This window comes from Schistocerca americana, chromosome 3 (genome assembly GCF_021461395.2).
Source record: "Schistocerca americana isolate TAMUIC-IGC-003095 chromosome 3, iqSchAmer2.1, whole genome shotgun sequence".
NCBI classification, from domain to species: domain Eukaryota; kingdom Metazoa; phylum Arthropoda; class Insecta; order Orthoptera; family Acrididae; genus Schistocerca; species Schistocerca americana.
Genome location: NC_060121.1, coordinates 202,205,222 through 202,349,400, shown reverse-complemented (window position 1 = coordinate 202,349,400; position 144,179 = coordinate 202,205,222). Strand labels below are relative to the sequence as shown.

Sequence of the window (144,179 nt, the reverse complement as noted above, 5' to 3'; positions counted from 1 at the left end):
GGTACGATATATGTTTTAGTTATAATAAATATTTTTTCTGGGAATACTGAATCATTCAGCAGTGCTCATTCCTATCATCTCCTCAGTATTATTTTCATTTTAATTACGCATTTTGCTAAGATTACAGACACCAAGATCAGCAGTCCAATGTGCGTGTTACATTGATAAAAAGAAAACTGTTTTATCGTCTTCTTGCATCAGCTCTAATACTGAATTTCCCTTTTGTGTGATGTTACAGTTGTTTTTGCGCCCTTAAGAACTTTCTGGTCCCTTAGGAAATTGTTTACTCATAACAATAACGTCACGACGCGGTATGATCGTATCTACGATCATGAAATAATTAGAAAGACGATAATGCAATTTCTTAATCAATAGCACGCTAGCTGTGACTGCTTCCAGCCACGCGAAACTGCAAGTGAAAACTATTCACATTTAATAATGCAATATTCTATGACAATGGTAAATCCATGATTCTTACGACAATTGTGATTGATAAAACAGTAAGCGAAATCTCAAATTCCAAATTTTCCATTGAATAACAACATCATTTTTATTCTGTAACATCACACTTGGCGCCCGAACAAGGACTTGACCAAAAATTAGTTCAAATTCTTGGAAAAGTTCCTATGTACTTTTGTTAATAAATGTTCTGTCGTTTCATGTACACATCATCTCTCTGTGAGAATGACGAAAAATATGCTGGTCAGTAACGCAGTTTAGTTACCGAGAGGAAGGAAAAGAAAAGAGACGTGAATTTGCTGAGACAACATAGCGGTAACCAAGCCATGAAAAAGTAAGTCAGAAATTTCCATACGCACTGTAGTACTTCAGTAGCAACGTTGCTTTTCCAAGTGGATCCATATCCTTTCTATCTCCCTCCCGCTATAGAAAATCTGCTTTATTTTATCTTTCAAAGTAAAATTCTTCGTAGTATGGTAATAGAATTTTTTTTCCATCGTTAGAATAGCTGTATTACATTTTCAACATGGTGGATATTTTGTGCAATTTGCAGTGAAAAGCATCTTCATTCATTTGTCTGGATCGTTTAGGTTCCATCTTGTCTTCTCTCCAGATAGAATTTCATTAGTTGCAACGCGAGACCGGTGCTCTTTAGCGGACTCACCACGTCACTGACAAACGACGAAAGCCTTGCGTAGCACGTGGTTTACTGTCGAAAATGGCAGAAAGTAAACAGAGACAGGTGACAACAGAAGACGGGAGTGAAGACGTTAACAGTATTCCATACCCTTTACGATCGCGAACGGTAGGTTCCCGTGTGGAAAATGAACTATCCATGTCTGTAACAGGGCAAAGTGACCCTAAAGTCCAAACTCTTCCCGCTGCAGCTACAAATGACCTCGGTGGATTAATGGAAATGCTGAAACAACGGTTTCAAGCAGTAAATGGGACTATAAAAACACAGAATGAGACTGTTAACGCCCGATTAGATTCTGTAAGCGGATCAGTAAAAACACAAAATGAGACTGTTAACGCCCGATTAGATTCTGTAAGCGAATCAGTAAAAACACAAAATGAGACTGTTAACGCCAGATTAGATGCTGTAAGCGAATCAGTGAAAACACAAAATGAGGCTGTTAACGCCCGATTAGACGCGTTAAGCGAATCAGTAAAAACACAAATTGAGGCTGTTAACGCCCGAATAGATGCTGTAAGCAATTCAGTAAAAACACAGTTAGGCACAATCAAAACAGATCTGCATAAAGAAATTATGGCTGAATTAAATACCCATTTGGGTGAAGTGCAAACTAAGATCAGTGACCAAATGCAGAAAATGCAGAAACAGGTGAAAAGTGAAATAGCTGAAGTATCTGGGACATTAAACACAAAAATTCAGGCAGCTACCAAAGAAATAAACTCAGTTAGAAATACGGTATCTGACATTGAAGGTGTAGTAGAGGATCTGTCGAGACAGATAAATCAATATCGAAGAACAGGTTAAGAGCACCGTGAGAGCACACGCGGAGGCATTGTCGGAACACTACGGTGAATGGATAAAGGGTAAAGATATTTTTATCGAAAAGAAGGTCAGGGAGGAGCTTAGAGAGACTGTCAAGGATGTAACATATGAAGTCTTAGCTGCTCCTGGTAAGTCGGGAGACACAGTGGTTTCAGAATTGGGACAGATTCGGAGGACACTTACACGGGATCTTCCTGAGTGGAAGCAGCAAGTAGTGGACGAGGTCAGAATGCTGAGAAACTGGGTAGAAAATCCGCACACGCATACGCAAACTATAGGGAACAACTCTACAGACGGTGACGAATGTCAGTCAACTCCTTATGGTTCACCGCCTGATTACGTGCAAAACAACGGTTCTGTTGAGCCTCGAGTGGGGAAAATATATGATCCGCCCACAATTGTGAGTTTAATGCAAGAGGAAAGTGTGATTAAGCATCGCACTTTCCTGTTTTTCATCCGCAGAAGCGAGAAATACATTCGACCGTGTTCCTAAAGAATTTTTCCGGCATATTTCCCAGGAGCTGGACAGACAAACAGCGTATTCAGTTCGTCACTGGCTTTATTTCCGGATATGCAGCATTATGGGGAACGGAAATGGTAGACACGTGTAGGAATTATGAAGAGTTTGAGAAAATGTTCTTGGCAAAATTTTGGAGTAATGGGGTACAGCAGAGATTAAGGAAGGAGGTGTATGGTGTGGAAATTTTCAATGAGAAGCATGGAAGTCTCCGGCGATACTTTGAGAAGTGTCTAGCAAAAATTAAATTCTGGGATTCTCCGATTTCTTCCAAGGACGTAATTATGATCCTCAAAAGCAAACTCCCTGTGTGTATTAGAGAGAAACTAGTAAATGCGTCCGAAGAAGACACGGATGTATTCCTTTCTGTGCTGGATTCCTTAGATTTAATTAGCGAGGATGTGCGCTCCAAGGTTGGCAGCGGCAAATTCTTCCCTGGCAGCCAGCAGAATGCATCGCACGCGGACAACAATGCGCCGAAGGAGAGAGCGAGCTACTGCGTCCTCTGTTGCCAACCTGCCAGCCGTTATGAAAACGCAAACGGCAATAACTTTAAACGGAAGCAGAAAACCAATTACAGTAATCAGCAGAGATACCACCCAATTTACATCCACCAGGTACAACATCAGTACGGAAACCCACCATTTAATTCTGCGCCTGAGCAGTATGGAAATTCTCCACAAACGAGTGGTCATTTTTCAAATGGGCCAGTGTACAATCAAAGATGTAGGTGGAAAAATAGCAAGTGGCATGGGCAAGGCGGAGGCCACCCAGCACAACATCAGAACAACCTTTCACACGATAGAGGACCGCGGAACAATTTTCAAACGGCACCAAATGCGAACTTTCCTTCGCAAGGAAATGGTACTGTCGCCAACCAAACGATCGGGCGACAGCAGCCGTCTCAAGTATTCTATTCAGTGAATGCACCCAGTGGATTTTACCCCTTTACACCGGCATTTGTACCACATAACCAGCACCAATATGAAACGGAACAAACTCTTAAGGCCATGAATGACAGACTAAACATCCTGCGGAAAATTAGAAGCAGCGCCTTTCAGCCTCCTAGAGGTCGCTGCCGGTTCCAGTGGGGGTACTAACGAATACTCTGATTCTGAGTATGTTAATGCGATTCGGTACGACCATGAGACCGACTTACGAGATGACCTTGCACCTGAAAGAGAAGCTCAAGACATTAATGACATTTGTGATGAACAGGTCCAGGTTTCGATTAAGATTTCTATTGCCAACATTCTTGTCACAGCTGTTGTTGATACAGGAGCAAACATCAATGTCATGTCATCATGTCTCTTCAGACAGGTGTCTTCTGTTTCAAAAGTTTTATCACTGCCGATTCAGGGTTGCTCCACATCGGAAGCGATTGGTCCATTGAAACAGAGAGTTAATTTACAGAGACAGCCTCAACTGCAGATATAATCTGTTTTGGTTTCTTGGCTCTTGCGTACTGATATTTCCTTGTGTGAACTGTTAATGGTAGGTATTGTGTTGAACAGCGCCCGGACTACATGGTAACGGTTGCTACATGGAAACTTTAATTATTAAATGCTAAGTGTGGAAAAATTGTTTATAGTAATGGACATGAACCGATATTTCTTCAAAAAGCTGAAGCAGGAAAGTAAGGTTGCAGAAATAATTTCAATTTAAGTTAGTACAAAACAAAAAAAAATGCTTGCGAGGTGATTGACCGGAGCTATATAAATAAAATATGTAATGGTGAGAAATGGAGGAGGATGCGTAAATAAGCAATTCTCTCAAGGTACAAGAAGATTTGTAGATTTATATTTATTAATGTTAGTATTTGAAGTTCTCTTGTAAACGCCCAAATTACCTGCTTAAAAAAATACATGTTCAAAACATCCAGCAGTAAACAGGAGTGGAGAAAATATCTTAGCTTGAAGTTCAGTTAAAGCGTGCTGTTAAATGAGAAAACACGTGGTAAACCACATGTGTTCACGCAAGGAGACAATAAGCTGTAGTAAACGAAGTGAGTTGAAGTACAGTACAAAAAAAGAGGCAAACCATGAAATTTGAATAATGTAGCGTAAGTACTCCACGAGGCCATTAATTGCTATGAAAGTAAACTGTTTCCCTGTGATCTGAGCCCAATCCAAAGAGTATATGAGGAATGTTAGCTCACGAATTGATTTGAGTAGAATCAAGGTACTAAAAAAAAACCACACAGCAATCCCCCTGTATCATAAATAAGTCCAAGTAAAGATCTTCAGAGGTTCTGTAGTGTAATCTAGCGACCATTCAATACCCTAATTTATGGCTAATCTAATGAACAAGCAATGCAGTGTTATTTAAACTTAATACTGACTATAACCAGAGTAAGATGTAGAAGTAGCAAAGCGTACTGTAATGAAACAGGGTAAAAATTTATATATGTGTCTATGTTTATAGTGATAATTTTATTTACATGCTGATTTTATTGCAAAAATGTCTCCCAAGACACTCCTCTTATGATATCCATTTTCCTTGTGCCCGTTCCTTTTGAACCTGGTTCATTAACCCAGACCAAGGGTCGACTTGTAAAAGGCACGTGTGCTTGGAGGCAAAGCAGTGCTTATTGAAAATGAAACGAGTAGCGTGATGAACTTCGCCAGCTTTGGTAATGTTTTTTATGGACAGGTTGCGTAAACCCAGTGAAATGTGGGTAATTCCATTCATGCGAAAAATAGTAGACACGCGTTACCCTATTTTTTTATTTTTTTTTTACAGAGAACGATTTCTGAGTACCTGAAGCGAAGAGGGAGACCTATTGTTACCCAGTCTGCCCTCAAATATAAAAAAAAAAATTGGCAAGCACAAAGTAAAGCACAAAAGAAATGATTCAGAGTTAAATGCGTACTCATTAAGTAGTCGATACGCTACGTGGCAGTAGAAAATGATCTTGGGTGTACTAAAGAATAAATGCAACGAGTGTTGCGAAATCTGTAGTTTTCATAATGAGGAGATGAGCCCTTAAAAGAAAGTTAGAAGAATATTTCTAGGTTCACAAGTAAACCTTTAGATACAATAGGTCCATTCATAAAGCAGTTGTTCACTGGACTTAACGAAAGGAGTGACCATTAATTGTAAATATCAGCTCGTAAGTGATCTTTTGTAAATAGTAGAATGTAAGTCTTTCTGTACCAATGGAGGAAACCTGCAAAATTTGATTGTTTTGTAAATGAACGCTATCGACGAAGGAACGGAGCACGAATGCTGTGTGAAGATGCGCACTAATCTGCGACGTGCATAATAAAAATAACTGTTCAGTGTGTATTAGTGGTAGTGTTTCACTGCAAGTGTAAAAAGAAGTCAAGGCTACGACAACAGGTGCAACGCAAAGTTCCGTGTTGTTATAAGTGCAGCGACACCTAAAATATTCGTCGTCACTTACCTGTGAGCCTCATGGGACGCAGTTGACAGGGGAGTATGGAGGCAGCTTGTGTCCGGGTGTGGGCGAGGTGTGTCTATGGATGCACTGGCGTGATAACGAAGCGCACAAAAAAAAAAAAAAAAAAAAAAAAAGGAGAGCGATCGACGAGCGGCAGCCCTGTTACAGCCTGAGCGCGAACGGCTGTGAGTGGCTGACATGTGGGTGACGAAACAATCCAAACTTTAAACCGCCATGACCTCAATCGTACATACTGGCGGAAAGACATTTGCACACTTGTGTGACTACATTTTCATACGTAAATTAAGCAATTTTCTTGAAGTTAAGACGAGTGAGAAGTAGATTGTTAGATTACTCAGACCTTAAAGCCATTAATACCGACACTCCCGAACACTGCTAAAATGAATTATAATCCTGTCTCTTGATGGACAAAGAAAATGAATGTGCACTATAGAAGACCCTGAACTCCAGACCAGTCCCGATCCTTAACCAATGTGTCCAATAGATTGTAAGTTATACTAATAATTTTCCACTTCTTCTGTTTCATATTGTAAATAAAAATCCGGGAAGCCACTTGAATTCCTGGCAGCACTGTGGAAAGGACAGATGTACTGCATGATGAACGCCGTAGACAGGTAACACCGAAAGTGAAAGCATCACGAAGTGTAGTGCTACGTTATTAAACTGTAATTGAACCACAATTAGTCCACAGATGCTCGAACATTGTCCACTCTAGTTTAGTGAAAATAAGCACTCACTGTACTCATGTATTACTTGTTAAGCTCAAGAGAATGTAATTTCCGAATTCTATCCCCTGAAGTGTGAAATGAACGTTCACTTATTGTTATAAGCAAACATGGACCAGACTTAAATATGCACATAAATGGTAATCTTGGTATTATGGAATGAAGTGACTGATGATCAAAGAGCGAAAAAATTTATTTTGAAAAATGATAAATATCTGATATATTTTTTATAAACGTAATTTCAATTTATGTACTTAGTACGCCAGTAACATTATGTAAATGTCACACCAAAAATCACGAATATCACATGAGGACATGAGGATCGAGGTAATCCTTCGGCATTCCCTCTCTCCTCATGGGAGGCAATGTGATATTCGCTATTTTTGAATTCATTAAAACAGCAAATAGTTAAGACTTGCAGCCAGAAGGCAAATACTTGTTTATAAGGAATGATTAATGTACAATAAGGCGTCGCATAGCGACGGTGGAATTTTCTAAATAATGTAATTCGTCGTCTTTGGGCGACAATATAAACAGATAAATACGGATAGATATGCGATCCTTCACTATTTTGTTCGCTGGAGAACAAATGAAACCTTGGGCGCTTAAGATTTGTACTGTTTTTTTTTAGTAAGACGGACGCAGATTTGTGGCAGTCTGATCTAATTTTTTACTAAATGTATAAAAACGTGTTATGTCTAAGTTTGAGTGAAGTGTAAAAAGAAGAACTGTCATACATTATCGTGACGACGCACGAGCGACTCAAAGAGTACAATGGCTATATAAAAAAGCGCTCAATGGACATGACACGCACATAAAAATCTACCGTCATTGTAGTCCTAAGCTTAAGGTACGATATATGTTTTACTTATAATAAATATTTGTTCTGGGAATACTGAATCATTTAGCAGTGCTCATTCCTATCATCTCCTTAATATTATTTTCATTTTAATTATGCATTTTTCTAAGATTACAGACACCAAGCTCAGCAGTCCAATGTGCGTGTTACATTGATAAAAAGAAAACTGTTTTATCGTTTTCTTGCATCAGCTCTGATATTGAATTTCCCTTTTGTGTGATATTACAGTTGTATTTGCGCCCTTAAGAACTTTCTGGTCCCTTAGGAAATTGTTTTCTCGTAACAATAACTTCACGACCGGGTATGATCGTATCTACGATCATGAAGTAATTAGAAAGACGATAATGCAATTTCTTAATCAATAGCAAGCTAGCTGTGACTGCTTCCAGCCACGCGAAACTGCAAATAAAAACTATTCACATTTCATAATGCAATATTCTATGACAATGGTCAATCCATGATTCTTACGCCAATTATGATTGATAAAACAGTAAGCGAAATCTCAAATTCCAAATTTTCCATTGAATAACAACATCACTTTTATTCTGTAACATCACAACGTACAGACATGCTTCGTTCTGCTGTGAAGAATGCAATCCTGAACTTTCCGACTCTTCTGGACACTGATGCGCTCCATATTGAGCCCGTTTCGCTGCAGTTATGGCAGGGGTATGTAATGGTATGATATAACGTAGCAGCGCAATTAAAGTGTTTCAGTTGAATTGATTCTGCTTTAATTTTCTTCCTTCGCATTAATGCTACCAAGTTAGGCACTCGTACTGTAATTAGTTTCCACTAGTTTCCGTGTCGTAACATGTTGAACAGGGAAAGTTTAATTATAACCACCCGGAATATTCAATTGTTGTGGAGGGGAAGAGAGGTTGCCTACATTGCCATTCCAAAGGAGTAAGGCTGAGGGAGCTGTGCCGGGGAAAATTCTAGAAGTCCATCACCAAAGCCAAATAGATTTTAAATGTCAGAATCGTATGTTATGTATGGCACTTTTAATAGTGAACAGGCTTACGATCGATGCAACATTGGGGTTAGATTTTTCGACAAATTACCAGGCCATCCTGAATTTGTGAAATGGGTTTCACTGCAGTAGTGGCTCCGGAGAAATTTTATCTGAATTTTGATGATTTGCTCAAAGGAAATGGGCAAACTGTGGGTTCATTTAGTTTGACAGTGGATTCCGGAATTCCCCATCACTCCTACTACAGGTGGCAGGTTGATTCCAGGAACGAAATGGAAAAATACTTACGATTTCTGTTGAGGTCATTAGACAAAAGAATGACCACATTGATGAGAACGATCCTCCAAAAAATCTTTGAGGAATTTTACATCAGAACAAACGAGTGTTTTCAGATTGTACTAGCACAACCCGTAACATCAGTTAGAAATTTCAAATTAAAGTACATAGTCCATTTTTTAACAGTCTTCAGTTGCTTGAGTTGTATCCCTTGCGAACAGGGGAAAAGTATCTCGCGGAACTGAATCAATGTTAGGGCAAGGCGTAACTGAACGAGGAGTAAGTTCATAAAATAATCTCATCCATTGTGCTCCTAAGAAAGACAGAACCGTCAGACTTGCGCTTGATTCGAGGCAACTTAATACAATGGCAGATAAGGAAAGTGATAGGCCTGAAACGTAAAAAGAACTGTTGCAGGAGTTCCCTGCACGTTAGTTCCGTCGATATGCGTGCCAGTTATTGGTTGGAAGTACACGGCATTCCTTTGAAAGGGTCAATGTTACGTATCTCGAAAATTGCCATTCGTATCTCGGATTCTATGTGACTTTTGTGTTAACAGAGTCTTATCATCAGTATAGTAGAAGTTTGATAAGAGCCAAATACGGAGGTGATGTAATTGATACCGTTATCTGATGTGCTAGTGAGAGATCGTAGAATGGAGGATGTTCTATCAAATTTATCAGCAATAGATAAGGGATAGAAGAATGTTCGACGAGTTCTAATGGTTTTTTTCACATATATTGTGAAGAAGCGGAGATGGAGTAGTAGTCTCAGTAGTAAGCACAGAGATTAAGATTAAAGGTGAAGTACCGTTGTAAATATCTGTTTAGTCTGTGTTAAAATAGGTAACGTATTATAGTTCTTTGCTATGTAAACTGACTAAATTGTTACATGGAATGCGGTGTGGATGTTACCATGTGAGTGGCCGCGGTTAAGATAGTACTTAGAGATGTTTGAGTACGGTGAGGAATTGCTTAACACGTCAGGAAAGCCAAGTGTTTTTGGCACAAGTGAAATCAGTATTGCCCGATGAATTTAGATTCATGACAGAGTCTGGTAGAGGTCAAAAGACAAGTTTGAGGATGAGAGAGGATTGAATGGCTTATAAATTGACTAGAGCTCACTTAAGGAGTTGTGTGTGAGATACTAACCTGCATTACCTCACCCACTGGCATTGTAAACAGACAAGCCTGAGATGATGATAACAGTACGCATCCTTCTGTTTCTTAACGTACTGTGATTCATTTCTCGGCGTATATAGAATGTTGAGCCAAAACATTATAGTCACTGCCCACCGCAACATTGGGTGCCTCCTGGTGGCGTTGTGAACACTTGGCGCGGTAGCAAAAATATGTAAGCAGAGCAGACACGAACGGGGAAACACCCTAGCGACGATATGGGCTGCAAATGGGAAATCCATTGCGATAAGCGACTTTCATAAAGCGAAGACTATTATTACGCATAGCGTTTGAAGGTGTATCTCGAAGCCGGCGAACATGGTGGAATCTTCACTTCCTACGGATAGAGTTATAAGGACACTGAATTAAAAGGACAGTCAAACCACTAGTAGATGCTTAATAGTTGGACGTCCACGGCTCCTTACGCAAATCATGGTTCGGAGGATTGTCTGCCCTGTAAACCAGAATAGATGGTGATGCGCGACATCTCCACCGAAAGAGCATAATGCTGTTGTACGCTTGTAGCACACCGTTCGTCGAACATTGCTAGACATGGAGCTTCGCAGCAGACCAACGAAGTTCACATTTTGACCCAACCGTATAGTCAGTTCTAGGGAACAGGACTGAGCCGTGTATTGACTCGTACTACACCTTGTGTTTAGATTGCATGGGTTTTCCTTTCTTCCCCTGACATGTTTGTTTGATATGTTGTCTGTCATTAAGAGGCTGCTTGGTTGTCTTTTCCGTCTGCTGTTGATATCTGAGTTTTGCTTCCGGGAAACTGCTATGTAGGAAGTGAGATCTTTGACCGGTTGCAACCTCGTGTGGTGGTGCGGAAGTAGGGGCGTTACGGGCAGAGAGTGTGGTGGACGTGGGAGGGAGTGTGGCTCTCCAGCGCGAAGCTGGCGTGGTCACCTGTACCGAGTCACCAAGTGATGTATGTCGGTTGTGTGTAACGAGCGGGTCGAGTTGACGGAAGAGCTTCCCGCATTTTGGTTGTATACAGAATCGCCCCACGAGGAGTTGCTGTTCATTTCGCCTTGGTCGGACGTTAACAAGCTTCTTTAATCCTCCGTTTCAACACTGGAATTTAAAAAGAGGCACCTAACATGAAGGAGCGGTCACTACCCGTCAACGTTGCAGAGAAGACGTGAACTCCGGTGACAGAGCGTTTTGTCGCGTGACCGTGGCGTGTTGGGTACGCTGGCGACGCGAGCGCGGTCGGATGTGTGGATCCTTGCCATCGGAGGTCGTGTACTGCCTGTTCGAGCATAATTGCCAGTCAAGTTTGTGGAAAGTTTAATCATTAAGTAATAATTTTGTGTAACGGTAACCACTGTGTGTGTCAAGGACCATTGGGATTCGACCGTCGATCAGTGAACGTATCGGCTCTTCGGGTGAATGACACTTTTGCTACACTAGGTCGCTGGTCTTCTCCACAAACGCCGTCATCGAAATGGGCGGCGGCTCTAAATGTGCTGTGAGTAGTGGATGCAGGCTGGTGGGAGCAGTATAGTGTAAATGGTTCACTGCTGTCGGTGTGTCTTTGATTATTTCCAGAAGTCAAATGAAAGTGCAGAAGATTGCCTCCATAGCGCAATACTGCTCCCATTAGTCTACGTCCGTAGCGCGCTGTGAAACGAGTCCGACGGTCGCCGTCCCTTCCCACTCTCCCATGCAACATACAATGGAGGAGCAAAGGAGATAAAGCGGCGCGCTGGCCTTCAGGGCGCGGCGCTGTGTCTGACGTAGTACACAGCTGATCACTGAACGGAGTCTCCCAGTGTCACTGACCCGACCTACACGCGGGCCGCATACGGCAGCACGCCTGCAGCGCTACGACGGCGAATGCGGCTACTGACAAAACACCAGCGATACGCTTAGGTCGTGTGCTTTTATGTTCTTCTCAGGTGTTGTGTAGAATTCGGTTAATGTACTTCACAGATGTCTACCGGCACGTAGACTTCATAATGGGATTAGTATAGGATTAGTAAGTTTAAACTGGATACTAAAATGTAGTCTTTCGCGGCCGGAAATGTCATGTCCATTATAATTACCCCAGCTGTTATGCCGTGGTCGGTTGATGAATTTTGTATCAGTTCCCAACGTTTCGTCCCCGTCTGCGGGATACATCTTCAAGGGGGGTCTGTAGCTCGATGGAAGATCCAACACACCCACTGGCTCGCTACTGACCGCGCTGAATTCCGTGTCCGTCACGTGTGACGTCACGTGTTTTGAAAACGTCAGTGCTGTCCGTTGCCGTCGATCGCCGTTGCCATCACCCAGTAGTGGACGGGTGGTACACATCTTCTTTAACACCGGCATCCATATACCCGTTAATTTAACGCCCTCCTCCTTTAGATTGAAATTATTAGGGTGTTTAGCGATTTCGATTGCCTCCCTGTAGAGCCTTTCGTAATACCCCCTTGTGGCCGCTAGTACTTGCGTCTCCTCGAAACAAATATGGTGGTTCCCCTGCTGGAAAGCATGCTCCGCAACAGCTGATCGTTCCGTTTCTCCTCTTCTACAATTGCCCTTGTGCTCTTCCAAACGTTTTGAAACAGTTCTTTTAGCGGTACCCACATAAACATCTCCACAGCTGCATGGGATCCTATACACTCCAGCTTTTTCCAGTGGTTTCCGAGCGTCCTAGGCAGTCTTAAGGTATTCCTGTATCTTCCTAGTGGGCTTGTAAATTACGGTAATATTCCGCTTCGTCAAGATCCTCCCTATTCTTTCCGTTACATTTTTAACAAACGGCAGGTAAACCTTAGATTTTGCAGTAGCCTGTACGTCCGTATGATTTCTGCGTGGCTGTCTCAACGCACGTTTTATTTCAGCGGACGAATATCCGTTCTTCATTAGTGCATCGTGGAGGTGTTCCATCTCAGCGTCGAGCAACTCAGGTTCACAAACATTTCCAGCTCTGTCCGCTAACGCCTTGATAACACCCCGCTTCTGTTGTGGGTTGTGGTTCGAATCCCGGTGCTAATAACGGTCCGTGTGCGTGGGTTTGCGGTATACTGAGTAGCTCAAACTACCATTTTCGTTTCTAAAAACAAGCACATCGAGGAAATGTAATTTGCCGTCAACATCCTCCTCCATTGTAAACTGAATTCTCGAGTTTATACTATTCAGATGTTTGTGGAACCGGCTTAGTTCTTCCCTGCCATGTCTCCACAGCACACACGTGTCATCCACGTATCGGAACCATACATCTGGTTTTTTGCTGGCAGTACCTATGGCCTGCTCTTCGAATTCCTCCATAAAGAAGTTTGCAATTACGGGACTTAGGGGGCTTCCCATAGCCACGCCATCCGTTTCCTCAAAAAACTGTTCATTCCACTTGAAGTATGTGGTCGTCAAAGGACACTTAAACTGGATATGCAGAATGAACTATGCCTGGACGTCAATGTGGCAAGATTATATGAGCGCACCATACGTGGGCTGTGTGTATGACTCCTGGCAGATATAATAATACATACATGATGGCTGAGACTCATGGGTAATTCTAGCGTGCAGGTACATTGGGTATGTTTCCTGGAACGATTAGCTGCCATCAGCAAAGAAGATGAGACCGGACAGTCACAGGGCACAGAAAGAATGATTCCTTTGTTTCTCGTATTGTGCTACACATGAATCGCGTGGTACTAAGTAGACATATTTCCTAGTGCCCTTGGAAGAAAGTCCTCCAGTAGCATATCTCTCCCTGTGTATTGGTGCAAACACCGGAAAAAAAAGAAAGATAAGAATAATAGTGAATGTAGTTTTTTTGCTGATGAAGTGATACAGAGCCAAAATTCACGAGTGTATGGAATTATGATTTACGTTGCTTGTGTGTTTTAACATAAACAAATGATCGGAAGATATAGTTGCTGAACAGTTCAAAGAAAACTTGAATATCATCTCGAATAGGTAGCCCACTCATACAATTATAGTTGGTGGTGACTTCAATCTACCCTCGATATGCTGTAAAAGTTATTCGTTCAGAGCCAGCGACAGGTAAAACGTCGTCCGAAATTGTACTGAATGCTTTCTCAGAAAATTATTTGGAACAATTAGTTCATGTGCCCACTCGAAGTGTAAATGGTTGCGAAAGCATAGTTGACCTCATAACAACAAATAATCCTGGACAAATAGAGAGTATCGTGACGAATACAAGCATTAGCGACCACAAGGTAGTTGCTACTAGGCTGAATACCGTAATACCTACAACCATCAAAACGAAACGCAAATTATATCTATTTAAAAAAGCTGATAAAAATTCTCTCAACAACTTTTTAAGAGATAGTCTTCACTCCTTCCTATCTGATCATGTAAGCGTAGAAAAGATGTGGAATGATTTTGGAGAGGTAGTATCGATGGACAGTTAGAGATATACACCACATAAATTAATAAGTGATGGTGCTGTTCCCTCATAGTACACAAAACGGGTCAGATCGCTGTTGCAGAAGCAACGAAGAAAGTACGCTAAATTTAAAAGGAAGCAAAAGCCTCAAGATTGACAAAGCTTTGCAGAATTTCGAAATACATGGCGTACTTCAAAGCGGGGTGCTTTTAATAATTTCCACAACGAAACTCTGTCTCGGAATCTGGCAGAAAACCCAAAGAGATTCTGGTCATACATAAAGCACACCAATGACGAGACGCAATCAACACTTTCACTCCGTGATAACTAAGATGAAGTCATTCATGCCAGTGCCACTAATGCAGAGTTATTAAACACGGTTTCCCGAAACTCCTTCACTAAACACGACGAAGTAAATGTTCCTAAATTCCCGTCAAGAACAACTGCCAAGATGAGAAACATAGAAGTATGTATCCTCGTTGTAGGTAAGAAGCGTAAATCTCTTAAAAGCGGCTAGACCTCTGGTCCAGATTGTATACCAGTCAGGTTCCTTTCAGAGTATGCTGATACAATAGCTCCATATTTAGCAAATATATAGAACGCTCGCTCACAGAAAGATCCATACCTAAAGATTGATGAATTGCTCAAGTCACACCAAAACCGACAACGGAAGTAGGATTAATCCATTGAATTACAGCCCCATATCACTAACGTCGATTTGCAGTAGGGTTTTGGAACATATACTGTATTCGAACATTATGAAGTACCTCGAAGAAAACGACTTGTTGACACATAGTCAGCACGGAGTCAGAAAATATCGTTCTTATGAAACACACCTAGCTCTTTATGCTCATGAAGTAATGATTGCTATCGCCAGGATATGTCTAATTGATTCCATATTTTTAGATTTCCAGAAGGCTCTCGACACCGTGTCCTCACAAGCGTCTTCTAACCAAACTGCGTGTCTACAGAATATCGCCTCAGTTGTGCGACTGGATTCGTAATTTCCTCTCGGAAAAGTCACAGTTCGTTGTAATAGACGGAAAGTCATGGAGTAAAACACAAGTAATATCCCGACGTTGCCCATGAAGTGTTATAGGATCTCTATTGTTCATGAATTATATTAACGACATAGGAGACAATCCGAGTATCCCTCTTAGATTGTCTGCACATGATGCGTCTTGTAAAGTCATCAGATAACCAAATCAAATTGAAAAATGATTTAGTCAAGATACCTGTATGGCTGAAACTAAGTCTTTAATTATTTTTATCATTTAAACATTGACCTACAGAATTTTCCCTGAAAAAGACCACTCAGACTTAACCTATTCATTCATTACCCACAATATACAAATCTAACGCAATCTGACTTCTATACAGTGACAACGTGACTTCTAATAATTAACACAAAAGATTGGTCCTGAATTGCGAGAAATTTTGACAATAATAAAAGTCCAAAAAATATGAAATTAAAGGAAAATCATATTACCTCCAATTCTGTTAATAGCCTAAACTCATTTCAGTCACGAACCCCATTTTCATTTGTAGTTCACCTACCACAGAGAAAATCTTCATAACACGAATTACATAATTACAGCAAGCAGCAAATATAGCCAGCTAAATAAAAAGATTCTAGTCACCTTAGACTCTAACTACTAGGAGGCATACGGTTCGAAAAAGAAAGACTTTGTTAAAGAGCAAACAACCTATTTAGAAAATTTTACCTTATTCATGTGACAACCAGTTCTAAAAGTTGTATGCTTGTCAATAATTCCACAACCCAATTGTCACCAGCAACGTCCATCCTCATTTTACATTTTCTTGCGTCTTACTTTAAAATAAGTGTCCTACCAACACAGAGTCTCCACTAAGAAAAACATGTCCATACACTTCTCTATTCGCTCGCTAACTGCTAGTCTGTCCAGAATCACATGCCAAAGCGCAGTGCTCTGTCAGCGATATTAACACAGTCTACAGCGCTGCCAACATACAAACAGGTTACTTACATGGTGCGAACAGTGTCAGTTGACCATGAATAAAGAGAAGTGCGAAGTTATTCGCGTGAGTTCTAAGAGAAATCCGGTTCATTGCGATTACGTGATAAGTCACACAAATCTGAAGGCTGTAAATTCAACTAAATACTTAGGGATTACGAGTACAAATAACCTAAATTTGAACGATCACATAGATAATGTTGTGGGTAGGGCAAACCAAAGACGGCGATTAAATGGCAGAATACTCAGAAGGTGCAAAAGGTCTAGTGAAGAGACTGCTCACACAAGCTTGTCCGCACTGCGCAATTTTTCAGTCTGTAGGTACAGATCTATCGGTGAGCGAGCGGTTGTATATGATAGCTAAGTAGGGAGCTATTGTATCAGCGTAATCTTTAAGGAACCTAATCGGTATACAGTCTGGACCTGAAGACTTGCCCGTATCAAGCGATTTGAGTTGCTTCGCAACCTCTAAGGTATCTACTTATAAGAAACTCATGCTAGCAGCTGTTCGTGTTTCAAATTCTGGAATATTCCATTCGTCTTCCCCGGTGAAGGAATTTCGGAAAACAAGGTTTCAATAACTCCGCTTTAGCGGCACAGTCGTCGGTAACAGTACCATCTGCACTGCGCAGCGAAGGTATTGACTGCGTCTTGCCGCTTGTGTACTTTACATACGACCAGAATTTCTTCGGATTTTCTACCTAATTTCGAGACAATGTTTTGTTGTGGAACCTATTAAAGGCAACTCGCATTGAGTTCCGTGCCAAATTTCGCGCGTCTGTAAATTTTAGCCAATCTTCGGGATTTCGCGTTCTTCTGAACTTCGCATGCTTATTCCGTTGCCTCTGCAACAGCATTCGGACCTGTTTTGTGTACCATGGGGAATCAGTTCCATCTCTTACCAATTTATGAGATATGAATCTCTCAATTGCTGTTGCTACTATATCTTTGAATTTGAGCCACATCTCGTCTACATTTGCATAGTCATTTCGGAAGGCATGGAGATTGTCTCTTAGGAAGGCTTCTAGTGACACATTACCCGCTTTTTTAAATTAAATTATTTTGCGTTTGTTTCTGGTGGATTTGGAAGAAGCTTTGTGTGTGTGTATGTGTGTGTGTGTATGTTTGTGTGTGTGTGTGTGTGTGTGTGTGTGTTCGTTTGACTCTGTCCTTCCACTGACAGGACATAGTCAATTTTTTCATAATGAGGAAACGGTGATGAGACAGAATCACATATTCAGATTTATAGCCTTGCTGTCTCAGTTACGTAATTAGAGATTATAATCAATTTCTCTTTTATGTCATATTATTCTATGAACCTCTGGTGAAGGAAGGAACATCAGGAAGGAACATAACTGTGTGTTATGCATTGACCTTGAGTATAATAGTTTTAGTAAACATTGGTATATCGTGTGATATTTTGCACTTAATTTAACGTAAGAATGGTCACTGAGGGTGAGTAAACCACAGAACGTGTTGATCGTTCATTTGGAATTTCAGTTGAGGAACGTGAGAGTGTTAACTTTTAATAGCCCAAGACAATGTCATTAAAACGGCGACTAACGTTGATTAAAATGACTGCAGTCTACCAGACTAGCGATGGCCTTACAAATCTGCAAGACGTTACACATCTCGTTCAAATTCACAATAGGAATTAACGTGTGCGCGCGTATAATACTGTTTAGTGTGTCTACGTTACTTTTAATGTTCATGTCTGCTTGCTCTTTTTGCCTTGCAATATACTTTGTGCTTACGCGAAAGGAATTTTGATTCCTCGCCACAACAAATTTCATTCAACGTGACTTGCGCATTCTCAAGGGGTTTCACACCGGAATCCAGTTTCCATAGAGATTTGCTGCTCTTCCAGTAAAGCAACATTCCACCAATAACCAAGTTCATCTCGTATCTAGGAGGTCAGTAAGTTACTAGGTACACGCCATTAGCGCAACGGATTTAGTTGATGTTCACATTTTCTAAGTTTCATGTGTACAATCAATAATTTTGTCGTAAGAGAAAAACCTCCTGCATTACGTGAAATGCTTTACACCAGAATCCCCTTCATTTTTGTTATTGATATGTAAAACGAATTTTTACATCGTGTTAGAATATGTTGTACAAAAGGGTAGCTTTGTCGATTACCGGATACATCCCTCACCCTTTTCCGTTGGGCTTATATGAATCTTATTTGTTAATTAATTCTTTCGCGCTGCTCCCTTATTATATTTCTTAACCGAGGAAGGCAGCGAGAGAAGAGAATTGATCATACCACAGTCCGGAAATTATCTGCAAGAAAGGTAACTTCTGCAGTACAGTCGAGTCTGAATTAACAGAAAGGCAAATCAGATATTTAGTAGGACGCTTTTTGAAAATCCACGAGAGTTTACTAAATGTTCACGAGTCGTGTAACTTCGGTCAAGCCAGTTATTCTACAAGTCGAATGTGAGAAACCGCCTAAAAATCACATCCAGGCTGGCCAGCACACCTAGCACCGCCGTCAACCCGCCGTGTTCTATTCGGTGCCGGTGTCCTTTCCCGTCAACGCACGCGGCGCTTTAACGTGCCCAGCCGTCGTGGTAGTTCGATCCAATGAATACAAACAATACTTTAATGCAAAGGTGTTATAAGCTCTTTATTTTTATATTACTCTGCAGTTGGTTGTAGCGTTAGAGCTATTGACTGACAGACTTAAAGATTTTGTATGGTGTATGTTACATGTCACCTTACTTATATAAAGTGACTGTTTAGCACCTTAAACGTATTCTAAAACTGTAGATATATGGTAGACACAATCAAAATATTTGAACATTGACAGAAAATGATTTTAGTCTTGAATGTACGCCCGGGTTCGATTCCTGGCGGTGTCAGGGATTTTTTCTGCTCGTGATGACTGAGTGTTGTGTGATGTCCTTAGGTTAGTAAGGTTTAAGTATTTCTAAGTTCTAGGGGAATGATGACCATAGACGTTAAGTCCCATAGTGCTCGGAGCCATTTGAACCATTTTTTTTTCTTGAATGTAGCCGGAAGAAAGGTTGTAGTCGTTGAAACTCTCTTTTTATAAGGGCTGTGCAGTGCTACTTAAGGGGGGTAGGAAGTCAAACGGGCCGACTTGGAGCAGGAGAGGCATCGCAGGACATTTTAATTTCCACTGTCTATACTTTTACAAATAAATTCATAAAACTTTGTCAGCATCACCAGGAAGGATTCAGGATTCACACTCATTCCAGTGGAAGTTCGGAAATATAAGAAAGTGATTTTTTTCACGTGCGAAATTTCATCATTTTTTCACTTACTAATGGCTGCATTTGTTGATACAGACACACTTTTCTTCAGAGGTTAGAGAGATTCTTCGATGAATTTTGCACAGCATACATACCATACTTACAGGTGTATGAAACTCTAGAATTTATTTAATTTATGAAAAAACGAATGTGCTGTTATATTTTAAACTTCATGTTCAGAAAAAGCACAAATTTTATAGTTAGTTACCTCAATTTTTACCACAGTTTTTAATAGATTTGGAAAATTCTAGAGTTTCATACACCTTTAAGTATGGTCTGTATGCTGTGCAAAATTAATCGAAGAATCTCTCCTACTTATGAAGAAAAGTGTACCTATAGCAACAAATGCTGCCATTAGTAAGAGAAAAAAATGATGAAATTTCACATGTAAAAAAAATTATTTCGTTATGTTTTCCAACTTCCACTGCTATGAGTGGGAATTCTGAATCCTTCCTGGTCATGCTGAGAAAGTTTTATGAATTTACTTGTAAAAGTATAGACAGTGGAAATTAAAATGTCCTGTGGTGCCTCTCCTGCTCCAAGTCGGCCCGTTTGACGTCCTACCCTCCTTAAAGAAGAGTGTTCAACCACAACTGTGATGAACATGTACCGACAGTACTGTGGACATCTGGACAGTAAAAGTAGCTTCAGAGTGGGTTTAACATCCAGAGGTACGGTAGCGCTCCTCTACAACTCTACTGGTGATGTTGCAAGAGTTAAAACCTGGTCCGCACGTGATAAGAAAAGTGATACTTATTTTCGAAGATCGATGTGCGTCACTTAATCTCTGAAATCCCAGTTCTCCTGTAATCTTTGAGCAACGGTCATGCTGAGTCACGGTTCGTTGGCAAGTTGTCCGTCAAAGTATTCCAGCAAACACTAGCAATACTTTTTGCACTTCCACAGAGACAGTGCGGAGAAATAGTTCCTAAAAACTCATTCAAGGGCGATTAGATTTTATTCCACCGTTTTCAGAGGCTCTGTTTCCATCACGTGTGCTTGCCATACAGTGCAGCAGTATGTCAGACATCAAGCATAAGTCAGTTATTTCAGTCATTTCTGTAATGCATACAAAAGGAAGAATATATTCATACGCATTGCATTTACAATATACACTCATGAATTTGAAATCATTTTGCATTTAATAAATAACAAACCCAACACCAAACCCTCTGTCACTCATTCTATCGATGCCTTCACTCAAATGAACTTGCGTATATTCCAGGGGCTGAACTTCTCCTAGCATACGCGAGTAACAGAGAAGGGTGGGGAAGCTACAGAAGTCAATTACAAGACGAACTATACTTTATACTGCCTAAGTTTTCATCACAATTTGCTTTTGGCCCTAGACATACCACCATCCGCAAAGAGTTTACATAGTTTCGGTCTTAAAACCTTGGTTTTGCGCAACTAACTTCCGTGAGATTCATCTGATGTACTTAACTAATGACAGTGTTGACCTTTTGGTCAGACACCTTACATAAAAATGTGGCTAATGGTAAATAAATCCTTTCAAAGAGTTCATATCATTATTCTACTTTGGCAGATCACCACGCATGTAAAAGATATAAAATGTATAATTATGAAAATTTTTAAACCTTTCTATAAAATATTTTAAAAATTTCACAATTTTCTGCATATTGTCTCAATGGCATATAACATTAATTTACTTTTGTACAAGGTCATGAGCAGTTTCGGTAGCTGAACTACCATCTTTAGGCGACATATGGCACTACAAATGCACTCGCAGTGTGCGAAACGGTTGCATCGTCCATAAAATTAATGTTTTGCATATTCAGATAAAATGAGCTACGTATAGCTACGCTATCTACGACTACAACTGAAACAAGAAGGTAGTACAGCTTCGTTATTTCTTCTTATTCATTGAAGTAATCATGTAATTATTTCCATTACAGACAGGAACTACAAGCAGAGATTTGCCAGGTAAGCTGTACTTAAAGTCAATAGTAAAACATAAAATATATATGCAACATCGTCACACTGGGTAACTTGTCCAACCAGTAAGCGGTGAGCAAGCTACCCTTGTCACTATATCGTATGTACAGTTTATATTTTACTATCGACGTCATGTACAGAGAACCTCTGTTTGCAGTTACTGAATGTAAAGAAAATAATTTCATGGACCCATCAACGCAAGAAAAAGAATGCGACTCTCTACAGATATTTTGTTTCAGTTGTTGTCAAGATAGCGTGACTGTATATAGTACATTTTACTTCGAGATTTAATGTTAAATGCGACTGAGATTATAAAAAATTTGGAGAGTTTTAAAAAGTTTTAGAGACAGTTTTAAAATATTTATAATTGTTCATTTGATTACCATCGCTTTCCCCTATCCTGACAGTGTCAGATGAATTTACCTGTCAAATATCCTTCACTGATTCTAACACCGGCCGCAAAAAATCAAGGAGGTTCTTGTTCGCCTCCACTCCGATATAAAGGTTAAGTGGGAGAAACACAACTGAACTAAATTGTCGTTAACTGCCTGATTGCTCCACACAGACCATATCAACTCCATACTGGTAACTTGGAGCGGTGCCAGGACAGGAAAAACAATTGCAGTTCACGATGACCATGTTTAATTTTGTAAGAAAAGAACATTGATCACAGTACCAGAAAGGCAAAGTGGACTACGCTAGATAATATCCATTACAGAACAATCTGTGGTACTGGCAAACACCACGAAATGTGATAATGGTACACGCGTCCGAATAAACAACAGCCATCACTACTATCTCCCAAACAGTTAAATCTTCCAGATGCTAATGCATCATGACAAGAAATTCACAAATTTTGCTTCACGCTGAACTACGACGAGGACTGCACGAAATGTTGTTATCCAGTACAATCGCAACCAAGTGTGACGACAAAATCAACCGAGAACGGGGTAAGAACATGGTCGACTATGCATAGACCCGTTGTTCAAATACGCTGTCCGTTTGATATTGAGGTACTCCCATGGCCAGAAAGACACTCAGATCTGTCTCCGATAGAAGACGTGTGGCACAAGCTCGTACGTGAACTGTGTGTCGGTGTGACGGTCCAGGGTATCAAGGAGCAGGTTTACTTAAGTAACGGCTTCGTGATACCCTCCCCCCCCCCCCCCCCCGCCACTACCGCCAACAGAATCAGTGAATGTGTGAAGACCAGAGGGGATGCACATCATAATAATCAGTGGGCTCATTCTGCCAAGTTATTTGTAAATTTGACTAGATTTTTGTAATCAGTGAAATAATAACACATTCCCTCTCAGGCCGTCATGTTACATTTCGTTTCCTGCACCCTTCTTGGTGCTTCATTTTGTGTGTCTCAGGGAATGAGCACGGGATGAATTCCAATCTACCTGCAGATCTCTTGCTCAACTGTGTCTCTTTCGTATGAGGGCCTTACGTAAAACAATGTATGAGACGACAAAGGCTGATCGCCTGGGGTCATTAAGTAGTGTAATTAGTCTTCTGAAGTGCGAGGTAGCTTACATGCTCCTTACATTTTCTGAATGATTCGTAACTATGTTTATGGCACACATCGGTACATCAACCACTAACAAAAACAAGTCCTGTCCATCTGCCTTGTTCTTCCAGGCTTGATTGAGGCGAGGGAGGGGGGAAGAGAAGAGGACGGGGGGTATTTAGCTGGATTAAGAATAGTTTTCCTGGAATCGAAGGTTTCGGTTCGTGACTCACTGTGCATAAAGTGCTTGTGTCGCGGAAAGTACGCACCAATTTTATAGCTTTGAAACTAAGTGGATACATGTAGGAATGTATCGTTTGAGACGCCAGTTGAAAATCCTATAGTTAGCTGTAAGTTCCTCAAACTGGATTAGCTGCTTGAGTTTAAAGCAATTTTGAATTACAGAAGTTTAACAGCCGTAGCCACTCCTCATCACTTTATAGACCACGATTTGTTGTAATAACCCCTTCAACTAATGTCTGAGAGAGCAAATATTTCATGCAATCAACCTAAATTTGAAAGATTGTTCAGTTAGCCATCCGGTCGTCTGTTAAACTGAAGCACAATATCATTTTCTGTATCTGGGTACTGATTTCCTGGTGAGAATTGTTCTAGATGGTAGTGGAACTGTGAACTGGGAAATAAATTCGTTGTTCTTTGATGAGGTACTAGGAAATAGGACAGACAAGATAGGCTTAAAATATCTGATCCCTCTGCCACGAGGGAGTGCTTTCTATTAATACGTCATAACTATTCACGGCTGCTCCGATCGCATATTCGAATCCTGCCTCGGGCATGGATGTGTGTGATATTCGTAGGTTAGTTAGGTTTAAGTAGCTGTAAGTCTACGGGACTGATGACTTCAGTTGTTAAGTCCCATAGTGCTTCGAGCTATATGAATCATCATAACTATTCAAAACACGAATAGTATTTCTGTGAAATGTATCATAGCAGCTTTTGTCACTACCAGAGAGAAAATTTGGAAGACTACAATCGAAATGAAAAACCTGCTTTTATTTTCAGAAGGCGCTAAGGAGTCAGCACATCGTAGCTGACGTGTTTTTCAGAACATTTCTACTGGTATTCTTACCAGGTAGCTACGTTGCTACTGAGATATACGTAACAGACCTACACATCTGTAGATATACTTTCCAAATAAAACTAAGTTTTTTTGGGGTGATAAAGCCCTCTTTCATAATTAAAGCTGTTTTCTAACGAAGGATGAGTCTGGAGGAATGGTGCAAGCATTGAGGGGTGTTAGTATTAATGATTCTGAACACAAAATTTCATTTGGACTTATGCCCTATTCCGAAACACAGCTCATTTAACATCACTTTTGTTAGTTTTTCTCGAGATACTGAAGAACGTCACCCTCCAGCGAAACCGTGTCGCAAAACCTGTTCAAACTACATTAAATTTCCTACAACTAGGGCGCTATGTACATATTTTCTTACCTAGGACTATCAGTTTACAAGAGAGCGCGAGAATATTGAAAATCTCGTGCGATGCGCGTTCGTTGTGGCTTAGGTAGCTTTCGTAGACCAATTTAAGGTAGTTTCCCTACTTGGTGGACCACAAGAGCCCTTTATGAAATTGTTCGCCTCAACGTCCTCTAAACTACTGTGGTAAGTTGTAAACAATGGCAGCATTTGAATAAATAGGTAACGAAGTACGTAAATGTGCCATATCTAAGAAAACATTTGGAATAGGATTTATGTCCATATGAAGGTTTTTGTTCAGAATCACTAATACTGTAGCCCCTTAAAGCATGTACCTTTCTTCCTAACTCACTCTCTGTTTATAAATATGCGAAACGACACCAGCAGCAATTTCTCCACCAGGTCGGATATGATTTCCAGCCAAAGCCAGATCTTACATGTTTTCTGACGGTAGATAAAGGCGGCCGAAATATGTCTGCGAAGGCCGGCCGAAGTGGCCGTGCGGTTAAAGGCGCTGCAGTCTGGAACCGCAAGACCGCTACGGTCGCAGGTTCGAATCCTGCCTCGGGCATGGATGTTTGTGATGTCCTTAGGTTAGTTAGGTTTAACTAGTTGTAAGTTCTAGGGGACTAATGACCTCGGCAGTTGAGTCCCATAGTGCTCAGAGCCATTTGAACCATTTATGTCTGCGAAGATAAAGAGAACCCAATGACACGAGTTTCCACCGTGACTGCGTGACGAAGCGAAGTGAGCCAAGGGTATCTCCATTAGCAAGAGCCGATAACAGACTGACTTAGCACTTTATAACGTGCTGCTTCGAGTCGAGATGAGATAGTCCCACCACTACAGAAACCACCAGCGATAACGTTCTTTATGTTGAAGCAGAGATAGTGAAAGGAAATAAAATACAAAGTAGCAGGGCGATGTATCTCAGACGTGGTATTACAAGGGAATATAACAAATGTTATTACGATGTCATACAAAAATGCTAGTCAGACGTAAGGTGTTTCGTATGCAAATTTAGTCGTATTTCGGTACATGATGAAGGACGCTTCTTTCTTACTGATGAGTAGTATATTTTACTTTCTCTTGGTCTTCGAATCACTATCGTTAACATCATCCTGTTGGTTAGAAGAGTGGATGAAGTGGTAGTGGCCAGCCGTGTGGAATATCATACTGGGTTACGAACAGATGTAGGAAGACGAGAGCCAACATTGATCGTACGACTTATCTTAGAAGGTAGGTTAAAGAAAGACAGATCTACGTTTACAGCATTTGTACCTTTACGGAAAGCTCTCGGCAATGTGAACTGGACAACACTTCTCGATATTCTGAAGGGAACAATGATAAAATACACGAAGTGAAGGATTATTACGAGTGTTAAAGAATACACACTGCTATTATAATAATCGAAGGACATGAAACGGAACCTGTGGTTGATAAGAGAGTGAGACAGGATTGCAGCCTGTCGCTGATGTTATTCAATCCGTAAATTGAGAAAGTTGTAAAGGTAACTGAGGTCTAAACAGAAGAAAGAAATAGTCCGCAGTTAGCCGATGGCACTCTAATTTTGTCAGAGATGGCTAAGGACTTGGAAGAGCAGTTGAACGGAATGGATAATGCCTTGAAAAGAGTTTATAAGAACAACGACAATAAAAGTAAAAGTGTCAATGGAATATAGTCTAATTCAGTCAGGTAATTATGAGGTTGTTAGAATAAGAATTCTGACATGGTGGCTGAAGTATGCAAGATTTAAAATAATTCCGGCAATGACAAAGAAAGCATTCCTGAGTAAGAAGAATGTGTTTATATAAATTTAGGTGTCAGGGTATCTTTTCTGAAGATATTTCTCTGGAGTTTAGCCTTGTGTGGAAGTAAAGGTGGACTATAGGCAATTGTGACAAGAACAGAGCACAAGGTTTTTAAAAGTGGTGCTGTAAAAGAATGTTGAAGATTAGATATGTAGATTAACTAGTGATAGGGTATTGAATCGAACTGGGGAAAAATTTATGGCACAAAATAACTAAACGAAATCATGTGTTGATAGTACAAACCTGAGGCAGCGGGGAATTGTGAGTTTGGCAATGGAAATAATTGTGGGAGACAAAATTTATAGAGGGAAACCTAGGCTTCAGTACAGTATGGATGTTCAGACGTATGTAGGTTGCGATACATGTCCATAGATGAAGAGACTTGCTCTAGATAAAATACTATAGAGAGCTTCACAAAACCATTCTTCGGGCTTAGCTCACATCAGCGGAGGACTGGATATTGCTTTGAAGGAAATGTTTTTCTTTCATTTTCAGAGAAACTATTTCATTATTTACCAATTAGCTAATATCGCATCCTTGAGTACTAACATCACAATAACTCCTATGCTTACTGCAGGTTACATGCCACACGGAAGAAACAACCTGTGTTGGAGTCTGTAATAAGCGTTTCGTTTAACAAATTTTTAGCAGCTAAGAAGTGAGGACCCACATATAAAATTAAGAAAAAAAAGAAAATAATCTGTTGCCACAAAAAGCGGTCTGTGATCAGGCCGAACAACTGCCACATCCGCACACGTCGTCGGAACGAATCCCACCACTGTCAGAAAAGAACACAATCGAATCACACCACAGTCAGAGCTGTAATGTGTGGTCTTCAGAAGTTAATCCTACTTTCGTCAAAGTTGACATAACCAATGTGCGAAGATATGATGTTTAACACAAAAAATTAGGTTTAATTTAGACTGTCTATCCTCTCATGGAGACTGAGTCCCGATGTGTTATGCAGTCGCCATAGCAGTTGTCGTGTAGATTCAAGGCAGTAGAGATCGTAATCAGTTTCCCTCCCTAGTACACATGTAGTAATATCTTTCACGGCTGGTGCTTATATCTGTCGAAACTGCCGGGTGACTGCTTGTGGTGGATCAGGGCCCACAAAACGGTTCATCAACATTTCTTCTCCAACGCGGGAAAGATATTCACTGGTGAAACGTTGACGCTTCGCATCTTTAAGTGTTAAGTCTCTGGAGTGGTGTTCCATACACCACGAAAATAATTAATTCAGTAGTTAAATTTTATATAATTAACCAGTCTAATTACTGGCTCATTTACAGTGTCAACACCTATGAATGAAACACCTACAAATGAACAATTTGAAACAAATCATGTCCTACATAAGTTCTTTCAGTCTAGAGTCTTCGTATATTCAATAAACATGTTGTGGTATCGTCCATAGATCTCGACGCCACACCAAAGTCGCCAACGTGAAGCGATACTACAGACATTAGCAAGGGCTCGCTGCAGTCTAGATCAGCCAATGGGAGGCTCTCCAGAAGACAGTACCTCCCTCTCATCAGCCCCACGGTGAGGTCAATATAGTGTCGAGCACACAAGATCTCAGCCCAGGTTGCGACCCAGGAGAAGGTGAGGAGCAAGAACCGAATGGTGGTGGTTTGAGTGGAAGAGTGGGAGTTTCATCAGTTATTTTACATAGATTCTGTTTTCCAATATTTATTTGGTCACTGAGCAACTATTTATTTTGCTTGGGTATGCGGAAATTTTCTTGGAAACGGAGGAGGTGTCCGTCTTTACTGATTTTAACGGTGTTCAAATTTTCTTCAGAATTGCTTGGTCTACGGTGTTCTTGTTTTAGATGATCTGCAAATATTGTATCGCTTGTACCATATCTAAATGCTCTGACGTGTTCTTCATATCTTGTGTCGAATATCCTGCTAGTCATTCCATTGTATATCTTTTCACAATCTCGGCACCTGAGCTGATAGATGCCAGGCTGTTGGTATCTGTCTGGTTTCGATTTCAGTTTTGGGATGTGCTTTTTGATACACCTAGATTTGGGATAACTTTAAGGGAAACACATGGAAGGTGGACCCACAAACTTTCTCATTTGTTGTTTCATATAAAAGACTTTATTAGATACTAACAACATTAACATTACAACTTAAAACGTATTAAAAATCAGGATTCTCACCGAAACTTGAACAGGCTCAAATCATTAAAAAAAAAAAAGAACTTTAACAACTATACCATTAAGAGCAGAACATGAAAATTGTAAGTGCTGAGTTCCCAAAAACAAGAAAAGTCACATTAACTGGGTGTGGCTGCTAGCAGATTCAACAAACTATTTTATAAACCAAATAAATTACTGTAACAACTGTTAAATGTAGTAACAGTTGCAAGCTTATGCAACCGTAACACAACTGGGGGATACTCATCCAAATATGAGAATGATAGCAAATCACGAAAGTGCTCGTCACTTTTGGAAAGCCGTTTAGCAATGCATAACTTATAATGAGAAAATGCCTTAAGCACAGAATGCACAGTCCCTTGAACAGACCAACTGCGCATGCATAAAATTTGAACATAAATACCCATGCATACATCCACCAAACGTTAACAGCAACCCTAAATAAACATACAGTTGCCAAAAATTCACGATTGGTTGGAAGTTGATGCAACTGAAGTGTACTTCCAGCAGGTACACACCACCAGAAACGTTGACACAACCTTTAATAAACATACAGTGTCCCGAAATTCAAGATAACTGGGATTTACACGCAATTTAAGTGTACTTCCAACTAGTATACACCTCAGAAACTTTGGCACAACCATCAGTAGCTATACAATCGCACAAAATTCAAAGTAAACTGAGAGCTACATCAGACGGCTGTCACAGCCAACAACGAACGAGCAGCCAAATTTCACAGCAGGTGTAGTAGCTAATGACCGTGGATCAAGGAAAGGTTCAGCAGTTCATATTGATAAGTAACAGGTCTTAAGCCTAAGGCAATGAGAAGTAGTAAAAAGAATGCCGACTTTAAACGAATAGCTACCGAGGTATAATGGGGAAGAACCTGAGGCTTGGTAAACCCGCCTTAACCTCCTCAGCTCTTTAACCTCACCACGTAGATTCAGCTACTGTTTCCCGCTTAAACGGCGACACCCACTTGTGTCACCACGACATGATTGCCGCAGCGCCAACCAACACGCATTTCCTGTGGGCCCAGGCAATAGGAAAGCTTCTTCTGCAGGGAAAGCTACCCTGCCAACACACATGAAAAGGGAACAATAATAATCTTCGCGAATAATGCTTCACACAAGAATGGACAGGGAGTAAAATGTATAAAGGAATGGCAAACGGGATACTAACACAGCTTAAATTTGACACCCTATAAAGTTACCAGTATTTACAAGTGATCACATCAGAGACTGTTGTTACAAAAAAAAAAAAAAAAAAAAAAACAACAACATACACCTGTACCATCATGCCTCGCATGCAGATCATGTTACTATTTATTCCTTTCACAGAACCTATTACACGGAGCGCTCTTACACTTGCACGACATGTAGCCTAGAACACAAAATGCAATTACTTTAAATGTTCAAATGTGTGTGAATTCCTAAGTAAGCAATCTGCTGAGGTCATCAGTCCATAGACTTACACATTGCGTAAACTATCATAAACTAACTTACGCTAAGAACAACACACACACACATGCGCGATGGAGGTCTCGAACCTCGGGCGGCAGGGGCCGCGCAATCCGTGACATGGCGCCTAAAAACCGCTCGACCACTCCGCACGGATTGCGATTCGTAGCACTGACCGATGGTCACGCGCTCAAAACATTCGTAGGAGAGCTAATACGAGAGCAGTTCAATAAGTAATGCAACACATTTTTTCTCCCGTCCAATTTTGGTTGAAAAAACCGGAAATTTCTTGTGGAATATTTTCAAACATTCCCGCTTCGTCTCGTATAGTTTCATTGACTTCCGACAGGTGGCAGCGCTATACGGAGCTGTTAAAATGGCGTCTGTAACGGATGTGCGTTGCAAACAACGGGCAGTGATCGAGTTTCTTTTGGCGGAAAACCAGGGCATCTCAGATATTCATAGGCGCTTGCAGAATGTCTACGGTGATCTGGCAGTGGACAAAAGCACGGTGAGTCGTTGGGCAAAGCGTGTGTCATCATCGCCACAAGGTCAAGCAAGACTGTCTGATCTCCCGCGTGCGGGCCGGCCGTGCACAGCTGTGACTCCTGCAATGGCGGAGCGTGCGAACACACTCGTTCGAGATGATCGACGGATCACCATCAAACAGCTCAGTGCTCAACTTGACATCTCTGTTGGTAGTGCTGTCACAATTGTTCACCAGTTGGGATATTCAAAGGTTTGTTCCCGCTGGGTCCCCCGTTGTCTAACCAAACACCATAAAGAGCAATGGAGAACCATCTGTGCGGAATTGCTTGCTCGTCATGTGGCTGAGGGTGACAACTTCTTGTCAAAGATTGTTACTGGCGATGAAACATGGGTTCATTAATTCGAACCTGAAACAAAACGGCAATCAATGGAGTGGCGCCATACCCACTCCTTCCCCTACCAAGAAAAAGTTTAAAGCCATACCCTCAGCCGGTAAAGTCATGGTTACAGTCTACTGGGACGCTGAAGGGGTCATTCAGTTCGATGTCCTTCCCCATGGTCAAACGATCAACTCTGAAGTGTATTGTGCTACTCTTCAGATATTGAAGAAACGACTTCAGCGTGTTCGTAGTCACAAAAATCTGAACGAACTTCTCCTTCTTCATGACAACGCAAGACCTCACACAAGTCTTCGCACCCGAGAGGAGCTCACAAAACTTCAGTGGACTGTTCTTCCTCATGCACCCTACAGCCCCGATCTCGCACCGTCGGATTTCCATATGTTTGGCCCAATGAAGGACGCAATCCGTGGAAGGCACTATGCGGATGATGAAGAAGTTATTGATGCAGTACGACGTTGGCTCCAACATCGACCAGTGGAATGGTACCGCGCAGGCATACAGGCCCTCATTTCAAGGTGGCGTAAGGCCGTAGCATTGAATGGAGATTACGTTGAAAAATAGTGTTGTGTAGCTAAAAGATTGGGGAATAACCTGGTGTATTTCAATGCTGAATAGAACAACCCCTGTTTCAGAAAAAAAATGTATTGCATTACTTATTGAACTGCCCTCGTGTAACAGGTCCAACAGCTTATACACAGACATTTCCTTACAATATCAACTACTCAGAATAAGAAAACAACACCTAACTATACTCAGGTGTGAAGGAGCCGTGGCTTGCAGGATTCGAGCCCGGACGTTATTGCCTCTAACCGATATGAGCAATCGTCGAGGAGTCGTAAAGCTTAAATTTGCCGATCAAGTTTCACGCGACGTCTCTCTTGTCTTCGCGCCGTCCGTCGCTACCAATCCTTAAGCGTACCGGGCAGGTTTGCCTCCGACCGATTTAACCTTACGCTGTTTCGCGAGACCCGCGCCAGACAGTCGGAGTCCACCAAAAGCCACAACTTGTCAGCCACGTGCTCCTCAGCCAACTCACTCTCAAGGCTCCGTCAAACTAAACGCACACACACACCTCGATCAAAGACCTTAGCTTGCGACACACGATCGACTTGAAATTGGCACCTAAGTAGTTGGTGTGGCCAGCGGAATACCATACTGACAATATCTCATTTTTGGAAACTGGAAATTTATAGTAAGACCTTATTTGACCAAACTGCTGAGGTCAAAGTCCCTATGCTTACACACCACATAATCTAACTTACACTAAGCACAACACACACACCCATGCACGAGGGAGGACTCGAACCTCCTACGGGCAGCCATACCAACCGTGACAAAGCGCCTCAGATCGCACGGCTACCCCGCGCGGCTCACTTTTGGATTGAGTTGTTTGTTTTGTAAACAATGTTTATGCCTCGGCACCTATTTCTGTGAGAATTTGTTGTGGTAGATCATTGTATGTCCTTGTATGTAGTAGAATGTAATCAGAAGTGTTTACAGGGATCCTGTTCAGTCTGTTTAACATGTATCTGATTGCAGCCTGTTTGTGATTCTGTGCGTGGTTTGAGGCTACATTTAAGTTAGTGTCACTTGTTGTGGGTTTTCTGCATACGTCATTGTGTGTTTGTTTTCGTGTTTTATTATGGTCATGTCTAGAAAACTGAATGAGTTTTCTTTTTCTTCTTCTATTGTGAACTTTATGTTTTTGTGTACAGTATTCATGTCTTTGCGTAGTTGCTGTATTCTGTATTTATGTTCATCCACCACGCATAATGTGTCATCTATGTATCAGTATCAGCAGATGATGTTCTAGTTTTTCTTTGTTATTATGTCTTTAAATATTATTTTTTTGTATTATTTATATTTATGCTATCGGTCCTGAGATAGGTGAACCCATGGTTAAACTTTTTTCTTGTATGTAGTACTTTTGATTGAATTCAAAATAATTTTGTCATGTTAGCCAACATTTTCATGAATCATATAGAAACATTACCAACAAACAGAAAACAGTGGTGTGCGGAAAAGTGCGCTGTGTAAAGCGCATAAAATGTACAATGTTGCAGAACAGCTAAACATTAGACTACAACTATCAGTGTCTAAAGAGGAAAAACATTAATGATATTCCAGCAGACGGCATTTCACGATGAGGCGGGACATGAAGTGGAAATCACCGTAAGTAAAAACGAACATATTGTTCACAAAGTGTTTTTCTATCTTAAAGCAAATCTAAATCTAAATAACTTTATTACAGACCACTGGCGATGCTTTATCTCAATAAAGCAAACCACTGGTTGTACATCACGCGTTTTTTGTGGATGCAACGACAGAACAACAATCCCGTCAAGGATTGTAAAAGGAACTACGGACGATATGGCCACACTAATAAGAACTAACATCATCCACTAATGTTAAAGTCGCTGCTTCGTCTTTTGAAAAGCTAATAAACTATCGCTCGCAGCCTGTTTCTCATCAGTTTATATCTGTCGCAATCAACGACGTACACTGAACTTGAAGCACTGCAGTGGTTATTTTCTAATGATGCTAAACACGGTACGCGATAGACAAGACGAGACGTGAATAGCCCACAACCAGACTTGTCTCGATATTGGTGGGTCTCAATTACTTACATTTTGTTTCTCAACAGCCAGTTACAGTACAATGAAGGTCAAGCCTCGCAAGGAACTACGGACGATATGGCCACACTAATAAGAACTAACATCATCCACTAATGTTAAAGTCGCTGCTTCGTCTTTTGAAAAGCTAATAAACTATCGCTCGCAGCCTGTTTCTCATCAGTTTATATCTGTCGCAATCAACGACGTACACTGAACTTGAAGCACTGCAGTGGTTATTTTCTAATGATGCTAAACACGGTACGCGATAGACAAGACGAGACGTGAATAGCCCACAACCAGACTTGTCTCGATATTGGTGGGTCTCAATTACTTACATTTTGTTTCTCAACAGCCAGTTACAGTACAATGAAGGTCAAGCCTCGCAAGTCTTGATCTTAACTGTACAGAAACTGGTTGTTAAAAACTTAATTTATGTTCCTGAATTGGACATTTTGAACTATGGGAGACATATGTTTGCACTTCAGTTTTGAGCATTATCCCAGTAGTTTACATTAGTGATGTTGCCATACACAGTCATCCCTACACGTTGTTACAATAAGTTATAGGTTGTCATGATGAAGGTTCCGTTTCTTCCATTACTAAAACTGCTGTACTTGAAAACTTTGATGTATCGACAAAATTTTGTACTTCTAAACTTTGTGTCAAAGTTATCTTTAAAAGTTCAGTATTATTTACATAATTTAGAATACACAATGAAGTTTTACAAATTATTTATGATTAAGAATTTATACGTCACAGAGATTTGTAATACGGTATATGGCGTTGCCTCTGATGCCCCCAAGTAGCCCCATGTTTAAATATTCGACTTTCCTAGGACAGGAACATGAGCAACCTCCTGCTAATGATGTTAGGAGGCTATAATTAAAGTGTAGCTACTCACAGAGCTCCATTGTGGGCTGCAGTTCTCGTGTAGCGAAACTTGTTAGACATTCGATTGTGTTAATGCAGAATCGATTTACTCCGCAAAAAAATTAGTTACAATTTTGGTCACTATACGCCGATCTGGCGCTGTGAATACAAGAAACACGTATGGAAATCAATGAAACGATCATATGGCATTGTTTGCTGGGAGGCCCCTTCGCGGGAGTTCGACCGCCGTATTGGAAGTTCTTTTTAGTTAACGTCACTTCGCGACTTGCGAGTCAATAATGATGAAGGCCACACATCACCCAGACATTTGGAGGCAGAGAAAATCCCTGACGCCGCCGGGACTCGAACCCGGGACCCCATGCAAGGGAAGCGAGAATGTTACAGCAAGACCACGAGCTGCGGACGACTTATAGAAATGTATCCAAATATAATTTATTAGGAACGAGGCGTGAGTAGGAAAGGTCAGACAAGTGAGAAATGAATAATGTCGATGTTATTAATTGCCGCTTACACAATTGGTTCAATATGAACACTGGAGTATCTGACGATATGCGGCCAAAATAGAAACTAACTTCTTTCCAGCATGAATCGGTTTCCCATTATTCCCTGTTGTGAAATTCGAAGTTTGTATTAGTTGGCCATAGCTTCTGTTTGAAAATGTATTAAACCTGTTAATGAAAATGCTTCAACTTAATTTGATTTCGCTTACTGATTGCAGGTGAGTAGTATAGTAATAATGTGAAACATACAAGATTACATAAATCACTGACAAGAATTTTGTACAATACAACCCTGTTACATTAGCACCTAGGTTCACGACCATGTTGTATATTGCAATAATTTTTAAGTTTGGAAAAACATTATCCTTCCATAATAATTTTTGTAGCGTTGGGAAAAGACTGTGGCACACGTAAAGTGAACGCTATCAATTCGAAATGGTATATTAAAATATATTTAACTTCTGATAAAGGGTTGTCTAGTGGTTAAGGTACGAAAAGGTAGAACACACTCTTCTAGTAATATAACTAAACGTTTGTTAAAGTTAATTGCATCTTCAAGCTGTAATTCCTCCCCTAATTTACGTGAGCATTATACCTATCTCAGTTGAACAAGATAAGCTTAGTCATGCAAGAACACTTACGCTGTACAATATTTTAAAAAATAAGCATGATTTTTCTCTTAGTTTCCTAAGTAGTCCAATAGATAACTCTATGCCAAATATATTTGCGATTTCGTCTATCTTAGCAAAGGTGAACTGCAAAGTTTGGGAATCTTTTCTTATGTTTCACCATTTATTCATGTATAATCAGATTTTGTGTTAAATGTTAGTGGCTTTTGTTGTGATGTTGCGGTGAAAATGATATCCATTATAGCATAACGCTTTCGTACAATAATGTTTCCTATTTGAATAACACTGCAGCCTAATTATTTCGTACAATAACGTTTTATGATTTATAATAAAATCAGACAATCATGATATTTGTATCATTGTCTGGCAAAACTGTATCTGGAAAAACGAGCTTTGCCTGAAACAAATAAAAAAGTCTTCAGCATTGTTCTGCATCACAACATTTGAGAAGTTTTATTCTCTTCAGATCTGAGCTCTTTATCATCTACAGTCAACATCCGTACAAGGTTACACTCAAGACAAATACGATCCGAAAGACTCCATAATACTCATTTATAATCGAGGTTAACATATATGTCGTTTCCTGAGTTTTTTCCGTTACTTCTTGCATCTTATATCCTTCCCACTTCGGTCATTGTCAGTTATTTGGTTGTCCAGTCAACAAATCTCATCAGTTACCCGTAGCACTCCATTTAGTAGTTACTTCCTTATCACGTAATTTCATTCGACTATATTTTGTTACTCTTGTTTTACTGTTCTGGATATCTATCTTATAACCTCATTTCAATAGACTATGCATACCATTTAATTGACGTCCCGGTTCGATACTGTCTCTGACAGAGTTGCAACGATATCAGCCAATTGCCAAATTTCAATATCTTCTCCCTGAACTTTTTCAAATTTCTCTTTGGTTCTGATTATTCCTAACGTAGTGGACAGATTGAATAACATTGGTCGTATGCTGCAATTCTCAACTGCTGTTTCCCATTTCGAGTCTTCCACCTAACTCCGGTCTCTTTAAAACTACATCACGTTTCCACTTTATTTACCGAATTTATATTTCTGCGGATTTCTATTAGAATGAATTTTTCACTCTGCAGCGGAGTGTCAGTTGATATGAAACAACCTGACGATTAAAACTACGGTGCCAGACCGAGATTCGAAATAGGGACCTTTGCCTTTCACGGGAAAGTACTATACCGAGTGCACTACCCAACCACGACTCACGATGTTTGCTCACAGCTTTACTTTCGTCAGTACCTCGTCTCCTACTTTACAGACTTCACAGAAGTTCTTCTGCAAAACTTGCAAAACTAACACTTCTGGAAGAAGGGATATTGCGGAAACTTGGATTAGCCACGGGTCCCGACTTTGACTCTAGTTCCAACACACAGTTTTTAAGTACCATAAAGTTTCAGATTTCTGCTGGTTGCATACTTTTGGAGTTGCCCCTGTACAAGCTGTAGATAATATTCTGAACATTTCATCAACGTACCTATTAAATCTATGTATTATACTTTTCCACCGCGTCTACACTTTTGAGTTTCCAGTGTACAAAAATACTGTTATAGCAGTGAGTACTACATCTCACGATTTCCGAGCAATCTAAACAATTTTATTTTGACTTTGAAGTTATCAATGAGCTGTCATAGTCGTTGTACTATTGATTTGTTGTCCACAGCAACACGGTTAAGATTTCCGTCCAGCGCTCTTGTATTATGCCTAACTTTCTTGTGATATGCCTAAATCACATCACTTGTGTGCTGAATTAGGTCCCTCTAGCAAGAAGGAAGTCTTCCATCTTCGTCGCCTGTCGGACCAAATACTCCTCAGACTCACATGTCCCTGATTTTGTCGAGTTACTTACGTTTATCTTCCTCCAATCCTCCCTCGCCATAGAGTGAGGCGGTGTCAGTACACTGGAATATCAGCTTCCAGCTGCGACCGTGGTGCGCTACAGAGCTGCTGAGTCAGCGCTGTGGTCGGGCTAATGACGTCGCCCTTGAATCACTCGTTGCGTCACAAGCAGCGGCGCAGACGCGCGTACTGCGAGCGAGCCATTCGTTTGGCAGCCAAAGGCCAGCAGTATTCTGGGACTCGTCCGCTTGCGGCGCCGGCTTACTGGTAAGTCACGCAAACTTTCCCTTTGCGATGTTGCTGCCGCCTTTATTATCTCTTACATTTTGTGACCGTGCAATTTACGACGTTACTCATACCAATCATTAAGACGCAGTAAATCACTGAGTACGCATTCTGAAATACAATACAGGCAGATCCCGCTACTCGCGATTTTGTTATCCACGTTTTCGCTTATGTGTGAATTTAGTTTGCGGTCCAGTGCTGCCATCTGTTAACAGTACAAGGAAGTAATAATACAGTAGCGCATCTCAATGTACATCTTCTATCGTCTTTGTCGATTCGTGAATAGTCAGTTCAGGATAGTAGGGCTGTGTATTTGCACATGACAAGTTCTATTTTTAAAAAGTCGTTTAGGAAGAAATAAAATTGGGCCTGTCGACGAAACGAAGCATTTTAGAAGGTCGTATCCACTATAAACAAAGAGAACAGTTCGCATCGGTATTAGGAACGTGAGAGCTGTGGGACTTAGTGAATGCACTGTGAGAACAGTGCATGAAAATGCGAAATAATTTCAAAAACAGCTCACTGTTCAACTGGTTTAAGAGTGACTAGGGTGACAAAGTATCACTGGGAGGCGATGGAAAGAATGGACAAAAATGCAAAGCCACTGGACTGAGCACCACAGCCAACAGTACATGCTTCTCTCTGGAGCTGCTATTCAAGATTAAGCCAAGAGCTAGCATGCAGATTTAACGAACGAAGAGGACGATGAAGCTCATTTCTCGACCTATTCATAGTAGTTTGATAGCTTCAAGCATCATCTTGGGTTTCAAAATATAAAAATGGCATAAGAAGCAGCTATGAGACACGATATTGGAGTCGAGATATTTAAAGAGAGTATTCAAAAATTTGGATAGAAAAAGGCTGTACCGCAAAGAAGGTTTCCACTTTGTTGAGATCGGCTTGTTTTCGAAATGAATGCCTAGACACACATTCATTTCTGTTGAAGGAAAAACAGTTCTGAATTTAAGGCTCCTAAGGACCCATGCACCCTTCTTCTCGCAGGAAATTATGCAGCAGATTGCAGAATGCAATGCGGTTGCATTGTTCGCGAAATCCTGGGGGCACTAAAGCGTTGTGACAAAAGCAGGCCGGGAGTTCATTGGATATGGAATAATGACTATACTAATTATTTCGTTTCAGTGTTTAATTTTTAAGTGCATAAATTTTGCATTAAAATATATTTCATCAAAATTGTAATACTTATTTTTAGTAAAAATACTAAGAAACACTGCTCGTTTGAACTTCAAAAGTGAGTAAACGACAACTTAACCACCATTTTATATATAAAACGACTCTAGATTCACGCGAATTCGGTATGCGAGGTGATTTCGCGGAACGTAACTATTGGATATAACGATTCTTACCTGTGCAAGTGATCAGCTCCAGCCGACACACACCAGAGGATTTCGATAAATGATAGACCGCAGTGGGACGTATTTTTCTTTTGGATGATAATTTCATTTGCCCATTATTTTATTAGACAATTTATTTTGAACACAAAATCGTTCATGTTGTCTAACAGGTGTTTTGTATCCCTCCTGGAAGGCCGCGCGTGGGTCTGCTCCTGTAAACTGAAGGGTAGGCCGAATGTAGGAAGTGAGTAGAAGCGGGAAAAGTGAAATGCTTCGGTACTGCGTTTAGATCTAAATCACATTTACTATAGGAAGAATTAGGATTACATTAGGCTTTCGTAACTTTGGTCGAGATGAGCACGTAGGTGCGAAGCTGTACATCAGGTTACAAAGGCAAAATCTGTAGTGGCTCGCCCACTATGAAATAGAAACTATGTTGCTTAATCGTCTACTCGGGATCAAATGGGCAGAATCTGGAGCGGCGCTCGTAGAGCTGCGCAGCGGCAGCTAGATGGCGCTGTCGACGGTGTCGGTGTCGTAGTGCCAACCTATGAACTTTAACGTACGACGTGGTATCGTAGCTATCGATACCACAAGGTGTACAGTAAATCGAGTGCAGAGTTGGTCAGTGGAATACCTTCACAAATATTGTATGCTATACCTGTTAGGTGTGCTCCCTCAAATACGTTAACGAGTAATTCTGTACCGTGGCGGATTCATTGATGTGACGATTTTTTATGCTGTATTTACTCTACACATGGGAGAGCCAGCTATGTATTACATCAGTGGCACATCTGATAACCTTTCAAGTGACAATAAATTACTTATCAGTATGTACTCTTTGCCAGTAGTAATCAGAGAAATTACTCAGTTAGTTATGACATAGCACCGCTTGGGTATTTATTTTATCAATTTATTTCAGAAACGGAAACAAGAAATCAACTGTGTTTGTGGGAAACTATCGAAAGAAATCCCTTTGCATGTATCTGTGAAAATACAATGAAAAGGCAACCCTTAGCTGCTGACAGGCGTTGACATACGTCAACGGGGACAGATGAAAATATGTGCCCCGACCGTGACTCGAACCCGGGATCTCCTGCTTACATGGCAGACGCTCTATTTTTTTTTTAAATCTCATTTTGTTCGTTTTAGTTCGTTGTATCTGCTCTGGGTGGACGTCGAAAGACATCCGTTTCAGTTCGTTGTTGATCCATTAACTCAGTTTTTTTTTTTATTACAGAGGATACGTAACCCTCTGACTGGGCACGGTGGGCTACCGTGCCGGCAATTCATCTGAGCCACCGAGGACACAGAGGATAGTGCGACTGCAGGGAATTATCTCTGGCACGCCTCCCGCGACACCCACATGCTCAACGTATTGTCCCGCATTACATTCTTAGTGCCCCCGCCCATTATACTCATTTCTCGCGGCGCGTTGCCGATTCCCGTAAGAATTCGGGCAATTTTTTTGCATCCGCACTGAAGAAGAAGATGATCAAGTGACCGGTGAGCCTTAACTATATATATATATATATATATATATATATATATATATATATATATATATATATATATATATGTGTGTGTGTGTGTGTGTGTGTGTGTGTGTGTGAAAACACATTTTAAATTATGTCATGCAAATAAATTTGCGTAATGTACAAACACATAGGTGCAGTAACTAAATTAAGAAACAAAATTGATCTCAGAATGTTTCTTTACACTGGGTGCAGCTACTTCGCATGTCTACGACGCGATTTTGTAAACGCCTCTTCATAGCGCTATGCTACCCGACCACGATAATACTGCACTCAGCAACCACATGCGGTGACGTTATAGTAAACATTAATAGAGGCCATTGAGGAAAACTCATCGCACTGTAAACGATTTACAGATGTATGAAGTCCTTCAGCGTGTCCTTGTGAACCATCTCGTTAAAAACTCAAGATAAACCGACCGAAGCGCCCTTGAGCCCAGCTGCAGTATTATTGTGGTCGATTAATAGATAGCTGTAGTTTTCGTCTAGAGCCGTTTGTGTTCAGCAGTTGAAGGATGTCAAAAGCGCTGCCAGCTGTCAGGGTTTCCCTTAGTTGCATAGATCCTGAGAAATCAGTACCCAGAACAACCACCTCAGCCCATAATAACGTCGTCGATATGCCTGGGCATTGAGTCAAACAGAGCTTGGATCGCGTGTACAGGTAAAGCTGCCCTTGCAGCTTCAACACGATACCACAGTTCGTCAACAGTAATGACTGGCGTATTGTGACGAGCCAGTTGCTCGGCCACCATTGACCAGACGTTTTTAATTGGGAGAGATCTGGAGAATGTGCTGGCCAGGGCAGCAGTCTAACATTTTCTGTATCCAGAAAGGCCCGTACAGGACCTGCAACACGCGGTCGTGCATTATCCTGCTGAAATGTAGCGTTTCGCTGGGATCGAATGAAGGGTAGAGCCACGGGTCGTAACCCGTCTGAAATTTAACGTCCACTGTTCAAAGTGCCGTCAATGCGAACAAGATGTGACTGAGACGTGTAACCAATGGCACCCCATACCATCACGCTGGGTGATATGCTAGTATGGTTATGACGAATACACGCTTGCAATGTGCGTTCACCGCGACGTCGCCAAACACGGATGCGACCATCGTCATATTCTAAACAGAACCTGGATTCATCCGAAAAAATTACGTTTTGGCATTCGTGCACCCAGGTTCGTCCTCGAGTACACCACCGCAGGCGCTCCTCTTTGTGATACAGCGTCAAGGGTAACCACAGCTATGGTCTCCGAGCTGATAGTCCATGCTGCTGCAGACGTCGTCGAACTGTTCGTGCAGATGGTTGTTGTCTTGCAAACGTCCCCATCCGTTGACTCAGGGACCGAGACGTGGCTGCACGATCCGTTACAGCCATGCAGATAAGATGCCTGTCATCACGACTGCTAGTGATACGAGTCTGTTGGCATCCAACACGGCGTTCCGTATTACCCTCCTGAGCCCACCGATTCCATGTTCTGCTAACAGTCGTTGGATCTCGGCCAACGCGAGCAGCAGTGTCACGATACGATAAACCGCAGTCGCGATAGGCTACAATCCGACCTTTATCAAAGCCGGAAACGTGATGGTACGCATTTCTCCTCCTTACGTGAAGCATCACAACAACGTTTCACCAGGCAACGCCAGTCAACTGCTGGTTGTGTATGAGAAATCGGTTGGAAACTTTCCTCATGTCAGCATGTTGTAGGTGTCGCTCTCGGCGCCAAACTTTTGTGAATGCTCTGAAAAGCTAATCATTTGCATATCACAGCATCTTCCTCCTGTCAGTTAAATTTCGCGTCTGTAGCACGTCATCTTCGTGATGTATCAATTTTAATGGCCAGTAGTGTAGAATGGTGCGATTTTCTAGTTACATTCAGCTGCATATGTGGATACTGTCAGCGTAATATGTTTTTAATAGAGATAGAAGATAGGAAGTAATAAATTTCAATGTCATTCACAATCTGCCAGTTTTCCTCATACCTCAGAGTTTATTAAGTCCTATCCCCAAAAACTGCTATAGGTGCATGGTTCCTACAGCGATTGTTCATTAACAGTGACGGATATGTGTAGTAAGCTTAGCTGAAATCGTTCCATTGTTTTAGGAGGTGCTGTGGAACATACGTACACACACACACACACACACACACACACACACATATATATATATATATATATATATATATATATATATATATATATATATATATATATATGGATTTTGATAATATGTATGAATTTGTGAGCCACAATGAGTTATGGGGTGGTTAACATTCATACCAGTGAATGAAGAACAGAAAATCTGTGCTTAAATCTTTTGAAAAAATCTCCACGACATTAGTAATGTCAACTTTACCTAGCATACACATGCCCTCAGGAGACCGATATTTTCCAACGACCTGGGTCCACAACAAACTTTAGACCATTCATGGAAATCAAAAGTATAAGCCACTTTAGTGCCATAGTCAATTTCACAACTTTCTTGATATGCTCCTTCCGACGCAGGCATACAGCCTACCCTACCTATCTCCTGCAGCAGTATTAGACGACTGGTACACTTGACACCATTACCCAGACTACTATCAGTTATCTGAATGGCCAGCCGGAGTGGCCGTGCGGTTCTAGGCGTTACAGTCTGGAGCCGAGCGACTGCTACGGTCGCAGGTTCGAATCCTGCCTCGGACATGGATGTGTGTGATGTCCTTAGGTTAGTTAGGTTTAATTAGTTCTAAGTTCTAGGCGACTGATGACCTCAGAAGTTAAGTCGCATAGTGCTCAGAGCCATTTGAACCATTTATCTCAATGTTGTGTATGCGCTTCTGCAACCTCTTCCCAGAAGTTTATCAGTCGGCCAACTGGAACTTCATTTGCCACGAATTATGTCACTTCCATCAACCTATTGTTATACAGCCAAAATAAATATTCAAGTACGTTAGTATAATCCCTCTAAAGCCGGCCGCGGTGGTCTCGCGGTTCTAGGCGCGCAGTTCGGAACCGTGCGACTGCTACGGTCGCAGGTTCGAATCCTGCCTCGGGCATGGATGTGTGTGATGTCCTTAGGTTAGTTACGTTTAAGTAGTTCTAAGTTCTAGGGGACTGATAACCACAGCAGTTGAGTCCCATAGTGCTCAGAGCCATTTGAATCCCTCTAAGTATAACGATCAACCAACGATAAGTAAATTAAAAAAAAGCCTATTAAAAGTGTTTGCTAAAATACTGCGTCATGTGACATGTTTTTAGTAATCATTCCACAAGTGCACTGTCAGCGAAAATAGTTTGTACTGCCTCAGCGGCAAATATTTACAAGATAAAGTGTGGAACAATATTATCTGCAATGTCTATTCTTCATTAGAAGAAGCCTTTAGCACTACATTGTCGGTGAAATTCTATGTAACTAAGAACTGAATCCACTTTAAACTGCTTGCTTACCTACATTCCTACAAACGACTCCCGTATTAATTTTATATTTTTATAATGTAGTAAATATTACTGTGAAATAAACTTATCCCCTCCTGTATCAAATGATATCAGAAGATAAATCCACAGGTTACAAATGCTAGAACAGAAAACCAGCAATAAATACCAGTAACTCAAAGAACATCGTTAAATATGCATGTCATTAAAAACGTGATCGCTGATGTTACAAGACAGGCATTGTGCATCATGGAGAGGTTTACTCTTGAAATTTCTAGCCAGGACATCCCCGGGGAGGGCCGGAAAAGATAACACTCCTTCCCAAGTACATCTCCGGCAATAAACACGACGAAACAATTTCGGAAATTAAAGCTTTGCGAAGGTCATTCTTCTCATTTGCCATTTGCTAGTGCTAAAGTGTAGGGTGGATCTGTAAGTGGTATCAGGAGTACCCTAAGTGATGCACCATTAGGTGGCTTGCGGAGCATGATATAGATGCAGAAGTATCGCAAGCTTCCCGACTTAGGAACATAAAAATGGTATTGTAAATTATTAGAGAAACTATTGTGAATGTATGAATACCAACACAATGGATTCAGAATGAGATTTTCACTCTGCAGCGGAGTGTGCGCTGATATGAAACTTCCTGGCAGATTAAAACTGTGTGCCCGACCGAGACTCGAACTCGGGACCTTTGCCTTTCGCGGGCAAGTACTCTACCAACTGAGCTACCGAAGCACGACTCACGTCCGGTACTCACAGCTTTACTTCTGCCAGTACCTCGTCTCCTACCTTCCAAACTTTACAGAAGCTCTCCTGCGAAACATGCAGAACTAGCACTCCTGAAAGAAAGGATATTGCGGAGACATGGCTTAGCCACAGCCTGGGGGATGTTTCCAGAATGAGATTTTCACTCTGCAGCGGAGTGTGCGCTGATATGAAACTTCCTGGCAGATTAAAACTGTGTGCCCGACCGAGACTCGAACTCGGGACCTTTGCCTTTCGCGGGCAAGTACTCTACCAACTGAGCTACCGAAGCACGACTCACGTCCGGTACTCACAGCTTTACTTCTGCCAGTACCTCGTCTCCTACCTTCCAAACTTTACAGAAGCTCTCCTGCGAAACATGCAGAACTAGCACTCCTGAAAGAAAGGATATTGCGGAGACATGGCTTAGCCACAGCCTGGGGGATGTTTCCAGAATGAGATTTTCACTCTGCAGCGGAGTGTGCGCTGATATGAAACTTCCTGGCAGATTAAAACTGTGTGCCCGACCGAGACTCGAACTCGGGACCTTTGCCTTTCGCGGGCAAGTACTCTACCAACTGAGCTACCGAAGCACGACTCACGTCCGGTACTCACAGCTTTACTTCTGCCAGTACCTCGTCTCCTACCTTCCAAACTTTACAGAAGCTCTCCTGCGAAACATGCAGAACTAGCACTCCTGAAAGAAAGGATATTGCGGAGACATGGCTTAGCCACAGCCTGGGGGATGTTTCCAGAATGAGATTTTCACTCTGCAGCGGAGTGTGCGCTGATATGAAACTTCCTGGCAGATTAAAACTGTGTGCCCGACCGAGACTCGAACTCGGGACCTTTGCCTTTCGCGGGCAAGTACTCTACCAACTGAGCTACCGAAGCACGACTCACGTCCGGTACTCACAGCTTTACTTCTGCCAGTACCTCGTCTCCTACCTTCCAAACTTTACAGAAGCTCTCCTGCGAAACATGCAGAACTAGCACTCCTGAAAGAAAGGATATTGCGGAGACATGGCTTAGCCACAGCCTGGGGGATGTTTCCAGAATGAGATTTTCACTCTGCAGCGGAGTGTGCGCTGATATGAAACTTCCTGGCAGATTAAAACTGTGTGCCCGACCGAGACTCGAACTCGGGACCTTTGCCTTTCGCGGGCAAGTACTCTACCAACTGAGCTACCGAAGCACGACTCACGTCCGGTACTCACAGCTTTACTTCTGCCAGTACCTCGTCTCCTACCTTCCAAACTTTACAGAAGCTCTCCTGCGAAACATGCAGAACTAGCACTCCTGAAAGAAAGGATATTGCGGAGACATGGCTTAGCCACAGCCTGGGGGATGTTTCCAGAATGAGATTTTCACTCTGCAGCGGAGTGTGCGCTGATATGAAACTTCCTGGCAGATTAAAACTGTGTGCCCGACCGAGACTCGAACTCGGGACCTTTGCCTTTCGCGGGCAAGTACTCTACCAACTGAGCTACCGAAGCACGACTCACGTCCGGTACTCACAGCTTTACTTCTGCCAGTACCTCGTCTCCTACCTTCCAAACTTTACAGAAGCTCTCCTGCGAAACATGCAGAACTAGCACTCCTGAAAGAAAGGATATTGCGGAGACATGGCTTAGCCACAGCCTGGGGGATGTTTCCAGAATGAGATTTTCACTCTGCAGCGGTGTGTGCGCTGATATGAAACTTCCTGGCAGATTAAAACTGTGTGCCCGACCGAGACTCGAACTCGGGACCTTTGCCTTTCGCGGGCAAGTACTCTACCAACTGAGCTACCGAAGCACGACTCACGTCCGGTACTCACAGCTTTACTTCTGCCAGTACCTCGTCTCCTACCTTCCAAACTTTACAGAAGCTCTCCTGCGAAACATGCAGAACTAGCACTCCTGAAAGAAAGGATATTGCGGAGACATGGCTTAGCCACAGCCTGGGGGATGTTTCCAGAATGAGATTTTCACTCTGCAGCGGAGTGTGCGCTGATATGAAACTTCCTGGCAGATTAAAACTGTGTGCCCGACCGAGACTCGAACTCGGGACCTTTGCCTTTCGCGGGCAAGTACTCTACCAACTGAGCTGCCGAAGCACGACTCACGTCCGGTACTCACAGCTTTACTTCTGCCAGTACCTCGTCTCCTACCTTCCAAACTTTACAGAAGCTCTCCTGCGAAACATGCAGAACTAGCACTCCTGAAAGAAAGGATATTGCGGAGACATGGCTTAGCCACAGCCTGGGGGATGTTTCCAGAATGAGATTTTCACTCTGCAGCAGAGTGTGCGCTGATATGAAACTTCCTGGCAGATTAAAACTGTGTGCCCGACCGAGACTCGAACTCGGGACCATTGCCTTTCGCGGGCAAGTACTCTACCAACTGAGCTACCGAAGCACGACCCAGGTCCGGTACTCACAGCTTTACTTCTGCCAGTACCTCGTCTCCTACCTTCCAAACTACCTTGGAAGGTAGGAGACGAGGTACTGGCAGAAGTAAAGCTGTGAGTACCGGACGTGAGTCGTGCTTCGGTAGCTCAGTTGGTAGAGTACTTGCCCGCGAAAGGCAAAGGTCCCGAGTTCGAGTTTCGGTCGGGCACACAGTTTTAATCTGCCAGGAAGTTTCAACACAATGGATTGTTTGTAGCAAGTAAATTAATAAACAGCATGTAAGACCAGTTTGATATAAACTTACCAGTGTAAATTAAAGGGTTAACTACATGGAGAGAATATTGTAGGTAATAGCAGATTTTACTACCAAACCACAATGACAGCCTACGAGAACATCTCTATTTTTGAGAAAAACGGGTTGAGACCAACACAAATAGCTGAAACTGTTTTGAAATGATAGTACGATAGTAACTTCTGTTCATGCTGTAATGTAATTCTGTTGAGTTCGCCATACCTTTCACCAATTCAAGATCATTTGCGATCACTAGATGTACTCGTATTTCGAAACTGAATGCTTCAAATGAAAACTACTTTGTAAACTATAACTTAATATTCTACGCAATAATGTTGGTTCTGATGTAACTTATCAGACACCTTCGGCCCCTATATAAAATGTCTTTAAATCATCGGTCTGTTTCCATATAGATCTGTTTTCTTGTATTTACCTTATCAGTTATCTTCGAATTGTTCCAATTTCCGTTATATTGGAAGTCAGAACATCGATGAACTAACCCTGTAAGTACGTTATGAGAGCACACTCCAACTTGGTTTCGAGACTTTTTTTAGGAAAGCCTTTTGAGGCGATAGAGCTGTAGTAATCAAAGTATGCCACAATAACTCGGTTGCGATAATTAGTTTTGCCTAGAAGGCGGTTCTTTGATTACTGTTAATTAATTGATAGATCGATAAAGACACTTCGATAGCTCTCATAATGCTTAGCCCAGACTAATCCCATCTACAGTTTAGCAATCCTCAGATCGAGCGTACTAGTTTGAAACACATCACAAATACATTCCATTTGATTTTCATTTTGTTATTTTTCTATAAATTTTTTGTACACTCTAAGGCTTTCCATCCCTTTGCAACCTTGTTTATATTAAAATTATGATTTGCATGAAACAGAACCGGCAGTTTGCGAGGAACATAAAATATTTTCATTCACTAAATCATGTAAAAAATTGGTCTTAGCCGCAATTGGAAAGTGTAGATATGAATTTGACTGATGAAACACTAAGATGGGGCTTGCTTGACGCCATGAGAATGACGTCACAGCTTACCATTATAAAAGATACAGCCTCATTTGTAGGCAGCAGTTGTGTGGACGGTTTTGGAGCGTCTCGAGTTCAAATGGTTCAAATGGCTCTGAGCACTATGGGAATTAACATCTGAGGTCATCAGTCTGCTAGAACTTAGAACTACGTAAGCCTAACTAACTTAAGGACATCACACACATCCATGCTCGAGGCAGGATACTAACCTGCGACTGTAGCAGTCGCGCGGTTCCGGACTGAAGCGCCTAGAACCGCTCGACAACCCGGGCCGGCGCGTGTCGAGTAATATGGGCTAGATTCTTCTACTGTAAGGAATAATGTATGGGTAACTGTGACTATCAGGGAAACATCAACAACCTTACCTCGTATATGCAGCAGAAAAAAGCACATGTGCAAGACTCAGCCTCGGCAATTGATCACGCTTGAAGATATTCTGTTTGCGCGTAGTTATGTTCTTCTGATTCTACAGCTTCAGAACGTTCTCTCGCACCGATTGTCCCAATCCCCCCTCCCAGTGGAGCCGCGTAATGCCCGTACACGAAGTATCATGCACTGGAATGTCTAAGAGGTTCGTGTTCATTGCCTCAACGGAACAATAAGCGATAATGCTCTGCTCATTGCATCGAAGTGTGCGTTTCCATCCTGGATTTTGAACAGTTTTATGCAGGATTTACTCTTGTTGAGCGTTATTTTCTTTGCTTTAAAAATCTGTCACTGTTGAATCACACCTGCTGGCCAGAACGATATGACCATCTACCTATCAGATGGTACGTCCACTTTTGGCACGGATGACAGCGGCGACGCGTCGTGGCATGGAAGCGGTGATGCCTTGATAGGTCGCTGGAGGGAACTGACAAATCTGTACACACAACTCAGCTAATTACCGTAAATTCCGGGTAGGGGAGCGATGAACTCTGACGCCACGCTCAATCGCATCCTAGACGTGTTCGATCGAGTTCAGATTTGGCGAGTTGGGGCTTGTTATCTCGTTGAAAAATCCCATTGCCTGCGGGAAACATGATCGTCATGATCTGAAACCACTGTACGATACTCCTTGGTCGTCATGGAATGTCGAACCAGTTCCATTGGACCCGTGGTCGCCCACGTGAATGTTTCCAAGAGCATAATGTAGCCGTCGACAGCCTGTCTCCGACTCGTAGTGCGGGTGTCTAGGAGCTGTTCCCCTGGAAGGTGAAGACGGATTCCCGCCCTTCCATCAGTATCATGAAGCAGGTATCGGGAGTCATCAGACGGTGCAGCGCTCTGCCACTGCGCCAACGTCAGACGCGATGGTCACATGTCCATTTCAATCGCAGTTACCAAAACTTCAAATGTGTGTGAAATCTTATGGGATTTAACTGCTAAGGTCATCAGTCCCTAAGCTTACACACTACTTAACCTAAATTAACCTAAGGACAAACACACACACCCATGCCAACGGGAGGACTCGAACCTCCGCCGGGACCAGCCGCAAAGTCCATGACTGAAGCGCATGAGACCGCTCGGCTAATCCCGCGAGGCAATCGTAGTTACCGATGTCATGGTGTTAACATTGGCACATGCGTCGGTCTGCGGCTGTGGAGGCCTCGTTAGGAATTCAGATACACCTGTACTCTGGCCATCATTAAAGTGTAATGTTACTTCTGCCACAGTTGGCCGCCTGTCCTGCTTTACCAGTCTGCACAGCCTAACACGTCCGACAATTACAATGAGGGGTAGCCGCCTAACCCCATGACGTCTGGACGTGGTTTCGCCTTGATTGTGTTGAAGACACTACTACAGCACTCCTCGACAACCCGAAAAGTCGAACATTTTCCGAAATAATCGTCCCGAGTCTCCGGGCCGTCACCATCTGCCCTCGTTCAAACTTAGAATTCAACACAAGGACAACACGCTCACTGATACTCAATGCACCGTGCGAGTGTATGAATAGCAGTCGTTCTTCGCACTCGTCCCTACTATCGCCTGGACCGGTTTATATAGATAGCGGATCGGTGGTCGTAATGTCTTGGTTGATAAACGTATAATATTCCACCCGAACAGTGCATGTACGCTGACAGAATTACGGAAGATCTAACGCAGTCTGGAAACACACAGGACAGAATATTCGACAGGACCACATACAGAGGCTATATTGAGAAATGGGTGGTATAGAAAGGGAACACGCGAAAGAAGAAAGTCTCCGAAAAACATAGACATCAGAAAAGCCAGTGCATGAAAATTTTGTTTTATATGTTCTTGACATGGTCAGTCTGCCGGCGATCTGCAGCGTATGGTAACAGAAGAAAACTGCAGATGAAGAGTTTGCTTATAATAATTGTATTGAAAGATAGAGCTGTGCTGTCATCATCGGATCTTATCTTAGCATAAGATTAGGGTTATGGCACAAACATTCTCCTGGGATTTCTGAAGCTGATATCTTTCTAGTGGCATACTTCGTCATTAAAATATGAGGCCATGTTGGTCATGTATCATTGTAAAGATAGCGCAAGTTCACTTTGTTGTTGCACTATACCATAAAAAACAAGATGCACTCAGTGATTATGTACGTTATTTATGAAGTAAAAAACAGATTCAATCAAAAACTGAAACCGTGGATCTGAAACCCTGGATATTCAACAACCAAAAGGTAAGTGCATCTGTAGAAACTGTTGTTGTGAAAATATGCTGGTAGGAGCTTGCTTTTCGTGAACAATGGAACATACTTACAACTCAATATGTTTTACTCAATTTCTTCATTCCATGCATTACACAGGGTGTCCGAGGAGGAACGGTCAATATTCAGGGATGTGACCGAAACGATCATTGGAAGCAACATGTCAAGTAAACAGGGACTCTAAGATTAATTAAGAGTCATGAGCACTCCTTCATCTTCGATACTCTGAAACAAACCTCTTCTAGTGCAGCTCTTTGTTTCCATACTTTGAGAGATAGTGATATACAAAACAAGAAGAAAATGTGTGGACTTGTTCATCGCTGCTACAGTGAAACACATCTATTTTATTAAACAATTATTCATAGTTCTTAAGGTATTCGTGTTAGATTCCATGCTTTCAAGACTTTTTTTTCTTTTTTTGGTTCATACTTCCTCCTCCCAAAATATGGAAATCAATGATCTTGCAGTAGAAGAGATTTACTGCATAGTATCAAGGCTGAAGAAATGCTCATAGCTCTTGATATATGCACATTTGAGCCCATGGTTACAAGACTTCTAATGATCTGCCTCGTCACATACCTGAATACTGAACATTCGTCCTAGGACACCCCGTGTGTGGTCGGCTATATAACACGATAAGTATGTGGTTACCTTCCATCGCTTCCCACTGGCAGGAAGAACAAATTCATCATGATTTCTGTGTAGAGTAAATTTCGCAAATTTCCACGTTCTAGTCGCCCGGGCACCTTCTGTTTTATTTCATAAGAAGTACGTCGCTGTCAGTTGTAATGGGAGGATGCTGAGGGACTATAGTGTAATTAATCAGCCAGGTATTACAATGATCCTGTTCAGTCCTAGCTGCTTGTCGTACTGGTGATCTCATATGGGGGCACTACTTTTGTGTAACTACAGACATGTTATGAGAGTATGGCCGTTCTTCTAGGATCGTATGGCTAAAGGAGGTGCATCGTTGATCAGTACCTGACAGTTTTTAAGGATTGAGATATATTACTTTCAAAGGTTAGGGAATGGGTACCGAGCTTAAAATGCTTCTGTAATGATGATCATTGACGCGAAAGGTGTCGCAATACTAAGACTGAGAGGAGTGTGATACTTACACACGTTTATGTAAGGTATTTCAAGAAGTAAAATTAAAGCAATAACAACCCTCGGTCTCAAAAACGAAGTCTTTTGACGTAGGTTTCGGCAACTACTAAGAGTGCCTCCATCAGAAGTAAAACACTCCAAGCCACGCGGGGTAGCCCCTAGCCTAAGTTAGTTTAAGTTAGATTAAGTAGTGTGTAAGCCTATGGACCGATGACTTCAAGAGTTTGGTCCCATAGGAACGTACCACAAATTTCCAAATTTTCTAAAACATTCAAACTGACATGTCACGTGTAAAACAAATATGAAGCGATAAAGCTTTAGTCACAAAATTTTAAAATAGAAGGCAAGCCACTATGGGTTGCTTAACATGTCGAGCTGGAGTAGCAACAGACTGAGACGTCCGCGTTAGCAGTTGCGGAGAGGTGAGCATTACACCAAAAGTGCCATCCAGTAGCCGCAAATACAAACAGGCACTAAAAAGAAAATTATAATCTGACCTAACGTGTCGTGAGACACTTACATTAGTACAATATTAAAATCAGACTATAGTAATCCTTAGATCAACGACCAGCCGATGTAGAAGGACTTGCCCCATATAACAAAGTGTGGCTGTGAACATTTCACATATAACGCCTGTTTGATCTGACTCCTTTCCTGGAAAAGTATGCTGATTCGGAATTATATTCCAGTGACAGCGGTTGGAAGCAAAAAAACTGTACTGAACCAGTTTTATCTGACAAAATCAGGAGGTTCTTCGCAGAATCGGCGAAGATACGAAATACGGAAAACATTGACAAGAAGAGGAGAAGGGTCGATATAACACTTGTTAAGACGTCAGGAAATTACTCGCACACTATTAGAGGGAGTTTTAGATGATGTAAACTGCATAGGAAGACAGATCGGTATACGTCCAACAAATAATTGAGGACTTAGGTTGCAAGTACTACTCCCCTGTGGGGTAATTCGAAGAGGACGCAATATGTCATATATCTGATAACTAAAAAAGGGGTGATAAGAACTCTGTGGCTCTGCATGCTGCTGCTGCCTGCCCCACAGAAGTCCATAAATTAAGTAGTACACCATGCTATCTAAATAGCTAACAGCCCGAAGCTCAACCGTAGTCACTTATCTATGAATATATTGCGCCAGTACAGCAGTGCCTCCGTGGTATCTCTCTTCCCACGCCCGGGTTCCCGGGTTCGATTCCCGGCGGGGTCAGGGATTTTCTCTGCCTCGTGATGACTGGGTGTTGTGTGATGTCCTTAGGTTAGTTAGGTTTAAGTAGTTCTAAGTTCTAGGGGACTGATCACCATAGATGTTAAGTCCCATAGTGCTCGGAGCCATTTGAACCATTTGAACCTTCGTGGTAGAAATTAACCGAGCATTAATTCGTTCAAGATGACAGAATGTGAAACATGATATTTCTTCTTGTTGTCACTATTTTCGTTATGTTCGTGAAGAACCTCCTTATTCCTTATTTTGTCAATAAATCTAATTTTCATCATCCTTTTCTTGCACCACATCTCAAATTCTTAGAATTTCTTCTTTTCTGGTTTTCCCACAGTCCATGAATCACTGCAACACACCAGCAACAATCTTAAAGATAATGGAATTCACTGAGCCTCAATTCGTTCAAGATGTAAGGAGGTGAGAGATGATAGAAGAAGAGATACAAGAAACTATTTTTAAAGCCAGTAATTAAAATTTCAACAAAACGCAGATTTCTATGTTCCTCGGTGATCGATTGAAGCCGTATGCAATAACTCATGCTCTATGCCTATTTGAAAAAAGAGTATGGTAAATTTTCACGAGCAAACAATATGAGGAACTTGAAATGTTCTTCGTAAACTTGCCGCGTCAAATTCGAATATAATACCAAGCTATTGTTGCATCAATGACAGCTAAAGATTTTATCCGAATCTGATGTGGTAAATTAAGGGAGAACTTTGTATCCAAAGACTGCGTCGTAAAAGACTTCGTAGCTATATGAGAAAGAATGGGTGTCTTATCTGTTCGAATATTCAGACACATTTCGATCATATCATGAATAACCGATTTTTGAGGGACATCATATTCGCTGTTGACTATACGGATTATTTACTTCACAACTGCCATTTCGGCCTCTTGGGAATTTTCATGCGGTGCTGCAAATGGTTTTGCTTCAGCAGATTTTTCAGTACCACATGAAAATGCCACAAAGATCGAAACTGCAGTCGTGAAATAAATAATTTATTCACTCATCCCTAATAGCCTAAAAAAAGTTCTATATGACTGAGATACCCGACCATAAGATGTTAACCACTTTCTTTTGCATTACTTGCAACGTGACGGATGTGAAGTCCCTCACTTCTTCACATCAGAAATGAGTTCAAATGACAGTAGTTGCTGGCAGGTAGTGACATAGCACAAAACTGTGCAGACGTAAGTCTGTCTCATCTGCCAGACCTGTTCTCGACACAATATTATGGATTACGTAAGGAATTCCGTTCTGTAGCAGAGCTTATAAAATACAAGAACCTAAATTGAGCAATTATTATGGATGAAACGGAACAGTGTAACAGATGAACGCTGACATGAGGGAAATGGAATGGTCGATCCTGATCTGTTACGTATCGGACATTGACTATCACTGAAGGAAACACTGCCTAGTGCATCGAAAACATCTCATAATGTTGTTTGATTCCTTAGCGTCATGTGTTCATTCACGCGATATTGAGGCCTTGCCTTCCTAGGCTTCAATCTGTCTTTCATCTGTTTCGTGGCCTTTATTCTGTACTTTCATGAAGTCGACATGATAGTTTCCGGTTTTGGCTACGTAAAAGAGGCAGGACGTGGGTTCCACCCCTGCATTCACCAAGTCGGACGTGGAAATTCGCCTTAAATCCACATTCATGCTGACCGACGCACCGGGTTCGGTTCTTAATCATCCAAGCAGATTCGATTCGGGGCGGGCGTACCACCCCGAATCCCGGAAACGACGTGCTTGGGACGTTCCTTACCCCTCTCCTCTTGATTAGATTTGGCGAGATGTGGTGGGAAACTCCTCCCTCCCCCTCAAGTGAGGTTTACCCTTCATTTTTCACATAAACATTCTCATCTTATACATTCATGATTTTATTTCATACCACTAAAAATAGCTAAAACATATCTTCCAAGTACTACATTGCTTTTCTGTGACAATAATAACTACGTCTAAGGTGCTCTGTGGCGAGTGTAATGAAATTAAATACCTTGTTCACTGACAAATTGTTCTCCATATATCGCGGTTTTTGCAAATAACATTCGCAAGTAAACAAATGCAAAAATTAGACAGAGACAGTATCTTCCCCAATTTTTCACTGACCTCACGCAAATTTATGTACTTCCTCTATTGTAATGACTGAACACATGGCATAAATTTATCATGGTGGTAGGCAAGAAAGTCATTAGACGTATCCACTGTACATCCACCTCGTGCAGCCACTCCAGTCTATTGCCCACGGCGCAAAGCAGCCCCTCAGCCCGACCGGTGAGCACACGCGCTGGGCAAACCCTGACCACAAGTGCTCGCGGGGTTGCCTAAAGCGCCGATGTATGTTTCTGCAGTTTCACGCATGAAACAAAGTATACGCCTCTATTCTACATGCTTCAAATCTTGCAGCGTATGTTATGGATAGTTCGATCTTTCGTCAAAAGTGATGGGTATAATAATTGTACGGCACTTCGTAATAAAAAGAATGGTTCAAATGGCTCTGAGCACTATGGGACTTAACTTCTGAGGTCATTAGTCCCCTAGAACTTAGAACCACTTAAACCTAACTAACCTAAGGACATCACACACATCCATGCCCGAGGCAGGATTCGAACCTGCGACCGTAGCGATCGCGCGGATCCACACTGTAGCGCCTAGAACCGCTCGGCCACTCCGGCCGGCACTTGGTCGTAGCCCATACGTTTGGGATATACCGTAAGTAATTGTAGCAACAGTACGAATGTCTTCCAATTCTGTTTTCCAGCCTCCGGCACAGTCACTTGGAAGTTCTGATAAGACGGGGCATGACACGCTCGCACTTCTCAATGGCCTGCAGCAGTCGTGATTTTCACACTTGATCACCTACACCTACAAATTTAAATATGACTAAGAATTCGAAATTTGCAGATGCGAAATTGATAGTCATTTTAGATGTGGCCGAGCGCTTCTAGGCCCTTTAGTCTCGAACCGCGTGACCGCTGCGGTCGCAGGTTCGAATCCTGCCTCTGGCATGGATGTGTGATGTCCTTAGCTTAGTTAGGTTTAAGTAGTTTTAAGTTCTAGGGGACGCATGAGGTTCGATGTTAAGTCCCATAGTGCTCAGAGCCATCTGAACCATTTTCAACATGTATAACACCTTCAGCAGATACTGGCTCTCTATGACATGATTTGCATAACAGTGTTATGAACCGGGAACAATGGACGTGCTCTCCTCCGGCCTTGTGTATACGGCAGCGACTCCGTCCCAGTCCGTTAATACCGAGCCCCATATTTCGCCCAGAATCTCGCCAGCTTTCTGAAAGTTCTCCAAGTTTAAGGTGGGATTCGCTGGTCTGCCGTTCTTATTTACATGTGATTCTTATGGCTCGTGAGGAAGAATGATGCTTGGCAATTACCGGCTCACAGACGGCACTCGACTTCTTACTTTGTTAAACGAGCTTCCAGGGGCACCGTTCATCAAGAGTTTGGAGTCTAAGTCGTTCTCTTTGAAGCGATTTACAGCATGTGCTATTACATTAGGGAACCCCGTATTTTCGTTAAATAATAAGAATAGGTTTTACTTTGCCTCATTGTCCATCATAGATGCTGTAAAAGCCGCACAAGACACAACCCAATTAAGTTTTAAGTGTGAGATGTCGCCGGAGACGAAGAGTCCTTGGCAATGCGCATAGAGACACACGTATGCCGACTGTAACTAACAGCCCGCCGTTGTGACCGAGAGGTTCTAGGCGCTTCAGTCCGGAACCGCACTGCTGCTACGCTCGCAGGTTCGAATCCTCGCTCGCAGGTTCGAATCCTGCCTCGGGCATGGATGTGTGTCATGCCCTTAGTTTAGTTAGGTTTAAGTAGTTGTAAGCTCTAGGGGACTCATGACCTCAGATGTTAAGTCCCATAATGCTCAGAGCCATTTGAACCATTTCTAACTAACAGCTTCAGGGCGCCTCATTCCATTAGATTTATTTTCACACATAGCATACACACTTTGAAATAATTTATTTTAAGAAGCAATCACAAAATCTTGTTACGGTCGAAGAACTTGGTATTCTACGTGCATGAACAATGGTGCCAATTTGTTTTCTGCTTTTAGTCCCACCGAAACACTCGCTTTATCACCCTGCGATAAATAAATAACTCTATCAGGACCGTGACTGAAGCCACCGTCTCCAGACTGAAGAGAGACAAAAATGCAGGTCTGGTTGTGAAAGATAATGTTGGGCTTCGGGAAGCCTGACCTTTACGGTGACGGTCAGGTGATTCTCCGCCTCGGAATCTTAAGTTTTCTGATGAACAATCGTATGTATGTGCGATTTCTTGATATTTTTAATCCGAGTTCTAGGAGCTTCGTGTGTATACCTGATAAGATGATGCAGGTACGAGCAACATTACGAACATCTCCGTTTTTTGACAGAAGCACCGATCATAGCTATATCTACGATGGTGTTAACAGGATCTGAATTTGGCCCCTCCAAGCACTGACGTCCAAGGGAAGATCATAGTGTCAGTGCTTTAGCTGCTTCCGGATTCTGAGAACAAAATACCTGCAGTTTAATTCCACGAGATTCCCTCTTCTTTACTGAATAAATGGATTTGTTTCTTTTTAACCATTTTTCACACTAATCAATTTTCTGTCGTTGCTCTACAGTATTTTATGTTCGGTACTGTCAGCAGTTAAAGGTATTTTGCGACGCTCTGTACTATCAAGTTCAGGGCGATCCTGAGAATTTTTCTCCTTCAGCACGCCATCCATGAGAGTACGACGTTCGAGAGCTATGGCAGAGATGCTGATTGCATTTTCGCCATCGCTAATTTGAATAAGTCGCATTTTGGGTTTGTAGAAACTTAAAATTTAAAATTTTGTTTAAATATGGAATATTGGGACACTGACTTATTTGTAATGACGGAATGATAAGAGTACGTAGGTACCCCAACCAGCCTCCGGGTATTAAACGCTACCGTAGACATGTATAAAGAGACAATGGAGGAGCATCTTCACTATCATTATCTAGTTACATAATATCAACTGGCGCAGATGTTAAGGGATTTTCTTTAGCAGAACATGACGTAGAGATCCTAGCCTGATCTCAATGTTCGTGACAAGTATTTTTCCTCTAATCGAAAATCGTAAAACGACAGTGACAAAAATTGTTAATTTTATAGTTACTTCTTTAGTACGTTTTAAATGCAAATGTATATACGAGAGCAGTACAGTAGGAATGTTTCTCTGAAGTAATTTTATTTTATTGACGTTGTACAACGCATGTTCGGGTTATTTTCATTTGATGGTGGCTCGCAGATTCCTCGCGACACTACAGTACCTGTCTGCATTGACTGGGATGCTGTGAGACAAGTTGTGAACGGGAAAAACTGCCTCACCGTCCTAAAAGCTTGTTGCCATAAACTTCCCCGCACCATTGCCATTTTTGGGGCACTTTCGCCAGGTTTGTTCTACACATAAAACGTTGCTGTATATTTTAATCTTTGTTTAAACTATTTATTTAAAGCACTCTACTAACTAATATAGTTCATTTAGAAATAATTGTTACACAAAAATTAGAGATTAAAAACTAAAACCACGATATACGTATTTCTGGTGAAGTATTTTCCGTGATACGTGGTGCGGCAGAAAACTGGGCCGACGTGGATATAGGGAAACAGTCCGAGGATCGTACTGTAAAACATTTTCAAACACAACAATGAAACTCGTGCGTATTGCCATTCAGTGCAGTGCTTAACTGTTGAAAATGATCTCTTGTAGGTAGCTACCAATGGTATGTTGACTCAAACAAATGTAAATCGCTCGCGACACGTTCAAGCATCAGTATAGGAATGTTCCTGATTTCTGCACTAATGCCCTCTTTCAGTCCTGCAGTGGTGTATAGATTTCAGGCACACACCCTGTGATTAACGAACAGCCAAATGAAGTAATCACAGACCGATAAGAGGAAGATCTGGTTGCCAGACGCTCTTGGCACTGCGGCCATTAAAATCTGAGCTCAATGGGATGTAGCACCATCAAACTGAAACCAGTATTCATTTGCAGCTGTTGAAGGTCAGGTGCGAGAATATTTAAGCCATTGCAGCGTATGACTGAGATATGACTGTGGATGCTCGCCCATTCTCATCTTAAAAAAGTATAGGGTTGATTGTGCATTACGCTCACTGAGGAAACAGGGCACCGAAATGCGACATTATGACTGTTTAATAAATGAAGACTGAGTTCATGAGGATTTAGTGACGTAACCACTGAGACGAAAATGTGCCTCGTCATTCATTCATGGCATTTTCTTTTTCTGAGGCGTCATCACTGTCAAAAATTTTTGTCAACTGCTCAACAGACATACTCATTCTGTTTTCATAATTGCTCTCAGTTAATTGTTGCGTAGCCTGCATTTTGTACGATTGCTACTTTAAACCATCCCTTAAAATTCTGTGCACAATACGACTGGACATTCGGACGACTGCCGCAATTTCCCTCACAGAACGCTTTCGACTGTTGGTCACAACGTTTTGCACCTTCTTTTTTCATTCCTGTGAGCGACAATTTCCGTGGCATCCTGGCAATTTCAGCTTAAGTGCATCAACTTTTGCTTCAAAATGTTTCACCTGGTTGCAAGTGTCGATGGTACGGGATCATTCCGTCGGAAGTGACTGGCTTCAGGAGAAGGCTTGAGATGGGAAAGGGGTGGTGGAAGGTCGTTCGGGCTGGTCAAGTGATGATGTTATAGATATAAGGGATATGACTTCGCCACAGAATGTGAATAAACTGCGCCAGAACAAAGTATACAAAATGTGTTAGAGTATCCACAATCAGTATTACTAACTACGTTGCTCGTTACAACTGTTTACTTTATACCTCGGAAACAATATATTATGTTAACGTGACACACAGATTATACACCACGGCAGTTATGTTCATTTCCTGAGATACATTAAGGCTCGTCCCAGGTGGCCCAATAGGGATCTGGAGGGCTGTGCAACATATTAGTGCACTGGAACGTGTCATGGCCATAATTTGAATAATACGTAAAGATTACTATTAACACGCCAGAAGTTAAAAATGCAGTGTGTATGTTAAGATAAAAACCAAATAAAAAATAGATGTTTGGCATACAAGGAACATGGATAGTGTACTCAAAATGAAACCCGAAGAAGGGCTGATCCAGTAAGTTTTGGACAGGATTCCAACTGAAGTTGCATTTTTTTTTAAAGCGAAGATGGTTTTCGGCCCCGATGGCCATTATCTAGTATATCTCAGTCATGGCGGGAGAACACATAACTTCTCAATTAATACCCACCCATCACAAAAAGTTACAAAACCTCGTTCATTTCGAAATTTCTGCTAAAGGTTAAAGCAATTTGGCCCGGAGGGAAGTAGGAAAGACGCCATTTGAAATTTAAAAATGACATGAAATTATACTTAATCACAGTGAAGATCCTAGATTTTAAATCTGTAGAACTTAAAAGTGGTTTTGATGGCACCACCTTTTGTAACATTTCTTTTTACTTTAAGAGGAAAGAATAATTTTTACAATCAAAGACTCGTTTGTACCCTACACATCAAAACAATTTCTATTCATATTTCAGCACTAATTCGTATTTCAGACAATGATTCCTGCATTACGCCAGTTTTGTTAATGTTACATGAGTTGCCGGTCTACATCTGCGCCCTTCCAGAACCAATACTGCACGCTTCGACTTGTGTAAAATTTAGTTCCTTATTTTCTTTGAGCGTAATGATTTTATAATAACCCGGTAAAATACTGCTTTTCTGAGCAAATGCAAAGTACTAAGTTCAATGTTGTGAACCATAGCTGTACTGGAATGGGTTGTTGTCCTATCTTTCACTTCGTGGGCGTCTGTATTGTGATCTCCAGTAATCAGTTTGAGTAATTACATAATTGCCGCCTCCATAATAAATGTCGCCAATAAAATGTGAATTGCATCTGAGTAAACCCCTTACCAATTTAACCATAAAACCCTAAACGTTATGCTAAAGAAAGTGTCCTGTGAGTTCTGTGTTGTGCAGTGGAGTGAGCAGTATTGCAATGCGTGACGTCAGAGTTCGTGACTTGTAATTTCAACAAACAAATGCATTCGTGAAGATGATAATGCGGCAGTTTCTTAGAGTCCAGCTGTGTCTTCTGCAGACGACGAAGGGCAATGTTTTATACAAGTTTCTAATGAGACTCTTATATTGTAGTATATCCTTATTATGCCTTGGTTGGGAATTACTATACTTTCCACAGTATCTGCATCAAAATTAACAGCGAGCGAGGTGGCGCACAGATGAAGCACATGTGTGAAGGCGACAGGTCAGATCCTCATCCGGCCGTTAACGGTTTAGGTGTTCCACGGGAACCTCCAGAGAAATGCCGTGAGGGTTACTGTGAAAGGGCATTGTCGAATTATTTCTCCATATTGGAAAGATTTCGAGTTTGCACTCCAGTGACCTCAATGTCTACAGGACTTTAAACCCGAATATTCCTTCCTTTAGAAACTTCGGAAGAAATTTGTGTCCGATGGAAAATACGAACACGTGAAAGCATAAGTACTTAAAGAGTTGGATGGTAGAGTTAATAAGATGGATGAAGCATGACACGAAGTAATAGTATACATAAATGATGGGGAAGAAATTTCAGTGAAAATTGCTAATAGGACGTGCAGCGTGGTGTAGTGTTAAAAGCAAAAACAGTAGACAGGAAAACCGTACAATACGACAAACAAAGAGACAATCGACACAGATTATTGACGAATTTGAGAAATTCAGAACTTATTATTGTAGTTTAAGAGCAAATTAGTTTCCTTACAGATTTAGTTCAAATGGTTCAAATGGCTCTGAGCACTATGGGACTTAACATCGGAAGTCATCAGTCCCCTAGACACACAGATTTAGTTTCCTGACAAAACCGATAAAAAATTCACGGTTTATAATGATGTGGTAGTTACATTAACATTTATCATGAACTCAATTCTCGATTTAGCATCTGCTTACAGGAATATCTCCATCCTGAAGTCTCCATTCAATTAGAGACTGACAATTGCGTTGGAATTTGGTTAGAAGTGAACGCTGAGTAATTTCAAAGTATTACGCTTCGATGCGTCAGAGAAAGAGAACATCTGTAAGTTGCCCTTTTGATAAGAGATGGACGTTAAGATTGTAGTGTCACACATGATAAATCACATTGTGAGCTCTACATATTGCATCATATCCTTTGATAAGAGACGCAGATTAAGATTAGAGTGCTACAAAAGATAGTGGTCTTTCGACAGTACTACATACTGTATCATCAGCCTTGAGCCCAAGGCTGACGGTACAATGTGAAATATTCAGTTCCATATCGATGCGTGTCCACAGTTTGTGGAGAGTGAGTGAGTGTAACTTAAGCTAACGTGTACTAATACAATTGTATTTATTGTTTTAAGTAATTATCGTGATCGTGTACAATGAGATACAAAGGCGTTTATTCAGGTGGTTTCGAATGTTTTCATTCTGTAGGTACACGATGTGAGGCCGAGTTGTTCTAGGCGCTTCAATCTGGAACCGCGCGACCACTACGGTCGCAGGTTCGAATCCTGCCTCGGCCATGGATGTGTGTGATGTCGTTAGGTTAGTTAGGTTTAAGTAGTTCTAAGTTGTTGGGGACTGATGACCACAGATGTTAAGTCCCGTAGTGCTCAGAGCCATTTGAACCATTTTGAACTATTTCATAATTTCAAAAGTTTTTCATATGGCGCAACAAATGAAGTTCATTTTTTGCTTTCGTTTCTAGCAGAAAATTGGCAAAATAAGTACCAGGGCAATGCCGGTTTTTTCAGCGTATTAACATCATCTTTTTCTAATATATATGAATTTTAACTCTTATGATATAAGGGATTTGAAGCTACAGCCATTCCAAATTTGAAAGTATTGTAAAATGTACAACAATTTATTTCTTTAATATGTTCTACGGTTTTGTGCAATTCCAAGCAGACCTGCTAAATTTTAATAGTAGTATTCCCCCTGTGATGTAAGTGGTCGGAAAGGGGCGAGGGGAAGTGCTACCGTTACTGCAGATAATGTACAAGGACATTCCATTTCTTCTAAACGGTCATATGGATTGAAATTCCGATCTGTTCCATTTTTAAAACAGCCTATATGAAAGAAATTCCGACCAATCCTATTTTTTTATCGTTTTTGCGGGAAAGTAACTGATTCGTTCCGTATTTATAAACTGTCGGAGTGAACGAAGTTGTAAGGTGTTTTGAAGCAGTATATGTGAATGAGAGTTCCAACCGCATCAATTTAAACAGTGTGGATGAAGTCCTCAATTTTTTTAAATAGTCTGTGTTAATGGAATTACCAGCTGCTCCACTTTTCCAAATATTCTTTGTAAATGAAATTCAAACGTCGACAAGTTCTGTTTCTTCATATGGTCTGTGTGGTAGAAATTTAGATCCTTTCCGTTTCTTAAATTGTGTGTGAGAGTGTAATTCTAAACCACTTAGTTTTTTAAACTGTGTGAAAGGAATTCCGATCCATTCTGTATTTTCTTTTAAATGGTCTGTCTGAATGAAATTCCGAGCTCTACCGACATTTAGGTGGGCTGTGGGATTGAAACTCCCACCTATTCTATTTGTCTGAACAAGTTGTGTGATTGAAATTCCAGTCCACTTCATTTCTCTTAAACGGTCTGTCTGATTGAAATTTCCACTCGTTTATTTATTTATTTATTTTTTTAATCGGTCTGTGTGAATGATGACCCGATAATTTCCAATTTTTTAAACAGTGTGAATGAAACTCTGACCTTTATCGTTTTTAGGCTTCCGTACCTCTGTCGGTAAAAACAGTTGCTGCGTAAGATCACTTTTTGTCTGTCTCTTTCTCCGACTCAAGTAGTGTGTAGTATCAGTTTGAAATTTATGTCACATACTAAAACCTGCAGCTTCTTTACAGTGCAAAAATTACGTTATCTAAGTGCATGGGGGCTTAATTATTATGCAATAATTTTAGCAGCTGAATACCTGGTTGCGAAGTCTAGTAACCGGTTGGCCCTGAGTAGTATTAGTACGCAATCTGACTGCATAAAATAACAATAAAGAATGAAAGGAAATTTCCGTTAGCACAATTGATTAATTAAGTCCCCTGCAACTATAAAAGCTACAAAACAAAGAAGCACAAGTGTAACTGTTCTGTCTGTTGTAGTGTGATTCAACGTACATGTATCTGGCACGGTTCTTCCTCAATACGACAAGATATTTTAAACACCATTTACAATGAACTAATTGAAAAACCAGAAATACTATAACTGCACATGGAAACCAGAATTACAAGTCTAATACATGAACGTGAGCCAGATGCTTTGTTGACTGAAGCTGTGACCTAGAGGCATTGTCATTAAGGAAATGTGACATAATTTTTTTTTTACCTGCATATATATTGACGAAAAATACACTGTGATAATTGCAACATCTTCCATCTATACATTACACCAATCGAACAGCATCTACTGTCTCACCCAACAGAACAACAACTGCACGTGACGTCCTCTGAACTAGTACTGCTCTCGACATCCTCTGAAGAAGCACTGCCCACGGCAACCTCTGAACTACTACTGCTCCAGTGGAGGCGGCGGAATGATAATATTTGGCTCATTCTCTGGCGCTGTGACTCAGTGTAGCCACCTTTCATTATCTAAGGCAATTCAATAAAGAGATACGGCTATTTAATGACATTTTTCGATAATCAGAAATTCACTCTGCATGGCTTATAGTGTACGTAGGTTGTTTAGGTTTTCTTATTGGTAACGCCATGTAGCGCTCTGTATGAAAATCACTGGCTGTGCTGTGTGCAGTCTGTGGCTAGTTTGCATTGTTGTCTGACTTTTGAAGATTTTTTTCCATTGTGTCTAACTTTAGAAGATTCTGTTCCATTGTGTCTAACATTTGAAGATTTCGTTCCATTGTGTCTAACTTTTGTAGCCTTTGTCTCATTTGTTGCATTAACTGTAATAACAATGCAGTGGTGTCTGAAACATGTTCCTCAGTGCTGTTCGGCAGTGCATTTGAACCGGCAATGTTCGCATTGTGAAAAGCAGAAAATGTGTCTTGACTTATTTGAGAAAACGGTGAGGACGCAAAACCTGAATCTACAGTATTTGGAAGATTGTGCCCTGTCATTTCGGATTCTTGAGGTGAGCTGTTGCCGACCGATCGATCGATAATGCTTCCCTGTTCACTATTTGTTTCACTGTCTACGCCATTATTTGCCGCCCGCTCCATTTCCCTATACACAATTACCAAATTACTACTTTGAATGTCTGTTAACTCATTACACAGTGGTGCTTATAAGCTACGCTCGTCGTCACTATTATTTCTCAGTTTACTTTGGAGCCTAGTGTTACGTTTCTCACACGCCATAATTATCACGTATTTCACACGTTAACACACAAAAGCACAATTTGAAGAGCAAAATAAGAAAACACATTAACATATCACTGAAAATAATATCTACTTAATTGCAAGCGCAGCTGCGAAATACTTGGTGCAAATCTACATGCATGTCACAACTGTTTTACTGTACAACAATGAAAAACTACAACTACAAAGGAAATTCTCTATGATTACGCGCTAGCAATAAACAATAGCTACACTAATTACACAAACTACAAGAAAAAATCAGAAGATTCCAGTGAGATATCCTCGGCTAAGGGTCGACATATGAAACGTCCCCTTAGAACAATTATACATGATTGTGTTTAAACTGACACACAATATTTTTTGGCGCAACGCAATCTGACTTTCAAAAATCCCTACAAAAGAATGGCCTTGACTAATATTAACCTATACCTTTCACAAATCACTTACCTCACAAAAATCTTCGTTACTCGAACTACTGCAATACAGCTAGAGCCACTACTGCCAGCTAAATAAATGATTCAAACCACTGAAGGCACTAAGTACTGATAAGCATAGTTAGCAAATGAAAGATTTTAATAGAGAACAAACAATGTATTTACCTTAATAGTCATAATATATATATATATAGCAGTTCATGACATCCGTTCTTACAAATGTACTGTTTCTGATGCTGCCAAAAATCCGCCATCTCACTTCCCCACATCCACCACTGCTGGAGGCTCACCTCCAACTGCGCAACGCTACGCGCTGTTAACATCCAGCTGTCCAACACTACAATTGCAGACAACAATGCAAACTAGCCACAGACTGCACACAGCACAGCCAGTGATTTTCGTACAGAGCGCTACGTGGCGTTACCAATAAGAAAACCTAAACAACCTACTTTCAATAGGGCATATGCCGTTGAACTTGAATCATGTGATTTGACAAGTATAGGAAAAAAATCTGCAAACTGGTAATTTGTAATCATATAACACAAAATAGAATTTTTTTGCCATTTGTTGTCCATCTGTCTCTACGTTTGTCTGTTAAGACCCATTTCCTTGGGAATGAGTAAATGCATGAAGTTGAAATATATAAATAGTAAGGTATGCGGTGCCTTGACTGTGTAAAAATGTTAACATTCTACGTCAATGCAGTCAAAAGTACGGCGATGTACGTCACGTATTTTGACATTTACAAACTCACTCAGTAAAACCTATAGGTGAACTAATCACATACATGTTAGACCTGGCGATCTACCCGTGAAGTGTGCGCCCGGAAACCGAGAGGGTAAGGATCGTATCTCAGTTGGACCTCGTACCACCGATGTGAAGAATTGCTAGAAATAAGAAAAAAAAAAATGGTTCAAATGGTTCTGAGCACTATGGGAGTCAACTGCTGAGGTCAGTAGTCCCCTAGAACTTAGAACCAGTTAAACCTAACTAACCTAAGGACATCACAAACATCCATGCCCGAGACAGGATTCGAACCTGCGACCGTAGCGGTCTTGCGGTTCCAGACTGCAGCGCCTTTAACCGCACGGCCACTTCGGCCGGCGCTAGAAATAAGATTTTGTTCAGATTCCTCGTTAAACTGTAGGTCTCCTTTCACCGTTATGAAAACTGGATTAGATTAGGGACATGCAGGTAACCGATGTGGAGCACCAGCTCATCCAACCGCAGGTAATTATTACTGTCTATATATCTACATAGTTAAGTTTGTACGTAACCGTAGTTGCGAGAGCTATACTCAGCCGTTAAGCCTTTTAAACAGCGTGTGTGAATGAAATTTGAGATGTTACGTCTCTTAAACGTTCTGTGTGAGTGAAATTCTGAAGCGTTCCGTTTTTTTCTATATACACTCCTCGAAATGGAAAAAAGAACACATTGACACCGGTGTGTCAGACCCACCATACTTGCTCCGGACACTGCGAGAGGGCTGTACAAGCAATGATCACACGCACGGCACAGCGGACACACCAGGAACCGCGGTGTTGGCCGTCGAATGGCGCTAGCTGCGCAGCATTTGTGCACCACCGCCGTCAGTGTCAGCCAGTTTGCCGTGGCATACGGAGCTCCATCGCAGTCTTTAACACTGGTTGCATGCCGCGACGGCGTGGACGTGAACCGTATGTGCAGTTGACGGACTTTGAGCGACGGCGTATAGTGGGCATGCGGGAGGCCGGGTGGACGTACCGCCGAATTGCTCAACACGTGGGGCTTGAGGTCTCCACAGTACATCGATGTTGTCGCCAGTGGTCGGCGGAAGGTGCACGTGCCCGTCGACCTGGGACCGGACCGCAGCGACGCACGGATGCACGCCAAGACCGTAGGATCCTACGCAGTGCCGTAGGGGACCCCACCGCCACTTCCCAGCAAATTAGGGACACTGTTGCTCCTGGGGTATCGGCGAGGACCATTCGCAACCGTCTCCATGAAGCTGGGCTACGGTCCCGCACACCGTTAGGCCGTCTTCCGCTCACGCCCCAACATCGTGCAGCCCGCCTCCAGTGGTGTCGCGACAGGCGTGAATGGAGGGACGAATGGAGACGTGTCGTCTTCAGCGATGAGAGTCGCTTCTGCCTTGGTGCCAATGATGGTCGTATGCGTGTTTGGCGCCGTGCAGGTGAGCGCCACAATCAGGACTGCATACGACCGAGGCACACAGGGCCAACACCCGGCATCATGGTGTGGGGAGCGATCTCCTACACTGGCCGCACACCACTGGTGATCGTCGAGGGGACACTGAATAGTGCACGGTACATCCAAACCGTCATCGAACCCATCGTTCTACCATTCCTAGACCGGCAAGGGAACTTGCTGTTCCAACAGGACAATGCACGTCCGCATGTATCCCGTGCCACCCAACGTGCTCTAGAAGGTGTAAGTTAACTACCCTGGCCAGCAAGATCTCCGGATCTGTCCCCCATTGAGCATGTTTGGGACTGGATGAAGCGTCGTCTCACGCGGTCTGCACGTCCAGCACGAACGCTGGTCCAACTGAGGCGCCAGGTGGAAATGGCATGGCAAGCCGTTCCACAGCACTACATCCAGCATCTCTACGATCGTCTCCATGGGAGAATAGCAGCCTGCATTGCTGCGAAAGGTGGATATACACTGTACTAGTGCCGACATTGTGCATGCTCTGTTGCCTGTGTCTACGTGCCCGTGGTTCTGTCAGTGTGATAATGTGATGTATCTGACCCCAGGAATGTGTCAATAAAGTTTCCCCTTCCTGGGACAATGAATTCACGGTGTTCTTATTTCAATTTCCAGGAGTGTATATCATAAAGTGTGGAAGACCTGTATTGTTATCTCTGTTTGTACAACAAGTTTTGTGTGATGTTTAGTGTATAAGGAGACTCTGCACAAATGGACCATTAGAAAACTGTAAATACAAATTCGTCTAAATTTCGCCACCAACTTCACCAAAAGGATCGATATCCAACTAAAAAATCACGTGTTTCTTATATACAGCAGTAAAAGTCAACGAAATGAAGTAGACTCTCACACATTGAGAACATCAATATAAATGGCATAATACACACAAGAAACGCGCTTGAAAATGGGAATCATTTCCCGAAACGCGTTCTTGCGAAAAGTAAATGAAGAAAATCGTGACCGGTAGCAGGAGATTTATTTATAAACAAACTTACTATTTTCACAGTCGCAGGCTTTCAAAAACCATTTATAATGGATCAAATCAGAGCTCTGTGAATGAATTTCGGGTTGTTCCTTTTTCCTGTAAAAGGAATGAAATTCTGAGCGTTTCAGTTTTTTTTAAATAATCTGTATGGTTAAAATTTCGACTGAAACGATATTCTGACCTGTCCAATATATTCTGACCTGTCCAATATATTCTGACCTGTCCAATTTCTTAAATATGTGCACATGAAATAGTTATTTGTACCTTTCTTTAACGGTCTGTGTGAATGACGACGTTATAACATCGAGAGCTGTGTATGTACCAGGTGCCTGTAATTAAACTGGCAGTGTTCCATGTGCTGCAGTATTGGTTATATACATCTGGCGACGCTGAAAAATCACAGTACGTTCATTAATCGATACGTTCGCGGATTATGCTGAAAAAGTTAACAGTTCCACTCTCTGCCACTAGTTAAAAATATGGCACTATAAGCAGTCTGAATATGTTTTTGGTTAAGGAGATGGCGAGGAACGTGCAAACGCATAATAAAGGTGGTTGGTTCTGGCTCTTTTATCAGGACATGGTCACAAGTTGCAACATCAGGAGCGTCTCCCAACTCAGCAACACATGCCGCCGTGTGCTGTATTTCAGATTAGGAAGAATCCGGATGCATCCCTGATGGACATGCTCTTTCAGATTTTCACTCAACCATTTTTTTAAGGTGCAACCCCTCCACTCCCACACCGGCATGATGGCCAACACAAAAGGTCTTCTGCCATATCCGCATAAGGGTTAATTTTCTCTAAAGTGAGGTCTCGCAGAATATGGGTACTGCGATGTCTGCGTGCGTCTGGTTAAGCGAAACCATTAATACGCGCTGATCCGGAGATAGATAGGGTCGACAATAGATTGGGTCTCTTCCCAAAACCAGAAGTCACATGGGTTTATGTCCAGGGATCTGGAAGTCCAAACATCTTGAAACTGCCTACATATAATGCGGTCGTTACCGAAGGTTTCTCGAAACAAATCTTTTATCTCGTTAGCGACGTGAGGTGTCGTCCAATCTTGCATGAAAATAGTGGTGTGAACACAGTTGAGTTCGTCCAAAGATGGAATCACGTGTTGTACTAGGAGGTCCACTTAAAGCGGAGATGTCTGTATATCTGACAGGCCCGTGAGGTGTCACATACTCCAGCAAAATTGACCGAGATTGGAGGAACTTACGAAATTTCATCATTCAGTCGCATAAACAGCGTGCACTGGATGTTTCTGCACAAGACGTGGCGGAGTAGGAGCACATACGCGACAGTTCTGTGCATTCCGGGCACCAAGTAGAGTAAACTGTGCCTTATCCGTTCAAAGAATATACCCCGACCACATTTCATCCATTACCACGTGTGCCAAACAACGAAGCGTAAAATCACGGCTTTGTAATCTATCTTATGGCTTCATTTGGTGCACATTCTGGAACTTGTAGGTAAAACTACAAAATACTCCACAAAGTCTTTTGAAACGTTGACCAGGCGAGAGATAATTCCTGTGGACAGTTCGAGCACTGGCTGCAGAATTTGATGCGTTTGCTGCACGGTCGGCTGTAGCTATAACAACTTATCCTCTACTGCGGTGGGAATGGGCCGCCTCACTCCCCCTCCTTCACCTGCTATTTCTCCCGCTCCCTGTAATTTAGATTATTTATTACCATTGGGCTTCTTCGCAGCTCTTTATGTCAGCCACATTCCTGCAATTCAGCTGTGTATTGCTAAAAAAACAACTTAACCAGCACCGGAGTTTCTTTCTTCTAAGTAACCTTCACGTTACGTACTTAAAATCTCAAACTTCTTAATCCTTAAAACAGGACTCCGACGTCAAAACAGGAAACATTTCACATCCTGTGCACCTCAGTTCCATTGGACGAATGAATTGTCTATAATGTCATGCGTTGAAATCTCATTGAATTACAGGAAAAAAAAGGCACGCTAAACTTGACTCTGTGTTAGAAAATTTATTGAAACCCTTTTCTCAAAAGCTACAGATATTCATTCAAGAAAGACAGCTCTTCAAAAATAAGATATACCCAGACAAAGAAGTTGTTGAAAGGAACGAATATATGTTTACGAAAGTTGACTGTGTAGAACAAGAAGAAAAATAGAAGAAAATGAGGAGGAAAAAATATTGGAGCAGAGATGGTTGGGGCTACACTGTCAGCATTACTTTTTAGTAAACCAAGGTACTTATTGCGTTATACCTTATGAGGTTTTAACCGTCAGCAAGAGTGTAGATGATCTTTATTCTTTGGATACGACGTTTATAATTCACAATGTAACATAGCGGGAAACAAGAGGATTATATATTGCTTACAATTAAATCTCATAGAAAGAGTTACACAACACAATATATTCAAAATATTCATATTTTACATTATATTCATATAATAATATTCAAAATATTCTCAGGGCTATTAACGCTCATCAGAAAATATACCTCTGCTACAGACGAATGAATTCCAGCCCATGGATCCTTACGCCTGATGTAGATAAAATAGGCAGGTCAACATTGAGAGGTTGTAAAGGACTTCTTATGGGGTAGTAGACGATATTAAACTTGAATAAGATATCTTAATGTGACGGTGACGGCTAACTACCACCTACTACTGAATCAAAAGCGATATTGTAAATAACTTGTATTTGTTGTAAATTATCTCACGATAAAAATTAGATCATACTGAACAAATCTTGAAAAAAAAAAATTAAACAAATTGTACACTGTTCTTAGATATACTACACTGGTAAGATTGTCTCTCAACTCTTAATCTTAAGTTGATGCAAAGTTAGATTTAATTATGCCCCTGGATAAGCAAATGGTAAATGCGATCTGACTGCGTTTCTATAATCTCTTTTGTGTCTGAAATAATACGCACTTCGGACGCCACCACCACGAAACAAACCAAACAACATGCAAAAAGACAAATAACCAATAACGAATCGTAAGCAAAACTGCACGGATGCTCCGTGGATGGCAAGAACACGATCCAACAATTATTTCTGAACTTTCTGCCGCTGCTGCAAGTCTTACAGTACCGTCTACCAGCGTGCGTCTCCCTCGATATTGCTGGGGCTACGACTGAAGCTGCGAAGTCGCTGAATTAGGATAGGTCTCTCAAATATCTTGAGCAGAATGAACTACTCTGCTAATACCACAAGCCCTATATTTCCTCTAAATGGTATACAACGCTTTCAAGACTGGCTCAACAACCTTTAAGGTGCTGCCCAGTGTGACTGGTACTAACGTGCAAGACCGGTATGATAGCTCTGTGCACTGGTTGACTACGTTCAATGGTGACTGCCAGCCTATAAGGCGGAATCAACTGCAATTATACTAGTAGTCAATGCAATACCTATTGTGGACGCTGATGTCCTACTGTAGCTGCAGACTCTAGATCATACACAGCACACTATTCAGAATCTTCGTCCCTATCTCAGAGCTACCGAATTTTGCGACAGTCCGCTTTCACGGCACCAGACACTCTCTAATAGTGTTGGGCAGGATATCGCGTATCTGTTAGAAATCACAGTGATTGAGAAGTCACAGATATCACAATAACAACTTTACAAAATCTAACTGCAATTTCAGTCACAGTTAGCAGTCACAAGTGGCATTTCACATTCAACGCCGTGAGCTATCTGTTGGCCGAATTCCGTACTGCTTTCTGCGATTTCAGTGACAAGTCGCGGCTAGAAGTCGCAAGTAGCAACTAAAAAGCGCAGTTAGCAGTGCCATCTGTCGAGCAAAGTTCATACTACGCTATTCGCTACCTATCTAACTGCGATTTCTGTGACAAATCGCAACTAAGAGTCGCAAGTAGCAACTAAAAAGCGCAGTTAGCAGTGCCATCTGTCGAGCAAAATTCATACTACGCTATTCGCTACCGAGTCAAACTGCGATTTCTGTGACAAATCGCAACTAAGAGTCGCAAGTAGCAACTAAAAAGCGCAGTTAACATTCTTTTCCTAGTGCCATCTGTCGACCGACGTACATACTTCGTTATGAGAGCCTTGTACCTCACGAGATAGACGTGGTGTGTGTGCATAATGCATATGAAGGGCTTATTTCAATAGTGGTACAAGTCCATTTTTGTTCATTTTGAGATACAGAGTCGTAAAGTTAAATAAGCGCTATAAAATCTGCAGTTGAGATACCAGAAATATTCAAGCATATGGCTCCTTGCTAGAGATGAACCTTTATTTATGTTTGTTTGGATCATTAATTTGAGAAGCATTATAGACAGAAAAGTGGAGGTAATGGACTTGTACCACTATTGAAATAAGCCCTTCATATTATATGACGACATGCACATTCAAAATCAGTTATGGTTGGTTAAACACAGCTGTGACTCAGAATATATTATATTAATAAGAAGCCACATTGCCTTTTTCTCCTGAAAGTATCAAGTAACGTAACAAATGTGTTTGATTCTGCTTCCAATATGGCAGTTGTGGTTAATACTCCACATGCCTACAGGACTTTGCAATGTTAACACAGCAGAAATCAGATATCTGTATAAGAGTAGTGAAATGAAAATAGTATTATTGAATCATATGAATGCCTCACTTTTGTTCCAACACAGTTCCAGACTCGGGAGAAAAGTTTTACATCTGGTGCTCCACATGGCAACTTCACACACAAGAACTTTTTGCCAACACTACTACCACCTACATAAGTAAGCTTTTACTGTTACTTTCAAGTAATGCACTTAAGCTATTCCTGATTTAACTGGAAGATCTGTACTTTCATATCAACAGCCTGAAAATGCATATTGTAGACTTCGGTATATGTTACAGGTCAGTGTCACACCAAGATTGTGGAGAAAGGGGGGGGGGGGCGGCATGGTCACTCTCCAACAAGTGTTTACCAATAAATAAGTGACGGAAAATTACGGGTATAGGGCGGCTTAACATGTGGAAAATGAGATTTTCATTATTCACTCACTGTATTTAACATTTATTATTTCTTTAAAATCGCGCAACAACTTCAATAAATCACAGGTTAATCACTCATCTGCACACTTATTTCACAATTGTGTCACTTTTAAACTGCAAATCCTCTAAGAGCTGTCTTGAATCTTCACGAGTCTCCTTCAACAGCCTTGATGTGGATAGATACGTAGAGCAACCAATAATCAGAGTCAGAACTGTGTCTGCAAAATCACAAGGATTGTTAAACAATTTTTGCTGTCACTAATTACAAGAAATATAATTGACAGAGTAGATTGCTAATATTTGCTGTGATGAAAGCCACTCAATGGGGTATATTTCACATTTCCAAGAACGATCACACTGAAGTAATTATGTTCATCAAAACACTTAGAAACTAACCTCTCATCTGACGAAAACGGTCTAAAGACGCAGTGGCAATTTCTCTAGATCTGTTGACAATGATATTTTGAGTTATCACTTTACTGAGTGACTGAAATGTAGTTCGGGTACCTGTGAACATCACAATATGTTAGAATTCATTTTCTAAGCACGAACTATTACGGTACTGTGTGGCTACTTACATATTAATTACACTATTAATATTTTCACAGTTGTTTCTTTAATACAATATTAAAGCCAACGGAACTACAAACGTAAAACATACTTACCAATGACAGGTTTGTTGAGATGAAATTTTCTGTGTGGACAGATGTAACTTTTTCATACGATGGTAAGTCGCAGAAATCGCAGGAGTCACAGAAGTAGCAGAAGTCACAGAAATCGCAGAAGTAGCAGATGTCACGGAAATCGCAGAAGTCGCAGAAATAGCAGAAGTCACAGAAGTAGCAGAAGTCGCAGAAAGAGCAGTGGCGGAGGGATTCACGACCTAGGTTCCTTAACTGGGACTCTTAACTGCGACAAATCACAGTTAAGAATAACAGATACTGAAAAGTAGCATTTACAGAAATCACTGATATCGGAAAATCGCAGTTTAGCCCATCACTACTCTCTAACCTGTCGCTCTCTGCACGATGCTCTTTCGACCGTCTTGCCGCCAAACTCTAATCAGCCAATCCCGACGCTGCAAAGGCCTCCCACATCTCCTTCGCGGAGTGATACAATTTCTCCACCTATCCAAAAATATCTCTGTCCCAAACAGCGGGCGTTGACCCTCAGCGTTTCCCGCATCTTCTTATGAACTGCCCAACCAGAGCTCAGCCCATTTGCCGCTAAAACAGCGCGCGACCGGGCAGCGCCAGCGCGTACGTTGGACGCTCTCTATCTGCTCGACATTTCCCCTCTCTCTCTCACCTGGCACCCGGCGGCGTTCCTTTTGATGCTTGCAGGTGAGCGGCCGCATCCCCTGGGACCCCCGGCCCCTGCACAATGCTCTTCCGGCGCTGACCGGCCTTCGCCTCCCCGCCTCCACAGGCAAATCCACTTTGCTTACACCTACAGCATGCAACTAAATGTTATCATTACCAAAGCCCGTATTATTTCAGACATGTGTCTAATCATCACATATCTCTCTTTCTAATCCACCTAATAAGACTAATTAACCTTTATATGGGTTTATTTACTCCAAATACGCAGAATAATCTGCGAAATGAATGTCACAAATGAAAGCCACCTTTCAAGGTGATGACATACATATTGTCATGGGAGAGAACGCGATTTCATGCCTTAATCTTGTTGTGCCTAAGATTGGATACAATAAATATGCCCAGGTTTTATCAGAGGACAAGATACAATTCAAGGAATATCCATTTCGACATTCCATCAGACCCGTGTTTGCTCAGGTTGATACAAAAAACGGCTATTCTAAAAGGAAAATAAGAAGGACAAGAAGTAAAGAAAAAGAAGACAGGAATAAGAGGAAGATGAAGATGAAGAAGGAAAAGACAGTAAATCAGAAGGAAACAGCATATTTACTAAAGCAGATGGTGGAGGTATTGGGGAAGAAGAAGAGTACACGTAGGCTAATAATGATGAAGTAGAAGAGGAGTAAACATTATTACGCTAAAGAAACTGATGTTCACAACTGGAAGACAGTATCCAACGACTCAAAACATATACTGACTATTTTCAAACAACTTACGGGAACTCTGAAAGATTATATTTACAGCGAACGCCGATGTTGCGGGGGGAGTACACCCCTCCAGTTTCAAACAATTTACGGGAACGCTGCCAGATTATATTTACAGTGAACGCCGATGTTTCGGCGGGAGTACACCCCTCCTGTTTCACGGTACAAACTGCAAAATTGGAGTGCTTTTGGGTTCTGCTCTGCATGAGTTTGATTTGTGTAAGGCGGGTGTATATCGCATTCTTTTAGCTGTGGCATGTCATACATTGGTCTCACTATCAGGACCGTGGAGGACCGATGTACTGAGCATAAACGACACACACGATTACAGCAGCCAAGTAGATCTGCCATTGCCGAACATTGTTTAGACACTGGTCATCCTGTGTTATTGAACAATACCGAGATGTTGGCATGCACGTCCAGCTATCGGGACAACGTTATTAAAGAAGCTGTTGAGATTAAATTAGCGAGCAACCTTGTAAATAGGGATGTAGGTCTTAAATTTGCTTGTAGATCACCTGTACGTTACAGTTTGTGCTTTGACAACGGCGGAGTGTACTCCAGCCGAAATATAGGCGGTCGCTGTAAATACTGGCAGAATTCCTGTAAGTTGTTTGAAAACTGTATAAGCCAGGAGAAACTCTGGTCTCACTATATTGACTATTCCAACTGGTATAAGCCGGATGAATTGGTAGAGCAGGTTAATCGCTACGGTAGGGCATAATTCACGAGACCATTACATATCTTCTGAAAATGAATTTGCCGGCCGAAGTGGCCGTGCGGTTAAAGGCGCTGCAGTCTGGAACCGCAAGACCGCTACGGTCGCAGGTTCGAACCCTGCCTCGGGCATGGCTGTTTGTGCTGTCCTTAGTTAGGTTTAACTAGTTCTAAGATCTAGGGGACTAATGACCTCAGCAGTTGAGTCCCATAGTGCTCAGAGCCATTTGAACCATTTGAAAATGAATTTCGATAAGCAGTGATTGTTGCTTGACGATTATAGTACCACTCTGAAATAATAAACTGAAACAGTTTGTTGCAAAATGGGAAACTGCATATAACAACGTTCGGTCAGTTGAAAGGCATTCACAAAAGGTGCATTCCTCAGACTCAAAAATTCGGAAACAGAACTTGTAATTATTAGGTATGATTTTGTTTAGCAAACAGCACACTTTGGAAACAGACAGTCAGAGATTGCATTCCATTTGAAAGAAGAGTTGAATGTAGAAGCAGAATTATATTGCCAATATTTCAGACTGGTCATCACAGAAGGTGAGAGCTTAGCAGATGCACATGTGTTAATGTAACGATCTGTATCTGCCATAGACGGCATTCTAACATGTGTTGAAGATGAATAACTGTGTATATTAAATTTTTTTTATTCAACTGTCTTACAACATAAGGTATGAAATGATTTGTGCTACAATACAAAGATTACTAATTTTAGTGTATGTATGGAAAGTAAATAGAAAAACTTTAAATTTATTTTATTATGTGAATAAAAATTTTATAACAACATTTGCATGTGGAGTATTTTTTTCCCTTCATTCCCTGTGTGATGTATTATAAAGTTAATGCCTCACTCAAGCAAGCATTGAAGTCTATGACACATAAACATTTTTAATAGAGTATAAAAGAGAAATTTTTGCGCGAAGCAGGATCATAGCTAGTTACACATGTTTGGTAAATAATTCAGATATGCGTGAGAGCAGGTATAGTATTTGACATAAACATTTCTCTTGATGTATAAAACACAGAGAGAGAGAGAGAGAGAGAGATGTATAAAATATAGTGATGAGGCGGAATTTTTGATGCTTACGTATTTTTGACATTAGAAATACTGCTAGAGTGAACACTATGAACACAATTCAAAAGGCGAGAGAGCGTATGTGAGCCCCCTCCCCCCTTTCCCTCTCGGTCTTTCTCTCTCTCTCTCTCTCTCTCTCTCTCTCTCTCTCTGTGTGTGTGTGTGTGTGTGTGTGTGTGAGCTTAAGTGACGTGATTGTCTGTTTCATTTTGAATAGTGGCCAAAAAACTTTAAAAAGTATACCAATAGTGCCAATTTTAAAAAAGTATCCCAGTAGTGCCATTTTGCAGTTTTTAAGTTTTCCACAAATGCCATCATACAGTTGTTATAAATTGTCTCGACAACACCTTCTAGCGGTTTTAAATGTCCCTTACACCATCAATTAGCATTTTATAAAGTTCTCACCCTCCACCTTCTTGATGACATCATTTGTTTAAGGTAAATGGTTACATCAAGCGTGTGCCTGATAAACACCTGATTATATTTTTTCTAAAACTGACTTAGTGAGACTGTGGCTGTGTACGATTAATGTAGGTTGATTCTTACAGAGAAGATAATAGCAACCAGCAACTATAAATACTGCTATTTATTTAAGTATTTAATTAAGTAAATAATTAATACTGCAATTTATTTAAGTAAATAGCAGTATTAATAGTGGCTGGTTGCTGTTATCTTCTTTGTAAGAATCAACCTACTTTAACACCTGGTGATCTTCAGCAGTCGCTTGAACATCAGAGTGGGTCAAAGGCGCTATAGATGCATTACTTACTGTCGCTGTGGTATCAGTGTTATCACCTCAGGAATAGGCCTAGTGTCTTGCCATGTTCTCTGTGTTTTACATTAAATGTATTCAGCACTGTAGAAGTTTCTCGCAACTGACGCTGTGCTATTTGTGTCATCTGCAGTGCTCCACCATGAAGCTCAGGCTATTGCTGCTACCACTGCTGGTCCACGTGTGCTCATGTGCGAGAATCCTGGGCATCAACCCGACGCCCTCTATCAGTCACCAGCTGTCCTTCCTCATCATCATGCGAGCTCTTGCTGAAAAGGGACATCAGGTCACCATCATCACCGCTAATCCTATGAAGGTAACTAAATCTTCCTTCCACTGAACAGTAGTCGAAAAACACAGCCTGCCAGAGATTTAAGACAGCCTACCCAATCTAGCAGATAATTCGTCAGTCTTTAGCATTTATTTATTTTATTTCTGTTAGAGACTGAAAATTTATGCCGTCATGCGAGGATTGCTCAGAAAGTAAAGCACCGCAATTTTTTCTCAGCCGAAAAGAATACCACGAATGCGAAACGTTACGTTTGCTTTATTTGAAGTCTCCTGAGTGAGCGCGCCAAGTTTCCACCACTTCCGACAGATAGCGTAACTGCAGGACAGTTTCAAAATGACGCCTGTTGGTGCTGTACGTTACAAGCAACGTTCCGTCATATAATTTCACACTGCAGTGGAAGAAACTGTGGGGAATATTCACAAACGCCTGTGTAGAGCCTATGAAGCATCTGCTGTCGACAGAAGTACAGTTAGTCGCTGGGAACGGCGGGTAAGGTCATCAGAATGCGGTTAGGCGGAGCTCCACGATTTGCAACGGTCGGGGAGACCATTAACGGCTGTCACACCTGATATGTTGGAGCGAGCTGATTTTGTCATTCGCGAGGACAGACACATTCGTGGAACACATTTTAAGGATGACGAGGAAGCGATTTACACAGTGAAGCACAAGACAAGGACTGGTACCGACAGGGAATACAAGCGAATGTTCCGCCCTTGGAGGAATACCATAGAACGGGATGGAGAGTACGTGCAAAAATAGTGTGCGTAATAAAACACCATTCTTTCGTATGTGTAATTCTCGTTATGTTCGATAAAGAATTCTTGAAGAAAAAAACTGAGGTGGATTACTTTCTGGACAACTCTCGTAATTAAAATTTACAGCAGATTGCATATCTCCTGGTTCAGAATGTCAACAAACTTGTTTACATGCATGTCATATGAAGACTTTCCTGATATGATTTTTCATGCCGACAGTCCGGAAGTTTTGGGTGATATTCACTGGTTTCTGCTAGTTTCATCGAAGTAATCTTTAAGAAAAAATATCCATCTTCAATCCCAGAAGACATTGGAAGTTTACTCTGTGAAACTGAGCCCCCCCGTCCCTCCTATACATTGTAGAATAAGAAAGATGACTCAGGTGTGTGGCCAAAGAATGAGCGAAAGTGGCTTGTTTCATTACATACGCAGCTGGCTACTGAAATAAAACACATGCCTGAATCAAATTATCCATTGTATCCTACATATATCGGTGACGATATTTAACGATAGTTATGGAGCCTTAAGTCACTCAGTCTAAATACAATTTTATTTCATATACAGCAAATTTATGGGCCCCGATCAGTCTCTCTCTCACTCCAATACCCCTGCCCCTGCCTAGGCATTTGTCTGTTTCTTTCATCTTGATCATTTTAAGAATATTGTAGTTATTTAGTTACATGACACTCAAATGTTTGAGACTACTTCGGACATCCATCTTTTGTACTCGACCGCCTATAACGGAGTTAGTTTGCCATGTACTGCTAAACGTATCACTCCACAATTATCCAAATGTTCACAGCTGACGAATGTTCACAGTTAACTACACAAAACTGTTTCCCATGAATATTCAGTTACTGTCATGACTCCTAAACATCTTCTTCTATCAGTTTGTATTAAATAATCAAAGTTAATCTTTTGTATGCACTTTCAGGCAGCAGTCCGAGTGTCATTCTTGGCCGTTTGCCACTGACTGACTCACTCCAACGAGAAACTGTAGCGGCAAGGATCTTTCAGCTTTTCAGCGATACAGTAGACAACGGCACTGAGCCTCTACACTTCATCTTCAGTAAGGGTATCGATAATGATAGATATATCTGACTTCCTTAAAACTGAAGTAAAAACAGTCTTGGCCATAGTAAAATAATTCTTTGCAATGGTAACATTTCGGTGAGAATGTGACGATCTTGAAACCGTTTATATTGAAATATACACACCAAATGGCTGTAGAGGGAAGTCAGTTAATAGTATCAACGTGTAAAATGTATAACATATGAACACACCCGCCTCGTTAGCCGAGAGCGCTAATGTGCTCCTTCCTGGACTCGGGTAGGCACGCTGGTTCCAGATCAAATGCGCCCGGTGGATTAACGACATAGGCAGGTGTGCAGGCCATCCTCGATGTGGTTTTTGGGAGGTTTTCCACAACCCACTAGGTGAATGCCGCGCTGGTCTCCTCTTTCCGCCTCGGTTAAGCGATTCACAGGCATATGAAACACGTTCGCACCCTTTCATGGTTTACCCTAGACGCAGACACCTGAGGTACATTGATTCCATCCTGGAGGATATGGGATGGTGGCAGGAAGGGCATCCGGCCACCCCTTTAAATTAACCAAGCGAACTGCGATTGTAACAATGCCGACCCTTCGAAAACTGTGGGACAAGGCACAAGCAAAACAAACAATGTATATATATAAAGGGTGAGTCAGGGGGAAAGGTACATACTTTGAGACGCGGTAGTAATAGTGATTCTGAATTTTAAGGACATATGCCCTGTTGCGAATGGTTTCCGAGGTAGAACACGTTTAATATCACTTTTTCTTTAATAACTAGAAAAACGCACACTCCAACAAAAACGTGTCCCATTTCACAATTGAACTAAATTAAATTTGCTAGAAAAAAGGTCCTGTTTATTTATTGTCTAGGGCTAACAGTTAGCCCCGAGGGATCGTGGGAATATTGAAAATCATCTCGCTCGACGCGCGTGATCTGTAGCTTAGGTACTTTTTGCAGGCCAATCTTGGCTAGTTTTTCCACTTGAAAGACCACAAGTGTCCTGTATCAAAATGTTCGTCTCAACCTCCTCTATATTACTGTGGTACGTTGTAAATAATGACAATGAATAATACAGAAAATAAATAGAAATGTACATTAAAAATGTTCTATCTTGGAAACCATTTGGAAAAGAGCATATGTCCACATCAAGTTTATTGTTCAGAATCAGTAATGCTATCACCCGTCAAAACACGTACCATTCGTCCTGATTCACCCCAAATATCCGCGGTGGTGAACGGTGACGGTGGAAGGAGCATGCTTTGTGGCTCCATGAACGTCACTTGCTGTGGAGAACAACGGAGTTTCTGCTTAAGTGCACGACAGTCCACCCACCGAATACAGCATTACCTTAGCAATAGCCAATCAGGCATAGAGAACGTGAAACTGTTATTACGATAAGGCACATATAGAATAGTTGCACAAAGATAATAACAAACTAAGAAATAGGTACACTTCATGTAATAACTACTATAGAGAGAATTTCATCAAAACTTGATAAAAATATATATACAGAGGAGATAAACAATAGTAATCGGCTGTAGTGATACTGATAGCGGTCTGTGGGGATTTACCGGAAACTCGTAGATTGTGTGCCAGTAAAGATAGAGTTTATCCCTTTTATCCCTTTCTGTGACCATGATGGATATTATCGCTCATAGCCAGCTCAGTATCACTGGTTTCGTCGGATGTATCCGCCTGCTGTCCTCTGTGGCTTGTGTCTTACGAGAATTATAAGTCTGTGGCCAGCAAGTGTTATGATCCCGTTAGATAATGCTTCATCCGCTAAAGGGTATCTCTCATCAGCAAATATCATGTAATTTATTAATTGTATGAAAGCTGTTGTGGATATAATATATGGAACCTTATCGTTAATACTGATATGGACACGTACTATGGCTGTATGTCCTGAAAAGACAGTGAGTCTTGAATAATTTTCGAGTTTTCTCGTGAACTTGACGGAAACGGATGCTGTGTTTAGCTCGACAGATTGTAGCAACACCGACTTTCCTGGCACAACGCGGTAAACCACAAAGGACTTCCGTGACTTTACGAAAAATAAGAAATTGGGGAACTAGCACTACCTAAAGGCGTACAGAAAGAACCAGATCGAGTTGAAATGGAAGGAAAAGAGTATAAAGGCACATTTGCATGCCGTGCGTGAATTTCCTCGGAAACGCGAAATCTTAATTAAACATTTAATCTCTGACAAATAAATAAAGCCAATGGCTCAGAACTGCAGCGCTATGCCGCTGATAAAACAAAATACAATTACGACACTCTTATGTTTCATTAAGAAGAAGTAGGTCTTGTAGAATAGCTGAGGCGGGAAGCACGTATATTTTATTAAATGGTACATCGCTATATTTGATGTTATATAAGAACACTGTGAGTTGCAATCTCACTAGGCACTCGACCCTGTACAGATTCTATATGTATGAAAGTAAGTTGAATTATTTAACTGTAGGCTTATTCGTTGGATATTTCTGATTTAACTGTGTAAACTTTTTTATGTTTAGTAGACAGTCACCTCTGTACGACGTATTGACATGGCTGGCAAATTATTCTACTATTGAGATTTTGAGTCTGCACCTACCGCAGCAGTCTTTGGAAACGATTTAAATACGAAGTCCGAGTATTTGAGCCTTATTTCACGGTCAACTACGAATAGCATTGCATTTACGAAAAAGCCATTGTCAAGCGTCTGATACCAAATAATTAAACGTCCACGTTCCAGATAAGCAAATATTAATTACAACCAATCACTATCATACATATACAATAACTAATATTATATTTTATTTATTTATTTATTTATTTATTTTATAAGAGTGATGTCATGATGGACAATACCATCAGTGACGATACGTTTCAAGAAGTAAATCCAAAGAATGGTATCGTGAGAAAGCAAGTGTAGTCACGGATTACAACAAGAACATGAGAGGTGTAGACGAGAGCGATTCCTAGTTGCAAAGCTGTCAGATAACCAGTACCATACTGGCAAAATATTATCGGATGGTTTTTTGACATTTACTCCACGGTTCACGTCGGAATACAGACGTCCTGTACAAAAACATGGTGGCGAATAAGAGAGACTGACATTCATAATTAGTCGTCTCGGAGAACAGTTGATCACATCGTCTCCATCACAGGGATATTAGTTCGAAGAGCAGCTACTACATCAAACGCGACTTGCCTTATACCAAGGCATTTTCCAAAACTTTTTCCAATAACAACGGAAAAAGTTCCCACAACTGGCAGTAGAGTATGCACGAGAAGGCGTGAATTTGTCCTGTGGAGCAACATGTTTAAAGCATTTTATCATAGAAAACGACCAGGATTTATGTGAATGTAAAATTTCATTCTCTCCTTTAATAGATCCTATTCCTTCTAAATTCAGTTCACAGAAAGAAATGCTTAAATCAAAAGGCAACGCACGTGACGCGTCTGCGCCAGCCCTAAGGGGTTAAACGACATAAATGATCCCTAAGCATACGGCGTGGACGTAACGATATGCGCCATCCAGCGGAAGAGAATTTCAGAGCTGTTACGGCGACTGGATTTAAAAAAAAAAAGTACTGGCATGAGGGCAGGCATGTAGAAATGCATGTCAAATATTTTAGACTGCTTCTAGAACTCAGTGCAAGTGAAAATACTGCCAAAGACAACTGTAGCAATGTATATCACGTCCCACAGATAAATGTGACTAATTTATCAACAAGATAATAAGTAAAATAGGCGTAGGAAAATAATAGGTTACATCATTGTAACACTGCCATACAAAACATCAAGGACCCATCATGGTACTCTCTAATATGAAATAAAAGGGATAAGCATTCCAAATTTAATAGATGGTATGAACATAGTTCTCTGCAGTCATTAGTATTCCTTTTTTGCTATTAAGACTATTTTTCATCCAATTTTAAAGTATTTTACCTAGACCACTCATTTTTTCGCTGGAGAAATTACGTACCTGACTTCAGCAAGCACAGTGCAGGACCACTGAACGCCACCTACTGCTTTGACTGCTGTTTCGTCTTCGACGTCACATCCTTGCCTCACCCTTCAGCCACAGCAACACATCATCACCCAGAAAGAGATGCATTCTTTCTAGATGCTAGAGTGAGGTGGCGCTATGGATGAGACACCGAGCTCCTATGTGGAAGGACGATGGTTCACACCACCATGTGGCGTTGCGGTTTCTTTAACTTACTCAAAACGCCTAAGGCGAATGCTTGGAAGTTTGCTTTGAAAACGCACTGCTGATGTCCTTCCCCATCTTTCACCAGTCCAAGCATTCAGTCCTTCCTAACAACGACGACGTCATAGGACATTAAAGCTCAGTACTCCTACTTTCCAAAGACCTAGAATATAGCTGTATTATATTGTTAAGTTTACCTGTTTTTCATTCGTATTTACAGTTTTGAGAAATATATCATGAAGATCGTCGTCTAAAGTACTCAATGTTCCATATCTGAGACGTTTTCTTTCTGTGACTTACTTCTTAACAATTGAACACGAAAGAACACCGACTTCATAAGCTTACATGAATTTTGGATGAATTTCAGCGGACAGCTTATCGTCTGCAATAAAGAAATCCATCCCTCAACGGAATTCCAATGTACCGCAAAATATACATAACATGAATCCATCATAAATCCGTTGAAGCAATTCTACTGTTCTGCATATCAAGCTGATACATATCTTGCTTATTCCACAACCTGTACTAATAAAATACTAATATATTTTAAACGATAGCATTCCCACCTCTGTGTCTACATAATAAAATTTCACATAGTGCTCGTGCATATTTGAATCCGTGTCACATGCTATAGTTCTGAACAGGCTGTTTAAGTCACTAGTGAATTGCTAATGGATTGCCCCAAATCTGCAACAAATAATTTCATCAGTACATAAAATTTTATCGTGTCCCTTACGCTTTTACTTCCCGTCATTGTTCATTGTACCGTTAACATACAATATAAATCTAAGAGGAAAACGTCAGATATAATACAACATGACACAGACAACATTGAATAGTGTATCTGCGAACTTCATGCACAGAGTGTAGTGGAGCTCCTAGTACCTTATGAATGTACTATAGGGTGCATCAAATGGTTCAAATGGCTCTGAGCACTATGGGACTCAACTGCTGAGGTCATTAGTCCCCTAGAACTTAGAACTAGTTAAACCTTACTAACCTAAGGGCATCACAAACATCCATGCCCGAGGCAGGATTCGAACCTGCGACCGTAGCGGTCTTGCGGTTCCAGACTGCAGCGCCTTTAACCGCACGGCCACTTCGGCCGGCTAGGGTGCATCACTTGGTAGCCCGACGTTATGTAAGATTTCATATACTGGTTCTATTTCCAACATTCAGGTGGGGCCGTTGTCTTTCGGACTGCTTTTATGGAACGTAATTCGTGTGTTGATGGAATTCTTGTCGAGGATTCAATATGTTGCTCTCTGTGATCGGTGATATTTATTTCACTCCTTATTTTTTTAAGCATATAAGAATCGGTCCTTTTTTCACGTTATTTTGTTTTTCTTATCAGAGTCAGTATTTTTTCTGACGTCGTTTTCGTAGCTTCTGTTGTACTTGTAAATCCTGCCGCTACACTGAAGCATTTTCACATTCCTTCTCAGGTTACGGCTTCATGGCTTACGTTTTAGGTCTCAAGTCACAATATTTTAGCTCAGTTTTAGATATTTAATTCAACCGACATGAATGTCCACAGGCAGAATGATTATTCATAAACAACACTGAGGTACTGCCCTCAGTTGGTGTAGGTTTGAAGGCTTAAGGAAGACACTGCCATGCTACAGTTCATGGTATTTACCACAATCTACAACGGCTCTGATTGGAACACTACCATGCCATTGCGTTGTGTTCATTTTATTCATAGCAGCGGTATTGTCGAAAGGAGACTAGTGTTGAGCTTTACGAGAATCAAGTGGTTCAAGGAATATGAAACGTGTTTGTGTTTTATAAGATAATTGACATAGAGGTTGTGAGTAGCCATTACTGCTATTAGGGAACTACGAAACCTATTTGCATCTATGAATCTTCTATGTAAGTTTTTATCATAACTTAATCTAATTTTTATTGGGTATGCAAACCATTCACGATGGCGCGAAGGAAATAACGAAACACTTTCTGTGAACATCGAGATGACAAAGAAGAAGTGGTCTTCCCTCATATAGCAGCAGCTGTAATCTAGATTCACAGTATGCGGCTTTAAATAGCATTAGTATGAAGTACATTAATTTAGTAGTTGTCTTCGAAATAACAATCTCGTCTTAATATCTTTCTTTAAAGAAGGTTATGTACTGTTTTTTGTTGCAGGATCCTCCACCAAACGTGACTCAAATAGATATGTCATTTATGTACGAAAAATGGAAGAAAGACATAAACTTCTACCAAATGTCTCAACTGTCTAGACATGAAATGATGGAAATGATTATAAAAATTGGTAAGACTGATTGTGACGCACAGCTCAAAACTCCAATTATAAAAGAGCTTCAGTAAGTAATATGATCTTTTTTTACACTAGTACTCTACTGCTGATAGTATTAACGTAACATAATGCATTTAACATTTACTCATCCTTAAAACGCGATCGTTAAATGCTTATGGATAACAAAAGCGTGATGATTTTTTGAAGTTTTCGGGTTGACTGTCGCCGCACATAACATTTGCAATCGTGAAAGGTTGTGTCTTTTTCCGAGGTATCATTAGAGTTCTGAAATTTATTTGCCAATGGGGTTCAAAAAAGTTGCTGTTAGTTTCACATTAGTGGCGCAGCCTGAGAAAGCAACCTGTTTCCTTTAATGGCTTATAGTTTTCCTAGTCACATCGGAGTACTTTCTGCAATACACAGTGGGTGGCTTTGCTGTTCTCCACTTCTTCTTGCTCTGTACCAGTATTCTGTTCTGTTTAACTTGTATCATCCTACATCAGCCGCAAACTCTGTTGCAGAGGCAACAAAAGTGAAATACAGTAACTCTAACCCCATGCTGACACAAAATGATTACTTCGTTTGTACATTATTTGCTGCGCGCATGCCACAAAAGATAGAAAATTTAACACACGTCCATTTTATCACTGTAGTTGCCTTCTTCGGTTTACTTATTTACTACTCAATTCACTTTCATTTACAATCGTGCTGTATCAGCACTGGCACGACACTTTTTACCTAAATGTCAGTGAATTTCTCCTAACACTAGCATACTTGAAATGAGAACATTCCCTTTATATATGCCAAACCCTTTCCAACATCTCTCCTTCCCCAGTTCTCATTTTGTATGTACACTCTCACTTTTGTATTACTCTTAAGTTTGACGTACCTCTCCACCCTAATTTATCCTCTAATAGGCTCTCCACGTCCACAGAACTGTAGAAACCTACTTCATTTGAACTTTCTTCCTGCCGTGAAGCCTATGCCTCCCTCTAAACACTTTCTCTCATTATCAGACTGGAGGTCCATTTAATTCCCCAGGATGCTTCGCGTCAACTGACTCTTTCTTTTAGTCAAGTTGTGACATGAATTACTTTTTTCCTCCTTATTCGATTTCTGGCATACCTATCTAATCGTCAGCAATCCTTCGAAGCACAGCATTTCAAAGGCTCCCTTTCTATTTGAAGTGTTTATTGTCCACATTTCACATCCGTACAAGGCTACACTGCTGAGAACTATTCTCACCTTTAGGAACGAGTTACTGATACATATATTGCTGACTGATTGTATCAAATTTCGGTTACTGTGATTGAGAATGAAATGCCCTCTCTGTTCTATCCACGATCAATTATTTCCATGACTAAACAACAAAACTCGTTTACTGTATTTAGTTCATCACCCTTGACTGATTACACTGGTTTTATTTTTGTTAATGTTAATCTTATAAACCCATTCCCTTCAACTTCTATTCGATGGCGTTTGCGGTTCTGACAGATTCGCAGTATCATCGGTAAGCCTCAAACTTCTAATATTCTCTCAGTGAAGATTATTTGGTTTTCTTTCAACGTGTGTTCATTATATACAGTGAATATTGTTAGCGTTGGGCCCCAATATAGTCTCATTCCCTTCACAACTGCTCTTTCCGTTTCATGTCCTTCGATTAGATGTAACTACAGCCTGGTTTCATAAGAGTTGTAGATGACATTTCGCGTCTGCATTTCATTTCTGCTACCTTCGGAGTCTGCCATGTCCTATTCCTGTGTCTTTTGCCTCTTCAACAAATTTAGAATATGTTAAAATGGTTTCAGTTACGTGTACCTTCCACATATCACCTAGATGCTAACCGTTACAACTCCGCCATGCCATGTAACTGTTTGTCGCTTCCATTCAAAACACACCGTTAACTGTAAAAAATTCTGTGTCGTAATCACTTTTCCTCGATGACTGGTAATCACTGTCGTCCTGCCTCCCACACGATGCAAAGGCATGCAAGTGCAGATACCTTTCCCATTCAGGCATGTATCGCCATGTTGTACCTACCCATTATCCTTCCAAATACGTTCACCATATTTAGTGGGTGCCAGCACAGAATGTTTTGTAGTACCTATCACTCGAAACGTAGGGACTCATCCCTTAATAATAGAAGCAATCTGATACAACTAGACTAATAATTTTATCAAGAATTTTTGGTCAAACAATTTCAAGTCATGCGAAAAATGCACCTTTTCTATGAAAGAGCGTGCTACAAAGACTGATTCTGACATGGAAAAAAGAGGATGCTAGATCAAAACAACAGTCAGTGAAAGGGTGGGAGATGAAAATTCACAAACCGAAGCGGAGTCTGTATTACGATCATCTCCACATTGTCGACATTGTACGAGGGCTGTTCAACTAAGAATCATCATAATTTTTTTTGACAACAAATCTTTTTCATCCTCATAATTCTGATGGTCCTTTTCATAGTAGTCTCCCACGAATGCGATGCCCTTGTCCCAGCGTTTCTGCCAGTCTTCAAATACATGTTAGAAATCATTTTCTGAAAGGTCCATCAAAATCCTCTCCGTAGCCTTCACCACTGCTTCTCATGATTGATAATGCCTCCCAAAAGACCGTTTCTACATGTTAGGGAACAGAAAAAAGTCACATGGGACTAAATCCGGACTATAGGGAGGGTGAGGGATGCACTTCACGTTGATTTTTGCAAGATACTCAGTAACAACACTGGAAATATGCTGCCGCATATTATCGTGGTGAAGCATCCAGCCTGCTTTACGGAAATGTGGCCTCTTGCACCTGATATGGACTTTCAATGTTTTCAGGACATCCCTGTAATATTGTCCAGATGCCGATGTGAGTCTAGGTACAACATGGTTATAAATCATTCCATGAATATCAAAGAATGAGATGACCATAACTTTCCCCGCAGAAGCAAGCACTTTTGCTCTTGGAGGTTGGTGATGAAGGAGATTTCCACACCGAGCTTTGCTATTTGCTCTCTGGATCAAAATGATGTAGCCAAGTTTCATCAGCAGTGATTAAATTTGAAAGAAACTCCGGATCTTCCTATCACATCAACTGCAACTGCATGCAGACCTGCACGCGGATGTCCTTTTGCTAGGGAATCAACAGTCGTGGTACCCATCGTGCACAAACACGTGTCAGGTGTACGTTTTGTGGCACCAAAGTGTGGGTGGCACCCAATGAAATGTTCAGTAATTAAGAAAGTGATCTTAAGGTAATTCGTCGATCCTCTCTCACAATGACAGAAGCAGTGTTGATGTTTTCTTCCGTAAGAGCTGTAATTGGAGCAACGGTTCCACTTTCCTTTGAAATTGCTTGTCTCCCCTCTTTAAACATTTCAAACCACCTTCGAGCTGTGCTGTAGGGAAGAACAGACCCTCCAGAGGCCTCCTGTAACACTGTATAGGCCTCAGCTTAAGATTTGTTACCTTCTCCATTGCAGCTGTAGGTGATACTGATCGTGTCTGACATTGCCTGCCTCTCATAGGTAGGGACCAGGACTTCTAACACAGTGTCTGTTGTACATTAAGCTAAGAAATTATCACAATATTAAATTTTAGCCAGAGAAATTATGACCACAGAAAAATTATGATCATTCTTTAATGAACAGCTCTCATAATACAGTGGCTAATCTGCAGACACGAATTCCAGATGTGGAACTGGACAAGGAAAACAGATCGCTACGGTTACTAGGACTACAGCGATTGCAGTAACACGTAAAGATTTACTTCAGGCAGACTCTTTGGTGTCTCTTAAGAGGAGGGGACAGAAAGAGGAACTAGCCCACTCCTGGAATCTGGGTGTACATTAATTCTCTAGAATTTCTAGCAATCATTGTTTCCGAATCCACTAAACTGCCATGGAAAATACTACAACTTTAGGAGTCACTATGTATCTTGCATTTTCTTATTAGTCACTTTACTCACGGGAATAATTCCGAGCCGGCCGAAGTGGCCGTGCGGTTCTAGGCGATACAGTCTGGAACCGAGCGACCGCTACGGTCGCAGGTTCGATTCGTGCCTCGGGCATGGATGTGTGTGATGTCCATAGGTTAGTTAGGATCAATTAGTTCTCAGTTCTAGGCGACTGATGACCTCAGAAGTTAAGTCGCATAGTGTTCAGAAACATTTGAATTATTCCGATTCCGTGGTACGGCTGTGGATTAGCCATTTTTCTGTACTCAAGGTGGATGCGAACTTTTGCAAAACAGAATGAAGTTTCTCTCGTTTAGCCTTCACTGTGCAGCAGAAAGGACTACATTCAGTAGCACCTTGGTGCACAAATTCCGTCGCCATTCCTCAAAACACCATAAACATGGCAGCTACCTATGTGCCAGCCATCCATTACCGACTCTCACAAGAGCTGCTTTATGGCGTTGCAATCATGACAGTAGTGGTCATTTGTCTGTGGACTAGGAAACACATACTGGCTTACTGACTCGGAGTTACGTATTATAATGCGAACGGGAGAACACACCCATGCTGCAGTGTATGCGTGTACGTCTACACTTTATCCCAAGCTCATCAGTCGTAAAAGGAAAATTCAGATTTCGCGCTAGAAGAGGGGGAAAAATATGCTCTCCAGGATAGGGACCTTCTCAAAGTCTGTAAGACATCACAGCACAACGAGCAGTCACAGAGATACGAGTTCTGCTTTCCCACATGGCATGCTGCATAGTACGGTGACAAACTGGAGAGACGAGGAATACCTTAGTGCTGTCCTAGGCTGCTGGAAGTTGATTTTACGGTCAATTTGATCAAGGTTACGCACGATTTGCCGCATTCACTGTCGTATATTGTCCACGTACTACGCTTTATGTTTCATACACACAGATGACGATCTTACGAGCAGCATTGCCTTCATGACTATATGGCCCTCCTAAGGTACGCAAGGACAGAATTCCTGTACGACTTGTAGTTAATAACATTGGCGCACCTATATGCAGACGTCAGTATACCTGAAACCCATTTTCAGCCAGTATGTGGGGAAGTACGAACGTCACATTCGCAACGCCGCCTAATTGCGGCTCTTTAGGAGGGTACTTCCTCCTCTTTAGGAGATTTACACTCTCTGATTCCTCGAAACACATCGCAGAAAGTTCGACGATTGTTCCACATAATTTTTCTGGTATTAACTTATATCCTGTTTGATGGAAAATATTATGAACAAACCAATGGTTCGCCTGTCGTGGCGAATCTATTCGTGAAACGTTTTGAAGCAGAGACACTAGAATGAGTGAAGTTGAGACCTACTGTTTTCCATCTGTATTGCACGATACCATTATGATTTGGTGACATCGAGTGGAAAAGTTTCAAGACTTACTGTAACATCTGAATTCTTTGCACCGACTCACGGTGAAATCTGAAAGAGATGACCCCCTCTATCATTCCTCGGTGTTTTAGTCAAGAGCAGACAGGATGAATCCCAAGGTCACAGAGTATAATGAACATTTACACACAGTAATCTTTACCTTCACCCCTCGAGCCATCAACATCAGACACAAAGAAATTCGGTGCTAAGGGCTCTGGTCCATAGAGGTCGAACACTTTCACACAAGGAAATTCTTGCCCTATAATTATAACACCTACGACTGGTTTTATGACGCAATGAGTACTCAGAGCATCAAAATGAACGCGGGATGCATTTAAAATCCAGAACATTTAAGAAAGATTTTGAGACTGAGACAGAGAAAAAGCAGCCACAGTCTCATGTCTGCCTTATGTTGGCCCAACAGCCTGAAAATATCGGTGGACTCGTACCGAAACGTGACATCCAGTTTATCTCCCTCCCTTTACTTGTAATGTTAAAGACGATCTGTGTCTCCGAAAACCTAACTAACGTAAGGACATCACACACATCCATGCCCGAGGCAGGATTCGAAACTCCGACCGTCGTGGTCGTGCGGTTCCAGACTGAAGCGCCTAGAACCGCTCGGCCACATCGGCCGGCTGGAGGAGAGAGGCCAAGAATATCAGCGACACACACGACAATAACAACAAAACAAGCCAGCTGTCTCTGAGCAGTGCCTCGAATATCATGATGAAATGAAGTACTACGAGACCAGTGTCGTGGTGCGAACAACAACTTTTTGGGATAACCTAACTGAGGAGTCTATCGAAATAAATCTAAAAATCGAGGATGGAGATTTCAATGGAAATAACACTTGGGTCCGAAACATAATTTGTTAAAATGTCGCCGAAGATCTCATCCATCAGAGTTAGAACACGCAGGGGGAATTGGCGTTTCGCGCAGTATCAGTGCGTGCTCCGCAAAACGAAAGAGCATCAGAGGGCGCAGTGGACGACGGCAATCGAACTCGGCTATAAATAGCGCCGTGAGCCCAATAATAGCTCACAGTCTGGCTGGATGAGGCAACGAGCAAACACGATAACAAATCAAGCAGCACCTGAAGAAGGAGGCTGCGTTGACTGTCTAAATATTGTGCAGAAAACGTAAACAACAACTCGGCTGAACAACCGGACTCTCACTATTCCGGTGACAACCATGATCGTGTTAATAACATGAAGGACTTACTTTCCATGTACTGCTGAAATATGCTTTCCATTCAGGTAACTAAGTAACAAATTTTCAGTCTTTTGACCACCAAAAAGTTCTGTGTAATTTTATCAAATTTAGTTTCTGGGGCGCGACATGTATTCAGATTCATCGATTCAGTTATGTCAAAAATGTCAGTTTCGAATCTTGCCAATTCGTAGAAAAATTTCTGTGAATGGCTATGGGGAGACGCGTAATACTTTTCTGAAACAAAGAACCACAGTTACGCTTGGACTATTGTCCAGTTCGCATATTTTGCAATGATGACCGAAATTGGAGTACATATGAGGGTGTACAACATGTGATGGAAGAAAATCATAATCTTAGAAATAGCCGTAAATACAAACAATTGATACAAATCGTTTTACTTGAAACTTTAGACTTATGAGGTCATAATATTAAGTTTATTGTCTTTACTTAAGAGAGTTGCCCAAATTTCTTTATATTAAAATATTTTAGTATCTAAGGAGAACTCTGATTTCGAAATAAGTTCAAAAATTTCAAAGAAGTATGAGAATTATTTTTTGTCATAAGGTCTTTCGGCCATTTTTAAGCAAAGAAAATCCACTATTACAGCTTGGAAGACTTGAGATCAAGCAAAAATTAAAAAGGACATCCGTTCGGTATTTCTAAAATCACTCGGGGAAGAGGAACCTAAGCGACTGTTCAAGTTGATTTGTACATTCTTTGTTACTGGAAATATACCGTCCGACTTACGGGTAAATATCATTTACGGTCGCAAAGAGAGTGAGGGTAATAAGTGCGAAACCTGTCGTAGAATCAGCTTGACAGGTCATACATCGAAGTTATTGGCAGCAATAATTAATGGCACTAGATAGGCAAGCATGACGTTGTACATGGTTATGGTAATATTGCCTAAGAAACATAAAGACGCATCCACAGGACTTGGTGACTTAGGATAAGCATTCAAAAATGTTAAATGGTGCAGATATTTCTCTTCTTAGAATATATATTGGGAAAATGGCTAATATACAGTACGTATAAGAAACAAGAGGGAACAGTAAAAATGGATAACCAAGAGCGAAGTACTCGGATGAAGAACTGTGATTGACAGGGCTGCAGCCTTCTTCTTTTTCCACACTTCTGTTCAATCTGTGCATCGAAAAAGCAGGAACGCTAATAAATGATAGGTTCGGAAAAGATTTAAAAGTCAGGGTAAAAGAATGTCAGTGATAAATTCGCTGGTGACATTGCTAATTCCAGTGGAAGAGAAGAGGAATGACAAGACGTGTTGAACGGACTGGACAGTCTAATGAATACTGAATGTGGACTGAGGGTTAAATCAGAAAAAGACGTAAGGTATGTGGAACTGCAGAACAGAGTTCAGTTTCAAACTCAGCATTAAAATTGAGGAACGCGAAGCAGACGAAGTTAAGGGACACTGCTACCTTGTGAGCAAAACAGCACATGGCGTAAGTCACAAAGACGACATAAAAAAATAAACCTGCATAGACGATGATAGCATTCCTGACCAAAAGAAGTCTACTAGTACCAAAAATCGGCCTTCACTTTGGGAAGAAATTTCAGAGTACGTACATATGGAGCACAGAATTGCGAAATCACGGATGGGAAAACCAGTAATGAAGAGGATCAATGCATTTCAGATGTGGTGTTGTAGAAGTATGCAGTGGACTGATAAATAGGAGTTTCTTCGGATTGGAAAAAGAATGAACATATGAAGATCGCTGACAAGAAGAAGGGACCGGATGATAGGGTATGTCTTAAGACAACAGACAGAAACTTCAAGTTACTATTGGGAGCTGAAGAGGGTAAAATCTGTAGAGGAAGACAGAAATTGGATTATATCAAACTAATAATTGATGACTTTGATGCAAATGTTATTCTAAGATGAAGAGGGTGGTTCACGAGATAAATTCGTGGTGGGTAAGCAAACCTGTCAGAGGACTGATTATCCGAAACAGAGAATATGATTTCCTGAATCGGCATCACGAGGCTGAGTGCACCCCGTTCAGATTTTCCTTCAAGAAGATATCCTTGGTAGAGCTCGGAACTCAACCAGGGTTCCCTGCATATCAATTATATGCGTACGCCACTCAGTTACAGATGAAATCTTGATGGGTGTATTAATACCGTATATTAGAGGTACACGTAACGCTATTCGTCCATAAATAGTCACTAATATGAAATACTAGTTATATACACTGAAGCGCCAAAGAAACTGATATTGGCATGTGTATTCAAATACAGAGAAATGTAAAGAGGCCGAATACGGCGAAGCGATCGGCAACACCTGTATAAGACGACAAGTGTTCGGCGCAGTTACATCGGTTACTGCTGCTACAACGGCAGATTATCAGGATTTAAGTGAGTTCGAACGTCATGTTTTACTCGGCGCACGAGCGATGGGACACAGTATCTCCGAGGTAGCGATGAAGTGAGACTTTCCCATGCGAACAATTCACGAGTGTACCACGATTACGAGGAATACGGTAAAACACCAAATCTCCGACATTGCTGCGGCCGAAAACAGATCCTGCAAGAACGGTAGCCACGCCGACTGAAGAGAGTCCTTCAATGTGACAGAAGTGCAATCCTTCCGCAGATTGTTGCAGATTTCAGTGCTGGGCCGTCAACAAGCGTCAGCATGCGAACCATTCAACTTAACATCAGCGATATGGGCTTTCGGAGCCGAAGGCCCACTTGTGTATCCTTTATAACTGCACGACACAAATCTTTACACCTCGCCTGGGCTTGCCGATACCGACATTGGACTTTTGGAAACATATTGGCTGGTCAGACGAGACTGTTACAATTTATATCGAGCGGATGTATGCGTACGGCTAGGGAGTCAACCTCATCAATGCATGGCCCCTCCATGTCAGCAGGGGACTTTTCAAGGTGTTGGAGGCTCTGTAATGGAATGGGGCGTGTGCAGTTCGAGTGATATGGGACCCCTGAAACGTCTAGATACGCTTCTGACAGGTAAGACGTACGTAAGCATCCAGTCTGATCACCTGAATCCAGTCATGTCCATTGTGGATTCCGACGTAGGCATCCTGTCTGATCACCTTAATCCAGTCATGTCTATCGTGCATTCCGACGGACTTGTCCAATTCCAACAGGACAATGCGACATCCCAAACGTCCAGAGTTGCTACAAAGTGGCTCCAGGAACACTCTTCTTTGTTTAAACACTTTCAATGGCCACCAAACTCATCAGAAATGGAAATTATTGAGCATATGTGGGATGTCTTGCAGCTAGCTGTTCAGTAGAGATCTCCACTCACTCGTACTCTTAGGGATTTATGGATAACCCTGCAGGATTCATGGTGTCAATTCCGTCCAGAAGTAATTCAGACAATAGTCGAAATCATGCCACGTTGTGTTGCGGCACTTCTGCGTGCTCGCGGAGGCCCTACACGATATTAGGGAGGTGTACCAATTTGTGCTTTATTTGTAAAATCAGAAACCTCTGGAGACACGGTTTAGATTTCCTGTTCACTCAACCTTATGCTTTGACAGGTATTTTCCTCTCACAATATCACCATCCTGATTTCCCTCGTTACATGCGTCCGTCAATGAAACTACTACAAACTTTAGCATTTCAGTGTCATAAAAAGTGCTGAGTGATCGATGTTCTCTAAAACGATGTACTGAAGTTTCTGCGAGTATGACTTGGTTGATGTTGTCTGTCTTTCGCCGATTCCAAAAGTCAAGATACCTGAGAGGTATCGGAACACCAGACCAAGGTGCATAAAACTCAATGAAGAGAAATGCAATAATGATTTATATCAGTAGTTGATGATATTGTAATTGACTTTCCTTGGCCACTGATTCGATGTGCCGCCTGGAATAGAGGCATAGTTTTAATGTTTCGGAGATTCGAAACTTTTTCCTAGATGGAATTTACAGAATAGGTGTTTCACGTTTATCTGACCATCTGCCTGTGTTGGCCTCTGATTTCTGATACTTAAGCTACACATTACTTTCCAGAATACCATGTTTATTATTGAGAAAACTTTATATTAATTGCATTGGCACTTTGATTTCCTATATTCTGTTGTAGGTTTCAACGGGAATTCGATCTGGTGATAATGGAAATGTTCTTGCACATGTGTTACTTCGGCCTCGTTCATAAACTGGGGCACCCACCAGTGGTAGGCTTCTGGTCAGCAGAGTTATTCCCACAGTTACATCGAATGATGGGCAACCCTATTAATCCCGCATACTTCCCGGATATTGGGGATAGCTACACGGATCACATGACATTTTGGGAAAGAGCTACCAATGCGTATCATGTACTGGATGACATTAGAATAAAATCCCTGTCACAGGTAGCATCTCAAGACGAGGTAATGAGAGCTCATTTCGGAAGTGATTGTCCTAGCACAGGCATAATGAAGTACAACCTTAGCCTTTTACTCGCAAACAGTCATTTCTGTTCTGGCTATCCGCTACCTATGCAACCTAATGTGATACAGATGACAGGACTTCATATCAAAGGAGCACAAAACCCGCTGCCGAAGGTACGTACCTACCTGAACTTCATTCCTTTGCGATTGTAGAATGACTAAATTCAGGAGTAATGGTGTGACTGGTATTACAGGATATACAATCTTTCCTGGATGGAGCGAAACATGGATTCATATACTTCAGTCTCGGTTCCAACGTAAAGAGCAACACCCTTCCTGAAGTCACACGTGAATCCTTGATGGCGGCTTTTTCGGAACTGCCTCAGAGGGTCCTTTGGAAATTTGAAGATGATACTCTGCCAGGAAAACCAAGCAACGTAATGATTTCAAAGTGGCTCCCACAAGAAGAGGTATTGGGTAAGTCATTCAAATTTAAATCTTTGTTAATGTGTTATTGCAGCTATAAATAAGCATATAAATGAACACGAATGGTCCAGATGGCAATTGAATTGGGTTTGGTGTCCGCGACCACATTCAGTGTAATTAGGAGGGGAAATGAAATGGATCGTAGTACAGTAACAGAAGTGAGAATTGTTCCATTATGAAGCACCAGTCGTATAATTATCAACGTTAGTAGAGATGTTCATCACCTTATAGGTACTAAACTTTCATTCCTTTCGGAAATGAAGTGCATCATCAATATCTGTATAAGGTGTAACTCACAGGGATACGAACACACTCTTCTATTCTTTGTCGTGCCTTTACCATTCCTGAAGCCAGACGTTACTTTGCTGAAATATGCCACGAAGGGTACCATGACTGCTACAAACAGGCGGGTACTCAACCTCCTCCCAGCAATTATCAAGTTACTCCCTTTGCTATATCCAGTACATCTCCACCTCATTTTTATGTGTCTGGAGGACCGCTGCTTATTATGATCATCCACACGGACATCTACAGGTCAGTTGGTGTTAATGTCGCTGCGTCAGACAGAAGCGATAGAAAGCACTGAAAACCATAGAATACCACTCGCTGTGAGAGACGATTCTTGCTCTACACCACGCATGTTTCCATTGACTGTGCTACAGCGTCAAGGCAAGTCACGCATGGCAATCCGGCATCTCAACCTGCTTCTAGTAATGCGTTTCCGACGCTCCGTGGTGATATTCAGCATGTTATGTACGCCTGATTTTAACTGTTATCATCTCTATACTCGTTATAGCCAGTCGAACAATTTCAACATGTTGTCGTGGGGTTGTGTATGTGGAAGAAAACATGACTACTATGTTTACCTAACTCTTGTCCATCATCTCAGCGCTCAGTGTGCAGTCACAGCATTACGGCAGTCTGTCTGCGCAAAACTGTCGACGTGATGCTCCAATGCCTCTCATGCCAACAATTCGACCTCCATCAAATCCCAAAATTTACATGTACGTGTTCTCCGGGCTTGCTGACTCCCACCCCAAAAATTCCAGGAACGTTCCACTTTAATCAACACTTATACGATCCGAAACTCATGAAGTTCTTTCAATCATCTTTTATATGCTTCGAAACAGAAGTACCAGTGAACTATCCAGGAATTATTTTACTTTATTTACTGACGAGCTTCCTTCACATTTCCTTTAGTGTTCTTATTTGGTTGATTCATTAGCTAATTCCTGATCAGTTTCCATGACTGAAGGACGGCATGGTGGTGTCGTAAATTTCGTCGTAATCAGAGGTCTGAAATAATTAAGTAGATTCTTGAATTAGGCTGTTCTTCTGCAGGTGGTAACTGAAAGTTGGGATATAGTCAAGCGCTGTTCGGAAAGTAAGGAACGATTTGTCCCCAAGTGGAAACCACAGTGAAAATCCGATCTCATGCTTAACCCACTACCATGTAAGGTATCAGTGTGTACTCATTAATCTGAAATGCTTTCCTGTGAAAATATAAAACTGCTCAAGAAAGTTATAAGTGGTTAGTAAGCTGTATGGTAATTGTCTCGTCAACCCACGCTGTTGACGAACCAAATTGTTCTTTAGTGTGTTTGTAATACGTACGAGCGTATGTCAGAATTAATTAAAATAAAACACTCAGCGTGTGAACTTGTTAATACAGAAGAACATCAAATAGTACTGTGCCCTTCCTATTGAATGATTGAGATATGAAGTGTGCGGGTGTTAAATTTGATCACCAACTCATCGAGTGAAGTTTATTCAGTCAAGGTAAGCGTATGGCTAGTGGTAAATGCAAACAATGTCTTTTGGTTAACGCACCAGGGACTGAGGTGGAGGAAATGATACTAACGACGGCTTTGATTGCTTCCAGTGGTGGGATACTTGTGTGTGGACGGGTTAAGTCAAGATGCGGATAGTTTCAGTTTGATGTGCTAATTTTTGTAGCTATGGAAGGAGGCAACCTCTCTGTCCACCACGAGTGGAGTGAATGGTTTTGCACCTTTTGGATGGGATCAATACCTGCTCTCCCTACCCAGATCGAGTTAGTTACAGTTGATGAGTACTCCCCACGTTAATCTCAAGGGCATTTATATGAAATGGAATTAATGCAGAATTGAATAAAAGGTACCCTTCCGGTACTCAACAGTTAAGGATATTTCCTTTCCCCGTCACATGCTCATATGTCAAAATCAATAGGAGCATAGTAAAGTCATCAGCTAATGTACTGTGGGCGCCACTCGCTACACGCAGTATTCATATACGAGAAGAGGCTCTCATAATTCTGCTTTCTCGCCAAGCTTGCTGTAGGCAGAATAACAAATGTCAGATGAGTTTAAACTTCGAATCCATTTGTTCTTAACCGAGAGCCGCAATTTATCCTAGATACCAATCCATCTGCCATTATAGCCTGTTATATCGAGTCACTGTAGAGTACGAACGCTGTGGTGAAAATGTAGCTGAAGTGAGACGAGGAGCCAGTGGGGCGAAAGAGAGAGGTTCACTGTGCGTCGTCTTCTCATTTGCAGATTTATAAAGCGTTTTCTGTGTTTTTATTAAACAGAGATGACCACAGACTGGATGTGGCACTTTTATTAGTTCAGGGTTGAACATTCTTACAATTAGAACGAAAACTCACTGAGAACGTGTTAGTGAGCGGGCCTATGCACCTGTCACACCCTCACTCGTCCAATATCTCCGTCTAAGGGGCCTCCGTTAGATACAAGAAATGTAGGGGAAAAGTAACTAACAGAAAAAAAGTAAGAGAATCAAAATTTTTACTAAAACGCTCCAGTGGCTGCGATTTATTTTTATTGTATTTGTTTGTTCTCTAGCTGCCCAACTATTGACAACTACATAAACATTTGTAATGATAATAGCGAATTTTCGAGACAACTGTTGTATTTCATTTTATCACTCCAAGAAAGAAATTTTCATATTACAATGCTGAGGGGGTTTATAATTGGCAATAATATTTCACTCGAGTAACATTTCTGGGTTGCATCACTGGAAAGAGATAACTAATTCCACAAGAATCTAATGCTGTACAAAAATAGCCACACATGAAATGAATGGAGATATAATTTATAATTGATAATTATATTTCACTCGAGTAAGATTTCTGGGTTGCATCATTGGAAACAGATAACCAATCCCACTAGAAACTAAAGCTGTACAAAAATAGCCACACATGAAATGAATTGAGATGGTTCTTTATCTGGTATCAGCCACCTGGTGTGGACCTGTGGAGTCAGTAGTGTATTACGATAGCTGCAACTCGGTGTCTTCACATATTAGAATATGGGAATGATTGTCCGTCTCTTGAAATTAGCATTCGATGTGGACGTAAATTTACAGCTGTCAGGCACTTTGTGACGCTTTAGCGTAGAGAAATTCTGAGTTTGGCCTGATGTCTGGCGCAATGGGAATTACCAGGCAGTAGGTGACATAGATCTGCCAGGTCAGAGGGATGATCTACGCACTACGCAGAGGCTAAAACTTTCATTCTGTGGACATGATCGGGATAACACCCGTGAGGATTTCGCATTCTCATGATTGATGTGTTATGTCATCGTGAGGGTTTCGACATGGAATACCACGTTTTTTTATGGTTCAGTTCTTCCAAAGATCTGTTCTCACATCATTTGTGAGGTTTTCCTGAATCGGTACCATATATCACATGCGCCTTTTGTCACAGATGTTACGAAGTCTGTAGAAAGCGAAGGTACGAAGAAAGATATTCCTTCCGCCATACTACTCTGTCCGATTTCGTCGACTAGGTCTATCATTCCTGAATAACCTTTCATCCAGGGATGTTGCAGCGATACGTGCTGTGCGATACACAATAAATTAATTTCTGTAAGTCTTGGAAATAATTCTTTGTCTTCAGGTTCCAGGATAGTTGTTCTAGCTTTTTTCTTGGTCGATTCACGAATAAGAATATTATTTTGAGACAGTACAGAGCTTATCTACGCGCCTCACTTAGTGCTAGAACCTGGACTGTAAATCAACTGCTTCTAGAGGGAAGATGGTTCACGACTGCGGTCTTTAGTGGGAGAGAAGCATGTACATCCAGCTCCTTGAATCGACTGATGTCAATACATATCACATCGTCTGGCGCTCGGACAAAAAGGTGAATGATATTTAGTTCATCGCTGGTAGACGTGGACAAATGGTTTTCTCGATATTGTATAGATGGCTTGTAACACAGAATCTTGTACCCAGGTCTGAGTCGAATGGTGGTGTCTACCTGACGGTAACTGAAGACTAACTGAAGTTTTTAGTTTCTCTGTGGTGTGTCCCTGACGCTGAACATTTATGTGAACATCCTGAATCCCTGAAGAAGTGAGTATCCTGATTTCGCTGCTCTTCAACATATAAATCTCTGGGTTAATAAATACCCAGGAATTTTGAATGGCATCCATCAGCAACATATTACTCGGGGTGGAATTCATCGTGCTCAGAGTATAACTATAATAATAGGGGGCTGCGGGTGTCAGTTGTGTTCAGGATCTCTTTTATTCAGGACATATCCATACATTTCAGAATTGTTATACACAATGGTACCATAGTGCAGCTCCGATCGAAAGAGGCCTTGGCACAGTGAGAGTAATACCGTTGCGTCAGTTTCCAACCACACTCGACCCACTGCACGTTGTATGTTGAGTGCTTTCCTGTCATATGTTTTATTTATTTATTTAATTTGATCTCACTAGGTCCATAAGTCTCTCTCTTACATCGGGCCAATGTTTCACACATACAGTGCTCTTTTACATTATAGCTAAGCAAGAAAAAACAATTTAAATATGATAGATAGTGTTAAAATGGGTTGAGGCAAGTGTCTAAGTCATCTCATTCTGCCCAAGCCTAGACTAACTTTTCACAAGAACATTATGTGACCCTATATAAAGTGAGAGCATTGTTTGTTCCATTGACATCTTGAGAAGATGAAGCAGATGATGTCATGTTCGGTTCGTATCAACAGACATAACCAATTGCAAACTTGTACTCACGCCACTCTTCATTTTCAGCAAAAGCCTTTTTCTGCCTAGAAAATAAGCTCGTAAAAGGATGCAATTTTAATCAGCACGCAGAGAAATATTGGAGTATTATTTTGGCAACATTGGGTCAAGGTGCTCGTGATGTAACATATGTCATTTCGGTCAGTGTGACATTTGTATAAAATTAGAGTACAATGAAGAAGAAAAGTGACAGAGATATCCCACAATATTCACCGTTCAAGGGCATTATCGACAAAGCTATACCATCTGGCATGCATCAGAAAATAGTGCAATGCCACCAAAATTGTGAATGGCCAACAAAATGGCGTGGTCCTTCAGTTCTGGCAGTTCCTCTCTCCTCCTTTCCAAACGTCACGGATGCTCTCCACCGCACCTCGTGCGATTAACACTAACGCTGCATATTGTGGCCCGCTTCTGCATCTTACTGCGCCTATTAGCTTAACGTGGCTGTTACAGTTAAACATAGTACTGTGGCCTGAGTCCTGTCTCCCGTATTGGCATCTCTATCGACATCTCTCAATTAAAATCTTTCTCGAGCGGCCAGGTGCGGATGTGACTGCTCCTCTGAGGGTTCCGTGCAAACTTAATCATTTATATACGTAACTATAATAATTTCGTATGGGTTAATGGCATTATACAGGGTGTAAATTTTGACAAACAAGAATAACTCCAAAGATAAGGTTCACACGAAAGAATATGTAGGATCAAAAGTTGATTATTTTCGAGGGAGACATCTGCTGGTGCTAAAATTAGCTCCCCACCTTAGGCCGCTGGGGGTGGCGCGGGAGGCAACTTTAAAATTTCAAATGGGAATCCCATTTTTTATTGCAGAATCGAATTATACATAAAAAACTACGTACATTTTGTATTAAACAGTTGTTTTGATTCATGGTAGTTGGCGTTGTAATTCAAGAAAATCCATGTTCTCATTTTTGCGTGTAAAATGGTTGCGGATAAATTAAAAATACTTATTTACTTCGTCAATTTTGATTCACTAAAACTAAAAGTCTCCCTCTCATCCCACAGGGTGGGGTCTGATAGAGAGGAATTAGAATTTTACAAACGTTGACCCAAATATTAATTTTTGCCGCAGATTCGTTTAAGTTTTGTTTGTTTCGTGGTCATGAGGCCACAGAACTTTCAATTATCAAACAAATCATCTGACTAGCTAACTACCAAACCAAACATCCTACTTACTAACAACTGAATTCATTAATTATAAAACTAACAGATTCAAGAACCTAATTGTTATAATAAATATTAATATCTGGGTTATCATTTGTAAAACTCCAATTCCTCTCTCTCAAACCCCACCGTATGGAGAGAGAGAGAGAGAGAGAGAGAGAGAGAGAGAGAGAGAGATTTAGTTTAAGTCATTCAATATTTACGAATTAAATAAGCATTTTTTATTTAGCCGTGACAATTTTACATGCAAAAATGAGAACATGGATTTTCTTGAAATACAGCGCCAACTACCAAGAATCAAAACAAATGCTTAAGACAAATTGTACGTACTTTATTATGTAGAATCTGGTTATACAATAAAAAATGCGGGTTCCCATTTGAAATTTTAATGTTGCCTCCCACCCTACACACAGGGGGCTGGGGTGGCGGGCTAAGTTTAGCACCAGCAGATGTCCCTCTCGAAAACAATTAACTTTGTGTTCTACACACATTTTCGTGTGAGCTTTTTTTTCAAGTTGTCCTGCTTTGTCAACTTAAAAAATTTACACCATGTATAAGTATTTCTACTTGATAGCACTTCAGCGACTTCAATGTCCTTAAACTACGGCAGTTTCCGAACTAGAAAAAGGGGATTTTAAGTTTAAAGTGGAATCCGAAGCACGTGTTGTTTCTGGAGAATTTTCACATCGTTGACAGTAGAATGCTGGTTTAGAAGTAAGAGTGAACAATCCTTGCTCCGACCGAGATCCGATCCCGCGGCCTTTAGGTTTCCAGGCATGCACTTTATCGCTAGACCTACCGGTCCGACCATAAACAAATGCACGGAAGTATGTTTTTTAACACAAACCTACGTCTTTTTAAATAGAACCCCGTTAGTTTTGTTAGCACATCTGAACATATAAACAAATGCGTAATCAGTGCCGTTTGTTGCATTGTAAAATGTTAATTACATCAGGAGATATTGTAACCTAAAGTTGACGCTTGAGTACCACTCCTCCGCTGTTCGATCGTGTGTAACGGAGAGCATCGAGTTACGTAGGGATCCAAAGGGAACGATGATGGACCTTAGGTACAGAAGAGACTGGAACAGCATATTACGTCCACATGCTACCACCTTTTTACTGGTCTTTTTCACTGACGCACATGTACATTACCATGAGGGGTGAGGTACACGTACACACGTGGTTTCCGTTTTCAATTACGGAGTGGAATAGAGTGTGTCCCGACATGTCAGGCCAATAGATGTTCAATGTGGTGGCCATCACTTGCTGCACACAATTCCAATCTCTCGCGTAATGAATGTCGTACACGCCGCAGTACATCTGGTGTAATGTCGCCGCAGGCTGCCACAATACGTTGTTTCATATCCTCTGGGGTTGTAGGCACATCACGTTACACATTCTCCTTTAACGTACCCCACAGAAAGAAGTCCAAAGTTGTAAGATCAGGAGAACGGGCTGGGCAATTTATGCGTCCACCACGTCCTATGAAACGCCCGTCGAACATCCTGTCGAGGGTCACCCTAGTGTTAACTGCGGAATGTGCAGGTGCACCATCTTGCTGATACCACATACGTCGACGCGTTTCCAGTGGGACATTTTCGAGCAACGTTGGTAGATCATTCTGTAGAAACGCGATGTATGTTGCAGCTGTTTGGGCCCCTGCAATGACGTGAGGACCAATGAGGTGGTCGCCAATGATTCCGCACCATACATTTACAGTCCACGGTCGCTGTCGCTCTACCTATCTGAGCCAGCGAGGATTGTCCACGGACCAGTAATGCATGTTCCGTAGATTCACTGCCCCGTGGTTTGTGAAACCCGATTCAGCGGTATACAGGCAGAACTGCAACGCATTCTCTGTTAATGCCCATTGACAGAATTGCACTAGATGATTAAAGTCATCATCGCGACCGCTACGGTCGCAGGTTCGAATCCTGCCTCGGGCATGGATGTGTGTGATGTCCAAAGGTTAGTTAAGTTTAAGTAGTTCTAAGGGACTGATGACCTCAGAAGTTAAGTCCCATAGTGCTCAGAGCCATTTGAACCATTTGATTAAAGTCATCACCATGTAATTGCTGATGTAGCGACACATGAAACGGGTGAAAGCGGTGACGATGGAGTATGCGCATGACACTACTTTGACTCAGTCCACCGGCTCTCGCAATGTCCCGTGTACTCATGTGTGGGTTCATGGCAACAGCAGCTAACACACCAACTGCACCCGTTTCTCCTGTGACGGGACTGTTACGGACCCGTTTGCGTGCTGCGACCATACCTATTGCATACAGTTGGCGGTAGATGTTTTTCAATGTGCGGCACGTTGGATGCTCTCTGTCCGGGTACCGTTCTGCATACACCCTGCAGGCTTCAGCTACATTTCGTCGACACTCGCCATAGATGAGTATCATCTCCGCCTTTTCAGAGTTCGAATACACCATGGTCACAGCTCCTACAACACTACACATCACAGACGTCTGGTAACACGGTGTACTACAGTTGGTCTGCGTGCGGAGACGAATGCAGAATAACTATAGCAACAAGCGCTACATGCGGACACTGCGACAGCTAGACCAAACCACAACAGCGCACTACAGCCACGCTCGTAAACACGGTCGTCATCGTAAACAAGTCCCTGCAGATGCTGCTCGCCGACCGTGGCCCGTGTTTGTTACAACACGCAACTGACCGTCGGAGGTTTCAAGCGTCAACTTCAGGTTACAATATGTCCGGATGTAATTAACATTTTACAATGCAACAAACGGCACTGATTACGTATTTGTTTATATGTTCAGATGTGCTAACAAAACTAACATGGTTCCATTTAAAAAAAAACGTAGGTTTGTGTTAAAAAACATACTTCTGTGCATTTTTGTATGGTTTGTATTAAACAATTACACTAGCCCCTTTCCTCACGTTCGGTCTGTGGAATCGGTTCGTCAGTATTTGATGTGGTTCACGAAATATATCCAGCGGTGACGTTAGGTGATTCACCCTGTATATATATATTTCTTATTCTTACCATTTCGTCAATATCACTTTCGATCGTTGTCGTCCAGAAGTAGTCGTGCTATAATTATTCGGTTATAACTGAATAGGCACTTATCCGAATCTGCAATATTCTTCGGAAGAGATGTCTTCCCCAAACAACAGGGAATACTAGGTGCACGTGTTATTTAGAACTCTTAATTAACTCAAAGTGTAGTATCGTATATATAAAGAAGTAGTTAGCACAGTTTGCAATAAATAAACTGTATCTGACATACATTTCGATACCAAATCACTTAAGAACGGCCGCCAGCTCATTATGTGAAGAAAAGTTACTGTATGATTATTAATTGTTTATAAACTGTAATTACGAACTAATTATTAAATTGTAATTAGGTGAGAACCAAACCAAGGCCACTGACTCGAGCTCAGATGCTAAAACATAGTAATACCATGAATTAAAGTCAGTCAGAAAACGAGCAGAATAATTTGTACTGGAATCATACACGTAAAAGTTAATCGTTTGCATAACAGTTCATCTGATGGATAGCTTTGCGTTACTCGCTGTAATACCAACCGTCACAGATTTCAGAAATGCAAATGTTCGTAAGTATTTGTTTTCTATTATAGTAAGTTATTTCTGGGAAGTTCCAAATGATTCACTGACCCACGCAATAAGCAAGCGCGAGCAGAGTTTGCAGTGAACACAAAAATCATAAACTGCATTATTCATAAGTAATATTTCTCCAATAATCATTTAAATTACGGTTTTGCTCCTTTATTGTAAGGCGCTAGTCGCTAACTAATTGTTCTACGGAGCAACGGAGATCATTGCTGTTAAATGACGGTTTGCATACTACTAAGTTTGGTAAAATACACTTCTTTGACTTAGGTACCGTATCTACATAGGCTTATCACTTTCAATATTTTACTATTCTACCAGTGGTGGTATTCTCGGAGTCAGTGATGATGATATGATACGGCCCTGTTAGATAAATGACTGAGCTAAAATTCATTTACACTATAACACGTGCTACACTAAACGCCCTGTTATTGAGTTAAGAAAAACTACTATGTGGCCTAACCCTGTATAATCTAAATGTGGAACAGGTGAGATCTTACTCTGATGAGTTGCCGCTGGTGCGATGTAAGGCATTATTCGTCTACAAACGATGGCAACAGGCTCTTATTTATCGTAGCACCATATAGCAAGTTTGGGCCCACAGTACTCGTCTTGAAAATTAATTCCGCTTGATGACAATGTACTGAGCCCATTTGCAACATCATAATATTCCTGGCCATATATTAAAAATCCTGCAGTTTATTCCTCACATTCCCGCACATCGCGTCTGCGCTTGACCACTTGACGACCGCGACTCTCTCTACCGACTACGTCTGCCCCAAAACAATACTTCTTACCTCAAATGTATTCTTTGACGCATACAATAGCAAACTTCCCTGACTGGGCCACCGTTTTCCATCCATTATAATATTATATTCCTTTTATTTAGTATGTTTGCATTAATTCCTTAACATTAAATTATATGACAATATTAGTAAAATAGTAAAAGATACATATGACAGAAATTATATCCCCTTACATTATGGTTATAGAATTAATTATGTGGAAATTTTATTAGGTACTGTGTTTTGTTTCACATTCCCCCATTTCATTGGTCTAGACTGTCAAATATAAGCTAAAGGAAGCGTCCGAACAAGCAAAAAAAAGGTGATAACATTGGTTACTTTTCAACGTAATCAAATCAGAAAATTTAGAGAACTATGTTGCTCTGTTTTTTACACAGTCGTCATGAAATACTCACATGAAAATTGTTTACTGTTAATATAGTTCCTATCAGAAAATATCTTCTCACATGCACAGGTATGTACACAAGAACATTATTACACATGCTACATTTTTGTCTAGCATTCTGTTACAAATCATATAAAGTGTGTAATTGCACCTGGTTAAATCACTGTCTGTTTCCTATATTAGTGATCTTCATTAGTTAATGTACCATGAAAGTTAATTACCAATAATCAAGTAAATCATTTAAATTGTTCACATCATGTTGATACCATCTGTGTCCACATAACAATTTATAATCACTTTTTATATTTGTGACACTATATGGTTTACATCTATACTATATACTCTTTTTATAATTACTTTCTCATAATTTATTTCTCCTGAAAATAGAAAAGGATTAGTGGAGCACAGCCTGGTATCATTTGCAGCTCAGCTTTCACTTTTGGCATGCATGTGGTCTATGTGCATAGGCACACCTTTACATATGTAATTTATTTCATTTCTCTATTCCTCTCGTAATGTAACAAACACCATTTTGTGCTCTAACAAACGTCCACCTATTTCTGTTGTACCTGCAACTTAAATGACAAGTCTACGTTCGTCTGAAGTCACTAATTAGATGTACAATATATCCTCTAAAACTAATTGCTGTTCATTTAATGAAAGTAAAAGTAAAAATAAAAACGAAAATAAAACTAATTAAAAAACGATTATTTGCATATGTTATAAATATTAATTATTCCTGCTCTGGTGTTTCAAGTCCAAAAAGTTATGCACATCTTATCTTTTACTGCGTGAGGGTATATAGGGCAGAAAACATTAGGGTGTGGAATGCTTCCAATTTCATACAGTTCATAACGAATAAATTTGAATTTAGAGAATTCATTGTGCATTTCATTAGCTTTTTCGTGAATTTTCATGAGGACACTTCCATATCTTGAATTTTACCTATTTTGAATTAGAATCACGTCTGTTAATTCGTGCCTCAGCACGTTTCAGTAAAGTGTCAACCTAGATCGTAATTCTGGTACTATGCTCTTCCCTTAACACTCCATCCAGGCTCGAATGAATTCTGAGATTGAAGTATTTAAACCGAACAGTATAACTCTATATTCATAGCATTTTCCTGCAAAAATGAATGATGTCCATTTTCTTGATTCCTTTAAAAAGAGGTATCTGACAGCAGCCAGCAGTGAGACTGAGACTATGCCGCACATTGTGAAACTTTTGCAACGCTTCATCTAAACATTGAGGACGACCCGTTCCACGATTCACAACCTTATTAACATCACGTACATCTGTCCAGTTTCCAACACCATTAGCTTTCTTCTCTACGAAAACGAGTGGATTATTGTATTCATTCTTAGATCGTGCTACAACGCCCCATCCCTCTATGTGGTTTGACTCTTTCTCCACAGCTTCTTTCCCAGCTAATGATACCTGGTAACTGATCGAACGAACGCCTCATTGGGTAAGGTTCCCATACCTGACAGCGTTTCTCTGCAAATATCTCCGTGTCATTAATCAGAAAATTACACAACTCTTCCATCTGCTCCGTAGAAATACGCTAAACGTTTAACACTACAGTTGCAAATCCATCATAGGAGGGAGATATCATGTTCGCATTTCTTACATGATAACATTGACAACATGATAACAATAACATTAGTTCAGAGGGAACATAATTAGATTTAACGATGTATGTTAATCGTCAGCCGTCCTTTCAAGTTCATCGAAAGTTATTTCTAATTTACTTTCTCCCAAGACATTCATATCGTAGTGAATAATCACCTTCTGTTTCATCATCGAGGCCACGCAATCAATAATTTCAGTACTGAAATGAGACACCACCAAAAACGTTTGCTCAAAGAAGATGCTCTTAATAGACAATTATAACAAGGCTTGAGTCTTGACTCATTTACTATAGACACCAGTGGCACCTATTACTTCTAGTCCATAATAGGCATATCATCAATATCTGTTACAGCTTCAATGTGCTCATATAATGGCTGAGACAGAACACTAACCTGGTTACCACTATCCATTAACACCTATGTCTCTATTCAACATACTCCACTAGGTATCATAATTTGATCGCATCACTTCGACCGACTGGCTTTACCTTCCCTTAAAAAATCTTACTTCACTTCCAAATCACTCCACAAAACATCTCAGTTTAAACCTTTATGTGTGTTTTTTCTGCCTTCTCCTGTTCCCACCCGTGTTTTGATACAAAACATGTTTAGCTTTCGATGTATTTAAATGATTGGCAGGCTCACTCTCCTCATCACTGTCCTCTGAGCGAACTACTTCTTACTTCACTTCGCATACATTGCAGTCATCTGCTTCGCTCACAAATTTCATTTGACTTTCAGAAGCTGTATAGTCTTGCCGTATGCTACAGTTTCTGGCTGTCCATTCACATCGGTCGATTTCGGCTTTATTGTAAATGGCATCAACAAAACTTATATACATGTGCACTTCACGTGCCCCATCCTTCTCATTATACTAATATTCAGAAATCTCAGCAATATTACTCATTATACACTCATTAACTTTATCTACGTGGGTGAGTCAAATGAAAATCTTTAATTTGTAAAAACAAATCGAAATTTCGCCCCGTCATCTTGTAAGTTGGTAAGCGTGCTACAAATAGCGTGCAGAATGGCCTGAAGGTGGCAGCATAGAGCAGATGCACATAAACCGTCGCAGTATGAGTATAATGATGGCCACCCCACTTTCGAGGGAAGAAAAGCGTTCTGTTATTTGGTTTTTGCGTAGTGAAGGTGTGAAACCTATTGAAATTCATCGACGAATGAAGGTTCAGTACGGTGATGCATGTTTGTCACAGCAGCAAGTCTACGAATGGAGTAGGAAGTTCGCAAATGGTGTGAATTCAGTGGAAGATTCTCCTCGTCGAGGTCAGGCACAACGAGTTGTGACTCTACAGAGCATTGCAGCGGTTGAAGACATCGTGAAGGAAAACCACCAACTGACACTGAACGACATTGCAGCATGTTTACACATTAGTCATGAGTCAGGACATCACATTGTGCATAATGTGCTCCAGTTTCACAAAGTGTCTGCAAGATGAGTGCCACGGAAGCTGACTTCTGAAATGAGAGAACGACGTGTTGATGCTTGTGAAGAACTTCTTCGGCGCTCTGAACTAGAAGGTGATGGCTTCCTTGCAAGAATCGTTATTGGGGACGAAACCTGGGTTCACTTCCACCAACCGGAAACGAAGAGACCGAGCAAGGATTGGCGCCATTCCTCATCACCAAATCCAAAGAAGTTTCGAACAGAACCATCAGCAGGGAAGGTTATGCTGACTCTTATAGGACGAAAAAGGTGTCATTTTATAACATTACATACCTAGAAGGACCACTGTCACCATTGCATCATACACAGATCTCTTAAAAAATCTTCTGCGGCCTGCACTCAAATCAAAGCGACGGTGACTGCTGTCAGCAGGTGTCCATTTGCTACATGACAATGCAAGGCCACGCACTGCCTGTACAACAGTTGCAACAATCACAGACCTGCCTTCTGTGTGTCTTCCTCATAATTTGGACCACTCAAAGACGCAATGAGAGGAACAAAGATCCGTTCTGATGAAGAGGTATGCCACGCGGTGCATGAGTGGTTGCGCGGACTACTAAAAGAATTTTTTTCTAAGGGAATGTATACACTTCGTAAGAGCTGGAGGACTTGCATTGAGCGTGGGGGAGATTATGTTGAAAAGTAATACAGCTTTGTACCACTTCTGCACAATAAATATTTAAGGTTTTGACTCACCCTCGTATATTAAGCATCATCTCTCTCAGGCTGCTCACTCCATTCGTCTCACACATTTCGTGATTATCATTACTCTTCGTATTCTGAACTCTCTTCCCACCAAAACTGATTTTCTCATTTACTTTCCATTCTTCTAACCCATCATACATTTTACCAAGTGGCATCAGCCATTTCCTGTCATGTCCTACTGTTTCGCGTTTATTAATAGAGACAATTGGCTTCTTCGCACCCGAACACCGGGCTATTATTGGCGGCGCCATATTACCCGCACGCACCGGACCCGGTGATGTTTCCATAATTCTCACAATTTCATTCGCTACCACATCTGGTTTATCATGTATACGAACGTCAACGTGGTAACGAAATTTTTTACTGTCTCTAGGCTTTTCAGCTGACTGTTCTTTTTTTTTCCTCCAGACGTCAAACTCTCTACCTCCTTGCTTTTGTACTTCCCGAATTTATGATTCAAGCTAACTTATAGCTTTCAGGTTTTATGTTGTACATCAGTGTTGATCATAGTTACTGTCTCCTTAACTTAGTTACCGTTTTGTTCAGAATCTTCACGATTTGTCCATTCAAACTCTTAACAGATCGATCCAGTTCATTACGGATTGATTCCTGTATATCATTGACTGCGTTAATATCCTAGTCTACTTTCCCCTGAAGGAGATTAGTGATGAACGTCCCGTCGACAACGAGGTCATTAGAGACGGAGCACAAGCTCGGGTTAGGGAATGATGGGGAAGGAAATCGGCCGTGCCCTTTTCAAAGGAACCATACCGGCATTTGCGTGAAGTGATCTAGGGAAATCACGGAAAACCTAAATCAGGATGGCCGGACGCGGGATTGAACCGTCATCCTCCCGAATCTTTCCACTGAATACCCCCGTGAATAGAAATGACATTCTGAGTTACCTTAGTACTCACCGCATCGTACAAGTCCTCCTTCTGCTCTCTTCTTTCACACCTAAGTAATTTCTGTAATGGCTCCAGTTTACTCTCAAATTTACCATCTAGCTCATTTATCTTCTCAGTTGTTTTGCCGTCCATTTGTTGGGTTAAAGATTTTATCTCCTCACCGACTCTGGTATCTAAAGACCTTATTATGCAACTGACTATGTACTGACTGACCCAAACAGCTTATTTTATTGCTCAGTGATTGGTTTGAAGCAGGTATTTAATTTCTTAACGAACACGTATCACTGATGAAAGATTTGGCTGTAGAACATATTGCGTCAATTATAATTTGAGCGAAAGCTTTCAAACCGTCTGGTTCCGAACCATATGACTGACGTAATGTTGATTCCGTTTAAGTTTCTAATTTTTCCGTATGATTTACCCTCTCTAAATGTCTCGTTGTAATTCTCATGATAAGAATCGACAATCTCTTATATTATGGTTACATTATTTACATCAACCATATCCACTGCACTACTTATTCTACTATCCTAAGTCAGCTCGCCGTCAAACAATTGTGAGCTCCCCCCAAGAATTTTTAGTTACTGCATTATGGGATTCAGCATCTTTGCTCCCTGTGTTGTTCGAACAGAAGCTTCACTAACTAGTTTTAAATTCAAAATCAGATTTTAATTTTGCTAGGCTCAGGACAATGTACGAGTGATTATTGTCCTAGTCACTAAGATCGTCACGAATAATGGACCTAAACTTCTGCCCCAATTATTCCCTGTTGTTTGGGAAAGGTATCTGTTCCGAAGAATAATGGAAATCTAGAGAAATGCAGATACAGTCACAACAGGATCGTAACTACATCACTACTTTTGAACGACAACGATCGAAGGCAGAAATAAGAAATAATTAGTGCAATCTGGAATAAATAAACTGAATCTGTTATAATTTTAGATACCAAATTATTTAATAACGTCCGCAAGCTTGTTGTGTAAGCAAAAAATTACTGTATGATGATTAAGTGTTTACACACTTTAATTATGAAGTAATCACTGAATTATAATTAGGTGAGAACTGAATCAAAAGCACTGACTTGAACTCGGATGTAAAACCACGCTTAATACCAGAAATTAAAGCTAATCAGAAAACAAGCAAAACAATTTGTACTGAACTCATCCACATAAAAGTTAATTGTTTGAAAACACTTTTGTTAATGAATAGCTTTGCATTACTCACTGTAATGCCGTTACAGATTTTAGAAATGCAGATGTTCATAAATACTTGATTTTATTATGGTAAGTTATTTCTGGAAACTTCGTAATGTTTTATCCAGCGAAGAATAAGTAATATTACACTACACTGTTGCGTAATATCATTGAATACGAAAACATTAAACGTAATATTCTGAAATAATGTTTTGTTAATATTCATTTAATTTATGCTTTTACTCTTTTATTGTCAGGCATTATGCTTTAACTAGTTGTTCTAGCAAGCACCAAACTTAAGTTCTGTTAAATAACAATTTTGGATTATATTCAGTTTTGGTAATTGCACTTCTTTGTCTAGGTATCGAAATTAATAAAAGCACATCACTTTCCCTGTTTTATTGTTCTTGTAGTGGTAACAGGTTCGGAGTCGGTAATGGTGACAGTGCAGGACCCCGTTAGTCAAATGATTGAGATAACAGCCATTTACAGTTGCTGTTATTGTATATATATATATATATATATATATATATATATACACACACATTGTTATTCAGATATGAAGAACTACTATGATGACTAGCCTTGTACAATGTAAAGATGAAACTGGTCTGATCTTACTTTGATTAGTTGTTTTTGGTGCGATGGAAGGCATTATACGTCGACAATATGTTGCATCAGGCTCTCCTTTACCGTCGCTCCACATAACTCTTTTTGAATATTAATTTCGCATGTTGACGACGTCTTGTGCCCATTTACAACAACATAATATGTCTTGCCATATACACAAAATCTTACATTTTATTCGTTACACGTCCTCGCATCGCTTCCGCACTTGACCACTTGTCGCTAGCGACTGTTTCTGAGGACTGCTTCTGCCCGACTCATCGCTTACGAACCCAGAGACAGTACTCCTTATTTGGAACGTGTTCTATGGCTCGATACAATAGCAAATATCGCAGACTAGGCCACCGTTTTTACTTCGTCATAATTAGAGTATTCTTTCTTCTCTAGTTTGTTTGAATTAAATCTTTTACGTTTAATTATACGACAACATTAATAAAATAATGAAAGGTACGTATGACAGAAATTACTTCGCAGTTACGTTATGGTTACAAAAACTATAAAAAATTGTATTAGGCACTGTGTTGTGGTGTTTCTAGTTAATCTACACGTTCTAATGACTGACTTTGCGAGTACCAGATATGTGACATAAATTACCTAAATTTTGATTACATTCACTTACAGGAACACGTTTTTTACACAGCCACGGAACCTTTGACCCTAGTACCCGACAAACTTTTAACTTTATACTTGCAGCTGTTCAGAGGAAACGGTGCCTTAAGAGATGGACAGGCAGATAGACGGACAACAAATGGCTAAAATACACGTTAATGGGCATGATTACAGATTAACAGTTTTAGAATCTTTTTTCTCTTTTCTTGTAGTGTGAAATCATGCTTCTTGTCGAATTCCGTAATTCTAGGCCAACGGGAAATATTGTACTGTTCTGTTGAGTGAGTTAACAAATATCGAAATACATGACTTAAATTGCCATATCTTTTGAGTGCCTTAATTTAGGACCTTCATGGTTTGATTCCACCAAGAGACTACAGACCTTAATATGAAACATAAATATTAACTTGATAACTTCGTGAGTTCCTCAGCAAAAATAGGGTCTTAACAGAGAGGCAGAGTGATCCTTTAAGTGATCCGTCTCTACCGACTGACGTACGACACCATAAAACAGACACGTCACGTTTAGGTTTCTTCGCTGTGTAATATATGAAAAAAGACATCAAATAAACCTTCCACATGGTAGAAAAAGGGTGCTGAGGACAGGCACTTCGTCTAGAAGCATATGCCTGACAATGAAGTAATCATGCAACAGTCATCACAGGATATACACACACCAAAAAAAGGTTTGCATCACCTCGGTTCCAGGAGTTCCGGAACCTGCACAGAGTAATGGATTAGAGATCAATATAAACATCATTTACGCCCTTTTTATTGCTCACGATAACCACACTTGCATGTTGTACCACCATACAGCAAGACCTTCAGTGGTGATGGTCCAGACTGCTGTACACATCCATTCCTCTAACACCCAGTAGCACGTCCTCTTGCATAGATGCATACCTGTATTCGTCGTGGCATACTATCCACAGGTTCATCAAGGCACGAATGGTCCAGATTGTCCCACTTATCAACGGTGATTCGGCCTAGATCCCTCAGAGTGGTTGGTGGGTCACGTCGTCCATAAAAAGCCCTTTTCAATCTATTAGAGGCATGTTCGATAGGGTTTATGTCTGGAGAGCATGCTGGCCACTCTAGTCGAGCGATGTCGTTTTCCTGAAGGAAGTCATTCACAAGATGTTCACGATGGGGGCGCGAATTGTCGTCCGTGAAGACGAATGCCTCGCTAGTATGCTGCCGATATGGTTGCACTATATGTCGGGGAATCGCATTCACGTATCGTACAAACGTTACGGCGCCTTCCATGACCACCAGCGGCGTACGTCGGCCCCACATAATTCCACCCCAAAACAGCAGGGAACCTCCACCTTGCTGCAATCGCTGGACAGTGTGTCTAAGGCGTTCAGTCTGATCACGTTGCCTCCAAACACGTCTGCAACGATTGTCTGGCTTAAGGCAGATGCGACACTCATCGGTGAAGAGAACGTGATGCCAATCCTGAGCGGTCCATTCAGCACGTTGGTGGGCCCATCGATATGCTTTTGGTATCACGCTACATGAGTCGTGGTTGCTACGATGGAACTCGCTATGGACGTCGAGAGTGAAGTTGAGCATCATGCAGGCTACTGCGCACAGATGGAGTCGTAACACTGCATCCTGCACGAAAAGCATTATTCAACATGGTGGCCTTGCTGTCAGTGTTCCTTCTAGCCATAATTCGCAGGTAGCGGTCATCCACTGCAGTAGTAGCCCTTGAGCGGCCTGAGTGAATCATGTCATCGACAGTTCCTGTTGTCTCTGTATCTCCTCGATGGCCAAACAACATCGCTTTGATTCACTCCGATACGAATGGGCACTTCCCTTGTTGAGAGCCCTTTCTGGCACAAAGTAATAATGCGGACGCCATCGAACCGCGGTAATGACCGTTTAGGCATGGTTGAACTTCAGAGCCGTGTACCTCCTTCCTGGTAGAATGACTGGACCTGATCGGATGTCCGCCCCCCCCCCCCCCCCCCCATCTAATAGGCGCTGCTCATGCATGGTTGTTTATATCTTTATTGTTGGAACTGGGGTGATGCAAATCTGTTTTTGATGTTCGTACTATATTAGCAGGCCACCGTATCACTTTTACTTCTATATATCCAAAACTGTTTGTATAAGTGGCCCAACTATACTTATTCTGTTAAGCAGTGATATGTTGTGTCTGCGCTTGCTGCATCAAAATGAAGGTTAAATGATTTAAAATTGCTTTACCGAGGTTACTAAACTGTCATTAAGGAAGCAACTGATTTGGTACTTTGAATTCTCATGTAGCAAAGTAATTATCTCGACAACGATGTGGCAAGTAAATCTGAATTGCATTGCTCTTACCATTTTCTGCAACCCCACTAAATCATATCAGTTAATGCGTATGGTGCCTCGTGACGGCATATACTAAAAAAAAAAAAACTTCAGGATGGTGAACCGACCGCACCACGATCCAGGTCACTTAAGTAATCTCTATGAGTATCGTCTTTTGTTTTCTATGGACGACTACGCGGATTCCAGTTCCTCATAAGACGCAAATTTCTTCATTTCTAAATCAGTTTTAGTAGAAGAAGACCTTGAATGTTTCAGCGCTCGGTACCTTTCATTCAGTAGATTACACTAAACTGAGCATCTGCTTACATATATTTGTAGTGAGAGAATTGTCATAGATATGGTATGGATTGCCTCACCGAAGAATGATCATTAGTTTGGTTGCTATTTTAACTGATTTCGCCAGCTTGCCTTTTCATTTTTACCAGTGCAATATAATGCAGGGAGACAATCGGTTAAACCCATTTCTATGAGGAAGAATGGATACATTATCACGTGGCATGGTGCACTACGTAAAAGTACTTGACTCAAACTGAGATGACTTTAGATTAAACTACCTGAGCGCCGATTTAGATGCTGGCTCTCGTGTTTTCTCCAAACCATTTCAGACGCCGTGGCAATACTTTGTTTAGAAACGACCGCTTACCAGTTCGTATGTCCCATTTGCGGTTCAGTCTTGGACCAGTCTAGGTTTTTTGCCATCGCGAATGAACATGTAGTCGCTCCCTTCCCTCCTACTAGTCAGGCATAACGTCAGATTCATATGAAGACCGCCGTAATGATATTTGTGCAGGACTTTGCACTGCGACATTTCACCTCCCCGACTACACTACGTTATGAAATTTAGTAACATTTGTTACGTCGGTGCCATTTGTTACGTTATATATATATATATATATATATATATATATATATATATATATATATATATATATATATATATATTATTCAATTTATCAGGTGAATTTTTCTTTTGTTAGAGCATGATTCTTTCTCTAAGGGATTTGTCTTTTCTTATCACCTTTACTTACGAGCATAAGTAAATATGAAACGGGTTCTTGAAGTGCCGCTGTTATTCATGTACCAACTTTAGATTTTGAACGTGATGACTAAAATATAGTTGCCGTTAACTGAAATAAATGTAATTTTGTTGATTTCTATTTACTGATTGCATAGCAAGGCTCGAGAGAATTTCGATTGTTGCCGTGGAGCGGCCAAGATAAAACTCACTGAACTCATGGAATCTGTACAATTTAAAAAAAAATGAGCCTCAACGTAAATTAATTAACTGTTGCTATTTAAAAATGTTCTTACGACGAAATCTCTCGCATTTACAGTTACTGTTAACACTGAAAAATAAATTAATACTTCAGCGCGTAAAGGCCGACCAGAGGCTGCATCGCAAGATGAGCTTCCCGCAGCGCAAATTACTGAAAAAATGCTTATTAAAAATAATTAGCAACTGCGAGCATTTGAGGTGGCAACTATTACAAAGAAATTCATTTTTTGATAACAATGATTAGTTTATTTTACCAGAATACAGAATAACTTACATAAATATGTGTAGCCTCTCAATGGCTGCCTTCCGTAACGCGAAACAAAACAGTGTGTGTATGAAAGAACGTCCTTCCTCCTCGGGCTTACTGTCGCGTCTCTTTTCGATCCTTTTTTATTTTCATAGACATATTTTAAATAAAGATGTTACTCTTAAATTATTGCTGCATATCAGTTGTTTCAAGAACACCAACTGTGTCATTTATACTAATTATATTCATAAAATACGTTAACTACGGTTTACAACCGATAAAAATGTCAATATTTATGTGACGTGCCGTCACACATTCTCCCTCTTTGCCGAACTAATGCTTTTAATGTAATTGTGCACTGGTCAGAAGAGTATCATTCTGAAAGTCAAAGTTTCGTCCTCATCTGGGAAGGATATCTTGAAGGTGGGCATAATAGTCCGGAATGCTGTTACATTTGTGTATTCGCGTCTTCATCCTACTCGTAATAATGTGCACAGCTCTACAGTTCTGACTGATAAAAGCAAGCAGTTCTTATTCATTAACCATTAGATGGTGGATGGATTCAATCATATCAGTGGCATACGTATCAAAACTGCCATACGTTTAAAATACTCTCTATTGTGGTTACTACTTCAAGATCTACCCTCTCAATACCGATTATTACGCAAGTTATTTCTACATTGTAGCAATCTTAAGCTACGATTTTGTGTATGCTACACTAACAACATGTTTCGTCACTCTTCTGTTCCAGCTCACCCAAGAATTCGACTTTTTATCACTCAGGGAGGACTTCAAAGCTTCAATGAAGCATCATATTACGGCGTACCTCTCATCGGAATGCCTTTTTTTGGTGACCAGGGGTACAACGTGGCCAAAATGGTCAGTGCAGGAATTGGAGTGAAACTGGATTTTAAGCTTATTACCAAAGAGTCTACCTTAGAAGCAGTGAGGACAGTTTTGGAAAATCCGAGGTAAGTCACAAAGAACATTCCATGACGGAACTTTCTCTTTTTTGATATAAATTATTGGCTCCTTTTGCTGGGTGTACGAATGTCACGAACACTTTGTAACCATGGAAACGTATAGAACACCAGTAAATGGACTATACCAATGAAATCAGAAGAATGTTTAAAGCAAACAACACAATGGAGTGTGAGGGTTGAGAACAGCATGTGCACCTGCATTAATAAGGGCACCAGGTGGATATGAGTACTGTCCTCAGTGTTCCCATATTTATTCAAGATGGCGTCAAAAGATGTGGCAGCGTCACACTGATGAGATCACCAGACGATGTTTTGGCATTTCCCCTCCAAACGCCCCCCCCTCCCCCTCATGTCCTCAGTCTCCTTCTTCTTCACCCTCCACTCCCTTCCCCCTTAATATCTGTGAATTGGTGAGAAATGATCAGTCTGAGCTGCCAGTGTTGAAGGACATCGGGTGTTCCTTTTTCTTTATTTAGAGAACAACTAGTGCATCCTGTGGGAAAATTTTCCTGTGCCACCAGAAACTGGTAGGAGAAACTTAAAGGACATTCCGAAACTGCACTGCAACACCCGATACTGCGAACAATGTAGCCCCATCCAAAACGTCCCAGGCGATTTGCAAGAGTGGCAACTTGTTTTGATGTGAAACATCTGCTTTGTGACATGTGGAACAAGGACATTCTTAGAAAGACTGGCTGCTTAGCAATATGTTTCCTGTCTTCCCATATCTGTTCTGCATGATGGCAGTTATGAACTATATGAAAAATACCTGACATAGTATAATAATATCATACAAATGGTCATTAGATTCATATGGTTTTATTAGGCAACCAGTTTCGCCGTTCCAGTCGTGAAATCTTCAGGCCTGTCGTATGAGTGTCACCAAGAACCACGTGTGCATGTATAAGACAAGGCATGAACACTTATATCTGGTTCTGTAGATATCTGAAACTCAAGAGCATGTGTGCTCTTCAAACATGTGACAACAACTGTCAAATGAAAAATCCTGACTTGTCTGACCCTGCAGACCTGGTTTCTCCCGATGTAGAAGCAATCCAATTGGTTCCTTGCCAAATTCAGGCCTGGCATTTTCCCCTGTATAAGCATTCCTACAGGTTCCCGCCAAATTAGTGGGCACAGATAGAGCATTTGTAGATCCTACCCCTTCCACCCTCATTGTCATTTTGCTCAAATCTGTGGTTACAGCCGTGTGTATGTGTGAGTGTCTTAACCATCAGTCTGTGCTTACATTTTCTTGTGTGCTTGTCATCGATATCTGTGAAAGCTTCATAATGAAACATTCATCGACATCAAAGAACAGCAGTGATAGAGACAGCAAACGTCTGAGGCTGTCAGAGGACGAACTGCTATGTAAGTGCATACTTTATTTCATGGTATGAGTTTAGATTTCGTAGTTAAACCGAATTTTGAAGAACGTGCCTATGAAATCGATTTGTTAATATAATATTTTTTTGTAATCTTCACGTGCTAGCCATCCCTACATCCTGGGTGTTGTTTTGGCCTGAAACAGCATCTCCTTCTTGTCCAAACCAATGACCTCGCAAAGTGAGCTCACCATGAAGTACCTCCTTGCTCTTCGCCGCAGCCAGCTTTGTCGACTGGAAGGATTCAGTCATCATCGTCTAGCAGTAGTAGTTCTACTGATCCTATGACTAGCAGCAGTTTCCTCTTCTATCTTACTAGTGATAGACTCGAGATCAGTGACTCAATGGTGCAGTTAAACTATGGGGTGACTGAGGATGCGTTTGAGGAGCATCCCATTTTCTCACGTACAGAATCCAGCAGAAGGCCACAGATATTCAACTAGTGTTCTTAAAGCGTAGTTCTCTGTTCTGGAATCAGAGCTCCTTAAAACTGCGGTACTCTTTCATAAAGTGTAGCGCTGTACTATGTTGTAATCTCATGCATCCCGCCCAAACAGAACTCTGACGTTGAAAAGACTGGTATTGCGTACATTTGGGGGGGAAATGGAGCGGTATCCGGAGTACCTCAATCACTAAGTGGTCTCATGAGTTCACCTAGAGTGCTACATAGGCCAAGTTTTCAAAAATAGAAGTTAGAAGCTCAGGTAAAGCACTAGGCCAAATACTACATCTCGACATCCAGACACATGTCTTTGGTTCGATAAATGTTTGGTCGAGCTATATCCCAATTTCTGAGGAGATAGTCTGTAAGCCGGCATGTAGTAACGTTCAAAATAAGAGAAGATGAGTTTTGTTTTACACGGTCAATTCTCGATTGCGAGAGGAGTTACAAGAAAGATCCGCAGCGTATTACTTGATAAGGCAGAGATATTGACGTTCTTGAATTTCATTACTTTGATGGTATCGAGTTCCCCGTTGAGGTCCTGGATATTCCTAAATTTTAGGCTCAGAATACTCAGATAACCGCTCATATTTATGCTTTGAATGAGTGCAAATCAGATAACAGTAATGCTACAATCGAAATTTGGAGACGTCTTCATTAGTCTGAATTTGCCGGTCAATGAACTATGCGTGAAAACATAGTGCTATTCTGCAAGGGGAATAGTAACAATAATATTCACTAGGTGTGGGTCAAAGGTATGTCTTTACTCCTTTCATCCCAATTGAGTAAACATGAGCATAAACATCATATTTGCTTAAGATATCTCTATGATTTTTCTGAAAGCCAGATATTAGCAAACCATCTTGTGAACTGTTCAACCAAGAAACCGGTAGGCGTTGTCATGCCGACAGAGGGAAACAGGTTCTGAAAGTTTAAGAATGCTGACCGTTAGATTCGGTGTCCTTTGTAGTGTTTACTGACATTGCGTGCCTCCTTGCTCCTGTGATGGCGACGCTACAGCCTCACGTAATTCTCAGAAAAATATGTACCATGTGTACATGTATACCAGATTGTGTGTACGTATGATTCTAGCCTTAATCACCACAAAGCATTCGTTGCAGATAATCCTGTGGTTTGGCTGTTCCCTGAGCTCGAAAAATTTTCGTGGGAGGTTGATAAGCTTCACAGCAGCAATGTTCTCAAGTACCAGTAGCAGGAGAATGATGATGTGTACAATAGTGCGGTTGACTGTAGTATTTGAAAGTTCCGTGGTCCAGCTCACAATGCATGTTACCTGAAGTATAGCATACCGCGACACATGTTGGTTTTCTTTCACAATATCTGTGGATATGTATCTCACTTTCTTGTTGAGCTCTTGGCTCAATTTGGTATGGGGAAAGATCAGGCTGATGCCCTGCCTGAGAGTGTAGAAAAATATATTTAATTCTCTACACGAATGACGCCAAGAATTACCCTCCACTTCCTAGACTCGCTTCGTTTTACGCAAGCACCACAAGCTTGCTGAAACACTGCATCAGGACGCAAAGTTTCAGGCCGTACGAGGAAGTGGGTTTTCCCATACAGGTGACAGGACCGCCTGGAAAAACTCGAGGAAACCAGACTATCTGACATAGCTGCATCAACCTGTAATCTTACAGGCAAAGCATATTGCGTGCAGAGTATATGCATGCTGTGAATGTATGTCTGGAGTTCAACATCTTAATTTAGAGTAATATTTCGATCTTTAACTTGACAGAGAAGAGCGGTTGCTTGCTGATGTTTTGAGAACTGTTGGAGTGTATGCATCTCATATACCCTGAATCCTGCCTTTTGTTACACAGCACCTGGATTGTCTTGGGTCGCTATGCTCCAGGAAACGAAAGTCAACATCGAACTATTGCTGCCAATTGCTGCGAATGGCGAGGTTCGATGACTGTCTGAAGAATACGTCGGAGTAGGTGAGAAAGTCCGTAGTTTGGGGCTAATTCTGGTGTAGGGTATGTTATGGAGTCAGAAGGCACATACACTATTAGTTTGCATGATGTACACAGCGATTTGGCGCTATGTCCAGAGCAAGTAGTTGCATGAGGAGGCTGTATCCCCAAATTGATGACAATGTTATGTTCTTCACTATTGTGGTCTCTAACAGTGTCTCATCTTGGGGATAGAGCTGACTAGAATCACCCACACTATACATTCAAGCGATCACCAGGTTCTTCAATTTAATGATGATGTTATTTTCAACAAGACAATGGACAATTTGAGAATACGAAATTTATGTTAGAACAATATGGGACGGGTGTTATGTCATAAGGAAGTGTATCGTCAGGAAAAATTTCAAATCATGAAAAAGAACATTGTTGCCATAGAGGTAACGAAGGTCGCTGTACGGTTCATGAAGTCTATCTATGTGGCGATGTGCATGTCAGATCTGTCCTAAGCCCACATGTGCCGATTTTATTATGAGTTTGTGGAAACCTATTTCACTGATTCACAGTTACTTGTTACTTTAAATGGATACAGATAGCTTCGTATATTTAGTGAATGTCTGAAGTAATGATTGGCCAGGCCAATTCCATTGACAAGTATTCATATGTGGTCAATAATCTTTATAGTATTGTTCAACAGAAAAAGACGTTTATTGGACTTACGAAAGGCGGGACAAAGGGGTTGCCGTCTGTGGAATTTGTCGGATTCAGATAGAAGACGTGGCCATATCGCACATTGGGAACTGTTTATCATACGTAAAACATTTCTCAGTCAGCACTCGGATATGATAGTGAGAAGAACGTAGCGTAAGATCAAGAAAAGCGTAGCGGTACATGATGGTATTTTATAATGGCAGGATCGTCATTAGGAATGTGTTTAATAAATTAGCGATATTGCTGCTCGCATTGGTCACGACCCTACTAGTGTCACGTGAATGTGAAACCATTGTTAATTAGGCCGTATTAAACGATATTCACTAGTTATTATTTGCGACTAACGACAGTGTAAACATCTACGCTGATAAATTGCGCAATCGCGTTTTAACGTTGACGGAGTGCAGAGGGACAGAAGTCGTGAATTAGTAAAATGTGATTTTGAACCGCAACGGACAGCAGCTAAAAATAGCAGTCACCGAAATGTGCCATTCACAGATATCACAGACATCAACATGTCATAGTTTAGCTCATTCACACTACGCAGGATATCAGCAACCCAACGCGAGTAGCACTTGAGAGAAAAGACGTGCGCTCGAGCGTCCAGAAACACACGCTCACGTTACGCAGTCTGAACTGGGAAATTGACTCTTTTGCTGGAAGGTAAGTATAAACATGGACAATGTGATGACGTCTGTCACACCTTGGTCAGAACAGATAGTATCGGCTTCCCTTACGCGTCAGCACAAGAAGGCGCGCACACAACAGTGCGTGCAACGATAACATTGAACACATATGAATAAAGGTTTTGCACCTTGAAGCATGATGGCCGAACGGGGTGTGGATAAAAATATGGAAACACCAACAATCAAAACACATTAGCATGCGTGATAAGGTGTAGGAAAACTGTTGACTTTGGAAACACTTCCCAGGCGTCTTGGAATGGTTAAATACAGATCCTATACGGTTTACAAGGAATCGTATACCACACTTCCTGTAAAATAGTGGTACGTACAGGTAACGGTTATGGATGTGTACAGCGATTCCTCAATCTTCTCTTCCAAGAAGACCACAAAGTCTCAATAATATTGAGATCTAGTGAGTGTATTGCCAAGGGATGATCCTACAATACCGTCCTCGTGCTTACAAAACCGGTCTTGGGCTATGAGAGTTGTGTTTACGAAATCCTGTCGTTTTGGAACACACAGCCGAAATCTTCACTCAGTCCTGGGCTGTAATGTGACCTTGCAGAGTAACCATAGAGTCCACGGATGCCTGCACACAAGACTCACCCGACTAAATGACATTCGTCTACTGCTCCACAGTCTCGGTTTAATAACTTCGGCACCAAGTCTTCCTTTTACGGGCATTTGTATTCCTGATAGTGGTTTTACAATTCCTGCTCGCCCTCCAATTTCCTGCTTATTGAGCTCCATTCGTGTTATTTTGGTGCTGATACAGCTCACGGGGGACACCTTCAGCTCTGCACTGACCTTTATAGCTACCTTATTTTCCTCCCTCCTCTGTAACGACCGTCTGCGATGCTCACTCAACACGAACTTTCGTCCACGTTGTGGCTTTCTGGATGAAGTTTTCGCCGTTCCCCTGCGTGCTGTATAAATTTTACAGGCTCTGGCACTTGAGAAGCCTAACACGTAGGCTTGGAAGCACCAACCATAAGAGCACCAACAATTGGTCCATGTTACACACACAATTATCAGAATACTTCTCTGACCACGACTGACCCTTGTAACGAATTGAGGAGACTGCACAGGTGCGATAAACCCGCAGGCTAAGCTAGCGTCTGATTTTATGTTCGAGCGTTTTCCTATTTTTTGTCCAGTCCCTGCAACTGCCTGTCGAGCTTCCGGGCAGAATGGATGTTGTCAGAGTACATTAGTTGTTGTCAAACACGTGCAGGTTTTGCCGTAATGATGTGAGGTGTCAGGGGTATCCAACATGGTCAACTCAGATTTCCATAGGTATCAATGTGGACAGCAGCCTTTACACTTCGATACACACTCTTCCACGTCCCCGATACATCATATTTCAAAAACATAATGCTGCACCACTTGTTACCCTAAGATTCTCATCTTGAGAACCTTTCCGACAGCTGTCCTGTCCAGTTCTCTCTGATTCCGTAATATTCTATCCCTCCTGGAAGTGCAATATTAATGGCCTGCAGTGTATTCACCTTGTAAATGACCGATTTGCAAAATAGTCACCATAATTTCTCCAGTCACCCAGGACTTATTTATTTCATTGTAAGTTCAGTTACCAACCATTAATGTTTATCTGTTAGATTATGACAGTTACGAACGACAAATGTTTATCAATTAGGTTATGAATTTCTATTAGCAACGACTATCATCAGATCCAAAAATAACCATACAGAGGTAGCTTCACATAAAATGCTTCCGAATTACAAAAAAATTCATAATCAAAGAACATTATAAAGATACATCGCAACATTTTTATTCCTGACTAAATGCAACGTGCTACATGATTTGTGTCGTTTTGTACTTTGAAGTACAGTCTCATTAAATAGTTCGGCGTACAATTAATAAGTTTAATTGAATTAATAAATCAAATCATCAACCTCCTGTGTGTTACCACAAGTTACTTGTCAATAATCTCATTTGTTCAGGAAATGCGTAACATGTGAGGCGCCTAGCTGCTTCCGCTGCCCTCAGTTAAACGCCTAGAGTTCTGCTACGTTTGAAAATCTTCTAAAGATGTCTCCTACGCTGACAGCAGCACGTAGGTTCTAGATCCGTTCTCTTACGGCTGTACTAAGTGGTTAACGACGAACTCTTGTTGCGTAAATAACAGATTCATTCAGTTTATGGGGATGTCACTTGTACTTATTGCAGAAGGACCTGATAACTGCAAGTCCCAAACATTATTCACTACAGTTAAACCGATCACAAGTTACTGATATATTTACAAATTTTATCTTGTGACATAAGTAACTGATTACATGTTACGTATTCTTAGAGTGTTCTAGACTCATTATTCCTGCGCAAAATTAAGATTTGACCAACCGCCCCAGACATCTGTCAACTATGTCTGCTGCCACCGATCTGATTAATACTTTACTGAATTTGAAAAAAACTGATGTAGAACTGTCAGCGTCAGGCACACATTTGTAAGGCAGTACCGCTACTTTGCTTGGGAGCCTGGTCTAGGCGGAGTTCCGAAGACACGCGAACAGCTTATCTGCCTACTCGTTTAGTTTCTATTTTTGGCTTCACATGTCATTCTGACTTTCGAATTAAGCTGGTGGAAGATTGCTATTTAGAGGTACCTGTGCCAGAACGTTAAGCAAGTTTAATGCACAGTTATTAAAATGTTGATGAAAGAAAGTTACTATTTTGAGACGCAGCTTCCCCATGTATCAGTCATCCACAATCCTGGTGATCTTCCCCACGAAAAAGGTACCATCTGATACTGGTGCCTCACAACACAACACGTCATGTGCACAATGCAGCTAGTCCTACTGCTCTGAGGAAGGAATCTCGAAGCTAGAAATGATGGCTACTAAGGCCAGAGTTATAGCAAGAGCCGCACAAGCTTCGTCAAAAAATTATAGATTCCGAGTACTACGGACATCAATACACCATACATGTTAACACTACAAAGATGCGAAGTATGCTGCCGTTCAGTGACGAGTGACGTTTCTACATCCTGGCATTATGTGAAATGACATGCATCGGCGACATCTAGAGTACTCAGTGAAATTTTAATCTCTGCTTGTTTCATACATTTTTCTAGTTGTTTTTGTTGTGGTTCTCATTTATTGAACACAGCGGAGTGCAACTTGGACTGTTGTACTCTATTCCTGATATTTGCCTCTTCTTAATTGTTGTTCGATGTTCTTTTGAGTGTTGGCTTTTGCTTGAGTATGCTTTAGGTGTTAGTGTTCTCGGACAAGCTAGATTATTGTGTGTATCCCCATGCACTGTTGCGTTATTATCTTTGGTACGTTGTTTCATGCCTACCTTTGTTATAATGTGGTAAAATTCTAACATCATGGCTATTTTATTGTGTGCTTCATTGTGTTTTTGCGTTTTGGTGAAATTTGCACTGAATACCTTGCTTGAGTAATCTCGTACATGTGATAGAATTTCTTGAACTAATTAATAAATGCATTTAGATATTGCTAAGTATTTACAACCACGAAACTCGCAGACACTTTCTGCTTACATTGTTTCCTGCATCTCGTCAGAAAGGACACCAAGAAAGTTATAACAAGTAAATACTCAATTTCATGTTTGGAGGCGTAGGGAGGGCACAGAATGTAGTACTTTGACATAAATGTTTGCTGAACGGAAGTAATGCTGTCCTCATATCCAATAGAAATGCTTTTGGAGCCATATATTCTGGTGTAGGATCTTAAGAAATTTTGTTAATGTGTTTTGAGAGGAATTCAAATTATGGAAACGGATACGACAGGTTTCATAAGGGATGGAACAGGTGTTAGCGACATGGAGGAGTGAATACGGCACACTAGGAATGACACTGCAAGGAAATAAACTATGGTATCTCTTACTACTGATGACCAGGTGATAATTGTTGAAAATGGTGAGATGGATTAAGTATTCATTCCAGGGGTTTAAAAATAAACCCAAACAAAATTGAGTGTGCAGAAGTACTTGGTTACGACCAGTCTCACTGACTGCAGGTAATTTTAAAATGCTGGTAATTTTATTAGTTAATGAAGTTTTAAATACTCTGGTCTACCAAGATATCTGCAACTGGGAAAAAGTGGAAGATATTAAAAATAAGACTGGACAAGACCAACACGTTATTCGATAACTGAACACAATCCTTTCCAATGATGAGATAAGAAACCAAACATAAAATTCAAGCCGATAGTAGGAAGGTTGTTGAAACAGAGCGAAAGATTTGCTGGCGATGGAAACTGATAGCTGTAAAAGAAGTGCTGTAGTCTCATGATTACAGAACATAAGAAATAAGGAAATCATGAAAATTGTGGAAATGGAAGAAAATATATCGGAGCTACTGAGAAGAAGTAATTACTATATTTTGGCAATTTAGAATGAAATGGTGATAATAAATGGTCAGGAAACATACGGATGTGAACTACAGAGTACATTTTAGTTATAACAGCTAAGTACTCATCGTAGTACAGGTATGTATTAATTCAAATTCTATTCGTTAGTTACCTCTTTTCTCTGTTCACCTTTTTCACTCCACTCTCTATATCTCCTCCTGTCACTCCTTCTGCCCTCTGTCCATCTGCTATTCAGCCTCTGTATGTTCATCTGCTTCTAACCACTCGCTCTGTCCATCTTCTCCTCCTTACTCTCTTTGACCATCTGCTCCAACCCCCCTCTGTCTACCTACTCATTCTCCTCCGGTTAATCTGCTCCCTCTGTCTCCTTCTTTCCTTATCTCCTCCTACCGCTTCTGTCTCATCCTCATTCTCTTTACCTCCTCCACCACGTCCCTCTCTCCGTCTCTTTCTCCCTGTATCCATCTATTCCAAGCATAACTCTCTGTCCATCTCTTCCTTGCTTACTCTGTCCATCTCATTCTCCTCATCTCACTTCGTATTCAATTTCCATCCTCTGTCCACATCCTCATCCCCTTCTTTCTGTGTACCTCCACATCTTCGCTTCATCATTTCCCCCTCCCCCTCCCTCTCCATATCCTCCTTGTTCACATCTTTGTCTATGTCCTCCTTCACTCTCTCTGTCCATCTCTTCCTTCCGTCATCACTCTCCACGTCGTCTACCCCCCCGTAGAGGTGGTATGCTGGTTTTTAGCCCAACAATATTTCTTTCCAGATAGTAAATAATACGTGTACCAAGTTTGGATGAAATCGGTCCTGAGATTTAGGAGGGGTTCTCTGCCAGTGGCTTTGTATATTATACAGTTCACACGTATTTGTACACATATTTCACCTGTCTCTGCAGCGAATTTCGCCCTGTCGTTTTGTTTTCACACAACGGAATATTTATGACGTCATATCTACAGAACGTTTTGTCCTATAATGACAGAACTTTGTAGTTATACTTGGGCATATGGGGATACTGACTGTGAAATTTGTTGCAAAGAAGTAATAACGTTAAACGTACCAGTTGCACATGATGGAACAATTTTTCACGTTTCGCATTATTTATAACGCCATATGACCCATTGTTGGTACATTCAGTGTCATATGTATATACTGTACGAGAAATGTGTTGCGAATGAAATTAGTTTTAAGGAATCAACTAATTAAAATTTCATGCTTGATGCTGCAGTTTTATTGGAGGAATAGCGAAAATGTAAGTGACATCCCACCTCTTTCATAGGTAGCAACTGTTTCCACATAGTAAGTGTTGCATACACCATGCTTTGCTATTATAGGTCCAGTGGTGTGGAAGGGCATGTGTAACATTCATCCATCCATCCTTACATACATCTTTCTAACACGTGTGGATGGGTGTGCATATGTCTCGTGAACTTGTCTGTGCACAATTTCCACCTCCTGTTGCAGCTACCGCGAGAACATGAAGCGCTTTTCCGCCATCTACCGGGAGCACCAGCCGACGTCACTGGAGAACGCGCTGTGGTGGGTGGAGTACGTGATCCGCCACAGAGGCGCCCCGCACCTGCGGCCCGCGGCCCTGGACCTCCACTGGTGGCAGCTGCTGCTGCTAGACGTCATAGGCTTCGTCGTCGTGGCTGCGGCGGCGGCCACGTTTGTCCTCTACAAGCTGACGCGCCGACTGCTGGCACTCATCTGCAGGCCCAGCAAACTGAAGAAACAGTGACGGAGGTGCCGGCGGACTGGCGGACTCATCACGCAGCGCTTCGAACGTATTTTGTCGCAGTCTGGTACCCCCTCCGAGTTTTACTCGTACTGTGAAACAAACGGCGCTCCAGAGGAGTGCGCTGTGAAGTAACAGATCTTTGTGACTTTCTCGATTCACGCGAAATGTGAGACTCAAATGTTGGTGTATCATAAGCATGAACTAGCGCAGCATACGTAAGGGAGTTTGGAACCATCTCTGAGAGACTGTCTCCTGTAATGAATGTGCGCAGCATACCTGAATCCATGTTTCATCCAACTGGAAACTACTACGAGGAAAATACTCGATGTGTCCAGTTCCTGTTACCATTCTTCTAGTCTACATCATTTTCATTATACCTTAGTTTCAATGCTTAATGTTATGCGAGAAAGGAGTACTGCTCTGACCAGAGCTTCAGTTGTGTGTGTCTCGAGTCAACGTATTAGCATCATCGTTACAGCAGTAATATAACACATTTGTGGTAGGAACTTCATCTCTCACCTGCGCACGTCTTAAATGTGTTTGGTTTATTTATCGCTGTATAATTTCACTTCTACTGCGTATAGCGTCCCAAGTGAAATAATAAGAAAAGACATAAAAAACAGTATTTTTAAAGAAGAGACATTTGAAATTTGAATAATAAGTGGACACTAGCAGCTCAGGCGAACATACATTTTTCTCCGCATTATAAAAATTTCTCTGTGTAAGTTCCGAGGGCAAAGAAACATGACAAAATGATCTAGAGAGACGATGTGATACGCTCTTTTGTTAATTTTTTAGTCGTCTTCACTTCTTCTCTTGTCTTGGTTGCGTGTAGACGGACATCTTGCGAGTGCTGGCAGATGTAAGCATATTTGTACTAATTAAGCAGATAATATATTGATTTAATATTATTGTTCACTTTTAATTTGTAAGAGGTGATCCCGATTTCATGTCCGCTTTCCTTGAATTAACCTGCATTCCAGTAATTTACAGTGCAACAATCGCAGCGGCTGATGCAGCCAGCGACGCCTTTACGTGGCGATATTAATTTATAAATATTAGTGGAAGCTATAAACTAGACCACTATTAACATAATATACATTTTTCTCCACAGCTGCCCGACGTTGCTGAAAATACGTAGCTTTAAGATTCTTATTTTCAGTACAACAGCCGATAGCCAGAGCCTGCCAGGACTCCGACTACAATGTGATGGTTAACGGAGGTAAGAAAAAAACACTCTCGCGCATGTGTGGGGCGCAATTGTAAATAAGAACTAAAGATTTTTGCTTTAAAGTGAACTGACTAGCCGGGGAAATTAATATGAGAAAATTTATCCCAGTGCTCAACTTCTATGATCATGTTTTAAGATTCAGAGAGTCTAACGTTCATTAACGTAACAAAATATTTTCACAAAGGTTCAATATTGTTAAAAAAAGAGAATTTCACAAAAGCCTTTAATTGTAAATCAAAATTGAATGAAATATCATTTAGATTAAGGCCCACCACGTAAGTCGGCAACAATCAACATTACCAATGAATAATATATTTTGTCGCAGTCAGGCACCCCCTCCGAGTTTTACTCGTACTGTGAAACAAACGGCGCTCCAGAGGAGTGCGCTGTGAAGTAGCAGATCTTTGTGACTTTCTCGATTCACGCTAAATGTGAGACTCAAATGTTGGTGTATCATAAGCATGAACTAGCGCAGCATACGTAAGGGAGTTTGGAGCCATCTCTGAGAGACTTTCCCCCGTAATCAAAGTGCGCAGCATACATGAATGCGTATTTCATCCAACTGGAAACTACTACGAGGAAAATACTCGATGTGTCCAGTTCCTGTTACCATTCTTCTAGTCTACATCACTTTTATTAAAACCTAGTTTCAGTACTTACTGTTAAATGATAAAAGAGTACTGCTCTGCCCATAATTTCAGTCGTGTGCATTTCCAGTCAACGCATTGCTGCAGTAATATAACACATTTGGGGTAGGAACTTCATCTCTCATCTGCGCGTGTCTTGTTTAATTTATCAATGTATAATTTCATTTTTGCTGCGTTAAAAGATTTTCTTTATTTGTAACTTCTTGTTATTCTCATCACATAGGCACCAAAGTTCTTATTGTACTGCTCACGAAAGCGAGTAATACAGAAAAAAAGTTAACACATCTATACTAACTACATTTACTATGACATTACAGTTCAATAGTCTGCCTTCGTCATTCGTTACACTGTTACTCTTACACTCAAAGCACAGAAAACAGTGATCACGAAGGAAAAGTGTGGTGTCGTCATACAGAAATCAGTTTTCATCTAAGTAGAAGACTTCATCAAATGTTTTTCGTTACTTTTACGCATTTACAGTAATCAGTTCATATTTGATGCCTTGAACAAAATCTGTTCACTCTGTAGCTGTTATGCTGTAAGGCCATTTTCTTCACTCGAATGTTAAAAACACATTGTAAATGTGACTTACTTTGCAGTGATAAGTTTCTATTTAATTTTCACTGTTTCTGAGTAACTTAAAATGTCACACCTGTGTGCTGTGGCATAATGACACTGTTCATCAAAATACATGAAAATCTGAAGAAAGACAAGTTTTTATTTATGTAAGTTTGACAATGTGTCAGTCTGGGGACGATCTGAAAGTTATACTATTCTGGAAGAATCTAGTTAAATTAGATCTCTAGCAGTTCTTTTTATTACTGTTGCCGTACAAACATTAACACGATGATTCATGGCCAGGAGATTAGCAGCATTAGTTGTCCCTGTCGTTTGTAGAATGATGTTAGTTAAAATCGTGCATAAAATGAAATGCCTCGCAATAAAAAAATGTTGTAATTAAGAAATGGTTCAAACGGCTCTGATCACTATGAGGTCATCAGTCCCCTAGAACTTAGAACTACTTAAACACAACTAATCTAAGAACATCACACACATCCATTCCCGAGGCAGGGTTCGAACCTGTTCGACAGTAGAAGTCGCGCGGTTCCGGACTGAAGCGCATAGGACCGCTCGGTCACCGCGGCTGACTTGTAATTAAGACCTTATAACAGAATACCATGATGGTGATTACACTATAAAAGCTGTTTGCCACTTTGTTACTATGTATCCTGTTCATTAGCAACAATAATGACATAAGCATAGACAATAAATTGTATAAAGTTTCAAATTTAGTCTGTTCGCTTTCTGCATGGCAGTGAATTTATGATATGTCGCCAAAAGGTGACGTTATATCATTGCGAAATAGGCCAAGACACTTTCTGTGAGCTTATAAAGAAAAGGATCACTGTAGGCCTATCCACTTTGAAAGCTTACTCCTGTAAAAACATAGTATGCAGCTAACAAGCGTCAGAAGGTAATCCTCTTGCTGCTAGGGTATGCCATCCTCAATACCTAATCCTTGATATGTCACTGATACACAATTTATTTTGTAATTTGTTGATGTTGTGAATTTAAGTAGATTGTTCTTATCACTGAGCCCTATGAAATTATAGTGAACAACAGAAATGTAACAACCCAATCTGTAAATTTATAGTTCAATGAAAAATATTCTTAAAGAATCTAATAACTACGAGAATGCAGCCAAACGATGTCGTCGACAACCCCCACTATTTCGACAGGAACACACTCTGCCATTTTCAAGGTGTAACTGCATCAAATACGCACTGTGGAAAGAAAACACTAGCGCCATCACAAAAAACTAAACATTACCAGCATCGGAATTTATTGACAGCGAAATAAATAATCAACAGGCGAGACAGCAGTAATACAGTATACTGAGACGGCACTTTTTCTGTTTCAAATTCTGCGTCTTTGGTGTGTGTGTGTGTGTGTGTGTGTGTGTGCGTGTGTATGTGCGCGCGCGCGTGCCTTCGCATGCGTGTTATCTTTCTTGAGTTTCCCCGCAAACTGGGCTTTTAAAATTCACTTGCACAGTGCTTACTAGCTGCAATTATGCCTTGCAAATTGCATGGTGTGCCCATCCCGAAATTTCGGCAGATATCAACGACGTCACCAGGCTGTATTCTCGTAAACTGTTCCAGGAGAAACTACGGTATCACAATAAGGGACTAATTTATCATAGTTTATTTCCTACTGGTGTTTCTCTGTTTCACTATAATACAAATAGGCTGTGGTAATGCAGGTGCACTCTTCGACTGGGTTACTCATAAGACAGTTAAATTCAGCATTACACCTTGGGCTCCTGCGGATAAATGTATGATTTTCAGAGTACATGTTGATTGCATCTTAAAAACTTCATAACTTCAATCACATACGTTCCTTAGACGTACAGTCATTATCAAATAAAAGTTCGTGTTTATTGCATAGCTTTCCATCAATTCTATACCGTCTATAGTACAAAAGAGTAGCAGTGTTACAGCATGTGACACAGACATGAGATTATTAATTGAACAGTAACTTTCATCTAGCCTGAAGTAACCTCTATCGCTAAACACATTATGTCATTAAAATAAATTATATGAAAGATGTAATAGAAATGGAAGCCAGAGTAATTATTTCAGAAATGATATCGGAATACATTTCTTTTATTGATTGTATTTATTATTCTGAGATATTTTCCAGTTCACATTTTTTTTTTTACTTTTTTAATCATGTGTGCATAATTTGGAACTATGCCAACAGCATAGGAATAAAATATTCAGGAGCCAATGTGTGTTTATGCTGAAACCCAAATCTACACAACTACCGCTATCTCATGGCAAGTATATTTAATCGTACAGACACCCCTGCAGCAGTGAACCAGGATAAAAATGTGTACTCGCACTAGCCATTCTTAATTTGTTTCTATGGGAGTAGGAGAATTATTTACAGTATTTATTTTTAACAGTTATGACACACAACAGTAAAATCACACGTATTCAAAAATTAACTGAATCTATACCTGATGAAGCAGTCCTCTGTTTCACTACGGTAACGTTGCGAAGTAATGTGGTTCGTTTCTCTCTGTGAGCTACAGATGCAGTTTTCACTGTACTTGTTACATATTTGATAATTATAGGTATATGAAGGCTGGCACATTTGTAACACGTCACATACAGAGTACGCTTAATCATCCAACAGTTTAACATAGCTATTGAATTTTCACTAAATGAGTGAGATTTTGATCCTAGGGTTAATACATTTTTCACTTCTTATGACTAGACAATATAAATAGTCTGAGAAATAAGATGATCTGCAGTAAACTGTCGAAATGTTACACATTGCGCCTAAAACAGCACTGATAATCAGGTTGCAAGATAGATAGAGAGAGAGAGAGAGAGAGAGAGAGAGAGAGAGAGAGAGAGGGAGGGAGCATAGTTTCAGAAGCTTCGTTTGAATGTTCCATATTGGGAAGTAACAACTGTAAAGGAAATGTAATATCATACAGGGAGAGCATGTACATTTGCAATCCCCCATTTGAAATTTGAAACCAATTACATCCTTATGACTCTTGTACGCAGAGCACATGCCATTTCTGATGCGGACAATTTAACTCAAGGTCTTGCACATTCATGACTGTGTTTTATCTCAAATAGATACTCCTAAAACCTACATTAAAGCAATTACAGCCCTCGGTAGCAAAAATTAAGTCTTTTGACCTGGTTTCGGTACTTCTATGAGTGCCTTCATCAGAAATTAAACAGTCAAACTGGCCTATAACGTAAGTACAAAATTATGGGAATTTTTTTGTATAAAAGTGTAATTACAGACTAACACTACAAGAAAGAAACAGTACTTATATGTCACTCATAAAATAGATATCAAGCGATATATCGTTATATCGTTAGTCAGAATTTTTTTTAAAAATAAAAAAAAAAAGAATACATGCTAGGCAAGCCACTATGGGCTGCTCATGCATATAAAGCTACACCTAACAACAGACAGAGGCGCCCGCACTAGCAACTGCGGACAGGTGAACATTACACCAAGAGTACTATCTAGTAGCCACAATTACAAGCAGGCTACTTAACATTTAAAATATCGACAGATGAATGTTAATATGAACACTATTTAGTATATAAAGTAAAAGGCTATGTTTCACTTGACAGCAGCAGACAGGGTAACTTTTTGTCTACGTAAGAGCGTAGAAATACAATTTTAAGACTGAAAACTGACTAACAGTGCAAAAAGAAACAGTACTTACATGTCAAGTATAAAATAATTATCAATTGCTGAAGCTTTGGACACTAAGGAAATAAAATCAAGCGATATTCAATATCAAACGATGATCACTACAGCTTTATCGCTTGATAAAGTGACTTGCTTAAGTGACTTAACTGTTGCCTTGCACCATTAGTAGCTCCATGATCATCGTTAGAAACTCTAATCAACTTAATTTCATCATTTTCTTTAAAAGGTATTGATGAGGTGATAAACCTAACCCATTTAAAGAACTCTGTGGGCACATTAGTCGCTGGTCAGAATCAGAACTGCGGTAAGTCTATGATTATCCAGGTAAAAAACTAGAAATGACGAATTCATTAAGTGTTATCCAGTCATCATTTCTTGACATAGAACTGCGAAAAATTTTGTTCATTACTTTATGTAACGTTGGCGGTAATAAAACTATCGTAATTATACTAATAATGTTTAGGAATTTTAATCGCTTCATTGAAGTAATCTCCTTGAGGCCCTAAATTACCGTTATCCAGTTGAAGTCAACGTTCAGTGGAAACGGGATCACCATTTGGCCTCATAGTTTGAGACAACTTATGATTTTGAACATGAGGGGATAAGACTGACCGTTTAACTTTAGCTTTTACAACGACATTTCTGATGACGTGTCTGCCGAAGGCTGACGGAAATTTCCACCAAACAGAGTTATTTATCCTACATACGGGATATTATTATTCATTATGACCTGTAAAAATCGGACGACAACGATTAGCGTGTCTTTGGGAGCCACTGCTATATCTTTCCTATAAATGATACCAGAGTTACTTAGAGGCTGTTCATCCCTGGCGAGAGTGCTAATCCATGAGACCTATGTACTCAAGATGGGTACAGATGGTTTGAAAACAGAGTATTTTTGTCGTTCCCCTGGTAGGAGATGGCATCAATCCATGTTCATGCAAATGTTGAAAAAACCTCGATTTCACCTTGTGATAGACCTATGTGATACTAAGTTTTGTAGATAAGTATTTTTCCGCAGATTTCAGGTCCGTCACTGAGTAAAAATTTGGAATCTTATTTCTTACTGAAAGTAAGAATTCCTCAGCATTTGACTTCTTTTGTTCGTTTAGCTTTTCGTAAGCAGTCTTGCCGTTCGTACATTCTTCCTCCATGCTGTAGGGGTATGTTGTGTGTTGCGCGACCATCACAAGAAAGGTCGGCAGGTTTAAATGCTGGCAAGATTTGTCATGGTAGTTAAAAACATTCTCATATTTTAGCAGTGTGAGGTTGTAGGCTTTAGGTGGGGTGTGAAGTCTCTCGGAATGTATGTCTTGAAATGTAGCTCAAGTCCCATGTATATGTATATTGGCAGGAGAACAGAATATGCAGATGATGGCGAAAAGCCATCTCAACTGGGTTGTCATTTGGTGTCGGAAAACTCCACCGAACTTTCTTTCCAACCGGTGTCATTAACGACTGTATGTAATTTTTCTACAGTTTGATGGAAATAATTGCACAGTATTTCACCATCTGAGGTTACATCGTGAAATGACTGCGGTCCTTTGACTTTCACAAGTATTGCTCGGAGGTAATTTCCTTTCACATTGGCTGGATTGACAATATAGATGTGTCCAAAACACTTGGTGCTTTTCTTGCGAATAATCTATTGTTAGTTGATCACACAAAACATTCTGGAATTTCGTGGTGACGGTACTTACTTGTGGTAGTATCATATTGGCACAATTAGAAAAAAATACCGTTAGTTTTGAGTAACTATAAACGTTAGTGGCAGCTTAATATACCGCCTGAAAGTACACAATGATTTTTTTTTCCTCTAAGTGGACAGGCAGTCGCTCGATCGTATAAAATTGGTGTAAAAATCGGCGTTCGTTTAATCGCCATATAGCCTCTGGTGGACTCACATAACGACAGCTGAAGTAAATGTCCATTTCGTCAATGAGTTGTTTTTGACCTTCATATCCTAAACACAGTCGTAACACCGGACAGTCCTTTCCTTTATACACTTATTTCTACAGATATTAAACAGATGTGATTGAAGAACAAGGCTCGAAACTGATATGGGACAGATATTTTCTACGGAGAAACCTGCAGTGTGGTACGCTCTACCGATTATCGATGACAAATGATCGAACTGTTATTGTAACGCTGTTATTGCGTCGTCTGTAAAGAAGATAGCCATTAGAACTTGAATTAGTTTCTTTCTGAAAATATTTTCGATAATTTTTTTGGAAAATTTATTTGTTTCATGCGTCGTGTGTCTGGATAAATAGTACTGCAAAATCCGGGTCCTATGTATTCCTGGATAACTTCAAAAGGTACAAGGTTTGTTCATTTATTTTGAATATCTGCACAAACTGAAGAGTCTAAATCTTCTACTGAAACTACTTTATCTTCATTTAACAGAATGAACAAAATGTGTGCGTGAGGGAGTCCTTTCTTTTGAAATTAAATGACTCAAACATAACGAATGATTATGTAACACACATTCCAAATACTGTAGAGTAATGACGAATTGAAGGCTAAATAAATGAAGTTATAAAAGTAAACGGCGTTTAACTGTAATGATCAGCGTTGGTGCATTAGAGTTACTTCACGTAGAACACAACGCTTACTTAAAGAAAGTAAATAACTCAAGCCACAGCTACGCATAATAGTAAAATTAGTTTTTCAATAGGTAGCGCCTTCTAAATTTTTTATACCGACTTGGACGACCGAAATCGCGTGATGGACTGCGCTTGCGTAAAAATTCCCATCAACTGCAACAGCTGTTCTGCATCTTAATTAAAGAGATTGTCGGAACATGGCACCTTCTATAGTGTTATTGGTAAAAATATTTTCAAAATAGACTTTTTAAAGAGTACAATAACTTAAATTTTTGATTAAGTAATACGGAAGATAGGGCGTACCGAAAAATACTAACAGTATAATTGATTTTGACTTTATCTCGTGAGCCAGATGTTTGTCAAAGTCGATTACAGTCACCATGTTTGGGATGTAGGCCAACACGTGGGCTTGGAGCTTTTCAAGCTACTCTCTGATGTTTTGCGATTTTCAGATGGATAACTTGTGTTAAATGTGGTGACCAGTTGTTTGCAGTGTTGGTGAGATTCCCCTATTTATTGTGGTTATCCCAACGGATTGTACATGTACAAGGTCATTCTATAAAATCATTTATGAGGAATTCCGTGCTTAAGTTTTTCACTAATTCGTGTGGTTTAATGGGCTATAAACTGCAAAGAAGAACATGTTTTCTAGGCGCTGTTGCAAACTTTTTGTGCCTTGTGAAGTCAGTAGGCGCTAACCTGCTAGTAAATTCGAACTTTGGTCATTTAATCCGAAACATTATGCAGTTACTTCACTCACTCTTTACTTAATTTCGGTTTACTGTTCGATTTTCTTCGTGCCGCGTTTGTGATTAATTTCACTGATGAGTGTATATCCGACTTGTATTTCATGTATCTTTGTAATGCTCAGACGTCTTTTGCTACTATGTTTATTCTGTTTTGAACAAGTTATATGTTTTAAATTGAAATAGTATTTCTTACTTCGACGTTGCTGAACCTTATACCCTTTTTTAAGTGTAACCTTCCGTCTGGCGATATTTCGTTAACAGATATTATAAGACGATACTTTTATCTCAGATAAAACTTACATTACAAATTTCATCAAGCGGTTCGTTTCCCAAAGCGTATCCACTATTTTTAATAACAAGTATTGTCATTCTGGTGGGTACGTTTTCATTTAATGAAGTAGATGTTGGTGCTGGAAAGTGACTCTGTGGACGATGTGCGTAAACATGAGAGTATTTATTCTTGTTTCTCAAACCGCGTTGAACAGAGAATTATCTCGAGGAGTCTAGCATTTCTCGGCAAAACGTGCATAATCAGATCTCCCAAATTGTAACATCGTTGAACCGATCTTATGTCGCACAGCTAACATTACATTACATATTTGACGATTATGACTTCAGTAAATGATCTACGATAAGCTGCTCAATGCAACACCTCAGTATCTTCAGGATGATGTGTCACTGCTAAATATAGGCGTCCTCTCACGAAACATGAAAACGCAGGTGGTCGAGGAGCTAGTGACGTCACAGTGCGAAATTCCACATTCCACTACACTGCAGAGCGTGAAATGAAGAATATGGCATGTCAGATTTTTTCCTCGCGGCAAATAAGATTCGGCATCGTTTTTAGCTCCCAAGCTGAACTGGGCAGCCGAAATATTGTGCTAACTACGTATGTAGTTGATTTTTTCTATCTAAAATTACCTGGTCTGAATATAAGCTATTTCGAAACACCTGCGAATTGAGGATCCCTAGAAAACGCGTCATTTTAGCTATGATTTGTCATAATAAAGTGAGATATAACTACATATAGGTAGATAAAGGCTTCCTCTAAGTTGTGCTATGGAAGTATACCGTTAGAATTTTACGGCAAGCGCATCGTTTTCTTATGCTTTGTCATAATTGAACATCAAATAATGAAGTTGCAGATACACTCCCTACTCAGTGTATACCATATACGCAGACCTGGCTCCTATGTTGAAGTCGCAGCTCACTTGACAGTGTCGTAAACGGTGAAACGACTGGTGTCACGTCTGCATGCACTTTCTTGCATCCTTTCTCCCACTTTTTGTTTCCTAAAATATTTTGGGTCTTCCTTAATAATTTAATAGAATTATTAACTACAGTGTTCGATATTATTTATTATAAATACCGTACCTGCTGCAATTTTGGCTGCAAATGCCAATGACTTAAATGTTTCTCCAGTGGCCAGAAATCTTACCCTAACAGCCAGTCTACGCCCGAAAGTAAACACTTGTTACATAAGGGAACTTTTTACTCTTATGAAATTTAGAGTGGAATATGTTTATAC

General features: G+C 40.9%; 1 protein-coding gene across 1 annotated transcript; it reads left to right on the top strand.

Annotated features, from left to right (window-relative positions):
- The first annotated feature begins 37,437 nt into the window (after positions 1-37,437).
- LOC124605823 (UDP-glucosyltransferase 2-like) lies at positions 37,438-133,987 on the top strand. The gene is made up of 7 exons (XM_047137741.1): positions 37,438-37,542; positions 79,110-79,292; positions 87,423-87,601; positions 98,158-98,617; positions 98,698-98,920; positions 121,682-121,901; positions 132,891-133,987. The coding sequence occupies exons 2-7, from the start codon at positions 79,119-79,121 to the stop codon at positions 133,165-133,167; spliced, it is 1,533 nt and encodes a 510-aa protein (XP_046993697.1). The 5' UTR covers positions 37,438-37,542; positions 79,110-79,118; the 3' UTR covers positions 133,168-133,987.
- Positions 133,988-144,179: the final 10,192 nt, after the last annotated feature.

Bases quoted from the DNA above. Each gene is read 5' to 3' on its own strand.
- LOC124605823 (XM_047137741.1), top strand. From the start codon at position 79,119: ATGAAGCTCAGGCTATTGCTGCTACCACTGCTGGTCCACGTGTGCTCA. The intron at 79,293-87,422 runs GTAACTAAATCT...TTTTTGTTGCAG, and splicing joins TCACCGCTAATCCTATGAAG to GATCCTCCACCAAACGTGAC. The intron at 87,602-98,157 runs GTAAGTAATATG...ATTCTGTTGTAG, and splicing joins CCAATTATAAAAGAGCTTCA to GTTTCAACGGGAATTCGATC.